The sequence below is a fragment of the Heptranchias perlo genome, chromosome 4 (assembly GCF_035084215.1).
Source record: "Heptranchias perlo isolate sHepPer1 chromosome 4, sHepPer1.hap1, whole genome shotgun sequence".
NCBI lineage: Eukaryota > Metazoa > Chordata > Chondrichthyes > Hexanchiformes > Hexanchidae > Heptranchias > Heptranchias perlo.
In genome coordinates, this window is record NC_090328.1 from 86,328,286 (window position 1) to 86,452,717 (window position 124,432).

General features: G+C 41.9%; 2 protein-coding genes across 2 annotated transcripts; one reads left to right on the forward strand and one right to left on the reverse strand.

Annotated features, from left to right (window-relative positions):
- Nucleotides 1-30,800: 30,800 nt before the first annotated feature.
- Nucleotides 30,801-31,889, forward strand: LOC137320645 (forkhead box protein D5-B-like). The gene has a single exon (XM_067982325.1). The coding sequence runs from the start codon at nt 30,801-30,803 to the stop codon at nt 31,887-31,889; it is 1,089 nt and encodes a 362-aa protein (XP_067838426.1).
- A 6,437-nt stretch (nt 31,890-38,326) lies between these two features.
- cbwd (COBW domain containing) lies at nt 38,327-117,112 on the reverse strand. Its single transcript, XM_067983262.1, has 16 exons — nt 116,942-117,112; nt 112,774-112,899; nt 111,423-111,509; nt 110,859-110,955; nt 99,375-99,466; nt 91,430-91,489; nt 87,491-87,528; nt 81,384-81,430; nt 80,173-80,259; nt 74,178-74,222; nt 54,431-54,487; nt 52,620-52,671; nt 51,092-51,160; nt 49,657-49,722; nt 42,025-42,154; nt 38,327-40,879 (listed from the first exon to the last, which is right to left on the reverse strand). The coding sequence occupies exons 2-16, from the start codon at nt 112,892-112,894 to the stop codon at nt 40,806-40,808; spliced, it is 1,122 nt and encodes a 373-aa protein (XP_067839363.1). The 5' UTR covers nt 112,895-112,899; nt 116,942-117,112; the 3' UTR covers nt 38,327-40,805.
- Nucleotides 117,113-124,432: the final 7,320 nt, after the last annotated feature.

The window sequence follows — 124,432 nt, forward strand, 5'->3', positions numbered from 1 at the left end:
GTTGATCCTTTCTGGCCCTTACTTCAGCCAGTAAAACCTCCATGGATGTATTTGAGAAACTTGGAGCCCTGCCTGCTGCTGACTTCCCCTACCCCAAGGCTGCTGCTCCTTCAGACATTTTTCCACTGTGGCTCCAGCTCTGTAAAAAGTCATTAGTTGTTTTAAATGCTAAAGAACCACGCTATTTATTTCCCTACCAGAAGCAATATTGCCGCTCCTAAGCTGCCCTGCGTGTATAATTAGGGTCCCAAGAGAAAAATTGAGTGAGTTAGCAGCTGAATCACATGGGTGGGCAGAAATCTCATCCCATCATGAACCTCTCAATGAGAGGAGAATCCAGCCCATGGTGTAGGACGGAAGGTTTTAGATTTTGGGGCATTGAGATGAGTTCTGGGACAAAGGGTGGCTTTATAAACAGGATGGCCTTGACCTGAGCCATCTGGACACTAATATACTGGTAGGCAGGATATTATGGAACACTTAAAGGTCAGGATATAAACAGCATATAATTAAACCACATAGTAAGCACATTGAAAGTAGGGAATTTAGAGCAGGTGAAGAATGAGAGTAGAATAAGAAAGGAGGAGCAATCAGGAGAAGTGGGAAAACCAGTGAGGACTGCATCAAGGAGAGGAGGTAAATGCAAGGAGCTATACAAAGTTTTTATGGTATGGGAAGTAGGACTAAGGGTAGAACTTTTCCCATCTGCACTCCTGCCATACACCTGGAGCGCATATTGCAAACTAAATTAGCAAATCTCAAGCTGGGAATGCACGGTTTTGCAATATGCACTTCTGGTACTTGTCAGGAGCTCAGAAATGGAGTTTTAAGCCCAAGCTTTTTCAGAGAGGGGATACAGGCACAATGAGCCAGCTAGCCTTCTTTCAAGCTGTAAAATTCTATGAACAATAGTTTTTGCATATCCCTTTAGCTGTTAAATGCATTTAAAATGTATAATTTTAATTTTTTAGATATTTACCTAACCTTATTTTGTACTCATTGCATGTTACATTTTTAATATGGTTTAATTTATTGCCATTTAATGGTCCATTCGCATTATTTAAAACCTATTTCACTGTTTACCATTCAGTATGTTCAAATCTAAAACCCACATTTTCACAACAAATATCCTAATAATAACATTTTTTCAATGTTTCTATTGAGCACTTTCAGCGAAAGTAGATATTTCGGATCCTATAATAAAGTTTTTCAATCACATATCTTTTCAAATAAACTGAAATCAACAATTTTTTTTCTACATTGAATGTTGCTGAACAAATTCTCATCTCATCATCAAAGGGTGAACTAGTCTGTGCATTCCACATTATCTACATACACAAAACAACACTATTAAACTGTTTCCACAGATCAGGATAATGTAGTGGGGTTGAATTCCCACAGTGTTAAGGACTGCATTAAAATAACTTTACACAAATACGTTAACCTGCACACTACCAGAGGAAATTAAACCCCAGTCAGATCCTGGAGTACTGAACATTACTGCCAGGCTTTTCAGTATATTGTCAGCATCTATTCACCAACCACTAAGTCAACTTGGTAGCACTTTCATCTCTGTATCAGAACATGTAATCTAAGCTGACACTTCAGTGCAGTACTGAGGAAGTGCTATGCTAGAGGTGCCATCCTTTATTTGAGATGTTAAAGACCCCTTTCTACTGTTTTGGTAGTTCAGAATGTTAAGGATCCCATAGCACTATTTGAAGGAGAACAAGAAAGTTATCCTAGTGTGCTGGTTAACATTCCTCCCTCAACCAACACCACTAAAAACAGATTAACTGGTGATTCATTTCATTGTTGTTTATGGGATCTTGCTGTGTGCAAATTGGCTGCCATGTTTGCCTAAATAATAGTCACTGAACTTCAAAGCAAATATATGAAGCACTGAGAGACATTATAAGGTGCAATATAAATACAAGTCTTTCTTTCTATTATGAAACTTTAAAATGATTACACAGCATGTTTTTTAACAATTAGTTTGTAATAATATTGTTATTGAAAGTAGGGAATTTAGAGCAGCTGAAGAATGAGAGTAGAATAAGAAAGGAGGAGCAATCAGGAGGAGTGGGAAAACCATACTAACAATTATCAATATATTTAAATACTAATAATTATCAATCTAGTTACAAACTGCATGACTACAAGTTATCTAACATTTACTGACAAGCAAATCTGCAGCCAGCTATAAGGCCCCTGTTTAATTGTTGGCCCACATGTTGACCACCTGACTTATTTATATCAGCTATTAAAGCATTTCATAGACTCTTTCAAAGGCCGTCAGTAATCATCAACAGAACATTAAAAGGCTGTCTAATTTCATCAAAAGTAAAAAATTATACACATTTTCTATAAAGGTCATTTCAAATACCACGATATTTTATTTTCTCCAGGCCATTCTACACATCTTTTATATCACTGATAACATAAAATTAGTACCTGGTTTAATAATGAAGATATGAAAATGTAGGCAATAGATAAAGAATGAGATGGGAAACTGAGATCTAGAATTGGGCTTGAATCCAGCCCAGGCCAATGGGAGGAAAATATTCTTTCTCCAGGCCAAAGTGTCCAAAGTGACATGAACTTGGGCCCTCAATTCATTTTCTGTAGATACAGGTGCATAAGACAAGATTTTCCATAACTTGGCATCTCACTCAGAGAGGCCACGAGGATACTGTTACTGGTAAGAGGTGCTATTCTGAGATTATGATTAAAGATTATTGTTGGGGCAGTGTAGAGAGAACTTGGCCAGCATTTTCTACATCAGCACCGCCAGGGCATGCATGTCAGGAAATTCTGGACTTCCAATTCGTGATTTTCCAGTCATTCATTTTGATGAAAATCATGGGTTGAAAGTGCACAATTTCCTGCTATGCACTCCCAGCCTACATCAAGAACACTGAAGCAGAAATTCCCAGCCCTTGACTCTGGATTTGGTCTGCGTCATGCCTGAACTGGGAGTGCTGAAAATAGAAATTAAATTTTTAAAAATGTACCTATCAATCATAACTGTAAATATCAACCATAAACAGCTATAGGTATTACTAAATTTTCTGCATATCCTATGTTGGGAACTACTAAATATTTAGAACATAACCTAACCCATATGGTATTGGGAAAGTTATCTCTCCTGAGACATTGGGGTACAGCTCCAAAGACAGTTCTCCAATATCTGGCCCAAGTGCCCATTCTTCATACGTTCGCCTACAAAGTGAGTGTCAGAAGCCTATTTGACTACAGAGGGCATCATAGACCCTGTCCTCAACTTGCATCCACTTTCAAGCAAGGTTCCTGGATAACAAACTGAAGTAAAACCCCCATCCATTTTTTATCATCCCTAAACCAAAGGCACTGGGGCCATTTTTAAACTACCACCAGCTAACTCAGCACATATCAGGAATTGAATTGGAATCTTCTGGTCTACAGGTCTTGTGCTACACCAGGTGGTGGTCTTTAATAGACCATTTATTTAAAGTAGTTAAGGAATGGATGACTCTGAAAACTCTAAAATAGATATGCTGAAGTCAAATGAATTTAAGTCTTTTGAGACAATTGATGTTAATAGCTGATTCTATATAATCTTCTTCACATTCAACAGACTCCTTTGCTTCCACTTACTCAATGATGTTTTCAGAGAAGAACTGGAAAATCATGAAGACTGCCACAGTGGGCTGACAGTTCACTGTCCCTGGTGTTTAAAGTAATTTCCCTCATGGAAATGACAGCTGGAAGAGGATTGGTGACTTTGAGTGTTCAGTGGTTTGAGGCATGACAGACAATGCAGCTTCAACCTTCTTGGATTTTATAATAAATCTCTGCCAGTCTTTTGATTCAATACTTTCTGACCTTCCTTGCAATCTTTGATAGAATCCACATGCTGCGAAGTCATGGTTGAGTGGCAGTTGTAGCCGCAGATAAAAAGAAAAGTTCAACCTATATTTTAGCATCAAGGAAGAGCATAAAGGCCTAATCTTCAAGATATTTTGGCTGCAAAATAACAAATTTTAAACAAGATGCAATTAATTTTCATGCGCCAAGCTGGACTTGGAACCAGGGAGGTTCTATCAAACTTGTTCCAGCATAACTGCAACTGATACTTGACAGGAGTAAAAGAACTGAAAAGGAATAATATAGGACATTATGTAAGCATACAGGCCAGAGAAGCTCACATGAAGCAATGATAATGGCCTAGAAACTCGATCGCACCCAAAAATGGGCGCGCGGGAGGAGGACCCATGCTGCTTATGGCTGTTCATGCGGCTGCAGGGGCCACGTTATATTGGTGCTGGCAGCTCATTATCATGAGCCAGGCATGCAGCCATTGCTACCCGTGCTATTCATTGGCTGCAAGCCAGTTTGTATGGGCAGGAAATCAGGCTGCACTGACACCACTTAAAGACAGCCAACACCTCGTAAAGGGGCGATGCACTCTGCAGACAGTAGGGAACACTAAGGAGAGAAATGGCTGCAAGAGATCCAGAGAGGGTACCCAGGTTCTCAGATGCAGCGCTGGAGGCCCTGGTCCAGGTAGTGAACAGGGGAAGGGAGATCCTGTCTTCCCCTGGGTGGGGGTGAGCTGAAATCCCTCCAAGCAAAACCTCCGCTGCTATTGGGAAGAGGTCGCTGAGGGAGGTTAATGCCAAGAGCTTAACTCCCAGGACATGGCTGTAATGTAGGAAAAAGTTCCACAATTGTCAAGGTAAGAATATTGCTCTCTTACTCTCCGCTCACACCTCCACCACCGACAGCCTCACTACTCACAATACTCCCCTCCCCCGCTTCCCATCACTCTTCTACAATCACTGCACCACACTTCACTGCACCTCCTCACACACTCTGCACCTTCTACTCCCACCACTATTGCAACCTTCACTTCGCCCACACTTCACATCTTACACACAACATACGAATGATTCGACCATAACACCTCATGAGGATGGAACCAACATACTCCTTTCTTGCAGGAGAAGGTCGCGCAGGAGGCTGCGACTGGAGGAGATCGAGACCGCCTGCACATCCTGTCCCCTGTGGAAATCATTTTGATTTCCCAGCAGTTCCATGTTTAATGTCCACGGGCTTTTATTACATGGAGTTCCATGTTTTTTCTTAGTCTAAATCTCCTTGAAGCTTTTTGGATTTATTGAACATCTTTTCCTGTATTTTTGAGCCTTTTCAGTTTTCTTCTCATATCAGTTTGGATTTACGGAGTCATTTTCCGATTTCACGCTGCTCATCACCGGCACCTATCAGAAATCTGGGTGTAACGCTGCGTGTGATTTTCTGGCCATTTACAAAAACATCTGGAAAACCATGCACTGCACCCAGCCAAATTTCCAATATGTGTTAGTGGTGTTCGAGGATTCCCGCCAGCAGCATGAAGTCAGTACATTATCCCTTTATTTTGCAGTTGAGGCAAGCTTATCCCAATGAATGAAAGTGTTTCGGCCTCAATACCTGCTTATGCTTCCCTCTGGTGGCTCAATTGGTTCGGCATTAGTTAATGGAATTAGCCAAGTTGATTTGAGCATCAATCTCTGGGGAGGAAGGGTATTGGTGTTCTTTAATTCTGGAAAAGTTTCGATTTCTCAAGTTTATTCTTTTTTATTTGTTTGCACTTTCTATTTTTAATGCCAGTTACTTTGTTATTTTTAGGAGTATTTCAAGGCTTTTCTCAATTTACTAAGAACTTTTCTTAAGTTTATTAATAAAATTTATTGTGTCTATTGTGTACATCAAAGTCTGTCGAATCTGTTATCTACCATCGAAGCTTGGCCAATTTTCTTCTTTATTGATTAGGGTTAGGTATTGTTTAAGTGTTTAAGCCTCTGTTTTTTTCTTCTTTTTAATTGGTTATTTTCTGCTTTTGCTATAGTTTTGTCTTTGAACAGCATATTGCACAAAACCTTTCTCCTCAATCACATCCCAGCAAAAAAAAACTCCAAGATCCAGCACCTCTTTCTCCCTCATCCTACCAAATGCCCGTAAGAATTAAATTTATCACGTAACGAACATAATAGTCACTAACAGACCCATAAATGTGACTGCAACAACTTCTTCCCCTTTTCCCCAATTCCTGGATCCTGAGTACATTCTTAACCCCCATACTTCACAATCTCAATGGGGCCAGCTAACTCCTCACATTCAGAGGCCTGATGTAAGAACCCCAGTGTAAACAAATTGAATGCACATGCCCATTTCTAATTCTCAGGACCAGTGGTTAAAGTGCAATTTGTTAAGAAGGAATACTGACCCCTCTATGGCCTTGTGTAGCTATTGGCCCAACCCAGCAACCACTACCCCCACCCAACAACCTTTAGGATTTCATAGAATCGTAGAATCATAGAATGGTTACACCACGGAAGGAGGCCATTCGGCCCATCGAGTCCGCACCGGCTCTCTAGCAATTCAGCTAGTCCCAATCCCCCACCCTATCCCCGTAGCCCTGCACAATTTTTTGTTTCAAATACTTATCCAGTTCCCTTTTGAAGGCCATGATTGAATCTGCCTCCACCACCCCCTCGGGCAGTGCATTCCAGATCCCAACCACTCGCTGTGTAAAAAAGTTTTTCCTCATGTCACCTTTGGTTCTTTTGCCAATCACCTTAAATCTATGCCTTTGGTTCTTGACCCTTCCGCCAATGGGAACAGTTTCTCTCTATCTACTCTGTCTAGACCCTTCATGATTTTGAATACCTCTATCAAATCTCCTCGCAACCTTCTCTGTTCCAAGGAGAACAATTCCAGCTTTTCCAGTCTATCCACATAATTTAAGTCCTTCATCCCTGGAATCATTCTAGTAAATCTCTTCTGTACTCTCTCTAAGTACTTCACATCTTTCCTAAAGTGCAGTGCCCAGAACTGGACACAATACTCCAGTTGTGGCCGAATTAGTGTTTTATAAAGGTTCATCATGACTTCCTTGCTTTTGTACTCTATGCCTCTATTTATAAAGCCCAGGATCCCGTATTTTTTTTTAATCGCTTCCTCAATCTGCCCTGCCACCTTCAACGATTTGTGCACATAAACCCCCAGATCCCTCTGTTCCTGTACCGCTTTTAGAACTGTGCCCTCTAGCTTATATTGCGTCTCCTCATTTTTCCTACCGAAATGCATCACCTCACATTTTTCCACGTTAAACTTCATCTGCCACGTGTTCACCTATGCCACCAGCGTGTCTATATCCGCTTGAAGTCTATCACTATCCTCCTCAGTGTTCACTACACTTCCAAGTTTTGTGTCATCTGCAAATTTTGAAATTGTGCCCTGTACACCCAAGTCCAAGTCATTAATATATATCAAGAAAAGTAGTGGTCCCAGCGCCGATCCCTGGGGAACACCACTGTACACCTCCCTCCAGTCCGAAAAACAACCGTTCACCACTACTCTCTGTTTCCTGTCATTCAGCCAATTCTGTATCCATATTGTCCCCTTTATCCCATGGGCCGCAATCTTAATAGCAAGCCTACCATGTGGCACTTTATCAAACACTTTTTGAAAGTCCATATACACCACATCAACTGCATTGCCCTCATCTACCCTCTCTGTTACCTCATCAAAAATCAAGTTGGTTAAACACGATTTGCCTTTAACAAATCTGTGCTGACTTTCCCTAATCAATCCACACTCGTCCAAGTCACTGTTAATTCTGTCCTGGATTATCGTTTCCAAAAGTTTCCCCACCACCGAGGTTAAACTGACTGGCCTATAGTTGCTGGGTTCATAAGTACTTAGTTATACTCCCTTAATAAGGTCAAAGAGCAATTTTTAAATTTTTCTGAAAATATAACAAGCTCGTATACTTGTTGCAATACAGATTTTTCAAAAGCTAGCAGATCTCCAATGGTGAGTTTGAGGATACGGTGTTTTATAAAATAATGGTTTCATGCCTTGTAGGGCCACTGATTTACAGTAACTGAGTAAGTCAGCACTGTTTTGGTGATTGAATTCTGCGACTCAATTCATTATTTTAAACTGTAAATAGGTTGCAGCCTTTACCAGTCTATTTATATGTAATGTATGTTATATATATAAATGCTAAGAGAAGGTATTTAAAACACACATATATATATCACAGGCAGTCGATTCGCTATTACCCATTTTACACTTTCGCACAAAGTCAAAATTACCCACTTTATCTCTAATGTTTAATGTTTTGAGAGCACTAATTTCAGCAACTGGTTTCTTGATACATTAGAAAAGATCCTGCAATACATTTAGGAAATGCACACAAATTTCACTTTTTAAACCCATTTTCACACCACACTCGAATTATACTCCACACAGGGTCAAGCCCAAGCATTGTGAAATACCCTTCCCCAAAGAGACTCACGCAGCTTGCCTTTCGTGCATTCTGGAGTCAGATCAAAACCTGATTCCAAAGTTAACCTGCAACTTTCACATCAATGTGCAGCCAAAATTGCTTTGCAATGATGCACTATAACTGCTACCTAAATCATATTCACCAGAGGCTGTTCACTTCAGATCTCATCTGTCATAGATCATAATGTGCACTCATGTTGGGATAGGTATTTGACCAAGATCTAGTGCCTCATTTCCAATTTTATAATAACTCAAGCAATGAGACTAGCATACGAGACCTCTCTATCAAGCATACTGGACCAAGTATTAGCTGAGTAACTAGAAAATCCTCAGCTGTTTGGGTTCTGTGGTCATTACAGTTGTGTACTATTGTCTGTATATTGATTCAAGAAATTCAGTGGCCATTAATTCCCACAGGTGCCAAAATATAATCTGAGATGGTAAGGCATTGAGGTGAAATCTGGGGGTTAAAAACAGTGCATCAGTTTTCCTTATTAACATCTTTGGATCACTGACACCTTAACTACAAATGTCATAGTTGACAGGTTAAATCTGATTCCTGAAAAACGTCTCACAAACAAAACTGTCAGACTGTACAGTTCCCAACTTCTGAACTTCTGAGGAGTGGCTGCATTTATACATAGATGTGAATTTTCTCTATTTTTAAACAAGTTTAGATTATGTGTGTTATCTGTGAAGATACCGATCAAGTAAGCTGCAAAGTACTGATCTGTTGGTAGCCAGGAACATCAGTGATCTGATTAGCTGCCAGTTCACTTTACTGTATATTGAATGTGATGATGGTTGCATTTGTACTGCTACTTCTGCCTCAGTGCAAAATGGCTTTTGGTGCACATCAATACAAAAATGGCAATATAACTCAAAAGCCTACTGAGTGCATTAAGGTCCTGAGCTGTGAGATCTGCTCCAACAGGCTAATTCATACTGCTTAGGGCTCACAAAGCATGTAGTATTTTGAAATTTTAAAAAATGTAGTATAAATCTCACCTAGGTGGCGTGGAAATGACATGTAAACTAGTCATTCCAAAATGATCTTTTTTCAATTTGCTGTCTAACTGTTGATTTAAAACACAATATTAATGAAGGTAATTTGTTAGTTACTAAGCTGATATGTTGTATAATGGTTATCTTGTGCAGTGTTTAACGCATTGTATTTAGAAACTGATGAGCATTTGTCAATCAATATTTTGCTAATATGATGAAAAATGTTTTGCCGACTAGACCTTTGCTAGATTTAAAATACAGTTTAGGTGAATAGATTTCAAGGAAACTCAATTAATCCACATAGACCCTTCAGGTATTATCATGAAATAAAGTAATAAAATTGTGCCACCTGGTGGTGGTCTGAAGCATTTCACAACCTTTTACCCAATACAGTGGAAAGAGTATTTTTGACTGAGGAGTTTATAATACACAGATGATTTGGGAGAAAATCAATTCTTATTGATTCGCCAGCTAAAAATCCGAGAATTTAATGGTGGAAATCATTCAAAACTTATTTTAAATATACCACTTACAATACCAGCAATGATATAATACTAAGATTGGGAATAGTAGGACTGGAATTCTCGAATGCAAAAATAAAATGGAATGTTCTCCTTAAAGTTCCTCCCAAGAATGTGCAAAATGGGTGAAAGTGACTTTCTGATTGTTGTGGTGCCATCCTAAGACCCACTAGGGTGTTTGGTAGGTTTACTCCCCCCTTAGATACGAGCAATGAACAGATTACATTGGGAATCAGCTTAACACACATACTAGGCAAGAAATGCACTGCCCACTAAGAAGTCCTGCAGCAATTTTAAAAACACCGAGATTAGTAATTCAGTAAGTTGTCTAAGTAATTACATAGATATCAATTTCCATGGTAATGGTTAATATTAGTCACTTTGTTGGAGTGTCTCACTGTGAAGTTTAACACAGAAAAGACTAGAACAAGGTAAAGCTGGTGTGAGCCATTTAGAAATCTGGGAGGCACTATTGATGTACTAAATTACCATTGGAGTTGTGATAATACAATGAAGTTTCTCTATAATATAGGCAAAATTTGCATTTCATGTTTTACTTGTGACAAAACCTATAAAGAAATTATTGCTATTTGATGTACTGACTTTGTTTTGAGCATTATCAAATTTTGTTTGTTAACGCTCCTGTGAAGCATCTTGGGACGTTTTAATACTTTAAAGGCGCTATATAAATGCAAGTTGATGTTATTGTTGTTAGTAGTACGTTAGCATTGGTTAGATATTGGCTGCTGGCTCACTTTACCGTGTGTCAAATATTGCATTTATACTGTCATTTTTGCAACTATGCAAAATGGTTTTAGATGTAAATCAATGCAAAAATGGCAGTGCAACTCAGAAGATTATTGAGCACCCTGAGGTATAAACCCCTTCTCGGAGGTTCAACTGCATCTCCCAGCTCTGTGACCTCCACCACTGAGAAGGACTTGGACATATAGAGCCTGATTTTAGCTCAGAGCTGGGAACCCAGTGCGTCTGCAGATATTGGTGTGGGGAACCTGGAAGCCAAATGAAGGTAAGTATTTGTGTTTCTGGGTTTCCCACCGCCAGGCAGCCAGATTGACAGGCTGGCTGCCTGTCAGAAGTGAAAGGAGCTGTGATTCGGAGAGGGGGAGGGAGGGAGAGATTGTGGGCCATGGAAGAAATTGGAGGAGTGGGGGGAGGTGAGGCGACATGAACGACATCGGGTGGGCCTTGGAGGACTTCGGGGTCCAGCGTCGGGGGTTCAGCATCTGGGGATCCAGCATTTAGGGCTCCAGCATCGATGGGAGGGGCCAGCACCGGAGTCGGGGGGGGGGGTCCAGTATCAGGGCAGGATCCAGCATCAGGGAGCGGGGGGGGGGGTCAATCGATCGCGGGGGTCCTATCAGCCAGGTGAGCTTGTTGGGCCTAGATGAAACTCTCCTGCTTCTCCGGGCCCACAAGCAGTGCAATAAAGGCACTCACCTCATGGATCCAGCCCTCCCCACCTGCTTTCACCTGACGTGAATCGGAAGCGATGGGAAACCCGAACAGGTAAGGTTAAATTTGTTTGACATTTCTAATACACCAAAAATTAAGTGCGTCAACTATTGCAATGAGGTACATTTCCCCTTTAAGTAACGACCCACCGGCTTTAAGAAGGGATGGGACTTCTGGGTTTCTGTTGTGCACGTGCATCCAAACGCGCCTGGGTTAAACCCGGAAGAGGGCATGTTGGAGCCGGGATGCGTTCTCGCTCCAAAAATCAACCATTTTTACTGCCTACCCACCCCCTACCCACCCATTCTTGGGGGTTAAAATTACCCCCATCGTATCATTCCTTCATCCAGAATCAAAATCCTGGAAGTCCCTACCTAACACCATTGTGGGAGCACCATCAGCACAAGGACTACAACAGTTTGAAGGAGAGGGCCCACCATCACCTCCTCAAGGAAACTCGGGATGCAGAGTAAATGTGAATGTGTCAGCATCGTCCATATCCCATGAATATTTTTTTTAAAATTCCATCTAAAGTAAAAGAGAGAATCTTTGGTTCACAGCCAAATGCATGGCAATCAATTGAGAAGATATCCCTGGTATTCAACTTCAAGATCACAGTCTTTGTTTTACATGAGTAATTCATCAAAAGAAGATGATTGATTGAGAATGGTGATTGAAAGTGATTGGGAAAGATTTGGAACAGCGAGAGCTGCTTTGCGATGGCTCTGTTGGATTTGAAGGGACAACAGGGCTGAATTTATGAGTCCACACTGCTGGTGAGGATCTTGCCAGCCAGCAGCATATAATGGTAATTCAAATGTGCATTACTCACAATTTTCTGATTTGATTTGAAGTAATGGACTTCTGAGTTGTACTGCCACGAATGCATTGATTTGCATCTAAAACCATTTTGATGCAAAAATGGCAGTATAAATCCAACCTTAACCATATTTGATACATGGTAAAGTGAACCAGCAGCTAGTATATGACCAATGTTACTACCACCAGTTCCTACTCCCATCCACAAACCATGGGTGGTACAAGTCAGGAAACAGCCATTTCCAGTGATATTTAAAGGGATCCTCGGCTGCTCTCAGGTCAAGGTGTAAAGAGTTATGGGAGATATCTTGCTTGTGTTAGATAGTGAGCTGTTTCCTGGGCTGTCCTTTCCATCTACATCTACTCCTGCTCACTTGTGCTGGGTGAATCGTCCAGTGCAGACCTCTCTAAATCATTATCTATGCTACTCAGGGTCCTGACTTCTGTGCTGGTGCTTAGAAGGATCACAACGCGTGACTGCGCATGTTCAGGTGGTTCTCCACCTCAGTCTGTGTGACTAAAATGCCTGAGTCATCTGATGGGTCTAGAAAAAAGGAAGAGGGATAAGGGTTAGCACATTGTGACATGGGTAAACAGTAACAGATGAGTAGCATGCCGATGTACCACCAGGTTGTCATGCTAAATGCATGACTATGTGAATGTGTTGTGCCTGCCTGCAGCCTGGTCACCTTTGATGCTGCATGCCCTCTTTCTGCCAATAATGTTAATGGTAGCCTCTTCCATTAGTGTCAGCATCTGTTGAGTGGCAGGACCTCTTTTGGTTGTCTCCCTCTGTTGTGTTCCAGCTGCTCCTGTAAGAAGAGTGGAAGTGGGTTAAAATGTGGAAGGGTTTTCAAAGATATACACGGCAATTTAGTATAGTGTCTATGATGAGAGTAAGAAGGAGCAAGTGAGGCAGTAGCAGGTTTTGAGGGTACAAGTGCAAGCAGAAAGGAGGTGCAGTAAAGTGTTCCCTGCTGACTTGAAGAGAGCCATGAGAGTGGGGAAGGGAAGGATTTAAGGCTAAGGCAAAGGTAGGCTCCTGCAGGGCTGCGAAGAGAGTGTGAGAGATATGAAGGAGAGTCTTACCTTGGTCATCCTGATCAGATTGTTAATTTTTTTCAGACACTGCAGCCAGGCCTTAGGCACAATGCTGGTGACATTAATATTTTCTGACACCTCTCTCTATGCCTGTTAATTGATTTGTCTTGGCACCTTTCACCCAACAGAGGGGAAAAGGACCTCCTTCCTGCTACTCATTTTTTTTTAATTCATTCATGGGATGTGGGCGTCGTCGGCAAGGCCAGCATTTATTGCCCATCCCTAATTTCCCTTGAGAAGGTGGTGGTGAGCCGCCTTCTTGAACCACTGCAGTCCGTGTGGTGAAGGTTCTCCCACAGTGCTGTTAGGTAGGGAGTTCCAGGATTTTGACCCAGCCACGATGAAGGAACGGCAATATATTTCCAAGTTGGGATGGTGTGTGACTTGGAGGGGAACGTGCAGGTGGTGTTGTTCCCATGTGCCTGCTGCCCTTGTCCTTCTAAGTGGTAGAGGTCGTGGGTTTGGGAGGTGCTGTCGAAGAAGCCTTGGCGAGTTGCTGCAGAGCATCCTGTGGATGGTACATACTGCAGCTACGGTGTGCCAGTGGTGAAGGGAGTGAATGTTTAGGGTGGTGGATGGGGTGCCAATCAAGCGTGCTGCTTTGCCATACGTTCAATCAGAACCTCCACTGCTGCATCAGGGAACTTGGGGGCCCTGTTCAAAGTTCAAAGTCATTTTGCCTGCTGATGCACAGTGTCACTAGTCACTGTCCACCACTATAAAAGCACCTCCCCTTTAAGGTGCTACTAGATGCCTTTAAGCAGCAGCCACCTGCTGGATGTCCCACCCTTCCGATCAGTGAGCTGCCTATAGGGGATGCATTTCGCACTCAACAAATTTAGGCCTGGTACATGCCATTTGAGGATTCTTTCAGGTGGGGTGCAGTGCATACCCAATACCCGCTCAATATGCGCATCACACAAAAATCACCCCCAATAATTCTATAGCAGGAATGTCCAAGCTTTTACTATTCCTGGGCCTTAAAAGCATACCATATAAAATTTAGACCAACCCTTCCATTAATTTGCAAATACATTTTTAAAATGCCTCGGCTAATGCCTCTGCTAAAATAGCAGAGAATGAAATAGAATTCCAGACCAATTCATTAAACTTTGGTAGGCTGGTATTCTACTCATTTCAGGAGTGAAATTCCTTTCCCCACCTGCCCAGGAAAAATACAAACAGAAGTGTGTTAATATCTCTATAACCCTCAATTCCCTCTTCTTGATGGAAGCCCTACCAGAGCAGTCATGCTAATCTCCTCATTACCTTTTTTGTTGTTGTGATAGGATCCAGTCTGTTTACAGGGTGGGCTCAATTATATCAATGGTCACTCTATGTGACGGACTTTTTGCATTATTCAAAATAACTGTAATGGGAAAACTGGGAGTTTCTTCTTCCCATTCATCAAGACAATGGAGGTGAATTTCAATGCATTAACACTTTATAAACTGCACAGCAATATTTTTTTAGCCAGGAATCTACCTGATATCTTCTATTGAAATGCTTCTCCCCAGTTCCCTTGAATTTTGTGAGTCTTCCCGTGATTCGCACGCTGAGTCTGGGCTGACCTCATTTGCATACATCATAGTGAGGACCAGTGGCACTGCAGCTCCCAATTTCTTAAAGTACTCAATAGTCTCAGCTTTATAAGGTGCAGCAGCTGCCAGGAACAACTGGTCAAGGCAGAAGTAAGGAGTTTCCGACACAGAAGAGTTTGGAGATTTTGAATACAGATATCTGAATTTGGGAAACACTTTTTAAAGTATTTTTTTGCCATTCTGCCTATAGGCAGTGGGACTTGCTTCTGCTGCTTATGCAGACAGACCATCGGCAAATTTTTGCACCCCCCCCCCCCCACCTGCAGTGAGGGCTTATCAATAACAGATATGGCTTTCCCTACAGACACACCCTTATATGCCATTATCTCGAGGAGGACATCACAGCACGTCTCATCACCAAATAATTCTCCTCTGTGCAACACAGTCTACCTTTGACACTACAGCCTTACCTCTTTCTCCCCCACTTTCAAATAAAGGGACATTTCCTCAATCCATTACCCATCCTAAAACATGACAACACATCAGCCCTCCTTGCCCCTACAGGGCCGTGGCAATCATTATTGCCTGAGTGAAGATACCCAGATCAAAGTAGTGCACTTTTTCCTGAATGACTCTAACCTCCATCAATAATAAAGCACCACATAAGTTCACATTCTACTTGGTTACACCATGCTTTCCTTGGTACCATCATGTGTCTTTTTTAAAATTTATTCTCAAGCTTCTTCTAAGTGCTACCTGATGGCCAGGATTGCGGCTGATGGTTGGTTCCTCCTGCTCTACAAAAAGCCCATGGGACTGAGGTTGCCCTCGTAACTTGGCAGCTTGTTCCTAGCATGGAGCTGCTGCTGGCTGCATCTCTGGAGCTTGCTCCTGGGCAGCCTGGTGTCACCTTTCACAATCCACTGGCATGGAGCTCGGACAGGGAAGGACAGAGGCCTGGCCTGAGAGATGGCAGTATCAGCCAGGTAGTCACCAGCCATCGCCATTCCACTGGACCCTGGATCTGTGGTCCCAATGATCAGCAGGATGCTGATCTTATGGTAGTTATCAGATCTTCAATACCCTGCGACACTGCGATCACCATGGTCTGATAGCCGCTATGCAGGCTGCTGTCTATTCTCCCCTGTATTGCCACCAAAGCTACAGACCATGCTTCCGTGGAGGTGGAGACACTGACTGGTCTGTGGCCACTTCTTAGCTGGGGAACTGACGCAGATTCCAATGAAGCTGCCACTGTTGGTGCCTGCAACAAGAGAAAGCTTCTGGGATATTGCTGCAAAGGACAGCTGTAGACTCGAGAGCCACACCTGTCAGTTGCCAAAAATCCACAGAAATTGACCTCAGAGCCTGCACGTAGGTCTTCAAACATTATTCTTTTCAGGCGCGTATCCATGCATTCTGGGATCGACAACTCCAAAGCCATTGGCAACCTTCTTCTCAACCTCCACTGGGAAAGTGGTACATCATCGTCCACTCTCATGCTTCTGGTTCCCTCATGCTCTGTGAATCACTGATTGCCACACCCTCACGAACACTATTTAATTACCCCCAGATGAAAGTATCAGAGCTGGTGCTTGGGAGTGAGGAAGTAAGTGCCACAAGGAGTGAGTTAGAGGGGGTTGGGGCAGGGGAAGATAGGGCAGGATCATGCTCCGATTCCTCGATCATCCTCTTCCTCATCATAATCGAACAGGAAGAAATGTCAGGAAGGGTAATAGTGCATCAGTAAATAAGGTCAAATCAGAGAAAAATAGTATAAACTTAAAATTAAAGGTGCTTTACCTGAATGCACAAAGCATTCGTATCAAGATAGATGAATTAATGGCACAAATAGAGATAAATGCGTTTGATATAGTAGCCATTACTGAGATATGGTTGTAAGGTGACCAAGGTTGGGAACTAAATATTCCAGTGTACTTGACGTTTCGAAAAGACAGACAGAATGGATGAGATAAAGATAGTAGTGAGAAAAGATCTTGGCTCGGAAGATCAGGAAGTAGAATCAGTATGGGTGGAGATAAGAAATAACAAGGGGCAGAAAACATTGGTGGGAGTAGTCTATAGGCCCCCTAAGAGTGGTTATACTGTTGGACAGAGTATTAATCAAGAAATAAGAGGAGTTTGTAACAAAGGTAATGCAATGATTGTGGGGGATTTTAATCTTCATATAGACTGGGCAAATCAAATTGGCAAAAGTAGTTTGGAGGATGGTTTATAGAATGATTTGAAACATTTTTCTCGAACAATAAGTCGTGGAACCTACCAGGGAACAGGTTATTTTAGATCTTGTCTTGTGTAATGAGACAGGGTTAATTAGTAATCTCATAATAAAGGATCCTCTAGGGCAGAGTGGTCATAATATGATGGAATTTCGAGAGTGACATACTTAAGTCCAAAACTGGGGTCTTAAACTTAAACAAAGCCAATTATATAGGTATGAGGGGCAAGTTGGCTATGGTTGATTGGGAAATTAGATTAAACGATATGAAGGTAGATAAGCAATGGCAAACATTTAAAGAAATATTTCATAATTCTCAATGAATATACATTCCATTGAGCAACAAGGGATGGGCAATAAATGCCGACCTCGCCAGCGACGCCCACATCCCATGAACGAATTTTTTAAAACTCCACGAGAAAAGTGATCCATCCATGGCTAACTAAAGAAGTTAAGGATAGTATTAGATTAAAAGAAGAGGCTTATAATGTTGCCAAGAAGAGTAGTAAGCCTGAGGATCGGGAGAGTTTTAGAAACCAGGAAAGGATGACCAAAAAATTGATAGAGGTAGAAAATAGAATGAGAGTAAACTAGCAGAAATATAAAAACGGATTGTAAGAGCTTCTACATGTATGTAAAAAGGAAGAGAGCAGCAAAAGTAAACGTGGGTCCCTTAGAGGTTGAGACAGGAGAAATTATAATGGGGAATAAGGAAATGGCAGAGACATTAAACAAATATTTTGTATCTGTCTTCACAGTAGAAAACACAAAAATCATATCAGAAATAATGGAGAACCAATGGCTTAAGAGAGTGAGGAACTTAAAGTCATTAATATTAGCAAGGAAAAAGTACTGGAGAAATTAATGGGACTAAAAGCTAACAAAACCCCTGGACCTGATGGCCTACACCCCAGGGTTCTAAAAGAGGTGGCTGCAGAGATAGTGGATGCTTTTGATCTTCCAAAATTCCCTAGATTCTAGAATGGTCCCAGCGGATTGGAAGGTAGCAAATGTAAAACAGCTATTCAAAAAAGGAGGGTGAGAGAAAACAGAGAACTACAGATCAGTTAGCCTGACATCAGTAGTCTGGAAAATGCTGGAATCTATTATTAAGGATGTGGTAATGTGGTAGTAGAAAAACATAATATGATTAGGCAGAGTCAACATGGTTTTATGAAAGGGAAATCATATTTGACAAATCAATTAGAGTTTTTTGAGGATGTAACTAGCAGGGAACATAAAGGGGAACCAGTAGATGTAGTATATTTGGATTTTCAAAAGGCATTTGATAAGGTGCCACACAAAGGGTTGTTACACAAGATAAGGGCTCATAGTGTTGGGGGTAATATATTAGCATCAATAGAGGATTGATTAATGGACAGAAAACAGAGAATAGGAATAAACAGGTCATTTTCAGGTTGGCTGGCTGTAACCAGTGGGGTGCCGCAAGGATCAGTGCTTGGGCCTCAGCTATTTATAATCTATATTAATGACTTAGATGAAGGGACTGAGTGTAATGTATCCAATTTTGCTGACGATATAAAGCTAGATGGGAAAGTAAACTGTGAGGAGGACACAAAGAGTCTGCAAAGGGATAGAGACAGGTTAGTGAGTGGGCAAGAAGGTGGCAGATGGAGAATAATGTGGGGAAATGTGAGGTTATTCACTTTAGTAGGAAGAATATTAAAACAAAATATTTTTTAAATGGTGAGAAACTATTAAATGTTGGTGTTCAGAGGGATTTGGATGTCCTTGCACAAGAAATACAGAAAGTTAACATGCAGGTACAGCAAGCAATTAGGAAGGCAAATGGTATGTTGGCCTTTATTGCAAGTGGGTTGGCGTACAAGAGTAAGGAAGTCTTGCTGCAATTGTACAGGGCTCTGATGAGACCACACCTGGAGTACTGTGTACAGTTTTGGTTTCCTTACCTAAGGAAGGATATACTTGTCTTTGAGGCAGTGCAACGAAGGTTCACTAGATTAATTCCTGGGATGAGAGGGTTGTCCTATGAGGAGAGATTGAGTAGAATGGGCCTATACTCTCTGGAGTTTAGAAAAATGAGAGGTGATCTCATTGAAACATATAAGATTCTGAGGGGGCGTGACAGGGTAGATGCTGAGAAGCTGTTTCCCCTCGCCGGAGAGTCCAGAACTAGGGGGCATAGTCTCAGGATAAGGGGTCAGCCATTTAGGACTGAGGTGAGGAGAAATTTCTTCACTCAGAAGGATGTGAATTTTTGGAATTCTTTACCTCAGAGGGCTGTGGATTCTGAGTCGTTGAGTATATTCAGGGCTGAGATCGATAGATTTTTGGACTCAAAAGGAATCAAGGGATATGGGAATAGGGCGGGAAAGTGGAGTTGAGGTCAAAGATCAGCCATGATCTTATTGAATGGCGGAGCAGCTTCGAGGGGCCATATGCCCTACTGCTGCTCCTATTTCTTATGTTCTTATGTTCATAAATACCTTTCCTGCTGCTTCTCCTCCTCCTCAATCTCCTCCTCCAGAACAAGGACATAGATATAAGATTGAATGTTCCAGATTTAGCAGGAGAAACTTTGTTTACGCAGAGGGTTCTGAGGCTGTGGAATGCACGGCCAGAGTTAGTGATTGAAGCAGAGACCATGTCAACGCTTAAGAATAGGTTACATAGGTGGCTGAAGGAAAGGGGAGTAAAGGGATATGGGAACAGAGAACATGGGATTAGGACTATTGTTCGTGTGGAGGATGAACACCAACACGGGCTGATTGATGCAATTTCTGTGTAATTCTATGATTTTGAACAACTCATAGGCGTATCTGCCTGGAAATGTTTAGTAAATATGCTTTTGCACCAATAGGGGCGTTCAGATGGTCTGGAGTACTGTGTCCACAGGATTCCTTATTAGGATTTTATTGGTTGACGCGGCACCAAACTGACACTAGAGCTGTCCGACATATATTAGTGCAGCCACTTCCTGGACACTAGTCAGTCACCAGAATTATGTAAAAATAATACTGTGGGGTTGGACGGAGCAGTCTGCGGTGTAGTACAGAGCTGGCTTAGTGGACGGGACATATCTAATTCTCTAAAATGTGTACACTTTGGAACAAAGGAATCAAAACAGAAAAATGGGTTCTCCTGTTACGTTAACGGGCGGACTGTGTATTTACAGCAGTTTTTGTTTCTATTTCAGATTGCAGTATTTACTGTGTTTTTTTCTTTTTGTCCCCTGTAATTTATTAAAAATGAATACAAATCGACAAGTAAAGCTATTGAAATGATATGGTCTATTTAAATGGCACAAGTTGAAATATACGCACGTCAATTGCCACCTCTGCAGTGATGCACTCGGTGTGATCTTGAGCATTGGCGCAATGCAACGTTGCAGTTATGTTTGTGTGGCTGGAGCTGAGAGCTCTCGGTTTCTGCGTGGAAGTTTGAAAGCAATCTGATAATAAAACACTTACTTTTGCAGTAGTTTTTCAAAAAAAAATCATTTGGTTTATTACGCGGCCACATTCAGCTGACATGACATATGGAACCCAGTAAAAATAAAACTTCTGACAACCATTTGGAATGATTCAGACAAACGGGAGATGCCGTGCAATTGCGGAATGAGCTTCTTGAGACCAAACTTTACTGCAACCATTAATGTCTCCTTTGCAACAAAAAATATTAGTATTAACAAAGTTCTATCGATGTCCTTATTCGCTCCAAATACTCTTCATTCCGCGGATAAGTTCCATAAAACCCAGAGAGAAATGCTTCTAAGTTAAAAACAGTGGATGTCCAAAGGGACTTAGGGATTCAGGTACATAGTTCATTGAAGTGTCATGAACAGGTGCAGAAAATAATCAAGAAGGCTAATGGAATGCTGGCCTTTATATCTAGAGGACTAGAGTACAAGGGGGCAGAAGTTATGCTATACAAAACCCTGGTTAGACAGCACCTGGAGTACTGTGAGCAGTTCTGGGCACCGCACCTTCGGAAGGACATATTGGTCTTGGAGGGAGTACAGCGTAGGTTTACTAGAATGATACCTGGACTTCAAGGGTTAAGTTACGAGGAGAAATTACACAAATTGGGGTTGTATTCTCTAGAGTTTAGAAGGTTAAGGGGTGATCTGATCGAAGTTTATAAGATATTAAGGGCAACAGATAGGGTGGATAGAGAGAATCTATTTCCGCTGGTTGGGGATTTTAGGAGTAGGGGGCACAGTCTAAAAATTAGAGCCAGACCTTTCAGGAGCGAGATTAGAAAACATTTCTACACACAAAGGGTGGTAGAAGTTTGGAACTCTCTTCCACAAACGACAATTGATACTAGCTCAAATGCTAAATTTAAATCTGAGATAGATAGCTTTTTGACAACCAAAGGTATTAAGGGATATGGGCCAAAGGCAGGTAAATGGAGTTAGATCACAGATCAGCCATGATCTTATCAAATGGCGGAGCAGGCACGAGGGGCTGAATGGCCTACTCCTGTTCCTATGTTCCTCGTGTATGTAACTTGTATAATAGAAGAATCATGACAGTTAGCTCTGATGATGCATCCTCCTTAATTACTGGATGTCCCATTGATTGGACAATGCTCTTCTAAATCATCTTTTACTAGGAAAATTGAACTTGGAAACCAGCGGGATGTAAACAGTGGGACATGTGATCTTACCCCACCTCCTGTCCTCTTCTTCCAGTAGTGTGTTTTAGGTATCCCTTTGTTTTGAATTTAATTTTTAACAAAATCTTGTTTGTAATTAATTAAGACACAATATAATATCCATAACTGATTACATAGATTACATAGAATTTACAGCATAAAAACAGACCATTAGGCCCAACTGGACTATGCCGGTGATTATGTTCCACACAAGCCTCTTCCCACCATACTTCATCTAACCCTATCAGCATAACCTTCAATCTTACACTCTGCTAACCCATATCAATTAGTGTGAAATTGAAATACCTTATTTTGTGTAACATGAATTAAAAATAAAAGTGCTTGAAATATATCAGAAGGTTTCACAAAGTGTCAACACCCCAAACCTTTTTTTCACAGATGCTGACGGACCAGCTGTGCATTTTGTTCTGATTTCAAATTTCCAACATTTGTGTTTTTATAACATGTATTTCACTGTCTGTCACTTGTACAATAAAACAATCTCTAATAACACATGGCGGATGTTATTCCATTTTGAAATCGTTCCGTTGCCGGTTGTTAAACCGACATTATACGGGAGTGTATTAATTAGTGAACTTTTATCTAGCGTATTTGAATATTGAAAAAATTGAAGGGTCAAGTCACCGGCTGTGGCCTGACCATCGGTTTTAAAATCCCAACCACCAGATGTCCCGATTTAATGATTTATCATTCAGACCCCTGTAAACACACACACCATTTGGCAGAAATATGTGTCAAAAATAAAACGACGTAGTGTGTCCTAAATGATCAGATTGCTACCTGATTTTGGCAGACGAGCTCCAGGTGTTTGAAAATCTGATCTCGGGGTAGGGTTTGAAACTTCATCATCAGATCGTATCAAGTCGTGGTGAAGAAATGTATTATTAAAGTCGGTCTGCTCAATTCAACACACCTCATTAAAATCCAACGTTTGAAAAAAAAATAAAACCTTTATAGTTAGGGTGACTTTTTGAACACCCTGAAATAAAGTTGCGTTGATTTATTCGAAAGGACGAAGCATTAGGACAAGATTAGGATAGTACAGATAAATCAACTGCCGCATTATACCGACTCTCTATTAAGTATAGCTAGTTTTAAACTGCACGGAACCTTGATATTTGGTCGATGGATTTGCATCATTGGAACTGCGGTTTAAAAACCTTTGCATTATTAACATTTAGACCAATGTTGTGTCCTATCACATCCAGACCTGCAAGTGTTTCCAAGTTTATTCTATTATAACGTCAGGCATTAAAATGCAACACGCCGCCGTCTTGTTGATGTTAAAACAAGCACATGGATTTGAATGGGGTTGCATTCTTATTCAGGAAGTCCTGGAAGTGCTTGAGTTGGGAGTTTAGCATTAAGGTAATTATTGATGGAGATGTTAATGCAGTCACCAGGACGAGTGAATGGTTGATAACACCTTTAAACTTAAATGAAGGTGAATAGATATGTAGATCACTTTGTTGGACAAAGTCATTATTGTTAGAAAAAGAGTGCAGGGAAGTTACATTTTAAAAAGCAGCAAATAGCTTTGAATGGACAACCACGATGAGTAAATATTTGTGACCTGGATGTTCAGAACGTTAATGACTAAACTATTTGAATTTAAATGATTCCGATCGTTATTTCATGCATTTTTACTGTGTGTTGTTTTGAATAAAATAAACTATTTGTACATTTTCTGTTAGGAATCCTTTTACGAAAACCTAGAATCACACGCATTAATAATGTTCGCAACGATGTAATTTACAATCCGTCATGTTTATTGCACTTAATGCACTGTTACGACAAATTACAGAGGAGAAAGCCCATTCAGTCCATTCTAATTCCACATTCTAACCACTCTCTGTTCATTCTTTGCATGAAGAATTTCATTATGTCAGACCTAAAATTATTATTTTATTTGTTTGAACCTGTGTCCTCCTAGCTCTACTCCCACAGTTTAAAGCAATATTCTGCTTTAACTTTTTCAATATCCTTAACAATTTTAAATACCTCCATAAGATCACCTCTCAGATACCTCTTTTACAGGCTGAAGAACCCAAGAGGTTCCAATCTTTCCTCATAACTTAAGACACTTGGTAATGGGAGATTGCATATCTGTAATATTACTGCAGGCTCTAATTAAAGGAGTGGAGTCCATAAACGGTATTGTTAGCAGTAAAATTGCCAATACTGAGATTCTATAACCTGCAAAATAAATGTTGCTTTTACACGAATGAAGAATGAATATGAAATTTCGATAGTGTCTCTTTTATCTCCCCTCATGCCTTCTCTGAGCTTATCTTGTGCACGAGACCCACCTCCTGCTCTCTTAACCCCATTCCCACTAAACAGTTGACCACCCAACTTCTTTTCCTGACCCCATAGTAGCTAACATTGTAAATGGTTCCCCCTCCCTTTCAAAACCACTATCATCACCCCTCCTCAAAAAACTCACTCTTAACCCTCTGCCCTTGCAAACCACCGCCCCATCTTCAAACTTTCTTTCCTCTTCAAAGTCCTTTTATGTGTTGTCGTCTCACAACTCTGTGCCCAAGTTTCCTGCAATTCTGTGTTTGAACCTCTCCGATCAGGTTTCCGCCACTGCCATATCACTGAAATCGCCCTAATCATAGTCACAAATGACATCCTATATGACCATGGGGCATTTTCCTTCCTCATCCTCCTCAAACTCTCTGTAACCTTTGACATGGTCAATCATTCCATCCTCCTCCGACACCTCACCTATGTTACTCAGCTCAGTGGGACTACCCTCACTTGGTTCCACTCTTACCTATCCAATCATAGCCAAAGCATCTCCAGCAATGTCTTTAATTTCAGTCCCCACAATGTTACCTCAGGAGTTCCTGAAGGATCTATCCTTGGCCCCCTCCTTTTCATCATCTACAAGCTGTCCTTTGGCAACATCATCTGAAGACATGGGGTCAGCTTCCATGTGTATGCTGATGACACCCAGCTTTGCCTATCCACCACCTCTCTTGACCCCTCCACTGCCTATGTTCTGTTTGGCTGCTTGTTCAACATCCAGTCTTGGATGAGCCATAATTTCCTCCAGTTAAACACTAGGAACACCAACACCATCGTCTTTGGCACCTGCCACAAACTCTGTACCTTTTCCAATGATTCCAATCCCCTCCCCAGCCACTGTCTCAGGTTGACCAGACTTTGGCATCCTATTAGACCACAAGCTGAGCTGCCAACCCCATATCCTCTCCATCACAAAGACCGCTGACTTCCACCTCTGTAACATTGCCTACCTCTGTCCCTATATCAGCCCATGTAATGGTGAAACCCTCATCCAGCCTTTACCATCTACAGACTTGACAATTCCAATGCTCTCCTTGCCGGTCTCCCATCCTCCATGTTCTGTAAACTTCAGCTCATCCAAAACTCTGCTGCCCATATCCTATCCTGCAATAAGTCCCGTTCACTGCTCACCCATCCTTGCTGACCTACATTGACTCCTGGTCACCCCCCCCCCAGAGTCTCCAATTTTAAATTCTCATCCTCACATTTAAATCCCTTCAAGGCCTTGCCCCTCCCTATCTCTGTAACCTCTTCCAGCCCTACAAATCCCCAGAACTCTCCATTCCTCTGAGTCTGGCCTCTTGTGCAAGCCCCTCCCTAATTCCACCTTTGACAGCCGTGCCTTCAGAATCTGGATTCCATGTTCAAAAATTCCCTGCCTAAGCCCCTTCACTTCCCTTTCCGCCTATAAAAGCTCCCTTAAAGGTGTTGGCTTTGGCTCAGTGGTAGCACATTGGCCTTTGAATCAGAAGGTTATAGGTTCATAGTCCCACTCCAGAGACTTAAGCAGATAATTTAGATTGACACTTAATTGCAGTACTAATGTAATGTTGGATGTAGATGTTAAACTCACAAGTAGACCTAAAAGACCCCATGGCACTATTGGAAGAAGAGCAGGGGAGTTGTCCCAGTGTCCTGGTCAGTATTTATCCCTCAGCCAACATTACTAAAGCAAATTATCTCATTGCTGCTTGTGGCACCTTACTGTGTATAAATTGGCTTCCATGTTCCCCTACATGAATACACTGTGAAGTGCTTTGGGAGGTCTTGAAGTTGTAAAGGCATTGTATAAATGCAAGATCTTGCTTAAAATCCAACTCTTTAACTAAGCTTTTAGTCACCCCTACGAATATCTCTTTTTTTTGGATTGGCATCTATTATTGTCTGAATATGTCTCTGTGAAGTACTTTGGGACATTTTTCTATATTATAGTTGCTGTATAAATGGATGTTATTATTGTTGCTGTTATTGTTGGTGTTGTTGATGATGATGATGATGCCGATGTTGAAGTGGAGTAGTAGTCCTGTCTCACCAGAGTTAGTATTTGATTGTTAGACTTCTATTTCTGCCCAGCTACGGTCTAATGCCACTACCCATGTAGCATGTGCTTGTGAAAGACAAAGATAGGCCTATTATTGCATCTATCATCAGCAAAAGACAGGTTGACTAAATCAAACATGTGAAAGAAAAAAGATAAACCTGTATTTTAAAAGGTGCATGATGAAAACGATGGTCCTTTATTTTATCATACACTAACAAGCCATACCAACATATGTACTCAGATTGTTGGTGGCTAGAATTGCAGTTTTAATGCTGGAAACACTCAACAAGTCCGGTACCATCTGTAAAGAGAACAGACAAGTTGACATTCCAGGTGTGGGCCCATAATCAGAACTAGAAGATATTACAGATAGTCAGCATTTTAAAAAGAACAAAATAAAAAGATCCCATGCATTAAAAAGAACAAAAGAGCCTTTATAAATCGTTGGTTCGGCCACAACAGGAGTATTGCGTCCAATTCTGGGCACTGCACTTCAGGAAGGATGTGGAGGCCTTAGAGAGGGGTGCAGAAAAGATTTACTGGAATGGTTCCAGGGATGAGGGACTTCAGTTACGTAGATAGAGTGGAGAAGCTGGGATTGTTCTCCTTAGAGCAGAGAAGGTTGAGAGGAGATTTGATAGAGGTATTCAAAACCATGTCTGGACAGAGTAGATAGAGAGAAACTGTTCATATTGGCGGAAAGGTTAAGAACCAGAGGACATAGATTTAAGCAAAAGAACCAAAGGTGACATGAGGAAAAACTTTTTTATACAGTGAGTGGTTAGGATCTGGAATGCACTGCCCCAGGGGGTGGTGGAGGCAGATTCAATCGTGGCTTTCAAAAGGGAATTGAACAAGTACTTGAAGGGAAAATATTTGAAGGGCTATGGGGAAAGGGCACGGGAGTGTGACTAGCTGGATTGCTCTTGCAGAGAGCCGGTACAGGCTCGACTGGCTGAATGGCATGCACAATACTCACATATACACGCACACAAGAAGGAATGGAATAACTTGTGAGGTGCTTCAGTAGAAATAAGAGATGGTTAAATGGCAGAAGTGATATTAGGATAGTGAGCATAGGGAGCGAAATCAAAGGAATTAAAGACATATATGAGACACAGAGAATGTATGAATAACTCAGGAGGTGGAGCACAGGGCACCTAGAAATGGAAACAGAAAAAACTGGCAAGAAGTAGGTTCCGGCAGCCCAGAAGCCAGAAGAACAAAAGAGAAGGACCACACTAAGGATGCAGACTGGCCCAACAGCACAAGGTTCCGATCGAAGATCAACTCGTCTTGCTCTTCCCTGAAAAGCCGTCACACCCGTCCCGGATTACAACAGTTCAAAAGTACCTTATTGGCTGTAAAGCGCTTTGGGACGTATGAGGTGCTGAAAGGCACTGTGTACATGCAAGTTATTTATTTCTTACACTTCATCAACACTTCCTACCAAAAAGAAAGTGGGAGTTATAGTTAAGATCTCCAGTTATTAAAGTCGATATTAAAACCAGAGGGCTGCCGAGTGCCTAACAGAAAAACATGGTGTTGTTCCTCAAGCTTGCGTTGAGCTTTATTGAATAATTAGAGTTAAGTTTGCTTAAATGTCCCGTCAAAAGATGGAGTCCTTGTAAACGTTTGCCTTAAGATAGCATTCTGGGCCGACAATAAAAAAACACTTGGCCTTGAAATTACCCTGTGGATAACAATACATACGTTATCGTGTTTGCCTGATATTCCTCTATTATTTTAGCCATGATGTGGAGATGCCGGTGATGGACTGGGGTTGACAATTGTAAACAATTTTACAACACCAAGTTATTTGCCTGAGGAAGGAGAAAATCTCCGAAAGCTTGTGAATTTAAAATAAAATTGCTGGACTATAACTTGGTGTTGTAAAATTGTTTACAATTATTATTTTAGCGGAGAAGTTAGCGTGTATAAAATAAACGAGTGAAGATGCCTCCATTACAAACATCAAAACTGCCACCGTGTCATTTCAGTGTCCATACCTAGGTTTAGTCAATAGTCATGCAATTTTAACTGCTCTCAGCGTCATTTATATAATCGTTTTCGTAACTTTATATCAAAAATGTGTGAAGACACATTTTACATTAGGTGAAGTTTAATTAAAACGAATTATTGGGAATTATCCGATTGCATTTTATTTCGAAAAATTCCAGAAGCGTCTCAAATTAAACGCGTGTTTGTCATTAATTCTATATCCGCTAATAAAATTGTCTTTCTGACACAATAAAAGTAATCCAGAGTTGCATCTGCACGGGCAATTGCGTGATATTTCTGTTTCACGTATTTTGTTGCAATTCTAAGATGTTCAATATCAATCATTCACCCATATCCCCTTTTCGTTTAAATACTGTCAATCCAAGGGATCCAGAAATTACATTGAAAAATAACCTAAGGTTGATCACCTAAGACAGTTTAACAGTAGTTAGTTTCGAGGTATCTGAAACGATAACTGGACCTTAAACCGCTACAGCTTTCCTCAGAAGTGGAATTTAGGTACAAAGTCAACAAGTTGCTTGATTCGGAAATCCTATGTTGTTTATATATGACTGTGGATCACACATCGATACTGTTAGGGAGAATACCCCTACATTTCTAAGTTTTCATTCTAAATATTTGGCATATGTGAGCTCCCGTCACTATAAGCTCATTTCTCCTGGAGATCGAAGTATAACGGTGTTTAAATAAAGGCTGTTTAAGGACTTTCTTTATCTTCTCCTTTTCCAAATGGTTGCAACCATATCCTTTGAGGCGATTGCTACTGTGCCATTTCCTATATGCGATTCATATGCGGAATGGTGGGATTAGGGTCTGGTTTAACACCTCTGCTCGCCCAGGCGGGGAGTCCCCGAGAGGCAGTCGCCAGACTAAACTCCCAACAGCTGGGGGCGGCTCAAGGAAACACCTTTTAACAATGATTTTAACATCGACTGGACGAAGCTCTCCCAAATATGCAGGCACACTGCAAAACGTTTTCGTTTCGGTAAGTGTGCCACGCTGAGTTGTTTCACAGAATCCCCACAATAAGTTACAACCCATAACCTTATCTCCCCGTGTTTATTTACCTCGGCACATCCCAAAACATCGGCAAACTTCTCGAAATACCAGTCAGATTTTCCTATAACTCAACAGAAATGAATCCTACGTTTCACTATTTATACCAACTGGGGTCGGATTTCCAAGAAGAACAGAGCTAGATTGATTTCAGTCCTTTACATTCACTAATTTACAACTGTTGTGAGTAATCATTGGGCTGTAGATATTAATCTTCGACCCGTTTAAAATGCAAGGCTGCCTCACACTCGTCCGCACTGGCTGCACAGTGTTATCACAGTGATAGGATTTATTGCTCAGATATCCCGTACCCGTTTATGCCGAACACACCTTGTAATTTAAAGCAAAATACTGCGGATGCTTGAAATCTGAAATAAAAACAGAAAATGCTGGAGAAGCTCAGCAAGTCAGGCAGCATCTGTGGAGAAAGAAACAGAGTTAACGTTTCAGGTCAAAGACCTTTGGTCAGAACTGGAAGATGTTACAAGATTTTTTTTTCCTTCTAACATCTTCCAGTTCTGACGAAAGGTCTTCGACCTGAAACGTTAACTCTCTTTCTTTCTCCATAGATGCTGCCTGACTTGCTGAGCTTCTCCAGCATTTTCTGTTTTTATTATACACCTTGTAGTTTTTTTCTGTCCCTTTCCCGCTAAACATTCTCCGAACAAAATAGTTTCCAGTTCTGTCCGCGTGTTTACTATCTTGAAGCCGATTACTAGTTTTTAGGAGACCGTCTTCGTCATGTTTTTTTCGCACTGAGGTTTTTATTGCATCAATTCGCTGAGCTGAATTTGTTTTACAGGATTAGAGGCGACGCCGGCCGAGACCCGCTCTGCAGATACAATAAAGTGTCGATTTTAATCGATTTGTCCTTCACGGGTAGAATGTCAACCATTTGGGGAAGTGTGTAAACAGCACGGCAAAGAATCGCGAAATGGGAGAAGATCCTGGGATTTATTTCTATCACAGTCTGTCGATCATTGCTTGCGGCGCTTTTTAAAATACATCATTTCAAATGTCTTGTGTTAACAGCAACCTGTGAGCATGATTCCATTCATTTTAATCTAAACAAATGATTTTTAGACCACACCAACTACATTTAGTCGGAAAGTTGGATCGAAGCAGAAAAAGTTCCATTAATTTTATTGCCTGGACTATTTTCAGTTGATTTTATAACCATCTCCCTCTTACTCCATAAAAATCCTCAATCCCCAGCTCCTTCTCTTTACCCCATTCTCCCAAGCTCCTATGTTCCTCCTCTATCCCCTTTTCCCATCTAAATCCTTATCCCAGATACCTGGAGATCCACTTCCTCAACAAAGCCATGTGGTCTCCGCAGCGCATGCGCCAAATCATCCTATAAATCTTTGGCCAAACTCTCCTCTTTGCCAGAAAGAACCAAGAATCCGCAGATGCACCTCAGTTAAAAGGAGAAAGGTATCTTCATCTCAACCAGAAGACGCCCGGGAGCAAATCTCAGCTCCGGGCCAAGTGTTGGTGCACTCAGTGAGTCACCGGGAGCAGATAGCAGAAGATCAGTCTGAAAAGAGCGAGCCCTTTCCTTTCGCCCCGACCCCTGAAGGATCAGGCGAGGCTGGTGTTGGGACAAGTGCTTGAGGATTTTGCCCTTTGGGGGCTGAAGGATCCCGCAAGAATTAGTGCTCATGACACTGTGTGGAGATCCGAGCGGTGGGGGCCAGCAGAAGATGGTGGGGCCCGAGGAAGCAGAGATCGACATCATTGGGGATGAAGATGGGGAGGAAGAGGAGGAGGAGGAGACCACCCAAAGGCAGGGGCTGTACTTTCTCAGTGCGAGAGGGGACGGAGAAACACTGGCAACAGGAGAAGCGGAGCAATCCGAGACAGACTGCTCTCTGGACTCGGAGAGCAGCGAGGTGTGTCTCAACACCAGCGGGAAGCCCAAGGTGAACGTGGTCAAACCTCCCTATTCCTACATCGCTCTGATCACCATGGCCATCCTACAGAGCCCTCAGAAGAAGCTGACTCTCAGCGGCATCTGTGAGTTCATCAGCAGCCGCTTCCCTTACTACCGGGAGAAGTTCCCCGCCTGGCAGAACTCCATCAGGCACAACCTGTCCCTCAATGACTGTTTCATCAAGATCCCCCGGGAGCCCGGGAACCCAGGAAAGGGCAACTACTGGACCTTAGATCCGGCATCGGAGGACATGTTCGACAACGGCAGCTTCCTCCGCAGGAGAAAGCGATTCAAGAGGCACCACCACCAGACTGAGTTGATGAAGGACCGCGGCGGCCTCATGCTCTACCACAATTTCACCTGTTACGGCCGGCCTTACCTTCTCCACCCGCAGACATTCATCCAGCAGGCGCCCTTCAGGTACATGCCCATCCCCGATGGTGCTGTCATCTCCACCCCTGCCCACAACCTACCCTACCAGCGCTTCAGCAGAAAGGTTCACCACTCGCAGCCCAACAGCTCAGCTCTGCAGATACACCTTCAAACCATCGGTTCAAAGCCCAGCGCCGCTAGTTCCAACCGGGCCTCGTTCAGCATCGAAAACATCATTGGAAGTTCAAATGCTCCATCGGGGTTCCTGCCTTCCTGTTCAAACCCTCAGATCCAGTCTGATTATTGCAGCCTTCTCCAATCGGCCCCCTGTCTGCTGTCTACGGTTTTAAACATGTCCACACGAACTGTCTACAGCCCCGGGAACAATCCTCTGATCGGGGCGCTCTCAACCAGGCAGCAGCTCCCTCCCTGCTACCCACCATAAAAGAAGTTGCATTGCCTTGCAGCTCCCCTTTACCAGTTCACCCGAGGGACATTGCATTGCCAAAGCCCGCTACTTAACCGAGTCCCGGACTGTCCATAAAGTCGTCATTGCATAACTGACCGTACAATTCGTTTTACGATTCAATCTGTAATTTCCAGGGTTGTAGATTTTCTTTTGCAATAGCAACGAACTTGTTGGTTCTTTTACATTTGTGCTGAACGGTGTACATATTAGCGAATGAGATGGAAAGGTATATGATATCGACATGTCACACTGAGTTTGAGATGATTCATAATTCATTGATTGCCAAGAACTCGATGGTGTGCATTTACAGTAAATAATCGTTATAATTAACATAGGCATAGACTAGTATTTATATATTTAAAATATAAAACAGACGTGCACTATTCGGCAATAATGCACATGTCCCTCGCCATGGCTTTACAGGGTTCGGTTTGATTCTTACATTCCATATTTAGTTGCTGAAAGTGCGTTTCAGCACTATCTTATTTGAAGTTACGGGCTACTAAACAGGTTACAATTTCAAGCAAAGATTCCATATCTCGAACAGGGCATCTCGCCGTCCTATTCATAGTTGCAAGCTGCATTTGCGGTGCAACATCCTTTCTTCAGTGCGAAAGATTAACTCTTGAGATACGAAGTGGTAACTGCGTGCGTTAGAATATTGCGAATTTACATGTAAATAAAGTGTGCTTTATGGAGAACTATTTATTTTTAAAAATCGCAACATATTTGACAAACTCCTAGTTGTTACCAATCGACTGCAGAAGCAACTTATTCCTGTGCGATAGATGAAAAGAATTGTGCTCTAGTTTCATGTAATGCTGAGTTTCTCGGTTGGTGTTTTCTGGCATCCTTTATGAAATCGCTTGGGTTTTTATTGCAACTTTTAACCTTGAAAATATTCCAATAAACTATGTTTGATGTTGCAGTATCAGTTGATTTTACCTTGGTAGCATCTTTGTAAAAATAACCCAATTTCAAAACGTTCCTTCCATATTGTATCCTTGTTTCTCAAGTTTAAGTGAATAAAGGAATGTACTCTAACGCTATAAAGGCATCAGCTGTGGTTGAGTAGGTTGCACTGTGGTCTCCCAGTCAGAAGGTTATGGGTTTAAATCCCACTCCAGAGACTTAAACAGAATATCACACTGTCTTTTGGGTAAGAACCAAGGCTCCATATTCCTTCTTATAGAGTAAAAGATCCCATTTGAAGAAACACAAGGAAGTTCACCCCGTGTCCTAGCCATCTACCCTTCAACCAACATCTCTAAAAGCAGTTGATCTGGTCATTATCAAATGGCTGTATATGGGATCTTGCTATACGCAAATTGGCTGCCCTTGTTTCCTGCATTAAAACAGTGTCTACACTTCAAAAAAGCACTTAATTGACTGTAAAGCGCTTTGGGACGCCGGAGGTCGGGAAAGGTCCTATATTGATGTAAGTCCATTTCGCCTTTAACAGCGAAATATATTTAACTAGCTGAATCCATATTCATCTATTACGAATATGATTACGTGATAGCAAAACCAATTTTGCATAAATATCTAATTATACAGGTGCTTGATTTTATTCAAGTGTTGCAGGGAAAATATTAATCAAAGCATCCTGAATGATGTAAAACATCGAAAGATTCTAGGAACTTGGTAATTAATTATCGAGAAAAGAAGGTATCGAATTCCTGATTCCTGTACATGTAAAGGATAACACAATCCTGTACATGTAAAGGATAACACAATCATATACACGTAAAGGATAACACAATCCTGTACATGTAAAGGATAACACAATCCTGTACACGTAAAGGATAACACAATTATATTTAATGAGGCTTACTTTTCTGTATCTTTTAAAATAAATGGCAGACTACTAAAATGCGAGCCGTGCTCACTATAATTACCGTCGTAACCTTTCCTTGACAAAACGAACGAAAATCGTCTTTAAAGAATAACTAGAGGATGAGGACAACCAAACGAATATCATGTTGCAAATAAACAGGCTCCACCTCTAAGAGAGTAAGATTAAACAAAGAAAACGGCGCAAACTTACAGATCATATGTATTCAAGCCTTAAAAAAAGTTGATGGAGATTAAAAGATTACGTTAGAAAGGAAATATACTTAATTTGGATCTCAGTGGATCTTAATAAATAGGTTTATATGGAATGACAGACAGGTGAAGTGAAAACTTAGGTTCAGCTCCGACGTTCAAGCCTTAATTTTGCACCAGACAGATCTGTAGAGAAATCAGAGAACACCGCCACCTCTACACTTCAGAAAGTCAGTAATCCTTACTCATGTTTGTTTTTATATCGGAGGCATTCTCTGAGGTGCACCGCTGATCAATCGGTTAGAAAATTGTCATTATTCACAACATTATCACTCTGTAAAGCTATATGAAGACCTAAAGATTTATGTGTTCCGAGGAAACACGGGCAGCAGTCCCATGATGCGACATACAGCCAGCTTAAATTGGATAAGATAATAATGAACACACATGATCGGTGTCAATAATATTATTGTTCGAACACCTCCTAGATTCTTATTTGTTAATCTTATTGTTTAATGTAACTACCTTCAGAGTGAAGGAAGGAAATATTTGCATACTGCGATTAAAATACTTTCTCATCGGTACCGTCTTTACACCCTCTTAAGACCGTCATTATTTTCAGCAGGGCACAGCAATTGGTTATTTTTTGCAATTTTATAATGGGACTAAAGTAATGTTCTGGAGGTCATTGCACTCTAGATTCTATAAACGTTTATGGGGTCGCGTTGTTCCTATTTGTATATCTTGTGACCAAGGACAAACTGCTTGCTGAGAAGCTACACATTTGCACCATACAGATCCTCGTATAGCTAACTACCGGCAGCAGTTTATTGAATGCCCTATTTATATGGTGCGATACGGGATCGTTTCGATTCTATGACTGCCCCAGATTAGTTCCAACCAGTTCATATAACATTTTCGGGAACTTTTATTTAGGAAGCAGGTAAAGCAATATTAAAAACAAACCGTAATACATAGATATCAGAATACATGTTTCAAAATGTGATTACAGTAGATCGTTATTTAAGTACAGCAAAGTATGTGGAAGATTATTTTAAACACATTCTCTCGTTAAGGTTGTAGTTTCAACTCTCACGTGGTAGAGACTGCCAGTATGTTTGGTAAATAAAAACACAGGCAAGGTCATGGCGTATGGACACGGCAACTTGCATTTAGATATCACCTTTAACGTAGAAAAAGTCCCAGTGCGCTTCCCAGAGAGGTAATAAGGCAAAAAAGGATGTGGGCCAGAGAAGGAAATATTGGGCCAGATTTTGCTGAGTGGCAAACAAATGGCGCCAGCCTTTAGTTAAACTTGTACTTGCCCATAGACTTTCTATGGGGTTTTGCAATGCAAGTTTAGTGCAGTGCCCTCTATAGGGCATCTGGGACCTGTGTGGACAGGGCAAGCAACTGTGTATCTCCTGAACCAATCAGATTGAAGAATCATTAATAAACAGCTGAGTCAGAACCAGGAAGTGTAAGTTAGAATAGTGAATTCAATGTCAAATCAGGTACAGAAAGCAAAATGGAAAGAAAGATTAGATTGAGAGAGATAAAAGAGGCAGAAAGAAAAAGTAAAAACTTTTATTTACATTCTTTTTTAAATCTCCAACAATAATTAAAAGTTGAACAAAGAAACTCCATACTTGTAAATGTTAATTTTCAGTGCCAGAAGTTATTTGGCAGTAAATAAGACTTACTACCCCATTAAAAGGGCACTTAGACTGGAATGGACAAGCCCTAACTTTTTGTGGCAAGTTTAGACCGTATCTGCTTCAGTACAGGAACTTCACGCCGTTCAATACATTTGAAGGGGGAGCCAGAAGGTGAGATGCCGTTTTCGCGCAGCTTACGGAGAGGCAGCACATCTCGGACAGCAACTTCTGGATTTTTGCATTTAACTGCGCATGTGCACTCGCTGGAAGTTGCTGTCCGATTTGCGTATAAAGGTGTGCGCCGTTAACCTCACCAATATTTTCACAGCAAAATCCAGCCCATTAGCGGCGTGACCAATATTTGGTCTAAAAGGTGGGCTTTAAGGAGAGTTTGAAAAGGAGAGAGGGAGGTGGAGAGGTACATTCCCAGGTTTAGGGAGAGAATTCCAGTATAGAAGCTGAAGGCAGGGCTGCCTAAGGTGGGGTGAATAGGTGGGGCAAAGTAGGTGGTCTTTAGGCAGAGGGGGAAAGAAAAAAATGGAGGTAGAAGTAGGTGGTTTTGGTGATGGAGAGGAGATGAAGTTGGAAGCTCAGTTTGTGGTCCAATAGGATACCAAACAATCTGGACAATTATTGTAATTAAATATTTGTTTGTAAACTAGCCTGACATAAAAATGTTAAAAGAGGTACCAAGTATAACTCAACCTACTATCTAACCATGTCTTGTACATGTTCAAGTTGAAAACTTAATACAAGCATTCATACTGTGCTATTACTCAAAATTAAGATAAACTAAGACTAGCAACCCCCATTACAGCAATTGGTTGCAGTTTATTATGGTCAGCAGGCTTCAATCTAGTTGGCTATAGTGATTGTATACTGACTGGTATTTAGAAGTCATATAACATGAGGAATTCAGACTCCTCCAGTGTCCAGAGTTTAATAGGACAGGTGTACTGCTTATTTTATACAGTTTGATTTTTTTCCCCCTAATTTTTGTCATATGCTTTATTAGTGAATGTCCTATGGGAACTAATCAAGGTATCATCCACCAGGGATGGCAAAACACTGATCTAACACTTATCTTTCAATAATCAGGTCATCAAGTGAAATGTGTCTAGTTTGGGTGCAAAACAAACCTTCAATTGTGAGAAGATATCCATTCTGTGAGGCAGTAGGATCTAATCTCTATTCGGTGCTGGGGTGTCTAAGAACCATAGTTTGCACAGCCAATGCGTATAACCGTTAACTCTGCTTTTACTTTTGAACTCCCTTTTGTATCAGGGAAAATGGAGAGATTGCATACACAAACCTCCTTCACCTCCAGGATCCATGAAAAGGCTACATACTGCCTCTGTAATTGAGCAGAAATAAAGGAACCGGTGGTTGTCTAGAGCATCACACAGGCCTATCTCCAGATGTTGTGATTTCCTGAACTACCTCTAGGAGATTCTTCCACTTGTGGGGGTAAGCTATGAGATGACTGTCACTATGGTATCTACTCTTGCTAAATGTTGAATCGAGAGAGTAATCTCGTGATCCAGACTGGCATACTTGTAGCAGTGCACCATGATAAAGGGAGTAGTGAGCCATTGTTGCATTGTCAGCTACACACTGAAACATTAGGGAACTGCAAGTTCATCATATATAAAGATATTACCTCCTAGATTTACTTAAAAAAATTTCAACTATTTTCAGGGGAATAAAAAAAGTGTAATACATCTCTACCCATAAACTTGGATTCACAACCAAAGCTTGTTATGTATACTCACTGACACCTGTCCTCAATTATCTGGGGCAGCTCTGCATTCCTGTTAAGTCACCAATAATTTGCTACTTCCACTAAAGTTCTATTAATAAACAGATGAGAACTGAAGCTCAATCTTGAAATGACGTACAAACTTGTTCAGATGGCATTATTTAAACCTTTTGATTGCATGATGTTGTATTTCCTGGCAATTCTTTTCCAACCTTTCTACCAAAGGAAACATTCCACATGATGTATTTCCTGCAGGAAAACTAAGGGATTTATAGATCAGCTTCATTTTCTAAGACTGACTTAAATGTTTTGGCTTTTGCCTTCATGTATTTTCATTCTGTAGGTGGTAGACAAAATGGTATGGAGAGCAAGGATTAACTAGCACAAAGAAATCCAGAATATTATTTCAAAGTGTGTCAACCAGCAATTCAGCCTAGCAGCTTCTGGTGGATACAAGTGTCACACCACACAGTGCATTTACCCATTAAGTTATTGGGGAGCTTGGTATGTGTACTTTTCTGCGCAGGCCTGTAACTAGCAAAGCTAAATCCAATCAGAAACGTCTACAGTGTCAATCTTTCCCTTTCACCTCCCCCCATCCTTGCAACGAAGACATCATTAAATATTCAGACCAAACTAGATAGTATGGTGGGTATAACATTAAAGAATTACATTGAAAACTATTGAGTAGGTTTAAGCCTATAAGCATGATTTTTATGAAAATGTCTTAAGCAGTCTTTTAGCTTGAGCTGGTAAGACATTGCCATGTGTTTTACAAAAGAGTTATGCAATTAGTGGTTTAGATGCAACATCACAAGCAGATTACAGTTTGAATATAAGCAAATTTTGACTTTGTTGGGCAAAATGATTGTGCAAGGAGTAGAAAGGTGAAAGGCCATTACTTAAATTGAAATGTTGCATGAATTACTGTATTACATTCTGTAAAGACATAAAATCTCAATTTTGATTTTAATAGGCATTTTTGATAACACTAACACAAAGGGCATGAATAAATGACAGTTGCTACCATTTATATTGAACAATGCTCCAATTTAATTTGAAATAAATTTCATTCTTGTCTCTATTCATCATCTCTCTTTACAAGCCACTATCCAGGTGGCATTTTTCTCCAGCGAGAAGGGCAAGATAATCTAAGGCCTCCCTATAGCAGACTTCCAGGCACAAAAATGACCCAAACACTGAGCTTGTAATCTTGCTGATGTGTCAGGAGCACAAGTTTCATGCTTCTTCCCAGAGAGAATCACAGACAATGACTCCTAGTTGCTTCTGTGTAACTGCCATAGCTGGTTACAGAGACTCATTGATATAGCCCTGAATGTCGCCTGTTGGAAGAATGGGTTATGGAATGGAAACCTGAAAATGGAACTTGAGAAAATAAATAACAACATCCACCTCCATTCTCAAGCACCCTTCCAAAAAAGCTTGCTTTCATATAGCACTCATATCTAGCAATCTTGGGAATACATCATTTCTCAACAAGAAAAAGAAATCTAAAAGACAGGCAGTCTCAACCTTCTGGTTGGAAATCAAGTACTCAACCAGTCTGAAGTACCAGCACTGCAGGAATCTAAGGGGAGATTTTCTGCTTTGGCACTCCAAGCACATGCCAGAAACACATATTGGGAGCGCCAAAGCAGAAAATATCCCCTTTAATTTTTAAAAATTAACTATTTTCCCCTCATGATTTAATGTAGTAGCCCAATTCCAACATTGATATATTATGTACGCCAAAGCTGAGGGCTTAAGTGGATTTTTAAAACCTAAAAGATATTTATATAGTACAAAAGACAAAATCTTAGAGAACTGCACACATTCTCACCTATGCTGTAGGCAAACTGCGCAGAAAACATATCTAATTAAACTGTTCAATACATCAATGATTCTCAAAACACCACTGATGTCTGATGATCAAGAGTGCAACATGAACAGAATCTGTCACTTGATCAGTAAGCCAAATTCCACCCAGTCCTGTAGAACTACACTCAACAGCTGCTTGGCCAAACAACACGGAAAATGAGTTGGACAGATGTGGAGCACTGCATAAATATACAAGGTGCATCTTGTATTCAGTTTCTACAGGAAGTTCAAAACTTGCATCATTAGTTTGGAGCAGTAAACCACTGTAAATCTCTAACACATCAACACTGTCTGCAGTTCCCACATCTGTTTTTAAATATGTGTCATATAATTAACAGATTGTGTATAAAGTAATTCTCTGTCAAATCATCATCTTATAGCTAAGGATTCTGATAAACCAATGAATATATCTCTCTTATTCCCAACTGTGGGAGGCATTACTAGACTTATGATTTGTTTCAGTGGGTTACACACCAGCCTTTCAACTCTAGAATCTGAGTATGAATGCAGCTCCCAGGACTACCTGTTGGGGGTGCTATGATTGGCTTCAGTGCCCCTAGGCTCAGGAGCAGAAAACTGGCTGAGTTTCTGCTTCTGATCTTTGTTTAGTAACCCCTGTCGGAACTGAATGGGTTGTTGATGTTGTATGAAGACAGGGCAAAGCTCCGCTATGATGCTTACGGTGGTCAAATATAACATCACCTAGGGGAGGTAGAAAAGGTCATCAGCGTCCATGAAACTGTACTTCAGAAAGTAAGTTGACATCTTTAGGAGATGTGGGAGGGCTGAAAATTGCCAAGAGAAAAAGACAGGCCAGCCTAGACTGAAAGCATGAAAATTTCTTCTGCCAGCTGGCTGTAATAGCCTTCTTTGAAATAAGTTCAAACAGCCTCAATCCAGAGGTTAAAATCCAGCTCATAGGGCTATGAGTCGCTATGATTGGACTCTGGGCTCAGGAATGGAAAATTGTCTGTGTTCTTGCTCCAGCAAGAGGGAACTTTACTCTGCATGTGCTATACCTGACCTGGGAGTGTTTAATGTTGGCACTGGGTGCTCAAAACAAAACATGTTACACTCCCCATTACTAACATCCCTCATATTGAAGAGAACAAAATTCACAAAAAAGTTATTAAAAAATTTCTACAAGTACAATTGGCATAGGAATACAATTTATGCCAATCAACCAGCAGGTGATAGACCAGAATCCAAGGGCTTCATAGTACTCAGGTCTGCTTGTTTTTCAGGTAACTTCATCAGTTTACCAGCAGACTAACCAATAAAATGGCTTGTGTTCTCTTTTTCTTTTGCTAGGGATGCTGAGGAAATAGGTTAGCGTGCAGCTCACCCCTTTTGCTGGAGGGTTAGTGAGGTGATAGTAACTGTGTTGCTGGTAGTAAATTCGAGCCAGATGATTCTTTCCCAACAGCTGGACACATGCCAATGAACAGACTGCAAGGAGAGAACGGAAAGAAAAAAAAGAATTTCCTCTAGTACGTAAACAGTGGACTCCAGTTGAATTATAGTTCTGTTTTTAATATTTCTATTCAAGTTTCAGCTGGACTCTCCTAGCTTTATTACAGCTGCAGAAAACAGTTCTTCTAGAATTTCTTTATCCAAGTTTCTACCTGTGAAAAAAATAATCCAGAACAATGTAAGTATATCATAACTACATATTAATTACATATCAGTTAATGCAAAAACAAAGTTCACCAACAGGAGGCAATTCAGAGAGGGTACATATTTATAGCAAGATCAAGATGGTATTTAATTAATGCACTATGCTGCTTACATAATGCAAAATGCAGCATTTGCAATTTAAAATTACAGGAGCACATACAGAATAATGCATGATAGGGAGTGAGTTATCAAAGCTGTATACAAACTATGCAGGAGGGAGTGGCTGCCCTATTTGATGTCATACAATTTTAAAAAGGTTTCATACACTGCATCAACTGATCCACCAATTACCCATTACTTTTACTTTATATGTTTGATACATGTTAGCTTTTATTTAAACTTGCTTCATAAACGGGTGACATTAAATTGGGTAATGGGCTATGCAGGTAAGTGATCAATAACAACATGCATTTATATAGCACCTTTAATGTAGAAAAAGTCCCAATTTCCTAATCAGAGAAAACTGGATGCCAAAGAAGGAAATCTTAGGAGGAGTGACCAAAAGATTGATTAGAGGTGAGTTTAAAAGAGGGCCTTAAAAAGAGAGGGAAGTGGAGAGGTAGAAGGGTTTAGGCAGGAAATTCCAGGCATGGAGCCTAGGCAGCTGAAGGCATGGCTGCCAACGGAGGAGTGAAAGTGGGGGAATGCACAAGAGGCTGAAATCAGAGGAGTAGAGAGTTCTGAGGGGGGAATGGGTGGGTTGTAGCAATGGAGGAGGTTAAGAAGATAGAGAAGTGAGATCATGAAGATTGAAACACAAAGATGAGAATGTTAAATTTGAGGCTTTGGTGGATTAGGAACTCACAATGTAAGTCAGCAAGGACAGCGGTGATGGGCGAGTGGGACTTGGTACGGGAGAGGATAAGGGCAGCAGAGTTTAAAATCAAACACAGTCAGCTTGGAAGGAAGCTAGGTTTATTTTGGTTACTATGTAAAATTTTAAAACCAATTGGAAAAATTAGCCTTTTTCAAATTGAAAAATCTGGGTGATCCTTGTAATTCAGTGTGTTGCCACATTTAATAGAAGTTAAAACTGCCCAAAACATCAAAAGGAAAGCAAAAGGCATACAAGGATGACATTTTTGTTGCTTACCTATAAACACAAATCTGTTGATTCTTTCACTGTCTGCATTCCAATTAACTGAAGTTTCTTCTATCTCATAGAGCTCGTGAACACCTTGGACAATCACCTGCTGTGGTTTTTCCTTTATTGACACAATGGCCTGCCAAACAATGAATGTGGCAACAATAAGTCTAAGGCTGAAAGTCAAAAACCATAACACTTTGTAGAATTACATTCTATCTATACAACAGATTACAATCCTGTTGTCTAACAACATATTGGGTCAGACAAAAAAAGTGTTCATTATCAGTCCTCCAAATAATCCAAATGGATAAAATTACAAAACCAGGAGCAAACTGGAAATTATTAGTTGCTTTTCAGCATAAAAATTGGATGTTTTACAATCACATTTAACTCTATTTCCAAAAATCTATTACAAATAGAATTACACAGAATGTACAGTACAGAAACAGGCCATTCGGCCCAACAGGTCCATGCCAGTGTTTATGCTCCACACAAGCCTCCTCCCACCCTTCTTCATCTAACCCCATCAACATATCCTTCCATTCCTTTCCCCCTCATATGTTTATCTAGCTTCCCCTTTAATGCATCTATGCTAGTCGCCTCAAATACTCCTTGTAGTAGCGCATTCCACATTCTAACCACTCTCTGGGTAAAGAAGTTTCTCCTGAATTCCCTATTGGATTTATTAGTGACTATCTATTTATGGTCTCTAGCTCTGGTCTCCCCCACAAGTGGAAACATTTTCTCTATGTCGACCCTTTCAAACCCTTTCATAATCTTAAAGACCTCTATCAGGTGACTCCTCAGTCTTCTCTTTTTGAGAGAAAAGAGCCCCAACTTGTTCAATCTTTCTTGATAGGTATAACCTCTCAGTTCTAGTAAATCTTTTTTGCACCTTCCCCAGTGCCTCTATATCCTTTTCATAATATGGAGACCAGAACTGTTCACAGTACTTGAAGTACAGTACTGGGTACAGTAGCACAGTGGTTATGTTACTGGACTAATAATCCAGAGGCCTGGACTAATAATCCCGAGTCATGAATTCAAATCCCGCCACGGCAGCCGGGGAATTTAAATTCAATTAATTAAATTAAAATTATATCTGGAATAAAAAAACTAGTATCAGTAATGGTGCCATGAGACTACCGGATTGTCGTAAAAAACCATCTGGTTCAATAATGTCCTTTTGGGAAGGAAACCTGCCGTCCTTACCCGGTCTGGCCTATATGTGACTCCAGACCCACAGCAATGTGGTTCATTCTTAACTGCCCTCTGAAATGGCCAAGCAAGCCACTCAGTTGTACAATCTCGCTAAAAAAAAATTCATAAGAAGAATAAAATCGGACGGACCACCCAGCATCGGACCACTAGGCACCGGACACGACAAAGGTAAACCAAGCCCAGTCGACCCTGCAAAGTCCTCCTCACTAACATCTGGGGACTTGTGCCAAAATTGGGAGAGCTGTCCCATAGACTGGTCAAGCAACAGCCTGACACAGCCATACTCACAGAATCATACCTTTCAGCCAACATCCCAGACTCTTCCATCACCATCCTTAGGTATGTCCTGTCCCACTGGCAGGACAGACTGACCAGAGGTGGCAGTAGTGATATACAGTCAGGAGGGAGTGTCCCTGGGAGTCCTCGAAGTTGACTCCGGACCCCATGAAATCTCATGGCATCAGGTCAAACATGGGCAAGGAAACCTCCTGCTGATTACCACCTACCGCCCTCCCTCAGCTGATGAATCAGTCCTCCTCCATGTTGAACACCACTTGGAGGAAGCACTGAGGGTAGCAAGGGCACAGAATGTACTCTGGGTGGGGGACTTCAATGTCCATCACCAAGAGTGGCTCGGTAGCACCACTACTGACCGAGCTGGCAGAGTCCTGAAGGACATAGCTGCCAGACTGGGCCTGCGGCAGGTGGTGAGCGAACCAACACAAGGGAAAAACCTACTTGACCTCGTCCTCATCAATCTACCTGCGGCAGATGCATCTGTCTATGACAGTATTGGTAGAAGTGACCACCGCACAGTCCTCGTGGAGACGAAGTTCCGTCTTCACACTGAGGACACCATCCAACGTGTTGTGTGGCACTATCACCGTGCTAAATGGGATAGATTCAGAACAGATCTGGCAACTCAAAACTGGGCATCCATGAGGCGCTGTGGGCCATCATCAGCAGCAGAATTGTATTCCAGCACAATCTGTAACCTCATGGCCCAGCATATTCCTCACTCTACCATTACCAACAAGCCAGGGGATCAACCCTAGTTCAATGAGGAGTGTAGAAGAGCATGCCAGGTGCAGCACCAGACGTACCTAAAAATGAGGTGCCAACCTGGTGAAGCTACAACTCAGGACTACATGCATGCTAAGCAGCGGAAGCAACATGCTATAGACAGAGCTAAGCAATTCCACAACCAACGGATCAGATCAAAGCTCTGCAGTCCTGCCACATCCAGCCGTGAATGGTAGTGGACAATTAAACAACTAACGGGAGGAGGAGGCGTTGTTAACATCCCCATCCTCAATGATGGCGGAGTCCAGCACGTGAGTGCAAAAGACAAGGCTGAAGCATTTGCAACCATCTTCAGCCAGAAGCGCCGAGTGGATGATCCATCTCGGCCTCCTCCCGATATCCCCACCATCACAGAAGCCAGTCTTCAGCCAATTCGATTCACTCCACATGATATCAAGAAACGGCTGAGTGTACTGGATATAGCAACGGCTATGGGCCTTGACAACATCCTGGCTGTAGTGCTGAAGACTTGTGCTCCAAAACTAGCCTCACCTCTAACCAAACTGTTCCAGTACAGCTACAACACTGGCATCTACCCGACAAGGTGGAAAATTGCCCAGGTATGTCCTGTCCACAAAAAGCAGGACAAATCCAATCCGGCCAATTACCGCCCCATCAGTCTACTCTCAATCATCAGCAAAGTGATGGAAAGTGTCGTCGACAGTGCTATCAAGCGGCACTTACTCACCAATAACCTGCTCACCGATGCTCAGTTTGGGTTCCGCCAGGACCACTCGGCTCCAGACCTCATTACAGCCTTGGTCCAAACATGGACAAAAGAGCTGAATTCCAGAGGTGAGGTGAGAGTGACTGCCCTTGACATCAAGGCAGCATTTGACTGAGTGTGGAAACAAGGAGCCCTAGTAAAAATGAAGTCAATGGGAATCAGGTGGAAAACTCTCCAGTGGCTGAAGTCATGCCAAGCACAAAGGAAGATGGTCGTGGTTGTTCGAGGCCAGTCATCTCAGCCCCAGGACATTGCTGCAGGAGTTCCTCAGGGCAGTGTCCTAGGCCCAACCATCTTCATCTGCTTCATCATTGACCTTCCCTTCATCATAAGGTCAGAAATGGGGATGTTCGCTGATGATTGCACAGTGTTCAGTTCCATTCGCAACCCCACAGATAATGAAGCAGTCCGTGCCCGCATGCAGCAAGACCTGGACAAAATCCAGGCTTGGGCTGATAAGTGGCAAGTAACATTCGCGCCAGACAAGTGCCAGGCAATGACCATCTCCAACAAGAGAGAGTCTAAACACCTCCCATTTACATTCAACGGCATTACCATCGCCGAATCTCCCACCATCAACATCCTGGGGGTCACCAATGACCAGAAACTTAACTGGACCAGCCATATAAATACTGTGGCTACAAGAGCAAGTCAGAGGCTGGGTATTCTGCGGATAGTGATTCACCTCCTGACTCCCCAAAACCTTTCCACCATATACAAGGCACAAGTCAGGAGTATGATGGAATACTCTCCACTTGCCTGGATGAGTGCAGCTCCAACAACACCCAAGAGGCTTGACACCATCCAGGACAAAGCAGCCCGCTTGATTGGCACCCCATCCACTACCCTAAACATTCACTCCCTTCACCACCGGCGCACTGTGGCTGCAGTGTGTACCATCCACAGGATGCTCTGCAGCAAATCGCCAAGGCTTCTTCGATAGCACCTCCCAAACCAGAAGGACAAGGGCAGCAGGCACATGGGAACAACACCACCTGCACGTTCCGCTCCAAGTCACACACCATCCTGACTTGGAAATATATCACCGTTCCTTCATCATCGCTGGATCAAAATCCTGGAACTCCCCACCTAATAGCACTGTGGGAGAACCTTCACCACACGGACTGCAGTGGTTCAAGAAGGCGGCTCACCAGCACCTTCTCAAGGGCAATTAGGGATGGGCAATAAATGCTGGCCTTGCCAGCGACGGCCACATCCCATGAATGAATAAAAAAAAAAGCGTGGCCTAACCAACAAGTTTAACATAACTTCCCTGCTTTTCAATTCCATCCCTCCAGAAATGAACCCCTGTGCTTTGTTTGCATTTTTAAAAAATGGCCTCGCTACTTTTAGTGATTTGTGTATCTGTACCCCCAGATCCCTCTGCTCCTCTACCCCATTTAGACTCTTATTTTCCAAGGAGTATGTGGCCTCCTTATTCTTCCTACCAAAATGTACCACCTCACATTTATCTATATTGAAATTCATTTGCTAATTACACGTCCATTCTTCAAGTTTATTAATATCTTCCTGTATTTTGTCGCAGTCCTCCTCAGTATTAACTATACCCCCCAATTTGGTGTCATCCGCAAATTTTGAAATTGTACTTTCGATTCCAGAGTCCAAAACGTATGTGAATGGTGAGCAACAGTTTATCATGTGGATTGGTTAGTGGCCCTATCCCTATCCTGACTTTTCTTTTGTTATTTATGTGCGTGTAGAATACTTTACTATTTCTTTTTATATTCCTTGATGATTTAATTTTGTAGTTTCTCTTTGCCTTCCTAATTGTTTTTTTGACTTCTTTCCTAACCGTTTCGTATTCCATTTTGTCATCCTCTCCGTTACTGTCTATGTACTTAGTGTATGCCTTTTTCTTTAATTTCAATTTTGCCCATATTTCTATATTCATCTACAGTGTGTCATTACTGGCTAGTTTGTTCTTGCTTTTTAGTGGGATATATTTCTCCAGGACTCTACTGATCACAGTTTAAAATGTTTCCCGCTGCTGTTCTATTTCTTTGTTTGTCAGTAAATTTTTCCTATTTATTTTCCCTAGTTCCATTCTCATCCCATAAAAAAAGCTTTTTTCCAATTTATTACTTTGGTCTTTGTCTTATTTACGTCCTTCTCAATCTTTACCTTAAACCTTATCATGTTGTGATTGCTGTTGCCTAAATGTTCCCTTACGCTTACTTCTCTTATCTGTTCTGGTTCATTTCTCATTACTAGACCCAGCAGTGCTTCCTCTCTAGTTGGGCTTTTTACATACTGGGTAAGAAAGGAGTCCTGAACACATTGTAAAAACTCCATTCCCTGTAATCCTTTACCTACCTCTTCTTGCCAGTTTATTTGGGGGTAATTAAAATCTCCCATGATTATTATTCTATGTCCTTCATTAATTTTACATATTTTCTTACATATTTCTTCCTCCACCTCCTTTCCACCATTAGGTGGTCTATAGCACAGCCATAGTAACATGATCAATCCCTTATCTTTTATTTCAATCCATATGGATTCTGTTTCTATCCTTCTGTTGGATATGTCATTCTTTTCTACTGCCATTATATTATCTCTAATTAGTCTCTGCCCTGGAAACATCGGGTCTCTGCCCAGAAAAGAGGTCAAAGGAAATTCCTGCTGCGGTAGGCTGGAATTCTGTCTGTCCCACAGAAAGCCACGATGTCAGATGGAGTCAGGTTCGACAAGATAGAGTTCTCCCACCAGCATTGCTGCGGATCCCACCTCCTCAGTGCCCAGTAGTCTGGATGTTCGATAGAAAATGGTATCCAGGAACATGGAGATGCACAAGGTGGGGGGGGTGGGGGGGGAGGGGGGTGGGGAAAGAGGGGGGGTGGGGAAAGAGGGGAGTTGGGGGTGGGGAAGGAGGGGAGTTGGGGGTGGAAGGGGAGGGCAACTGGGGTGTACAGGCAAGGAACATCCTGAAAGATTGCCAACGGAATCAGGCAAATCAGCCTTCTACCAACACCACATCTTGCCCCCATCCCCAAGCAGGCATTCAAGTTGTGCCCATACCTTTGGGCACCCACCGGAAAGGCTTAGTTGACCCTGCCCTGACCTTGGATCCTCTGCTGGATCAAAAGTAGAAAAACACAGTAACAGGAATGGTGGAATTCCCACTCTGTGGCACTCACAGTGGTGGAGTGGGTCTGAGGATTTATAGTCCTGATATTTCACGTTCTTATCAATGGATTTTTTTTTACAAAAATGCACCAAATACAAATTTTGAAAATCCAGAGATATCTGGCAGTTCCTAGACTACAAAGACTAGTAACACATACATTTAAACCTCACTGACAAACTGTACTATAATCCTCCCGTGCTCAAACAGCTGAACCCATAAGGGAAACTTACAGGTTCCTCCATGATCTGTAAAAATTAGGTTTAATAACAATGATTATGCACGGTCAATAAGATGGACTTTTCAAGGAGGGAAATTTGCTGCAAGTACTGACTTTCCAATATGTCTGTCAATAAGAACAAATTTTCTGAAATGCTCTATTATGAAAGTTAGCATTCCAGTTGCTTCTAAACACAGTAATAGGCAAACAACTGTTACAAACTGTAGCAGTTTGTTTGCTACAAACTGTAGCAACTTTGCTACAGTTACACCATAACTGTAGCAAAATACTGTGGATGCGAGAAATCCACAGTATTTCCAGCATCCTTAACTGAAATCACAATGATCATTAGAAAATCCAAGCCATTTTTTGAAGCCCACTTGCCTGCAAGAAAATAGAAAGTTGCTAAAGTGTCTGTCTGGAAATTGCTGAAAGTTTTAAAATTCTATGCAATAAAGTTAATCACCTATGAAATACAAAATTAGCATGATATGATCAACACAATTCACCTGTATTTCTTTAAATGCAGATTAAGGTGCATTGTTGGTGTGAGACCCGAGGTAGAGGATCTATACAGCACTTGGCCCTACAGTACCTACCATCAGGATCCACTAGTACCTCACCCATGAGGTCATTCTTTACATGTAAGTTTAGAGAGTTAGTGCAAGTAGCATGCTCAACCAAAGGGACATCAGCCAAATCTGAGCCTGTACCATTTCCGAGCATATGCTTTCCAGCAGGCGTCACTTAATAGTAAGAGCAGGAGATCAGGAATCCTGACCAATTTTCTGCATTCTAGCCCAGGCGGCCCAAAGCCAAATGTGGCACCCCTGCAGAGATCAGCTAATTAAGCGCAAACCAGGGATCAAATCTGGAACCTTCCTGTTTCATATGGCTCCGAACCATACCTGGTGGTGCAATTACTCACAAAGCTATCGGAAAGTCCCATCAGAACTATTTTTCAATTAAAAATTAAAAAGTTTAAGAATTATTAACTTCCTTTTGTTCTGTCATTTTCACTTCATTTGTGTTTTTCTGTTAAATTTTGTCTAAGAAGTGAATGCTGTTTGATTTACAGCATTTAAAAGGTGCTGGTGCTCACATTCCCTTTTTAATACTATGATTAAATGCAACATGGCAAAATTATACCAAAATGTACCATTCTTGACCATGCTCAAGAATGGTACATTTTGGTATAATTTTGGTACAATAGACACTATAAACAAGTAGCAAATTAATAATTACCTTTAATCGTATTATGTCCATTGGATTGCCTGACTTATTCTTTAAGTTTTTTTCCCATAAAAGATTCTAAAAGAAAGAAGACAAGCTTGCAATTATATGGCATCTTATCACAGTCCAAAGTGCTGCAAATAAAATTTATTATCTTTGAAGAGCAGTCACTGCTGTTATGTAGGTAAACACAGCAGCCATTTTCCACACAGCAAGATCCCACAAACAGCAATGGGATGAATGACCACTTAATCTATTCTTAGTGGCGTTGGTTGAGGGGTGAATATTGGTCAAGACTGGCTAAATTCTGGGAACTCCGTGTTCTTTGAATAGTACGATGGGATCTCTAATGTCAACCCAGATCATCGGAACGGGTATACAGGGTCTCGGTTTAACATCTAATCTGAAGATCAGCACCTCTGAGAATGGACCGCATAGAGTCTTCAATTATGTGTTGAGGTGCTAGAAGGATGTTTGAACCCACAACCTTCTAATTCAGATGAGAATGCGACCAACTGAATTAAGTTAGCATTTAGCTATTTATCCACTTTCTGCACAGATCAAGGGTCACAGAAGAGAAGCCATATGATCTCTCACTAAGAAAATCCGAAGTCTCATACTTGGGTCACTCTTGCAAGTTTCAAACTGCCGGTTTTATAGAGGGATTAGCAATTGCCTAGTCAAAAGGTTAATTATCACAACCCATCGTGACAAAACAGATTTTTAAAAAAATCTTAAAATACCAAAAGGAACACAAAGCAAATGAATCAAGCACGTCCCCTGCCTCTCAAAAGGACAATGTTCCAATCTGACTAGCATATATGCCTCATCGCTGCATTTTACAGTGATTGCCAGAGCTACTGAGGAATTTTGGGTTCATTTCACAACTTATGCTATTTGTTACACTTCTAGATATTTCCTGACATTAAAGCTTACACTCACTGCACTATATTGAGGTGCAGGCATCATCTTTCTTTTCATTTTAGTATAATCAAAGCCAAGGAAGAGCATTATGAATACCATGACATGGTGCAATGCATTACCGTACCAATGTGCCATGGACTGATGCAATATGGATTCACACCTAAATCACCCACACATTGCATCCCATCTAAGAGACCACAAAAACAATGACAGAAGCACCATCATATCCAAACCTGACAACACTCACTCATCTAGAATGAAAATCACTCGTTTTGGTTTAACTGGCTTTTTAATCTGTTTTCTTCTGACTTTACAGCTCACTTCTAAAATTTTCACTACGCTGACTGCTCTGCAGGCCACAGCTCACAATGAGCAAAACACAAGAACGGAATAAAAAGCTAAATATATATTAAAAAAGTGTTGATAATGTAAGTGACACAGTTAGCCACAAAAGCGTTTTTCTGTGAGAAAGGTTCGGCTAAGTTTAAAAAGAAAAATATGTTAAAGTACTTAAAAAACATACCTGAAGGTAAAGGTTTAAGTCTTCTTCAAGAATGGTGCCAGGAATTTCAAATGTAACTGTAATGATATTCTGTAATAAATAAAAAGAAACTTGCATCAAACCTGCAAGAGCTTCACACTATGGTTAACATGTGATGTATTAGTCCGACAAATATCTGAAATCTGCTCTTCGATTTGCAATATTTTTCAGCAAATCATTGTTGCGCTAAATAAAAACCTCCTCGGGAAGTAGTTTCATCTCTATACTGATTTAGATCAGCTGCGTATGAAGTATAAATAAATTTACTATTTAATTGAACCTCCCACCAGTTACATTACTCTTCTGTACATTTGCGGACAATGCCACAAAAATATTTTTTATCAAGCAAGCTCCAAAGTACAGTATAGTGTCCATGGTATCACCCTGATGTGGCCTTGCTCTGATTTTTATTTGTATACGCTGCAATGTAACTGTAGCCAGCACATCTACATTACTAGTGCACCCATAATCTTCTGGAAAAAAATATAAAGACTTTAGTGGCATGTCTGAATATTCTTGCCTCATTTTTATCAAGGGTTAGCTCTGAATTGTCACTGCATACATCATCCAGTTCAATATCACTGTATTGTGTCTGCAGATCCTCCCAATTGCACTCTATAAAAGAAGCCAAGAACCTCTGAACGTACCAGTAAAATTGAAATAAAATATAATTTCTTGAACCCAGGTAGATGTCAGATGTCTCACAATCCTACTTTACCCCAGAATCCTGAGAACACATATTTCACACATCACAAAATCAAGAGCTCTATACTGTATGTCATGTGTGAACTGTGTGTATTTGTGCATTGAATCATGCATGGGCAGTGTCGCAAGATCACTGTTCCCAGTATTTGTGCGAGTGGTTGATATAGATGGTCGCCTGCTGAACATCCACTTTTGCAAAAACAGCAGTTGCAGCTAGTATGAAATTGGCACAGTAATTATAATGGCAGCATTTCAAAGTTGATAGTCTCAGTAAAGACTTACATAATCCTTTGAGTCTATCGATTCTTAAAACTTGAGACTCATGAAATGGTGTACCCCTTTTAACCACAATGAAAATAATAATAATAGCAATGATAAAATAGTAATAATAGTAATAATAAAATAGCAATCTATTGATGATGTCACCACATATGATGCCATGAACAATTCACTTATGTACAAAAAGAAAAATGGGCATGATCACCCAGTTGTTTTGTGCTGATACACACATTGAATTGATATCTTATGTTCTTATGTTCTTATGATGCACAATATACAAAATCTAAAAAATTGAGACTTGATTAAAAAGGCTTTTTTAAAATTTTTCTACTAACATTTTCCTCCTAGTTTAAAAATCTACAATCACAACAGATAAGACTATTTCATTCAAACTCTTACAGCTATAGCCCAACATTGTAATTATGGATTCTTTTTAATGTTAAACAAAACTCTTCAATCAATAAATGAACCATATTTGGTAGCAAAAAGTCAAATGCACAATGTGCACTTCACAAAATCTCGTTACCTTATCAAGGTGAGGTTGGGCTGTCTGCACATGGCATAACTTTTCCTGCAAACTAAACAAAATAGCTAGTATAAATTTATTTAATTCTTTCTTTCAAGTATGCATTCAACTGTGGCTACAGTAAATGCAGAGATACATTATAAAAACACTTAGAGAAAAAGCAACAAGCAGACAAGGGTATATTATTTTTATGGGACCTTGAAATCAAGTGCCATATCCACACCCGCTTCCTATTCACAGATATTTTGGTTTTGATGTCTCCAAGGAAAATTCAACATGTAGCATTAATCCCCAGCTACACTGCTGGGACCAGTTTGAAAAAAAAGGAAAACATACACCAGGAAAAATGCTCTTTGTAGTTAGCAGCATTGCTCTGGCTGACTGAGTGATGTCCATGCAGGCAAACATTGTCGGACAGATTACGCTATTTGCAACCGTGAAGTATAGTCAGACACAAGTGGGAGTGGCTTCAAACAAAGCATCCCAGTAGTTTCCGAATACTCTGAGGGGGTAAATTAGTGACCCTAGGCTTGGAGGTAGGAAGGGAAAGCGTATGTGTAGGCGAGCTGCAAAGGGGAGCTGAGCTGAGCTGAATGGGTCTCAGTAGGGGAAGTCAATCTCTTGCAAGAGCTAAAGCTGTTGAAATTTTTTTAAAATTCCTTTCTTAATTACCCATTTATGGAGAACAGACTCTCAGATAGTTTCACACTGCCTTTTTTCCACTGCAAGTCCAAATCCTGAAGGAACTAAAATAACGCCCATTAAATATGTTGGGGTAGATTTTCAATTTTCTGCCAATGAAAATAATGGGCAGCCGAGCACAATGCCAATTTTATGCATAGGTGGCAAGTTGAAAATCTACCAGGTTGTGTCATTACTCAAGTGTTTTTTAAGCAACCGAGTCTTGTTCCTAAACATCTCCAAAGTTAAATGTGTTGTTTGTGCATGATTAGGACTACAATTTTTGGATTTTATTTTCTCTTGAATTCAAGATGAAACCATCTGCGAGCAAATTTGAGTCAAAAATAAAAAAATAAATAATCAGAAAACCTCGGGTTTAATTATCAAAACAACTGTGGAAGAAAAAAGTACAGTGCTTTAAGTAAATAATAAATAGCTATAATTGTCCTAATAAAGCAAACTGACAAAAATAATTGATGTGCATCATTAGCTGCATTCTCAACGTCTCCTTCTGCTGTCTGTGCAGAACAGAGACAACTTTAGATGCCTCTATGTTGTTTTTATCTGTGATAGAGAATATAGGTGTCACACTGGAACTGTAGTGCCCCAACCATGACACATCCAGAAGGCTCTTTGCAGAGAAATCCCCCACAGGGTTTCTCTTCTTCGCCTGCTCAATAAGATGCCCAGTTATTTCTCCTCCCCTGCCTCAAAAAGGATACTGTTCCACCCCCTCCCTTCAACAGGGTAAATTATCCTTTCTTGTAGAAGGAGCAAGCTATAATGGACCAAATGGCCTTTTCTCAATTAATGCTTTCTTATGTTCTTAACTGATGGGAAATATTTAAGCTTTTGTGAATGGACATAAAATACATTAGCTAGTGGGCAACCTGAACAAAAGAAATTACAAGTAAATATCAGCTCTATTTCTACAACAATTCATAGTCAATGGGCAGAGAATTTATACATCTCTTCAGTGCAATAACAAATTTCCAACCATCATGCTACATTATTTATCTCACCGAACTAGATTTCATTTTGTTTTAAAAGGAACTTTTCATTTTTCAAATCAGCTATAAGGAAAAGGTGACGAATACAGGCCACAGTATACCTGTAGATTCAAAATGTACCTTTCACTGGCTTGGCTATCGAAAGCATGCAAATCAAGAACCTCTGCAAGTTCAACCCTGAAAGACAATAAAAGAAATAAGGAGTTATGAGACCTAAATACAGGATAACATACAGGCTATAGTATGTTAAAAAGCAGTAACAGTAGTTTGAATGACACATAACCTACAAGAGCAAGTCGCACTTCAATTGTTACAATATATACAGGTGGAGCATGTTTATTTAGCTTTTAGCAAATTTATTTTTGAGCCAGCATCAGGCGCCATGGGTCTGGGCTCAGGCAATCAACAAATCATGTGATTTTATCTGAAGTGCTATTGTAGCACTTGACAGAAATATAACGATGATGAGTTTTATTTCACTACGGGATCTGGGAAATCATATATCCTAAATATATTGTATTCATAAATTAACTGCTACACATAAGAGAATTGAGCCTGAGATTCAAATTTATCTCAGCAGTAGAAACAAGAAACTCAATTGGCAGTGTTATCAATAAATACCACTACTGATGTTCCTTCACAATTCAACTTGGTAAAACATTTGTTAGTATCATTACTATGAATTTTCAAAAAAATATATTCCTGTAATATGCATTATTTAAAAATTATTTTTTCTTGTTTTTCCACATTTTCAGCCTTCCCTTTAAGGCATTGACTCCATGTTGGGATATGATACCAAGGGTGCCATCTAGTATTCTTCCAAGAAGCCATTTTTTATGCTCGAGTCTAAATAGAGAGTGCTGGTTATTTTACCATGGAGGCCAACACCATGGAGTCTGATGTCCTCACCCGACACCCTTGCTGGCATCGCAGATTAGAGAGCACATCTATGCAAGAATTCACCAAAATGGCTGCCTATTTAGCCCAATTCCATCTCAAATTAATATAGACTGCAATTTTCTGGCTTTAAGTAGCAAAATATTCAAATCTCAAGACAAAGTGATTTGAAAGTGCAATAATACCCGTCTCAAATAATAAATGCCCTAAAATGAAGTTCAGTTGCATGTGTCACGGAATTCAAAAAAAAGGACAACATTACATAACATTTCCTCTACTGAGTTAATTAAGTCAAATGTGGACAGAGTAACTTCCGCATTTCCAGTCCTGAAATTCTAAAACAAAAACAAAATTAGCCAGACGAGTAGTTATTTTAATGTCTATTAAAGTATCTTAATAGTCATACTGCTGAAATTCAGGCTGATATATTAATCAGGTAATATTGAAATACCATGCGATATGCTTAAACTCTTGAGACCTTGTGTACTGACAATCTAATAGCTTTGCTAAAGAAAAAGTCCAAGGCATTACCTATTGACGATGAATCAAGAAAGAACCGCCATACAGAAAGGTTAACCGCAGGGCTTTACCTTGTGTTTTGTATTATTCTAAAATAACTCACACTTTCAGATTTTTTACCGACACTATTTCTGCAGCTGTGTTTCATAGCTGTCAACATGTTTGCTTCACACCGGTGAGATTGAGAGTTTGGCGAAGTGTTAATAAACATGTTATTTAGTTCAAATCAGTTAAAATGCATTCTTCCAGAATCTATATTGTCACATACTCCAATTCAATGTCATATTATTGATGCACATGCAAAATAATTTTCAGAATAGAAAAACCATTTTAATAACCATCTATACTAAAATATGCAATATAAATAAGTGGGAGTTTAACTGTGACCTATACAGCAGGATGTAACAATAAGGGTGTTGTTATTAAGGATTGTGATGCATACTTGCCACGCATTCACAACAACTAGCGATTTTCAGCCCTCGTATACTTACGGCTCCAATGCCTTGCTTAATATTTCTCCCCTAATTTTCTCCTCTCCTCTAGAAAGTGATACAGCTCTACTAGCATTAAGTGCTCTCCAGGACCTTTCCTATTCAGCTGTACATAATGTGTGAGTCTGGGCATGACATGGTGGCAGGCTATTTGGGCATGGGAATCATCACAGCCAAGCTTGATTCTGCCCTCACTAGACATCTCCACCTGCACTTTTCAGGAAAAGACAGTGGATGATGGTTGAGTGGAAATCGAGGATTTTACCACTCCCTCGCTGTGGGCAATTGTAGCTGTCCCGCCCGAGTTCAGTCAACGAAGAACAAACTTTTTAGTCAATAATTGTGTGCACAGGATTGATTCCTGGATCCCCACTTGCCTAAAGAAAAGTGGCTACCATTATGCGTGCTTTCTGCACGGTGGTTTTCCCTCTACTTTCCACAGCCACTGCCCAGGAACCAGCTGAAGAAAGCTGATTTTTAAAAAAAAAACACTTGAATACTCACAAACAGCATTTGCACAAGCAGTAAATTTTCCACCCTACTTTTTAAAAATATTTTTTTTAAACACCAAATTTCTTTACTCAATCCTTCATGACTATGGGAGCATAAGTGTAAAGGAGGCAGCAGTGGATTGCTCATAAAACTACTACCTGGTATTTAAATAGGGTGATTTAACAAGTCAGCAGGAACCTAAATGTTAGATTCATATACAAATCTGGCCAAATCCTACGTTTGTTTAAATGCTAAACACAGTACCAAGTGGCTATCATTTAGATGCAAGACAATTACGTGATTTATCTAATGAACAATTAGCAGTGCCATCAGATTTTGGGGGGGACAGTCACGTTGAACTGACAAGAATTTACAGCAAAAAGGAAAAAGGAGAAAATAGGAGAGTAATATTGTTTGAAGACTTGTTCATAAGAAAACAGCTATTTTCACATCTGCTTTACACTTGAGCACTCACATGACTTCCAGTTTCACCAGTGACAGAAGATAGCAAAGATTATCCACAAAGGTTGAAGGTTTTTTTTTAAATTCATGGTCGCCAGGCAAACTAAATGAGTCTATCTGACAGACACCAGCAGAACTGCTGCTAAGGTAACCTGCCACATACAGTCCTCTCCATGATTAAAACAATATTACATTGACTGCAGTGTTTTTTATGAATCCTTTCATGAGATGAAAGCCTACTGGTACAATGAATAGGCATACAAATACCACCATAGCTTTGTTCTGGCTGGGTCTGTATTATAGGCTCTCCACAGGGCTCCCAAAACTCAGAGAGCCCAAGGAGTGTCCATTTAGATTGAGACTGGGAAGTAACGTGAGTAATATTGTGTTACAGTAAACTCAATAAAAATCTCAGTTCAAAAAGATGAAATCATTCACAGAATATTAGAAAATTTAACAAGTACTGATAATCAGATTCAGAACAATAAAAACCGGAAAGGGACTGGTTTTAAATTGGAATTCCTAAAGTCTGAAAATAATTCCTTCTCAACTCTGCGAAGTGTCCGCAGCGCCTGAACTGTTTAAATGCACAATAACTGGTTGCAACAAAAATCTATTTGAATGGTGAAACAGCAAGATAGCACATGATCATATAAAAACAATATAATTAGGTTTGTTTCACTTGTTTGTTCTGATAACATTTGTACATCAAAATGGACATTTAAAAAAAAATGTGTGCTCTTGCACAGAAGTCAAAACTCAGGCAGCTATCTGTTCCTTCTCCCCACTTTCTGACCTTCCAAAACGTACAACAGTTTCCTTTCTATATTTATGCATTTTTCAAAATGGCCCACCAGCCGTAGTTACAAGAGATGCATACACATCAACTACAAATATCTAGCCATCTATATGACCGCAGTAGTTAAGGGAGATGTACGCATAACAATCTATATAAACAGATCCCATGGCACTATTCAAAGAGGAGCAAATGTCATGGACAACATTCCTCCCTCAACCAACGCTGCCAAAAAGACAGGCTAACTGGTTATTCATCTCATTTTATATTTCTGCACAATTGGTCGCTACATTTGCTTATATAACGACTGCAGTTCAAAAGTAATTCATTGGTTGTAAAGTGCTTTCACACATCTTGAAGATGTAGTAAATGCTATATAAATTTAAGTTCTTTCCTGCCTGAATTCCCCACTCTTGCCCGCCAGGTAGTGGCTCCGCTGGGTTTGGGCGGGAGTCAGAGGAAAGATTTGTTAATGAGGCCCAAGACTCCCCGGGTTCGCTGCCTGCTTTGGAGCTTGCGCGCTCCATACCCGCCACCCCCCCTCCCCATTTAAAATCGGGGCCAAAGTCACCATGGAAAATATTGCAATCAATCTGATCCTGTTCTTCCCCAACATCCACATATGCGCACCATCTGGTAAGAGCTACTAGATTATGACCAGAAGGAGAGAGCATGGCTGATTTTCTACCCCTTCCCTTGCCCAGTGTTACTGATACCAACTGAAGTGGTTGCAACAACTGCCCTAGCCGAGATCCGCTAACTCAATGTAGACCAGGGGCCCGATATTACCATGGCGGCGGGTTCGCAGCGGGGGGTCGACTGGGCGCGTGGGTAACGCGCCCGGTGAAATCAGTCTGCCCCGAACGCAATCGCAGGCTGATTGGATCCACTTACCTGTTCTTCCGGGTTCCCCGCTGCTAAGCTGCGCGGTGGGCGGACTGCGCATGCGCGGTAAGGTCTGTCAGCTGGAGGAGCTCTAATTAAAGGGGCAGTCCTCCACTGACTGATGCTGCAACAAATAGGAAAAATTACAGCATGGAGCAGCCCAGTACTCATCCCGCCACTACCACTCAACCCAATCCTCATACAATCTCATGGCTCTATCTCATACTCACCCTCTCATGCATCTCTTTCATGGTCAGCCTCACTCAACCTGCCACTACCTGTGCTGCAGCCACAGGGCATGCATCACATATGTGCAGTAGGAAGCATAAGGCAAACGTGTCGTGAGCATGAAGGGGATGCACAAGGGTGTTTGAGGGTTTGTCATCATTTTTACTTATATTTAATTTCTGATCAACTCACATTACATATTATATTGGCACCACTACTGCCACGTCTTTGTGAATTTTGTCTGGTTTGTGCAATAATGCCCTTTCCTGAGGATCACAATGAAGACCCACAACTCATGCCACCCATTGTGTCACTGCAGAGTGGGTGTAGGTGTATTTGCAGGGCTCTTTTGTGCAGACGACTGAGAGACGTCGGCGATGTCCCCAGTGGCACCCTGGAAGGATGCGGAGGAGAAGTTGTTGAGGGCAGTGGTGACTTTGACAGCGACAGGTAAGAAGATGGTGCTTGGGCCAGCCGGGAGCAGCTCGGCATGAAGGAGGCTGCAGATGTCCACGGCTACATGTCGAGTGACTCTGAGCCTCCGTGTGCACTGCTGCTCAGAGAGATTCAGGAAACTGAGCCTCGGTCTGTGGACCCTGTGGCGAGGGTAGTGCCCACTGCGACGCATCTCTCTCTGCGGTTGCCCTCCCTCCTGTTGTGCAGGTGGATGTGTCACAGCACTGTGTTGTGGAGCTCCACGTGTCAGAGGTGGACGGCGTGGCCGGCGAGGCTGGTGATGCTGTTCGCCCTCCGAGGAGGTCATGACTGCAGCTACGGCGGCCCCCATCCGGAAGATGTACATCTGAGGGGGTCCGCAAGGTAGGTACGTGTGTCTGGACACCGGGGTAAGTGTGCAAGTTGGTGAATTTTATTGTTAGGAGGAGGGTGGTGGAGGCCAAACTTTGTCCCAAGTGACAGAGTGGCCTCCTGCAATGAGTGAGGGTCTCCCCCCACAACCTGTCAAATGGACCTTTGCAGCTGCCACAGGCTGATGGCTACAACACGTCCATTTGAACTGGGAGTGTCTCCCCCAGTACGGGAAAAAGTCCCAGTTGTTTGCAAAATCCCACCCCTCCTAAAATACCATGTTAATCAGGTCTCTAAACGACCTGAAATACCGAAATAAATACTCTTAAGTGGCACCCCGCCGGCTTTAATTGCCGGCGGGAGTCCCACATGAGGGGGCTGCGCGCGCATGTGAGCGCATCAGTGGAAAACCCGGAAGTGGGCGGGTTGGAAGCGGGCTCCCGCCCCGCCCCGAGAATCGCCGATTTTCGTAGCCCCCCCGCCACCAACGCACCCGATCGTGGGTGCTAAAATCGAGCCCCAGAAGTCAAAACTGGTCCCTTCCTAGTATGTATGGTTCTGAACTACGCTACATAGTGCAGTGCATTTAACTACTGAGCTACTGCATATCCTTTTAGGTGGATCCATTTGCTCAGATTTAGCTTCTTTAATAAAAGGGTAACCACTAATCTGGTGACACAGTGTATTGAGATGTGGATCCCCACAGCACTGAATTATTAGTCAGTTGCACCACTGTTGGAAAGTGCTAAGTGGAAGGAATTTATAAGCAGAGTCATCACTGGGATGCTTTCATGTACATGCAGCAGTATTGGCAGAAGCCAGAGAAGTCATTGTCCTCTCATCTTCAGATGGGTGCATCGCCCAGAGACCCCAGAAAATGGGGGGGGGGGGGGGGGGGGGAAACAGAGTAAGACTTGGCTTCAAAAGAAATTCTGAGGTACTTATGAACATCAGTGAATGTGATATTTTCACATTTGGCCCATTTTTAAACTTGCATAACAACCCATGAAATTGCAACCAAGGCCAAGGTGTTACTTCTCCAGTAACACAAGATACTTACAGATGAGCACGGTCATTCAGCCCATCTTAATTCATCCATCTCGAATGACCCTACACTCCCCCTACTGCTGCACCTAATTGTTTCTTAAATGATTCCAGGGTTTCCGCTTCTGTCCAGAGGTCCATTCCAAGTGTTGATCACTCTCTCTGCGAGGAAGAACTTCCTGTTATCAGTCCTAAAGTTACCGTTTATTAATTTGAATTGAGTCCCCTAGTCCAACTCTCGCAGTTTAACTTTAGAGATTGTGAATTAACTTTATCCATATAATTTACCATCTTATATGCCTCTAAGATCACCTCTCAGACACCTCCTTTCCAAGCAGACAAGCCCAAGTCTTTTCAGTCTTTCCTAATAATTCAGGCCCATGAAACTAGGGATCAGCCTTGTGGCTCTTCTCTGCACTGCCTTCAACGCTTCAAAGTCTCCCTTGTTTCTCGGAAACTAGAACTAGACACGGAACTCACTGTGCGATCTAACCAGAGCACTGCAGTTTGATAACAGCTTCCTCTGACTTATATTCTACTGTTTTGGCTATGTAATTGAGCATTCGATTGGTTTTGTTTATTACTGCTCTGCACTGGTTGGACATGTTGAGCGTTGAGTCGACTAAGGCACCTGGGTCTCTTTTAGCGTCACCCCAGACCTTTTTCCAACACCATTCATGGAATATGCATGTTTCCCATTTCTCCTTCATATGTACAGTACTTTACCCTTGTCTGCATTAAGTTTCAACTGCCAAATTAAATACCCGTTATTCATAGATTTTTAATGACTGTTAAAATAGTGGTGCAAGTTGATTTTGTGCAACATAGGCAATTTCATGCACCGCCTACCCCATAAAGTGGGGGAGCCAGGCCTTCATTCTTCCCTCTCTTTCAAAAGAGATGTGTAACATTTGATTATATCAGAAGCAAAGCATTGTCCACACTCCCCAGGAAGCACATTCTGACATCATTATTTATGTTCACAAACTATTTACAAGCAGTTAGAATTATAGTCCTTCCTGTATAGATATGCCATAGGATTATTGGCAGGTGAACAAATGACTGCAGATACACAGCCAATGATACCTTTTAACTTGGGGAAGCCACCAATCTTGAAAAACTTTAAGCAAGATTCAGAATTCTGGTACAAATGTAAAGTCAGTTACCATTTTCAACCAGTCTTGCTGCTGTTTACATGTGGCTGCTGTTTTGCTAAAATTAATAAATGTTGGAAAATGCTCCTCTCCCATGTCGGCTGCCATCCCTTCTCCCTTTTTATTCAGTGTTGAAAAGATGCAAACAATATGATGAGGCTTAAATGTGTTTTCATTCTTCTACACTCTCACTTAAAGGGGCTTCGAGCATCCCTGAATATTTTGTTTAATCCTATTAATTAACCAGCCTTGCCTCACCATCACAGGAATTTAAAAAAAAAACTTGTCTTTAAATAGGACTTTTATTGTAAAGGACATCCAAAGGTGCTTCATAAGAAAACAGCTTGGAGTGTTCGGTGGATAAATGTACCATCTAGTATAGCATCAATTCCTTCAGTTCCAGTCAATTCCTGTCTGTGCTGAGTTAGCTGTTTAGCAGCCAAGTCAATGGCAGGAGAGGGAATAAAAGATTTCAACGCCCAAATGGGAAGCAGAAAAAAAGTGTTCGGTTACTACTCCTGACTGCTACCCAGTGACTTTTGCTGGAAAGTATGAATGTGTGGACATTGAACAAGGACAGGATCAGGCTTTTATGTGATGCTTTGCAAGGTAGGATAGCCTGTCAGCATCATGCAAGTTCACTCAGGAGGAATAGTACTTACATCGAATCTACGGCACAGAAACAGGCCATTTGGCCCAACTGATCTATGTCAGCATTTATGCTCCACACACGCCTCCTCCCTCCCTACTTCATCTAATCCTACTAGTATACTCTTCTATTCCGTTCTCCCTCATGTGCTTATCTAGCTTCCCCTTAAATGCATATATGCTAATTGTCTCAACTACTCCTTGTGGTAGCGTGTTCCACATTCTTACCACTCTTTGGGTAAAGAAGTTTCCCCTGAATTCCCTATTGGATTTATTAGTGATTATCTTATAGTTACGACCCTTAGTTTCAGACTCCCTACAATATAGTGAATAGTGGAGACCCCAGCACAGATCCATACCACTAGTTACTTCCTTCTAATTCAAGTACATACCCATTATCTCTATTCTCTGGTTAGGCATTAGAAGACAATCTCCTAACCAGGTCAATAATTTGCCTTCAATTCCATGAGCTTTAATTTTAGCTAACAGTGTTTTATGTGGAACCTTATCACCTGAACAAGGTAATGAAGGGTTTCCAGCAGCTGTGGAACCCAGCACAAGTCAACACTTTCAGGAGAGGAAGTAAGAAAACTGAAAAATGATTACGGCACTTTCAAAAGAAATGTGAGCAGCAATCCCATGATATAGTGATCAACAGAATTTGTACAACACAATTTGCACATCAGAATTCACAGATTAAGAACATTTTCAAATGGGATGAAAATAGTTGAATAAAAGAAACCTGTTTGGCAGCACGAAAAAACAATTTATATATTCTCAATCACAATATCTGAATATTGTATTGTCAGTTTTTAAAAAATCTTTTCATCAAGTCTCCACATTGTGATGAGCCCCTCACATCTGAGGTAGGTTTAAAGATTAATAATGAAGGATTTTCTTCAGATAAGTTCTTAAATCTACTAAGCACATTTAGCTTCTGCCATATGATCAAAGAAAAGTAAACATGACAGTAATCCATAAAAGTTGATATGACAGTAACTGCCTGGGAGACTTTACAGTGAGGAGTTCCTTCACTCCAAGGAGCTGGAGGCTTCCAACAAGGAGCAGAATGCTTGAGGAATTTCAAGTAAATTAAATCAGTCAGCCTTTAACAAGATTAACATTTTTTAAGAATCAGGTCGTAAAAGGTTCTGTTGCAATATTCAGTACTTTTCATTGGGAGGTTCTCATTATTCCTCAAAACATTTTTCCTCTTATTATATTGTGCAGATACATTTTTGAAAATGGTATAGTCCATAAAGATTACTCCACACATAAAAGCTTTGACTGAAGCATGCAGATTACTATTTGTTTCAACTTATTCTTACCATGCAATGAACGCTCACATAGAATGTTATGCAGACATAAACAGTACAGACCCATTGCTATAAAACAAGTCATTAACTTGCAAAAATATACTTACATTTTTATGGTGTCTGATCATGTCAAAAGATCTCAAAAAGTTCTTCACACAATTATTGAAGTGTAATGGCTGCTATTATGCAAGCGAAAATGTATCTTGTATACATACACAGCAGGTGCGCACACACACACACACACACACACACGGTGATTTATAAAAAACTGCCACAAGAAAGCAAGCATTGTATGTCCATACAAATGTGTCAGAAAGTATGTATTACTGCAACCATCATTGGTGCATTGCCAAGTGTACTGGTCTCAGTCTAGGGCAGTGTTGATTTGGACCCTTGCATCAAGAGTGAGAAAGGAAACAATTGATTTTCACTACCAGATACAGCTGCATTTTAGAGTCTTAAATACATTACAGTGAAAATGCTTCAACTGCTGACCTCTTCTTTCCCTCTCCAAATAAAAAAAATATATAATCAGGAACATATTTGGTAAGGCTTCTGCATCCCAACAATGTGGAGATGCCGGTGATGGACTGGGGTTGACAATTGTAAACAATTTTACAACACCAAGTTATAGTCCAACAATTTTATTTGAAATTCACAAGCTTTCGGAGGCTTCTTCCTTCCTCAGGTGAATGTTGTGGGCCACAACATTCACTTGAGGAAGGAGGAAGCCTCCGAAAGCTTGTGAATTTCAAATAAAATTGTTGGACTATAACTTGGTGTTGTAAAATTGTTTACAATTGGCACCCCAACAAGACAGTCATGAGCCCTAACCCCAGGGTTGCTTGTAACCACTGACAACAGTTTTATTATTTCTATGCAGTGCCTCTAGGTGGAGCACCATGCCACAAACAGAAGTGGAAAACCGGCAATCTGCTTGATCAAGTTGTAAGTGCCAATTCCCCGATTGGATGTTTCTTGGCGGTTTCATCACATGACCGCCTCCTTCCAAACACCACACCCAGTCAAACAGCTTTTTTTTGCATCTCCAATATTTTTATAACTAATAAACAAAAGCATTCAAGAAAATGAGAAAAAAAACACACTTTAACTGCCCCTATATTTCTCCTGGGTTGCTTATAGCTATGCCCAGGAAATTAAAGTTAAATTCCTGGAGAGTTAGCAACCCTAAGCGCATCCTTTGTCAGCATTAGCACCAGCTACAAGGTAGTATGGTGTACACATTAACCCGTATTCTTGGTTTTGGAATGGTGAAGAGCTGAGTCCTATAAGCAAAATAAAGTGCAGCCAAGCCTCACAACAGCGGCAAGGTGAGTGACCAGTTAATAGGTTTTGGTGAAGTTGGTTGAGGGATGAATGTTAGCCAAGGCACCAGGAGGACTCCCTGCTCTTCTTCAGATAGCACCAGTAACATATTTTACATCCACCTGAACAGGCGGACAGGGCCTTAGTTTAATGTCTCATCTGAAAGGTGGATCTCCAGCACTCCAACAATGTAGCACTCCCTCAGTACTGCACTGGAGTGTCAGCCTAGATTATGTGCTCAAGTCTTTGAGTGAGGATTGGATCCACAAACTCCTGACTCCATCGCTTTGGATGGACCAGGCTCTGAGTAACATGGAGAGAAGCTGATATGAAAGGAAATATCACCATAATCTGATATTACCAAATAATCCAGCCAAATTCAGGCTAAAGGATGAAGGAAAATCTGTAAACAATGGAATCTTTTAGATAAAACAAGTTAAATACATCCTTGGAAGATTAAAAAGTATTGGTCATTGGAAGTATAAAATAAGTTCTCATCTAATACTTTGGTTTGTTTACACACTTCAATTTACGTACCTAAATTACTACAAAGCTATCTGATAGGGTCTTTTTAATTCTTCAAATTATTATTCACCATCCACACACTGCTGGAGTATAGTCTATCTTCATAGCTTCTAAGGAAACCACGTTCTGAGCACACACACGGAAATGTCATCGGGATATTACAGATAGCAGTGCCACACGCAGTTTCCTACTCCTGCATCATACAAGTTCCAGCAGCTACCAGTTCATTTAAGTCAATGGAAAACAAATTTAAGCAGGGTGTATATGGGCGGCCGATCTCTAACTGCCAATTTTCCACCTAAGTGGAAAGTGAAAATTACCCCTATAATAACTTGAGATTCTTCAAGCATCTATATAGTGGAAACGATGTTCCAGTTCCAAATTGTATGTCAGCAGATAGAACGATGGAACAACAAAGAAAAACTGGGAAGCAACCTTAGGTTAAAAACCTCAGATCAGTCCTAGGAACTGCCTTGTCTGGATATGAAATCAAGTACAGCTGATCTATGGTGAGGGTTCACTAACTCTAGAATCATAGAATAGTTACAGCATGGAAGGAGACCATTCGGCCCGTCGAGTCCATGCCGGCTCTCTGCAAGAGCTATCCAGCTAGTCCCACTCCCCCGCCCTTTCCCCGTAGCCCTGCAAATTTTTTCCCTTGAAGTACTTATCCAATTTCCCTTTGAAAGCCACAATGAATCTGCCTCCACCACCCCCTCAGGCAGTGCATTCCAGATCATAACCACTCGCTGTGTAAAAAAGCTTTTCTTCATGTCACCTTTGGTTCTTTTGCCAATCACCTTAAATCTATGTCCTCTGGTTCTTGACCTTTCCGCTAATAGTAAACAATTTTACAACACCAAGTTATAGTCCAACAATTTTATTTTAAAATCCACAAGCTTTCGGAGGCTTCCTCCTTCCTCAGGTGAATGTGGAAATGAAATCCTTGAACCTATCGCATTTATAAATCACAGAACAATGCCTGGTGATTACAGATAGTCTTTTCAACTGCCCGTTGCCAAGGCAACCAAAGTGTTCAGACAGATAGGTGTTACCTACAGGGCCACCGAATATACAAACGGCCAGAACTAAAAAAACAGATGATGTGGAAATGCCAATTAAAAAAACAGAGCGAAAGAGGTAGAAACATAGAAACATCCGGAAGGAAAAGACAGCAATTGACCCGTTATATTAAAAACAGATAACATTTATTCGCTGGTGGGGTAACGTGTAGCGTGACATGAACCCAAGATCCTGGTTGAGGCCGTCCTCATGGGTGCGGAACTTGGCTATCAATTTCTGCTCGACGATTTTGCGTTGTCGAGCGTCTCGAAGGCCGCCTTGGAGTACACTTACCCGAAGGTCGGTGGCTGAATGTCCTTGACTGCTGAAGTGTTCCCCGACTGGGAGGGAACCCTCCTGTCTGGCGATTGTTGCGCGGTGTCCGTTCATCCGTTGTCGCAGCGTTTGCATGGTCTCGCCAATGTACCATGCTCTGGGGCATCCTTTCCTGCAACGTATGAGGTAGACAACGTTGGCCAAGTCACAGGAGTATGAACCATGCACCTGGTGGGTGGTGTCCTCTCGTGTGATGGTGGTATCTGTGTCGATGATCTGGCATGTCTTGCAGAGGTTACCGTGGCAGGGTTATGTGGTGTCGTGGACGCTGTTCTCCTGAAAGCTGGGTAATTTGCTGCGAACGATGGTCTGTTTGAGGTTGGGTGGCTGTTTAAAGGCGAGTAGTGGAGGTGTGGGGATGGCCATAGCGAGGTGTTTGTCGTCATTGATGACATGTTGAAGGCTGCGGAGAACATGGCGTAGTTTCTCCGCTCCGGGGAAGTACTGGACGATGAAGGGTACTCTGTTGGTTGCGTCCCGTGTTAGTCTCCTGAGGAGGTCTGTGCGATTTTTCGCTGTGGCCCGTCGGAACTGTCGATCGATGAGTCGAGCGTCATATCCCGTTCTTACGAGGGCGTCTTTCAGCGTCTGTAGGTGTCCATCGCGTTCCTCCTCGTCTGAGCAGACCCTGTGTATTCGCAGGGCCTGTCCATAGGGGATGGCCTCTTTGACGTGGTTAGGGTGGAAGCTGGAAAAGTGGAGCATCGTGAGGTTGTCTGTGGGCTTGCGGTAGAGTGAGGTGCTGAGGTGCCCGTCTTTGATGGAGATTCGTGTGTCCAAGAAAGAAACTGATTCTGAGGAGTAGTCCATGGTGAGCTTGATGGTGGGATGGAACTTGTTAATGTTATCGTGTAGTCTCTTTAGTGATTTTTCGCCGTGGGTCCATAGAAAGAAAATGTCATCGATGTATCTGGTGTATAGCGTTGGTTGGAGGTCCTGTGCAGTGAAGAAGTCGTGCTCGAGCTTGTGCATGAAAATGTTGACGTATTGGGGTGCGAATTTGGTCCCCATGGCTGTTCCGTGTGTTTGGGTAAAGAACTGGTTATCGAAGGTGAAGACATTGTGATCCAGGATGAAGCGGATGAGTTGTAGGATGGCGTCTGGAGATTGGCTGTTGTTGGTGTTGAGTATTGATGCTGTCGCAGCGATGCCGTCATCGTGGGGGATACTGGTGTAGAGTGCCAAGACGTCCATCGTGGTGAGAAGTGTTCCTGGTTAAACTGGTCCGTGGGTACTGAGTTTTTGTAGGAAGTGTGTAGTGTCGCGACAGAAGCTGGGGGTTCCCTGTACGATGGGTTTCAGGATGCCCTCGATGTATCCAGAGAGGTTTCCGCTAATAGGAACAGTTTCTCTCTATCCACTCTGTCTAGACCCTTCATGGTTTTGAATACCTCTATCAAATCTCCTCTCAACCTTCTCTGCTCTAAGGAGAACAACCCCAGCGTCTCCAGTCTATCCACATAACTGAAGTCCCTCATCCCTGGAATCATTCTAGTAGATCTCTTCTGCACCCTCTCTAAGGCCTTTTCATTCTTCCTAAAGTGCGCTGCTCAGAACTGGATGCAATACTCCAACTGTGGCCGAACGAGTGTTTTATAAAAGTTCATTATAACCTTCTTGCTTTTGTACTCTATGCCTCTATTTATGAGTCCAGGATCCAATTTGCTTTCTTAACCGCTTTCTCAACCTGCCCCGCCACCTTCAACAATTTGTGCACATGTACCCCCAGATCTCCCTGTTCCTGCACCCCTTTTAGAATTGTACCCTTTAGTTTATATTGTCTCTCCTCGTTCTTCCTACCGAAATGTATCACTTCACACTTCTCTGCATTAAATTTCATCTGCCACATGTCTGCCCATTCCACCAGCCTGTCTATGTCCTCTTGAAGTCTATCACTATCCTCCTCACTGTTCACTACCCTTCCAAGTTTTGTGTCAGCTGCAAATTTTGAAATTGTGCCCTGTACACCCAAGTCCAAGCCATTAATATATATCAAAAAAAGCAATGGCTCTCGTCCCGACCCCTGGGGACCACCACTGTATACCTCCCTCCAGTCCAAAAAACAAACGTTTACAACTCTCTGTTTCCTATTACTTAGCCAATTTCATATCCATGCTGCCACTGCCCTTTTTAAACCATGGGCTTCAACTTTGATGACAAGCCTATTATGCGGCACTTTATCAAACGCCTTTTGGAAGTCCATATACACCACATCAACCGCATTGCCCTCATCGGCCTCTCTGTTACCTCATCAAGAAACTCAATCAAGTTGTTGAACACGATTTGCCTTTAACAATTCCGTGCTGGCTTTCTTTAATTAATCCACACTTGTCCAAGTTAATTTTGTCCAGGATTATTGTTTCTAAAAGTTTCCCCACTACCAAGGTTAAACTGACTAGCCTGTAGTTTCTGGGTTTATCCTTACGCCATTTTTGAACAAGGGTGTAACATTTGCAATTCTCCAGTCCTCTGGCACCACCACAGTATCTAAGGATAATTGGAAGATTATGGCCAGTACCTCTGCAATTTCCACCCTTACTTCACTCAGCAACCTAGGATGCAACCTATCCGGACCAGGTGACTTATCTACTTCAAGTATAGCCAGTCTTTCTAGTGCCTCCTCTATCAATTTTTAGCCCATCCAGTATCTCAACTATATCTTCACTTACTGTGACACTCTATGAACTGAAACTAATGCCAACAGTACAGATTTCCAGGTAAGAAACATAAACTTACATATTCAGATGTCTTAATGGTGGGCACATTAACTTCTGAAGAAATTAAGATCCCACTGGGAACCAGTAAGACCCAACAGGACACAATTAGCTTACACCAACAGGTGATTCCCTAACCAACCAAATACAAACGAAGGCCTGATCTAGATGCAACATGAACCTGAATAAAATGTCAACCCGTGATCAACAATGCGATGTCCAGGACTGAGGACCAGATGATCCTTACTAGTTGGGAAAGGGAAGATCTGAGGGGATCACTGGCTGAGCAGGTTTAGTTGAATTGGTTGCATAAAAAGTTGGCATTCAGAACTGCAAAATGGCTGCTGCCATCAAACCTATAATTCTTAAAACCACATTTGCTGGAATCCATGAACCTTCCTGTACAGGCAAAACCAAAATGGTAACTACTGTAAATTAGGCTGAAGGAAGAAAAAAGCTTTCTGCTGGGTTGTCCAAAATAATGCCTCCTAGGAATATGAGTTCCTAGTGGCACTGGCACTAGGACTTGTAATCTCAACCCTTGGACTCATTACATATCTGATGGCAGACCTCAGGCATGAACATAGCCAAATATATGCAGTGTACTCACTCACGCACAATGTTTAACTACCTGGGGTACTGAAAATGAGTGGAGCTCCTCAATCTGCCTCTGCTCCCCTGCTCTAGGGATGAAACAGTGTCATTTCAAGAATTCCAATCTCACAATTTGGAAAGAGTGCGTACAAAATTTAAATTTGCTGTCTACACCCTGACCTCAGGCAGGCATGGAGTCTGGTAAGCCAATCATCATTGTGTGGAAAATACATGTAAATGCTTAATCCTGGAGATGACAGATAACTCTGAGTGTTAAGGAGATGTTGAAGAAGAGTACACTGTATAGATAACTTTTCCCCTATCATGATGTAATCACACCTCCTGTGGGGTCCTATCATTCAATGGAACCTGTGAAATGGAGAGGGTAATCTTCCCTGATAGTATCTGAGATTCACATGTCGATTGTGACTTGAAAAACTGGGACTGTTGTTGTTAAAATAGATGAGATTAAGGTGTGATTTGATAAAGGTGTTTAAAATTATGAAGTGCTGGGAGCTGGAGTATTTAAAGGGCCTTTACAACCATGGATTTTGAGGGAAAAGGGAGGGAATTGCAGAAATAGAGCAGCAAGGAGTAAGGCAGCACCACGCTTTAATGACTCTTTGCTTGAGTTGCTACTGGTCGGCGTGAGGAGCAGGAGGGAGATACTGTACCTGGGTGATAGGAGGAAGTGCCCTGCCTCTGCCACAAGATGACCAGGCTGAACGTGGCAGAGGAGCTGAGCAGCAGGAGCACACTAGCAAGGATGTGGGTGCAGTGCAGGAAGCGCTTTGCTGGCCTAACCAGGTCAGGGAAAGTGAGTACAGTTACTGATTCACCTACTTCCTGTGGTGTGCGTTACCCACCCCCCCCACCCCCCAACTTACTCTGTCTTGCCAAGCGTACTCCATCACATCACTCCTCACACCCACTTAAGTCTCGTTATCAACTTACCGTCACTTTCTGTGCACTTCCTCACCTCCCCATTTGTGAACCCACCACTTCCACTCACCCCAATCCTCATGCAATGTCATGAATCTGTCTGATACTCATCCTCTAATGTATCTCTATCATTGGCAGCCTCACCCAAAGCAATGCATCCATCAGGTGACCACGTCACCTTCGGTTACTCACACATAGGTTTTTCATGAACGTCAAGACTTGATGTCACCTATTGGGCACATTTAGAATGGGTGTGTGTGTGGTTGAAGGACTGTTTTGTGGAAGCAGAGTGAGGGGGCCGGTGTTGGTGGTGGTTATTCCAGGTGGTCTGAATAGCTTACTTTCTTCAGTTTGCAGATCTCCTTATGAGAACCTATTAGATATGAGTGACTCCTTGGCATCATGAACAGCCAATTGTGCCGCTGCTCTGCCAATGGGTTGCCCAATTTAGTCGTCCTCCTCCTCCTCGTCTTCTTCAATGTTGCCAGCAGATGAGGATGCTTCATGAGCATAATGGAGCTCCTCCACCTATAACCCTCTCTGTTCAGCGATGTTGTGCAGGACACAACACACGACTATTATTCTGCACACCCTCGTGGGAGAGTACTGAAGGGCTCCCCCAGATCGATCCAGGCACCAGAAGCACATCTTCAGCATTCCTATGGCTTGTTCAATGACAGACCTGGTGGTGATGTGACTGTTGTTGTACCGCTGCTGTGCCTCATTGGTGGGGGTCTCTTGCAGGTGTCATGAGCCACATCTGCAGGGGCTATCCCTTGTCTCCAAGGAGCCAGCAAGTCTGTCTTGTGCATGGAAGAGGGTTGGGATGTTGGACTCGTGCAAAATGAAGGAATCATGGCAGCTTCTAGGGAATCTGGCACACACCTGCAGAAACCTCCTCTGGTGGTCGCACACCAGCTGTGCAATGATGGAGTGATATCCCTTTTGGTTGATGAACGGTCCTGGCTCATGTGCAGGTCCTCGGATTGCTATGTGTGTGTAATCAATTGCGCCCTGCACGCTTAGGAAGCCAGCCAGAGAGTTGAAACCCACAACCCTCTCAGTCTGGCTGATGTCGTTGCAAGGGAAGTTGACGTAGTCGGATACCCTGGCAAACAAGCCATCCGTCACCTGTCGTATACTCATATGTGCAGACGAATGAGAGACCCTGGAGATGTCACTGGTGGTGCCCTGAAAGGATCCAGAGGCGAAGAAATTGAGGGCAGTGATGACGTTAACTGCAACAAGTAATGTGTGCCCACCAGGCCCAGCCAGGAGCAGCTCTTCCTCAAGGAGGCTGCAGGTGTCTGCGACTCACTCTGAGCCTGCGTAGACACTGCTCTTCAGAGAGGTCCAGGAAGCTCATCCTCTGTCTGTAGACCCTCTCACGTGGGTAATGCTTCCTGCGATCTTGACTCCTCTGTTGGTCCCCTCTCTGCTCTTCTACAGGTCCTCGTGGCGCATCTCTGTCTTGTGGATCTGCAAATCCCAGAACTGCATGGCGTGCCTGCCATGTATGGTGATGTGCCTCCTCCTCAGATGTACTGTGGAATAAATCCATTGCGCCCCCTCCAACCCATCCTGATCTTGTCAGTTTGAGGGGGTCCAGAATGTAGGTAAATATGTCTGAACACAAGAATTCTGAGCGTGAACAAAGAAATCTCAGTCAAAGGTTTGTCTGAGAGAACTAACTGCCCTGCTACAAAAACTCACACTTTATTCACACATGTCAATCACTGGTTTAAAGGTCCAAGTAAGGGCTGGCTGCAACTCGCCTCCGTTTCCATGGCATTTTTCAGAGGTCACAGGAGACACGTTCAAGGAAAGCTAAAATCGTTTGTGTAACTCAATACACAAAAAGTTAATCCCCTTAACTGGTTTAAATGCCTAAATTGGCCTTTTAAATATCGGCCCGCCGGCTTTAAGTGCCGGCAGGACTTCCGGGTGTCAGAAGCGCACGCGCATCCAAACGTGTCTGGGTCAAACCCAGAAGTCGGCGCGCTGGAGCCGGAATGCAGTCCCGCTCCAAAAATGGAGAATTTTCACTCCCCCACCTGCCCCCAACCCACCTGTTCTTGGGGGGTTAAAATTTACCCCCATGTGTTACCATGTTCTTTTATTTCCTAGATGGACAGGAAGGCAACAGCTTGACCTCTGACCCTCTCCCTGTCCAGGGTTTGGCAAGTAGGGCTATCATTCCCCCAGGTGTGAGCTCCTTGAAACTAATCCCTGCTGAACTCAAATGGATGAACCATTCCAATCCCTAATATGTGAATGTTTGCTGGGATGTTTTTTACGACTCCCGTTGTCTCAAGTCAGAGTGGAACGCAAGTGGTACCATTCTGGATAGACGTCGTATCTGAATTTTAATCCACGTCTCACAGCACTGCTGTTTGGAGAATTTAACTCCTGGAGAACAAAACTTACCTAAAAGCAACATCTTAAAAGAAATCATACCAAGATTTTTCCATAGCACAACAGTCAGAAATCCTGAAACTTGACAGTACACATTTTAGTTGAAAACGCAACAAAATCAAATAGAAATGAAGCATTATTTTCTCAAGCACTGGGTAAAAAATGCAAATAATTGAGATCCATGTGGGGAAAAAAAAAGACATAATTTGCTCACCTTGACCTCTGTGTTTCAATTAGTTTAGCAAGTCCATTGATTGACCTGAAATACAAATACTCAGATTGTCATACTCTGACAAACACTCCTGAAGATATTAAGCAGGAAAAATATGAATTTAAAGCCCTCCTGATTTTTTGTTCTGCTTTTGTTCTGAATGGGGTCTTAAGTGAAATGAGTTTGGGCAGTCTCAACCTAGCTCCCAGTCAAGATAAATCCGTGATTCCATGTTGCCCTTAATTTGATACCAAATCAGAGAAATCACTTTCAGGGGCCAAACGTATGACAGTGGTGAGAAATGCAAATGCCAAGATGGCACATTGGCAAGGACAATTCTGAGGCTTTTTCCCTGCTGCAATGGTACAAATTCTATTTTCTCCAACAATAAATTATTTTCCATTTCTTTTTCTGGTGTAGTTTTCATCTGCACTAGGTTGTGTGTCGTGCTTAATTTTTCTACTCGAATCCAGTGCTCATGTTGGCTGGTGTGATGATAAGACTGGGTTACGTCAATGAAAACTAATTAGTGGGCATAACTAAGCCAAGTGCAAACAATTAAACTTTTACCCTCAATCTTGAAAGTTAATGTTAATTTAAATTTTTTAAAAAATAAACCAGTCACTGTGCAAAATCATGTCATTGTAAATTACACAAGAAAGGAATGGAAAATGTAAGTATGTAAGTGTTGGAGTAAATAACTACAGTGCCATTACATGGGGGCTTTACTCAGCACCTAATCTATGCATTACCTGATTTGGAAGAGATTCGTTTCATTTGTGAAAACATCAAATTCATGGCCCAGTATCTTGTATATTTAGGGACACACCAGTTTCTATAGAAATGCTGTGCTTTTGTTAGCTTTGATTAAGTTTTCAACACAACATTGTAGTGCTGAAGACTTGTGCTCCAGAACTAGCTGCACCTCTAGCCAACCTGTTCCAGTACAGCTACAACACTGGCATCTACCCGACAAAGTGGAAAATTGCCCAGGTATGTCCTGTCCACAAAAAACAGGACAAATCCAATCGGGCCAATTACCGCCCCATCAGTCTACTCTCAATCATCAGCAAAGTGATGGAAGGTGTCGTCGACAGTGCTATCAAGCGGCACTTACTCCCCAATAACCTGCTCACCGATGCTGTTTGGGTTCCGCCAGGACCACTTGGCTCCAGACCTCATTACAGCCTTGGTCCAAACATGGACAAAAGAGCTGAATTCCAGAGGTGAGGTGAGAGTGACTGCCCTTGACATCAAGGCAGCATTTGACCGAGTGTGGCACCAAGGAGCCCAAGTAAAATTGAAGTCAATGGGAATCAGAGGGAAAACTCTCCAGTGGCTGGAGTCATACCTAGCACAAAGGAAGATGGTAGTGGTTGTTGGAGGCCAATCATCTCAGCCCCAGGACATTGCTGCAGGAGTTCCTCAGGGCAGTGTCCTCGGCCCAACCATCTTCAGCTGCTTCATCAATGACCTTCCCTCCATCATAAGGTCAGAAATGGGGATGTTCGCTGATGATTGCACAGTTCCACTCGCAACCCCTCAAATAATGAAGCAGTCCGAGCCCGCATGCAGCAAGACCTGGACAACATCCAGGCTTGGGCTCATAAGTGGCAAGTAACATTCGCGCCAGATAAGTGCCAGGCAATGACCATCTCCAACAAGAGAGAGTCTAACCACCTCCCCTTGACATTCAACGGCATCAACATCCTGGGGGTCACCATTGACCAGAAACTTAACTGGACCAGCCATATAAATACTGTGGCTACGAGAGCAGGTCAGAGGCTGGGTATTCTGCAGCGAGTGACTCACCTCCTAACTCCCCAAAGCCTTTCCACCATCTACAAGGCACAAGTCAGGAGTGTGATGGAATACTCTCCACTTGCTTGGATGAGTGCAGCTTCAACAACACTCAAGAAGCTCGACACCATCCAAGATAAAGCAGCCCGCTCGATTGGCACCCCATCCACCGCCCTAAACATTCACTCCCTTCACCACCGGCGCACTGTGGCTGCAGTGTGTACCATCCACAGGATGCACTGCAGCAACTCGCCAAGGCTTCTTCGACAGCACCTCCCAAACCCGCGACCTCTACCACCTAGAAGGACAAGAGCAGCAGGCACATGGGAACAACACCACCTGCACGTTCCCCTCCAAGTCACACACCATCCTGACTTGGAAATATATTGCCGTTCCTTCATCGTCGCTGGGTCAAAATCCTGGAACTCCCTTCCTAACAGCACTGTGGGAGAACCATCACCACACGGACTGCAGCGGTTCAAGAAGGCGGCTCACCACCACCTGCTCGAGGGCAATTAGGGATGGGCAATAAATGCTGGCCTCGCCAGCGACGCCCACATTCCATGATCGAATAAAAAAAAAGATAATACTATGCAGTTTCATTGTAGACTGGCTTATACTTTCCCATGTAGCTTCCGCAGAGAGTACTTAACAAATTTGCACAGCTCCTCTAGGCACTTGTTCACCTTTCCTACATTACAACAGTGAATACATTTCAAAAGTACTTCACTGGTTGTAAAGTGCTTTGGGACATCCTGAGATTGTGAAAGACGCTATATAAATGCAAGTTCTTTCTTTCACATATTGCAAACAGCACATCTAGAACTGCACTGCAGAAAGCTTTAAAATTCTGGGATGTGGGATGTGGGTACCTGATTCTGAAGTATAAAAAACAAATTCGATGAAAATTTAAAACAATACCTGTAAAGGAAAATCGGGCAGGGTATATAGCAGGCTGCTGATCTGCTGTCACCTGTTTTGCAGCCCAATCGAGAATGAATTTCACCCTCTGTAAGTCTTAGGTGTTAACAAATGGAACTTTTTGTTGTAATCTTTTGGTTGTAATCTTGTATGTATAACATGTTGTAATCTTGTATGTATAACATGTTTTCCCTTTTTTATGTGTTTCTATTTTTGCTCTTTTGTTTTACTCTATTTTCTTTCTCACACTCTCACACTCTCACAATACATTTATATTTAAAGCTGCAGCACCTTCACAGTAGTCATAAAATGAAACTTTCTAGCAAAATAATGAATAAATTCAGATCAATGATTATATGTGGTGAATCAGAGGCAGGAACTTGCACCAATGAAATTTTCAAAGCAGAGCTCAATTTGTGTTCTTATTCTCCCTTCAGTACTCTTTATGATTCTATCTCATTTCTTCATCTCCCCCCTCCTCTCCTGAAAGTGATGGCTCTTGCTGGTTTGATGGACACAGTCATCGATCCAGAATCTTGCCCAAATGCTCATTCTTCATACATGGGGTTAGACAATAAATGTCAGCAGGCTATTCTACCATGGAGGGCAAGAAAGATGAGCCCAATACTGGTCTCACTTGACGTCCACACACCTACACTTTCCACTTTAGGTTTACTTCTCTTTCATGCCCTTGCTCTGCTTTTAATCATCTCTTATTCAGTGTTTCTTTCCATTCATTAACTATAGACCGTTATTTTTTGGGATATAAATAAATTGCCTTTCCATCACTGTCACTCCCTGCTGTTCATCTCCAGCTGAAGGACAGCTCAAAAAGCTTCTCTACTACTCCTCCCTCCCAAAATGTACAGTTATGTGGGTGGAGGCAGTAATCTTATCTAAATTATCTAAAAATTGATGGTCAGGTAATCCATAAATTCTACATTCTATATCCTGACTATTTGGTTTCCCACACTGAACTGAAAATGGTTTATGCCATTGTTGTGCTAAAATGTTCTTGTTAAATTTACATCCATTATGGCATACATTTAGCTTAAAAATCGTCCTAACAGCAACTGAACTTCATTCCAATTTGGCTGCAACACGTGTTACATTTCGGGCTTCTCCCCAATTCTTTTTACTCAAGCTCAATGAAAGAAACTCAGCTTCCACAGGCAAGCTCACACTTCCCATGAACTGAAACTTGACCGTATGCTTGAAGTGTGTAAGATAGGATGCCACTAAACAAATAATGAATCATTATATCATTGGCATAAGCACTGGAAACTGTATGGCCTACCCATACAGTGTCCTTCAAATCTCTCCAAACCACCTGAAAATATCACGCAGACAGATTACGTAGCTCAGGCTAAAACTACTAAGCACTGTTTAAAAAGAAGTAAAATCTTAGGAGAGGAAGGAAGGTAGATCAGCAAATAAAAATATTAATACAGTGCTTAACTTTCAATGATACTTTAAAACTGTTTACTGAGGTACCAGAATCCTGAAAGTCTCTTCCTAGCATTCTTTTGACTGTGGTCAAGTTCATGGGCTGTTATGCACCACCAGTACACGTGGAGCTCAATGGATAAACCATCTAAACTAAAGCAACTGCCAGCATGTCATATTTATTCCCAGATTGTACTGATTCTGGAGACAAAAGTGGTAATCAAACCAGACTTCAAATACCTAAGGGCTGCCACTCACTTGCTGACTTCAAGAAGATTTTTACTTGACAGGAGAAATCAAACCTGTCTCAACAGGCAAGAGACTTACTCACGTGACCTGGCAGTGGGACAGCCATTTTAAATAACAGCTCTGACTCTCTTGCACTAGCTAACACTCATACATTATCCAAGGAAACAATCAAAACATTTCTTCCTGTCAGAAGACTGTCTTACAAGCAATCACTATAAATAGAGCAAAGTCATCTCTCCCTTTGAAGTGGACACCTACATTCTAGACAGGGTTTGTTACATCGAGTTACACTGAAACTACAACACAGAAACAAACCGTTCCGCCCAATATATATGCTCCATAACCTCCTCCCTCCCTCCCTACTTCATCCATCCCTATCAGCATACCATCTAACCCTATCAGCACAGGTTTGTGTATTTCTCGCTTCTCCCTACACACAAAGACATGCTGCTAACAAAAGCTCAGTTTCAAACGTATTAAAGAATTTGGTAAACTATAAATTCATAGGAAGAAAGATACAAATATAGAATTTCTTGTTAATTGAAGCTGGGCATATCCTAGGATTCATCACAGAATACAGCGAGAACAATCTCAAGACAGTGGCTTGTCAGGGGAGTCTATAACGAGGGGGCATAGATTTAAGGTGAGAGGAGAGAGATACAAAAGGGTCCAGAGGGGCAATTTTTTCACTCAAAGGGTGGTGAGTGTCTGGAACGAGCTGCCAGAGGCAGTAGTAGAGGCGGGTACAATTTTGTCTTTTAAAAAGCATTTGGACAGTTACATGGGTAAAATGGGTATAGAGGGATATGGGCCAAGTGCAGGAAATTGGGACTAGCTTAGTGGTATAAACTGGGCGACATGGACATGTTGGGCCGAAGGGCCTGTTTCCATGTTGTAACTTCTATGATTCTATGACACTATGTCAGCTGCAATATAATAGCTGGAGCTAATATAGTGCCCAAGAATCCAACATATGGCATGACCATGAGGCATGCTTCAGAATCCAATGCTTTTCAGGGCAATATGAGGGACACTACAACTGTTCTCTATCCACCTCCCAGCTAAATCTAACCCCTTCATCCAGTACACCCATGCTAGTAATTTAGTTGTAATGCATGTAGCCATGTTTCACTCCCATCACACAACGCAAGTTCTGAAACTCAGACCACCGCTGTACACTCAGGTCCATGTGCGCGATATACAACATGAGGCATACACATCAATGCACATGGAATGGTAGTCTGGGTTTCTCAAAAAAGCAATGTGTGGCAAGTACAACTTAGCCAAAAATGAGCCAGCATTGTGCCTTGTTCTCATTAGTCAGATAAGGGATAGACCTCATTGATCAGGCAAAAGTGAAATTGCCAAGCAGAAGGAAAAAACTGGTGTACACTGAAGGACATCTTACATTACCTTCACATGTTTGAACAAATTTGGGCACAAAAAGAATTTTGTTGAGATCAAACTTCCTTTCAGATTTATAAGGGCAAGCAACCTTTCTCTTTTTTTTAAATGGCCCAAAACATTATTAAAATTTCAAGACCTGTCACTTTACATATTAACAGAGTATCAGCTTCCTTACCTTACAGCACTTTTCAAATCCTCCAGCTCCTTATTTTGAACCAGGTCAGTTTTATTAATGATAATGAGGTCACCAAGGGCAATCTGCCTAAATACAATAAAACAGTGCAGGTTACACTCAAAAATAAATCAAAACTAAAAAGCATCAGGAAACTAACATTAGTACAGAATTTGCTGTCAAAATAACGGTGAGGATAACAGCGCTCATCGTTATTTATGTGCAAATCGCACAGCAACTTCAGGCGAGGGCAGATATGCGGTTAAATGCGAAAATCCGGAAGTTGCTGTCCGAGATGTGCCACTCCTCCATAAGCTGCGTGAAGATGGCATCTCACTGTCTGAGTTACATTCAAATGCATTCAACAAGTGAAGTTCCTGTACTTGCATGGAAGATACGAACTAAACTCGTCACAGAAAGTTACAGCTTGTCCATTTCAGTCTAAGTAACCTTTTTAACGGTGTGATAAGTCTTAATTACTGCCAAACAACCTCTCTGGCACTGAAAATTAACTATTACAAGTGTGGAGTTGCATTCCTTCAGGTTTTAATTGTTGTTGGAGGTTTGTTTAAAAAATTGATTACTTTTTCTTACTTTTTCTCTCTCTCGTTTTCTGTACCTGATTTGACATTTAATTCACTATTCTAACTTACACATCCTGTTTCAGTCTCTGGGTTGTTCATTTCACAATCCTTCAATCTGATTGGTTAAGGAGGTACACAGTTGCTTGCCCTGTTCGCTCAGGTTCCAGATGCCCTGTAGGGGGCGCTACGCCATTTCAATCTTCCACTTACAGCAACTTCCAGTACAAAGTCTCATGGAAATCAAATGGCAGGCGCCGTTCGTTCACCGGCTACAGTAAATTCTGGCCCATTATCTATAAAACCCACTGATGTATATAAATTTCCAGGATACTTCGCTGATGGATTTAATATTTGGAGGAGGAGGTGGAAGGAAAACACGCTGCCATTGTTAAACAAAATATTTTAAACATGAAGATAATTGAACAAACATTCCGCAGGCAATTTTCTAATAAATTTAAATCAAAAATATTCCCAGCGTACCATGACTTCTTTAAACTGATTTTTTCTCAAGACTTTGAATTTCCAACAGGTATCACTGTAATTTTCTTTTAAAGTAATTTTGGTAGAAGATTCTTAACAAGCTGTTATTTAAAAAAGTAAATAAAATTACTGAGGCTCTGTGGAAAATACCTGGCTGCTTCATTAACAAGGCCTTCAGGTTTCTCTTCTGTCAGATGCTGTAGGAAACACATCTCAACAATTAACTCAATATGTAAGACAGCATTTACTAGTTCTTCTGTATCATGGGTTGTGCTCTGAGTTATATTCAATAGAACACAATTTTTTTTCCATCAAAAACCATGTATCGTTGATAAACTTTCCAATAAAACTGAATAATGTGTCACCCTGGACTACTTCATTTCCCTCCTAGTGCTGTTGACAGAGGCCTGGAAGCAGGCTGCTTGACCGCATTCTCAGCTGGGCAGCAGTGCAGGGAAATGTGAATAAAAATAATGGAGGGGTGAGGAACTTAACCCACCACAGAATGGTAGGAAGCAGGATCACACTCTCAATTCTTCACATGCTGAGTTTCTGAAATGTACAGCGGGTCAATCAGCATCTGAAAAGAGAAAGACAGGTGAATGTTTCAGGTGAGATCCTTCATCAGAACTTGTACAGTCAGGGGAAGAGCCACTGACCACCAATTCAGATGATGGGTTGCATCCAAAAACATTAACATGTCTTTCTCTTTCAGATGCTGACTAACCTGTTGCCTATTTCCACCATTTTATGTTCCCCAAGGATTCAGGATTTTTCCTTTTTATCTCTATTGCTGAGTTTCTGATTTCACTCATCCAGTTACAAGGAAGCACAGGCAGAGACCATGTGCTTTCCCAAAGAGGAGTAGTGAAAAAATAATCAAGAGGTGAATCACCACAGGGTGCTTTCAAACATTTCCAAGCTGCAAGTTACAGAGCAACATTGGCATAGGTCTTGAATAATTCCTACCTACCCTTTTGTCCAGACCACCATAATAACATGGCCCAATGTGATGGACGGGAGTGGGAAAAATATATAAGCTTACAAAAAAAAGCTATTCAGTTCTCACTTGGAGGATTTTCAAGGTGGGAGCTAATCAGCTTACGATACAATATGAAACATGAAAGCAGTCTCAGCCTTTTTCATAATTCCCACTTAAGTAAAATTAATAAAAAAGAGTAAACACAAAAACAGATCACTATTTTTGAACCAAAATATGGAGGTAAACTACAGGAAGGTGTGATCCTGGGGTCCATTCTCCCTCGTCTCTTAGCAGCTAAAATGCCTTGGAGTATGTAATTTGCATTTCTGACCAAGGATGGTGCTTGGGACAAGAAGTCCCTAGAGAAAGACAAAGGAAGGGTAAAAGTTGGAAAAATATAATTCTTTCCTTCCCATTTAGAATAAAATTAGACATTTGTACAAAAGGTATACACAGTATGGAACAGTGGAACCTGTGAGGGTGACAACCGTAACTCACTCACCACTTCATCACTAACGAGTTTCTAGAATAAAATAAACTGCTAATTTACCTCCCACTTACACATATAAAATTATAACTGTAGACACAAAAATGCAGATCACTCAAACAAGACACAGGTTATACAACTTCCATCGATGTGGAGTTGGTAGGTGGGCTGGCGGGACCATGCTCAAACAGGTGCACTGAGCACCGCTCATCACCCTCTGACAGCGGCGAGAGTTTTATTGACTGGGAGCTGATGGGACAGGCAGCTCTTAACTCTTTACTTGGTAAGGACAGAATGAAGGTGCACAAGTCATCTCAGATTCAAAACATCTCTTTTGCAAAAAGTAAAGGAACTATGATACTATGATCAGGCATATCATAAATTGTGGTGCAGCACCCATGTCAAAGGTTTTGTACAATGGCAGTATTGTTAAAGGGTGGAGATATTTTATTTTACAACTAAACAAAGAAACTTTTATGATGGAGGATACTACCAAGGTAGCAAAAATGTGTAGAATCAGGTTATCTAATTCGTTTTTAAATCACCTAACCAGAAAAGAAGAACATTGTAAATTGATTGCATTAGTCTAACAATTTGTTTTATAAATTCTTGCTGGAAAGATCAGCAAACTATAATGACAGAAACTTTCCCCAGCCATTTGACCCTTGAATATAACCTCATTGACTTTCTATTATGTAGCAATTCAAGTGGTAATTCATTTCATGCCTTTTTCGCTGTAAATAATCAAAAACAACTTGTGCAATATCAATACAGAAAATAAAAAAACACCTTTCCCTGACCTTCTTTTTATAATTCCCTGTTCATTAATTCTTTTCAATTGAATGTTGCCAAGTTTTTAAAGCCAAATCACAAAAGAACTGTGGCTCTGGCCTAAATGTCAGGCCCTTGGAGTCAAAAGCTGGCATTTGCGCTTGTCCAATCATTTGTCCATGATTAGGAAATTAATATTTTAGATCACTAGGTGACAATCCCATTACCGTGATAGGCCCTGATTTCAATTACCACTTCAGTTTCAATTTAACTGGCTGACCACACAGCAGCTCTCGCAGCTTCAGCTGTGATGGGCCCAGTCCGTGAAGCATGACACATTCCAATTGCTGCCTATTACTGATGTGTCATCGCTTGTAGTGGCATCAAAACTATTTAAACGGTACGTAACTGGCAGAGGTCAAGCATCAGGAGTTACAGAGGTGGACATGTTGCCAAATTTTCATCCCCAAATGAGAAGAAAACAAAAGCCCAGATATTTCAAGCCATAATTGAAATGCAGCAGCTTTCTGTAAATCTGTCAATGTGTCATTTTTTCAACTTGGGCCATGCAATGTATGAAATAACTTCATCTGGTCTACATGTGTAATTAACAATTGCTTTTCAAATAAATAAAGGAACTGTCAATGTGCCTTTGAAAATATTTCTTCTATAAAAAGTCAGTGACTGTATTGTTACCACACAAAACAAGCCTGCATAACATTTTAGTAGAATCAGGTAACTAGGAAATGCCTACTTGTACAATGCAGCATTTAATCAGGAGCCCAATAAGACAAGTTTCTAATGGAACGGCAACTGAGACTTGCACAGGATCAGGTATGCACTTTGTCAGATATTTTCATTTCTTTCTCCCCTTTCCCCTCCACCCATTTCTTACCTTCCTCAAGGCACTCACTCTTGCAAGTACTATTCCACAAGTACTGGCCCTCTCCGGTACCTTGCCCAATTCTTCATGCTATCATCACTTGCTGGATAGTAATCAGAAATGGGAATCTTGGCTTATTTTTCCTCTCCTTCCCCACCCCCCTCACCCCACATCACGTGAGATCAGCCAACAGGCCATGCAGGAAACTGATGCGGAGCCTAAAGTCCACATCACTTAGTATAATGGATGGTGAATGGGAAGGGGGGGGGAGGGGAGAAGAGAGGAAGGGAGGAGAGGAAGCGGGAGAGAGAGAGAGAGAGAGAGGAGAGAGCGAGAGGGGAAGGGGAAGGGAGGAAGGAAGGGGGGGGAAGAGAGAGAGAGAGAAAGAAAGAGAGAGAGAGAAAGGAAGGGGAAGGAGAGAGAGAGGAAGGAAGGGGAAGAAAAGAGAGAGAGGAAGGAAGGGGAAGAAAAGAGAGAGAGGAAGGAAGGGGAAGAAGAGAGAGAGAGGGAGAGAGAGAGGAGGGAGAAGAGAGAGAGAGGGAGAGAAAGAGAGAGAAAGGGGAAGAAGAGAGAGAGAGAGAGGAAGGGGAAGAAGAGAGAGAGAAAAAGGAGAAGAGAGAGGTAGAGAGAGAGGAGGGGGAAAATAGAGAGAGAAAAAAAAGAAAGAGAGAGAGAGAGAAAGGAAGGGGAAGAAGAGAGAGAGAGGGAGGAAGGAAGGGGAAGGAGAGAGAGAGAAAGGAAAGAGAGAGAGAGAGAGAGAGAGAGAGAGAGAGAGAGAGAGAGGAAGAGGAAAGGAAAACTTTAGCAGCAGGGATATTAAGCCTGGGAAAATACCCCAATGTGGGCAGGGAGAACTGCAGCAAGGATGGTGAAACGACAAGACAGTTTTACAAAGTTGCTTTGATAGTGCGTGAGAAAAGGCTTAACTGCATAATCTATCCACAGCAGACATCTGGAGAGGAATGTCCACTTACAAATAACAAGATAGCAACATAGAAATTGATAGACGAAAAAGCTCACTAGTTCGACTTCTACCATCCTGGTAGTCGTGTGGTACAACGATGTACGCTCGCCTGTATCTCGTAATGCTTTAGAGAGAGTCCAAGTTTCCAAGAGAAAATTTTGCATTCCCTTCATTGAAACACCTTCTATCGGGGCCGCTAGCATGGGGTGCATTACAAAGCCACATCAGCAACACCAGTGGATGTGGTCACAGGCCAGGAGGAGGCAACGAGCTGGGGCTCTCTCTCCTCACTGGGACAGTAAAGATCAGTGCATGCAGCCACAGCGCATTTATCAGGGACAGTAGCAGATGCCCTATTCCATATTCAGTGAGAGACTGTGGGGCTAATCGCCAAGTTACATATCAATGTGGTAACCTCCAGGCCAGGCACCAAAGGAGCACCAGGAGTCCAGTGAGCTGGGGAAGATAGCCGACAGGAAAGCAACATGCCATGGGAAGCTTATTTCAGGATGAGCATTGCCTACTGGGCAATGATGACAAAATTTAAAAATTTCAGCTTCAAAAAAAGAATCACAGTATCAAAAAGACTCAGAACTCATCTTTACCAAGATGCCTGCCACTGAGGATTTTGGGGAGGCAGAATTGCTGCAGAGCCACCTAGTGGCCAGAGAATGCATCTGCAGGCAGGCTCAAGCCCAGCATTTCAACAGGGAATTACCAAGCATGACAAAGGCAAGACATGCTAAGCAGGAAAGCCCTATTAGACGCCATGCCCAGGCATCACAGACAACTACAAATATAACAGATGGGGGGGACACAAGTTTAGACTGAAAATTCCATAACTGATGTAGACAAGTCATGCCAATTTTCATATATTTACAATGTTTAAAAGAGGCACAAAAGGTAAGGATTTTTTTTCTCACCGATGTTTTCCACTGCCCTCCTCTCCAGAAAGCATGGATTCTTTGTTGGGATACATTTCCACAAGTACCACCGACCATAATTCGTGTGAGAGCTTGGATAGTGAGCGTTGCCAAACTATTTGACTGTAGAAGGCATCCTCACCTGACGTGTACACGCGCACACACATATCAGAAGTCACTGGACAATAATCATGAATGGGAACCACAGATGATTTTCCTCTCCAAAACCAAAAAAACTTATACTTGTATAATGTCTTTCACGCAACAAGCAGCGCAAGACACTTTAAAGGAGATCAGGGGACACCAAGTAGTAGGTGGGAGAGAAGTTATGTTGAGGTGACAGACAGTGCAGTCAAAGAGGTGGATTTTGATGGTGGGTGAGTGGTGGCAAGGTGGAGGAGTTTAGGAATGAGAGTTCTAGAGTGCAAGGAGTGGCTACTAATGATGGAGCAACGGGGGGGCCACAAAGAATGGACCAGAGTCGGAAAAGCAGAGGGTACATGCCGAGGACATAGAGTGGGAGAAAACTGCACACAATCAGGGTGTAGCCATGCCTGCAGGAATTTGCATATGAGAATAAACATTTAAACCCAATGTCCTAATGGACAGGAGCCAAAGGAGTTTTGGATCAGTTGGGAGTTTATGTATGGTGGAGCCAGGAAGCTAGCAGGGAATGTGTTGGAAAAGTAAATCCTTGAGATGAAGAAGGCATGTATAAGGGTTTCAGTAGCAATGAGAGTGACATAGGTGGGCCATGTTATAGACGTGCAAGTATATGATATTGGCAGCAGATTGAAGATGGAGTTTATAGCTCAACTTGGGGTCCGAGGTCACGCACCATTAAGTTCAGCTTGAACAAGCAGCCAGAAGGGATAGTGGAACTGGCACTCAATGTGCAAAGATTACCCAAAGACACTGAAGCCAACTGTGGTATCCCAAAAACTACTCTGGCTGAGATCAGCTAACCCAGCACAGACTTTCGATCAAACATAGGCCCTTCCTGATTTCTATGGCTCAATTACTCACAGGGTGAGGTCACCATCAAGCACCTGTTGTTGTGAGCTGTAAACTGGATTTTACCATAGGCATCATAACAATATTTTGGAAGCATTAAGTTGTACACTTGTAAGTCCGCAACCTAAGAAAAAAATCATGATGATTGGGAGCAAGACAGGTATACATTTCTGAATTTCCATTACCCAGAAAGTTTGAACAATTCAAAGAATTTTAAAAACAAGAAATATTACCTGCATTCCATACTTCGCATCAACAACAGAAATAATACCTGCAGGGGGGAAACAAATATTTTGAATTCTTTTCATGCCAGTATTTAATGGTCCATTTATATAATGGAAATGCCAATCATTTTAAAATATGAAAGTGCAATTACACAGGAAAATTATACAAGTATAAATTCTGAATCTCTTTCGAAGAATGCTATTTTCTGGCCCCTATACATCCCATATGAGAAAAAGAACTATATTTGCTGTTGCAACGCATTCCTCAACAAAGTGCTTTGTCTGTAATTACAAGAAGTTTGACTATCAAGCAGAGTTGATTTAAATATCAGAATGTTAATCTCGGCCATTTCCCTTAGCACAGTGGTAGCACTCTCACCTCTGAGCCAGGAGGTTGTGGGTTCAAGCCCCACTCCAGAGACTTGAGCATATAGTCTAGGCTGACACTTCATTGCAGTACCGAGGGAGTGCTGCACTGTAGGAGGTGTCATCTTTTGGACATAAAATATCCCACGGCACTATTCGAAGATGAGCAGGTGAGATCTCCTGGTGTCCTGGCCAACATTTATCCCTCAACCAATACCACTAAAACAGATTATCTGCTCATTTATCTCACTGCTGTTTGTGCGCAAATCAGTGGTCGCATTTGGGGTGCGATGATGTGTGACTTGGAGGGGAACTTGGAGGTGATAATGTGAACCTGTTACCCATGTCCTTCTAGGTGGTGGAGGTCGTGGGTTTGAGGTGCTGTCAAAGAAGCCTTGGCAAATTGCTGAAGTGCATCCTGTAGATAGTACACACTGTAGCCACGGTATGCTGGTAGTGGAGGGAGTAGATGTTTAAGGTGATGGATGGGCTGTCAATCAAGCAGACTGCTCTGTCCTGGATGGTGTCAAGCTTCTTGAGTGCTGTTGCAGCTGCACCCTTCCAGGCAAGTGAAGAAAATTCCATTGCACTCCTGACTTGTGCCTTGTAGGTGGTGGAGAGGCTTTGGGGAGCCAGGAGGTGACCCACTCACCACAGAATACCCAGCCTCTAACCTGCTCTCGTAGCCATGGCAATTATGTGGCTGATACAGTTGAGTTTCTGGTCAATGCTGATCCCCAGGATGTTGATGGTGTGGAATTTGGCAATGGTAATGCCACTGATTGTCAAGGGGGGGGTGGTTAGACTCTCTCGTTAGTCATTGCCTGGCAATTGTATGGCACAAACGTTACTTGCCACTTTTCAGCCCAACAACAGTTCCAGGGTAATTCCTAACAAGACGCAATTGCAATGTTTAGAACATCATAAATAAGGCAGTTTGTTTAGTGGAGGGAAAAAATCCCTTCTCAAATGTGGACATTAGTTCACACTAAAGGAATTTGCTTCATAAGCACAACAAAAACATCTTGAACCAGCATGTTGACCAGTCCTGTCATCAGATGGGTACAACTTGTCACTGATGATGGTTTTGATTCCTTTTAAGTACTAGGTCAACAGCATACAGACACTGCTTGCTCCCCATTAGCTGATGCACCTTCAATTTCCTTTCAAATTCATTCACGCAAAAGTGCACTCGGAGTTATCAGACCACACGTCTTTGCCATCCAATATCTGCAATGCTTTCAGAAGTCTCAACACAAAAAGCAAGATGAAGCCTCCCCAGCAAACAACACCTTCCGTCCTTGTGCATCGCAGTCCATTATCAATTCCACATTCATGATCAGGTTCCTGTCACTGGTCTGTTCCATCTGGTTGTCCCAAGGTACAATCAACTAAGATATAATCCACTTGCACACTCAACTGAGACCATCTCATCAAATCTGAGTGCTGATTAATAACCTCTCAGATCAACCTTCATCATCTAGTCACACACTGCCGCAAGACTTTTTTGGTACCTACTCAGTCTGCCAGACGGTCTATACCTGCTGTTTGCAGTTATACAGCCATTCTGCCAAGTGGTTTGCCAAAAGCTCAAAAAATTTATATCAGCATGTATATATCCCATTGGACAAGCTATCTGAACATGTGAACACAATAAGCTATAAATGTTATAAAGTGATGGTAATAAATTATCCAAAGTTCCAAATTGACAGCCAATGGCAAGGAATTAAAAACAATGAGAAAAATAATCCTCATTAGTTTCACCCCCCACAATGTGTTCTATTCTATTTTTCTACCAACCACACTCTACCACCTTATCCCTCTTCCAGGTCGTCCAGATTCCTTTTCCTAATTTCATTTATTACAACCATCCCACCCCTTATCTCAACCTATGGTGTCTATAGACACTTGTCTCACCATTAAAATCATGTCCTCCTCTAGTTCAAATATTTTCTCTTTCACCTTGCTTTTAACAAACACGAGGCTGTGATTTCATAATCTTGAACCACATTCTTGTGCATTCTGCAAGTTCCTCTAATTTCTTCCATATGTACCACATAATGTTCACTCATGTATCCAACAATAGCAAGTCATCCATAAATGAACAGAGAGAATCTGCTTCTCAAATAATTTCACCCCTTTAAACATAGGTTCAGCTGCAACTTAATCAACAACTCCACAACCAAATGAAGGTTAAGCAAAATATCGTATCCCAGGTTATGTCATCCGGTTAGAATGCACTCTGTAGATTAACCTATTTAGAAATAATAAGCTGATACTGATCACGTCAACGGACATTCAGGAAAAATTCCATTACTTCCAAAATAAAATTGAGAAACTCAGCTGCATGTATTAGCAAGATCAAATCATGATTGACAAATGTCCACCCTGTTGCATTATGTATTGCATGCCAGGTCACAGCAGACTGCTCAAAAAAACAAGAAATCCAAGCACTACAGCTTTTTGAACTGGGATGTTGGGAAGCCCATTTACTGCCAGAATACATCAGCTATTTTGTCAACACAGCAGAAAGGTCTTTTGCTCAACATCAAACAAAATGGTGAATATAGCTGAGTGCTGTTTTGAAGGCATGTCTTCAGGATAATCTGGTGACACTAAGCAATCCTCAACAGGTTCAAGAAGACAACCAACAATGGAGAGGGCATCTTGCAGTAGTTGTAAGGGATTCTTTTTAGTCCAAGTACCAAGCCACCTCCTTCACCATAATCAGTATTTTATTGGGCTGGATTTCACTTGTGCCCATCTGTACTCTAGGCCTTGTTGGCCAGGTTAATCTGGCCATTTCAGCCACAAGAACAGGTTATCTTAAACTGCTTCTCCTTTTGTTCTGTAGTTGCCTCCAACCTTCCTGTTTAAAGCTGCTTGAAATTCTACATTTACATTCCAAGATCAAAATTTTTATAATAAATGGTGACTCTAATTCTCCTTCCAGTTTTGGAGTCACTGATATCTTTGGCCTTCAGCAGTAATTGACAAGAGGGTTCTCTCACAGAACCAGAGGCCTGTCAATCCTCTTCATCCCCCAAATGCCAGTCTTCCTGGCAGTCATTGAGAAAGTCAACGAATCCGTAGTTGAAACACCGTACATCAATTATCTGCAACATCAAATAAGCACCAACCAATACCGGAGGTTTCGACCCTAATCTTATTACCGGCCCTTCCAGGTGACGGGTCAATGGTATGTGGCCACATATATGATGGGATAATTTCTTCCTCAAATAATATCACTACCAGGATTAGCTGCAGAGTACTGTGACATATTATTCAGCATTCTACAAATAAATATTTTTACGATGGTAAGGCAAAAATCAGTGATAAATACCCCAATACTCCGAAGAGTTTTAGAAATGTTTTTTAGTATCTTGATGCTAAGGTTAAAGATGAAGAACAGAACGACAATCAAAAGAAGAATCCACATGGAATGGGCTCAGTGATCTTATGCAGAGGTTTCAACTACTAAGTTATCGAGGCAGTTTTGTAGCCTTCACTACTCAGGCTAAAACTTACAGTATTTCAGTTTTATTTACAATAAATGAGTATAGAAATAGTTTAAAATCCTACCATCAAGGTAAATGTCACTCCCTAATTCTGCATCAACCCAAAACATGGTGGAAACAGTACCTGTGGAAAAGAGAAGAAATTAAGTGACAACAGAACATTATTACTTTTTTTATTATAAAAATGCAGTTGCATTGTAACAAAATGTTTCCACATTAGGTCAATGATTACTTCAATTATTTTCATTTCCTATCTCATTTTGAACATTATTTTTTCTATTTCTGTTCACATGACTGAGCCAATGCAGCTCTAGAGGCACACAAGAGTGGTACTATTTATACGGCTCTTGAATTTTCTCTTTTTCTCCCAGAGTTAAATATTTACACATTAAGGATCATTGTACAAGGCTCTGTTGCCACTACAGAGGATTTGACGGACTCAAGACACTAATAGGAAAGCCCAGGCTCTCTGATCCCTGCTTGCCATTAGCGAGGCTCCACATTGGCAGGGGTGCCTGTAAAATTACCAATAATGAGTCAACCGTTCACATTTCCAACAGTGAATCCAGGACAAATAAAAAGGTGCTAGTGCTTTACAGACAAGTAAACCATCAAATAATGTGACATGCGTAATTACAAGGTGGAAGGATAAGTGAGTTGTGCTGACCTCACCTAACTTGCCAGGTGGTTCATTTTTCCATAAACCATGGAGTCCCATTATTTATCTTATGTGTCCCACATCTTGACTGATTCTTCAGGTGCTTAAGTTAACTTTCAAAACTTGTGACAACGCAATGGCTTACATTTAGGAAAGTTACCGTGGCAGAAAATGCACCATAAGTCATGATACAGAGTTGCTCTACACCTTGATGTGGTTGGTAAGAGAGATTTCGGGTGTCGTTATGTTGCAGATACTGGTTGTGAACCAGTACCCAAAAAGTGCCGCACACAGTTAGCAGGCTCAAGCTACACTGCCAGCACCTACATTGCAGTCCGCTGATGGCAAAGGAGCTACACGTATGCATGGAAGCAAGAATGTGGAGAGTTCTGTTCACTAGGCAGTTAAATTTTAGTGTTGGCAGAACATGGACTGTAGCAACGGTTCTCTGTCAACACTAAAGCAATGAAAAAGTGCGAAAAGTTTCCATGGGACAACTAGGCACTTTTTTTAAAACATGGTTTGGTACCAAGCTGTAATTAAACTGCACCTGGTGCAAAAAGTAACATAAGATTATCCCTGAGCTTCAATGCCTCTGAGGTTTCAGATCGCCTGCCGACTTCCAAGTCAGAAAACCAGTTTCACACGGGTATATATCTGAGATTACTTTATAATCAATGCTAAAGTAAAGTGAGTAAGTGTACAATGCTTTTCACTGGGTTCTCGTGTAACATTGAATTTTCTCCCATTTCACTCAGAAAACGTTATGAATTTTGTGCTTGTGTCAGCGCCAAGGACAAGTCTCGTAAGTCCTCATTCCCTACAAGCCAAAGTATGACCTAATTATGCACAAAATCTGGTAATGTAACACAGTCTAGGGTCAAACAGGCCACCCTTGTTACTGTAATTTGTCACTGGAAGTCATTCGAGTCCTCTCACATTCTCAGCCATTGAATAACAAAAGACTGATCATATAAATCAAGAATCAAGTTTTTTGAAGCAAGAAATTAAGCAGTAGCAAAAGATTAACATCGCAGCTTTCACAAAACATTTAATTTGCACCTCCTTGGATACAAGAATAATAAAGAACACGATGTCTTCTAACTCATGTAATACTACTGAACCTGGACCAGCATCCATATCACAAAAAATTTGTACAGAAGGTTTAGTCTACACTCACAGAGCCTTTACTTGCCATCTTCACATAGGCTGATGAATTGGGAGAAGGTAGCTGGATACATTTCTCTGCCTGAGCATGGGGCTGTCAATAAACCCCGAGCTCCAGAAATCCTGAGTACCTTGTTACTGGAGTTTGGGGCAGACAATTAGGTATGACCATCAACAGTAAAGATATAATGGTACTTAGCTGGCTTTTGTACAGAACAAAGCCAACTCTGCCAGCCCAGACATTAGGAATGATGAAATATAAGAAATATAACCTCCACATCTACATCACTCTGCCATGTGCTTTATATATATAATATATATATTGAATGAAGAGAGAGAGAGAGAAATATGACAGAATTTTATCCATTACAAATACACCATTCATTATTTTACTGACTTTTCCAAGATGTAAAAAATAGCCAAAGAATTCTATATATCCTCCTTCCACACAGTTTAACAAACATTTCCTGAACACTTCATAATATTCTTTCCCTACACATAATTTTTCACCTCTACACTTTCCACTGACACATCTGCTCGACGCCACAGCTGACAGGATCTCTTTGGCACTGGATGCTATCCCAACTGTTAACCCCCATAGGATGGATGCTCCATCTAGCAAAACAGATGAGAACTAATGAAACTGATCAGCATTTTATTTAACAGACTTTGAAATGTAAGCCACCTTTGGGACTGGAACACAGCAGTCAAATGGAGCACCTTGATTCTAACAAAATGTTTACTCTACAAAAATGGGAACTCCAAGTAAACTCTGCAGCATTCCTGGGGCAATATCATTAAATGGTGATTTTTGATAGCTCTCTTTAAATTCGCTGATGACACGTTTTATACTGATTTGCATGCTTCTGTTTGAGGTATCTAACTTTCATGTCGGTACTAAAACTGGTTAAGCAGTTTCTAGGATTGAGAGAATGAAGCTTGGGCCAGTGTTGTATCTTCACGTGAAAAAAATGGACAATACTCCAAAGGATTCAAGGGCAACGTACTGTTGCAACAAAAAATAATTGGCATTTTTTTCCCAACTGAAATGAGTAAATGCTACAATGTATAAAAACAAAAAGAATCAAGAGTGAATGATATAAAATGTTTTGGATTATAAAATTAAATGGACTATATTCAGACCAAAGGAATTACGTAGCTATAAAAAAAAGCAAACTTTGACATTAAAAATCATATTTTTCTGACATGTGCTGAGGTGACAGCTGTTGGTAAAGAGCAGGCGATAAATGAAAAGTATTTTTATTTTTCGAAGAATAATGACATGTCCGGCTGACAGAATGAAATACTTGGGGGAAATAAAACAATGATAACTGAACTCATTTTGTTAATGTCCAAACCTTTCTACCTGAACTGACAAGATACTGACCTGGCACGTCATTCCCTGTCGACAACGAAAGATCTGTCAGTTCTTTACAATGCTTGCTCATCCGAGATAGAACACAGCCCAAAGGCTCTAATGACTGCCTGATCTGTATTGATTTTTTTCCAAAAGCCTAATAGTTTTCCTATTTTGTGAAATGGGATTTGCAAGCTATGGAATCCAAATCAATGTGTTTTATTTTAAGGGGACTTACCATAGCATGACAATTACTCACTGAATTTCCACTTGTCAGGTTCTACATGAGGAATAACCAAGATGCCAATAAAATCTCAAAATATTTTTCTTATTTAAAAAGAAATCAGACCTTTGTTTTACTAGAATAAATTCCCACCCTCCCCTAAAAAAGCTTTAAAAATAGCTTCCTCCAGTTATTTCACAGATTTATAGATTTTATTCCCTCTCCCTTCCCCCAGAGTAAAAGGTGCAAGTTTCAAGTTATTACTGAGGTGGGTGGCATTGTGAGTTGAAATACTAACATAAAGCAGGACAGATAGAGAATCTGAAAGTTCGATTCTCTCTGTTCCTAATTAGAGCCATGCCAAATAGGGAGTGCCCTATTAGGAACTGCAGATTGGAGCACAGCACTGATCATGGCTTCCAGACCATGGTCACTGTCGTGTCTCAGGGCTGGACAGATCTGATAGCTGCCATTAGACAAGCCATCCAGTGGGGCTGCAGATCCAGTGCCCAGTGGAATTGCGGCGGCTGGGCTCATTGTGCCTATATTGCCGACTCTTGGGCAGCAGCACATGCCAGGACTCCGACGGTACCCCTCAGGGTCTGTGTATGGTGGTGGGTGAGACCAGGCAGCCCAGGAGCGCCCTCCAGAGATGCAGCCAGCAGCGACTCCCTCTCAGGAGCCAGCCATCACGAGCCAAGGTCAGGTCAGTCTCATGACCCCTTTGTACAGCATGAGGAGCCAACCACCTCTCACGCTACAGGCTCTCAGAGCAGTTAGATGTAGCACCATGATAGGAGAATGATGGGCACAGTTAGGCAGGAGGGGGAAGCATGGTGCTAAGAAACAATAGGAACAATTTTTTTTCCCTATAAATAAGAGAACCGTTGTGTTTGGAATAAACTGTGCAGTTATCTTGTCTTTTGTTACTTATGGTTATGACAATCTTTCTGGAAAGGAAACAGTCATTTGAGATGGACGTCTTCACTCAAGTGATACTTCATGGCAAAGTCCTATTGGGCAAAAGAGGTCTTCTGTGGTGTCATCTGGTAGGGTGGGTAGAAGGTGAAGCTGAGATGCTGCGGCTGCAGTCGATCAGTCGATGAGTCAACGAAGACGTACTGCAGAAACTATACTCTGATGCCTCAAGTGAGAATATGGTCTGGTTTGCATCACAAGCAAGCTGGACGTTTTGGCAACGGCACCTCTTCCTATTCACATGTGTCAGCAGCTGCTCAGTTGACACCTCCAGTGCCAAGTGTGCATCATCTTGGCACCCTTGGGAATCCTGCTATCCTGTAGAAGTCCCTGGCTCTGTGCCTAAGCTGTTTGAGGCTGATTTCGAAGTGAATTATTTCGGCTGCTCTATGAACGAGGGTATCAGTCACCTGCACTTTACATGCCCTGATAGCACCTTAGTTAATGTTGAACACATACCCTGAGGCAGCCGAGATGAATCCGAAACCATAAAAGTTGAGAGCTATTGTCACTTTAATTGCCAAAGAGCAGTTGCAGCAGTGGAACGAGTCTGCAAATCGCCCTGATGAAGTTGGCAGAGATACCCAATGGCATCCTTGGAGAGGCACAGCTATTGAAAGCACAGCTCCTCAGAAAGGTCCTTGTAAGACCCTCTACTGGGAGGGTCGTACTTAGTGGGTTTCTATCCTCAGCCACATTGCCTGATTCTCCTGGCCTTGACACACAGCCGCTCTAACTTCTTGAATATGATGTCATAGAGTGGGTCTGCCCATGGGGAAAGATATCCCTTGTCCAAAGTTGGTCTGAGTGTGAGTTTGGGGGTGGGGGCAGTTGGGCATCCTAAATTATTTTTCTGGGAAGAAAGGAGAGCACTCCAGCAAAATGAACTGCAGATACATAAAGGGCAAAAGAGTAACTAGGGAGAGAGTAGGGCCTCTTAAGGATCAACAAGGTCATCTATGTGCGGAACCACAAGAGATGGGTGAGATCCTGAATAAATATTTCACATCAGTATTTAGAGTTGAGAAAGGCATGGATGTTAGGGAACATGGGGAAATCAATAGTGATGTCTTGAGGAGTGTACATATTATAGAGAGGGAGGTGCTGGAAGTCTTAACGCGCATCAAGGTAGATAAATCTCCGGGACCTGATGAAATGTATCCCTGGACGTTATGGGAGGTTAGGGAGGAAATTGCGGGTCCCCTAGCAGAGATATTTGAATCATCGACAGCTACAGGTGAGGTGCCTGAAGATTGGAGGGTAGCAAATGTTGTGCCTTTGTTTAAGAAGGGCGGCAGGGAAAAGCCTGGGAACTACAGACCGGTGAGCCTGACATCTGTAGTGGGTAAGTTGTTAAAGGGTATTCTGAGGGACAGGATCTACAGGCATTTGGAGAGGCAGGGACTGATTAGGAACAGTCAGCATGGTTTTGTGAGAGGAAAATCATGTCTCACGAATTTGATTGAGTTTTTTGAAGGGGTAACCAAGAAGATAGATGAGGGCTGTGCAGTAGACGTGGTCTACATGGATTTCAGCAAAGCCTTTGACAAGGTACCGCATGGTAGGTTGTTACATAAGGTTAAATCTCACGGGATCCAAGGTGAGGTAGCCAATTGGATACAAAATTGGCTTGACGACAGAAGACAGAGGGTGGTTGTAGAGGGTTGTTTTTCAAACTGGAGGCCTGTGTCCAGCGGTGTGCCTCAGGGATCGGTGCTGGGTCCGCTGTTACTTGTTATTTATATTAATGATTTGGATGAGAATTTAGGAGGCATGATGAGTAAGTTTGCAGATGACACCAAGATTGGTGGCATTGTGGACAGTGAAGAAGGTTATCTAGGATTGCAACAGGATCTTGATAAATTGGGCCAGTGGGCCGATGAATGGCAGATGGAGTTTAATTTAGATAAATGTGAGGTGATGCCCTTTGGTAGATCGAATCGGGCCAGGACCTACTCCGTTAATGGTAGGGCGTTGGGGAGAGTTATAGAACAAAGAGATCTAGGAGTACAGGTTCATAGCTCCTTGAAAGTGGAGTCACAGGTGGATCGGGTGGTGAAGAAGGCATTCGGCACGCTTGGTTTCATTGGTCAGAACACTGAATACAGGAGTTGGGATGTCTTGTTGAAGTTGTACAAGACATTAGTAAGGCCACACTTGGAATACTGTGTACAGTTCTGGTCACCCTATTATAGAAAGGATATTATTAAACTAGAAAGAGTGCAGAAAAGATTTACTAGGATGCTACCGGGACTTGATGGTTTGACTTATAGGGAGAGGTTAGATAGACTGGGACTTTTTTCCCTGGAGAGTAGGAGGTTAAGCGGTGATCTTATAGAAGTCTATAAAATAATGAGGGGCATAGATAAGGTAGATAGTCAAAATCTTCTCCCAAAGGTAGGGGAGTCTATAACGAGGGGGCATAGATTTAAGGTGAGAGGGGAGAGATACAAAAGGGTCCAGAGGGGCAATTTTTTCACTCAAAGGGTGGTGAGTGTCTGGAACGAGCTGCCAGAGGCAGTAGTAGAGGCGGGTACAATTTTGTCTTTTAAAAAGCATTTGGACAGTTACATGGGTAAGATGGGTATAGAGGGATATGGGCCAAGTACCGGCAATTGGGACTAGCTTAGTGGTATAAACTAGGCGACATGGACATGTTGGGCCGAAGGGCCTGTTTCCATGTTGTAACTTCTATGATTCTATGATTCTATTTCAATGATTATAAAATGTGATGGAAGGGGTTTAAAAAGTATCCTTGGAAGCCTGTAATCAGTAAATGAAGTTGGTTCCCTCTCCAGCCCCTTGCTTATGATCTCACCTACGGTCATAGTCAGAACCTCTCAATTTTCAAGATATTTTTTCAAGATATATCTGTATTCTAATGTAGTGGAGTGCACCCTAGCAGGAAGAAATGGGCAAATAGTTTGAGCTTCTGCAGCCAATAGTTCAGCAAACGACCATATAGTAGAAATTGTTAGCCCTGTTATCACTTGAATGCTTAATGCACTCATACCAATTCATTGCTCTGCTATTTTAATGGAGGTGTTAACTTACTTGAAATAAACCTCAGTTAAAATAGCGAAAGGAATTTGATACAAGTACATTAAGCATTCATACGATAACACTGCCAACAGCATTTTGTACCCTAATAATACTTCTTGTCTCAAATAGCCATTGTAACAGTCTAAATTGGGATTGCAAATTGTGACCAAAAAAATGAAATAATATTTATTAATTAGGTAAGTAGATCATAATTGTTGAAGCCACTTAAAAAGACCACAATCCAACAGCAAAGCATTTCTTTTACCCAACTCTTAACTTTTTAAAAAATTGTGCGAGGGTGGGAATAAATCAGTGGTCCTGGATCGAACAGAAGATGTGATAACTAAATCAGCCAACGTCTTCAGCCATTGTCTTCTATATAAAAAGCAAAATACTGCGGATATTGGAAATCTGAAATAAAAACAGAAAATGCTGGAAATACTCAGCAAGCCAGTTCTGACAAAAGGTCATCGACCTGAAACGTTAACTGTTTCTTTCTCCACAGATGCTGCCTAAATTGCTGAGTAGTTCCAGCATTTTCTGTTTTTATTGTCTGCTATATTCTTGTTTTAATGCGCCATTACCTGGATCAGCCAATCCAGTAGTTTCCAGTAGAATGTAGTCAAACTTGCCCTTTTTCTGCATGAGGTTTTCGATGGCCTTCAAACCATTGTCTCTAGGGGGAACAATATATTTTTTAAAATCTTAGCATCCAGGGCTGTCCAAGGCTCTTCAGGAAACTTCAAAAACGCACATGATTTTAACACAGTGGATTCCATCATACACTTTATTGCAGGCTTGTTTGTTTGCTGCATCATCTTCAAACACACCAGAAGAGGAGGAACTGAATGGTTTCCGATTAATATTTACTGTTAGAGCCACAAAAAACACAACCGATACTAATCTATCAGACTGCAGTAGCGTCTCTATTGCATCATGGAATGCTGGTCTGCGCCCCAGACTGGTTTGTCTGAAACCTCAGCTCCGATTTTAGCTGTCCCCACGTGACGGAAACCAGGCGGGGCAGTTAAAATAACGGGTGTCAGTTAACCCCACTGATCTCGCTTGCTTACCAGCATGTCCCCATACCAACCTGCTCTTTTGAGCAGGAGAGCAGGACACCCGCAGGAAGGAAGCGGGGTCCTGTTTTAAATATGCAGATCAGGTCAGCTGATTCCAGGCGGGAGGCGGCCCATCAATATTCTAGTGAGGCCCTGCCATTAAGATCGGCAGGGCCTCCACATTCCCAGCCTTGCCGGATTCCTCAGCCAATTACACGCCCCCCGTACCATCCCCAGGTCCCCATCTCTAATCTAATATTGTAAATCTTCAGTGATTGCTCTCTTTTGTTTCAGGTGGTTGACTATACGCCCCTGGCTAAAATCAATAAATGATATTTAAAATAGAGTCAAAAACAGTGGCTACACCACCTGAATAGGTGTTGATTTTCAATATGTGTACACGTCACACAAAATAGGAAACCATTTTCACATCGTTCACCTGACGAAGGAGGAAGCCTCCGAAAGCTTGTGAATTTAAAATAAAATTGCTGGACTATAACTTGGTGTTGTAAAATTGTTTATAATTTGATCCAGTCAGTGGCTGTCAGGCTGAACAATGCAGAGATAGTTACTAATGTATAGTGGCACTGCAAGCATAACCCCCGAGAGTTCAGACAACGCACAGCGCTAACACTCCCTACAGTTCAATGCACAGCACTAATGCACCCCACAGTTCAGAAAACGCAGTGCTAACACACCCAACAACAACAACTTGCATTTACATAGCGCCTTTAACCTAGTAAAACATCCCAAGGCGCTTCACAGGCGCGTTATCAGACAAAATTTGACACCGACCCACATAAAGAGATATTAGAAATAAAAAACAGAAAATGCTGGAGAAGCTTAGCAAGTCAGGCAGCAACTGTGGAGAAAGAAACAGAGTTAACGTTTCAGGTTGAAGACCTTTCGTCAGAACAGTCAATGTCTTCAACCTGAAGCACCGAGATCTCGGAGGGTTGTAGGAGGTTACAGATAGGGAGGGGCCAGACATGAAGGGATTTGAAGACAAGGATGAGAATTTTAAAATCGAGGCGTTCCTGGACGGGAGCCAATGTAGGTCAGTGAGCACGGGGGTGATGGGAGAACGGGACTTGTTGCGAGTTAGGATAGTGGCAGCAGAGTTTTGGATGAGCTCAAGTTTATGGAAGGTGGAAGATGGGAGGCCAGCCAGGAGAGCCTTGGAATAGTCGAGTCTAGAGGTAACAAGGCATGGATGAGGGTTTCAGCAGATGAGCTAAGGCTGGGACGAAGACGGGTGATGTTATGGAGGGGAAGTAGGCGGTCTTGGTGATGAAATGGATATGTGGTCGGAAACTCATCTCAGGATCAAATAGGATGCCAAGATTGTGAACAGTCTGGTTCAGCCTTAGACAGTGGCCAGGGAGAGGGATGGAGTCAGTGGATAGGGAATGGAGTTTGTAGCGGGGACCGAAGACAATGGCTTCAGTCTTCCCGATATTTAGTTGGAGGAAGTTTTTGCTCATCCAGACAAGCAGTGTGACAAATGAGAGACAATGGAGTGGTCGAGAGAGGTTTTGGTGAGATAGAGCTGGGTGTCAGCAGTGTACATGTGGGATCTGACATCATGTTTTCGGATGAGGGGCAGCACGTAGATGAGAAAAAGGAAGGGGCCAAGGATAGATACTTGGGGAACTCCAGAGGTCACGGTGCAGGAATGGGAAGAGAAGCCATTGCAGATGATTCTCTGGCTACGACTGGATACATAAGAATGGAATCAGATGAGCACAGTCCCAGCCAGCCGAACGATGGTGGAGATGTGATGGAGGAGGATGGTGTGGTCAACCGTGTCAAAGGCTGCAGACAGGTCGAGAAGGATGAGGAGGGATAGATTACCATGGTCACAGTCACATGGGATGTCATTTGTCACTTCGATAAGTCATATGTAACCCTACAGTTCAAACATCACACAGCACTAACACATCCCACAGTTCAAACATCACACAGCGCTAACACATCCCACAGTTCAAACATCACACAGCGCTAACACATCCCACAGTTCAAACATCACACAGCGCTAACACATCCCACAGTTCAGACATCACACAGCACTAACACGCCCCACAGTTCAAACATCACACAGCACTAACACACACCACAGTTCAAACATTACACAGCGCTAACACACCCCACAGTTCAAACATTACACAGCGCTAACACGCCCCACAGTTCAAACATCACACAGCACTAACACGCCCCACAGTTCAGACATCACACAGCACTAACACACACCACAGTTCAAACATTACACAGCGCTAACACACCCCACAGTTCAAACATTACACAGCGCTAACACGCCCCACAGTTCAAACATCACACAGCACTAACACGCCCCACAGTTCAGACATCACACAGCACTAACACGCCCCACAATTCAGACATCACACAGCGCTAACACGCCCCACAGTTCAGACATCACACAGCGCTAACACGCCCCACAGTTCAGACATTACACAGCACTAACACGCCCCACAGTTCAGACATCACACAGCGCTAACACGCCCCACAGTTCAGACATCACACAGCGCTAACACACCCCACAGTTCAGACATTACACAGCACTAACACGCCCCACAGTTCAGACATTACACAGCGCTAACACGCCCCACAGTTCAGACATTACACAGCACTAACACGCCCCACAGTTCAGACATTACACAGCGCTAACACGCCCCACAGTTCAGACATTACACAGCACTAACACGCCCCACAGTTCAGACATTACACAGCACTAACACGCCCCACAGTTCAGACATCACACAGCGCTAACACGCCCCACAGTTCAATCACACAGCGCTAACACACCCCACAGTTCAAACATCACACAGCGCTAACACGCCCCACAGTTCAGACATCACACAGCGCTAACACGCCCCACAGTTCAGACATCACACAGCGCTAACACGCCCCACAGTTCAGACATCACACAGCGCTAACACGCCCCACAGTTCAGACATCACACAGCGCTAACACGCCCCACAGTTCAGACATCACACAGCGCTAACACGCCCCACAGTTCAGACATCACACAGCGCTAACACGCCCCACAGTTCAGACATCACACAGCGCTAACACGCCCCACAGTTCAGACATCACACAGCGCTAACACGCCCCACAGTTCAGACATCACACAGCGCTAACACGCCCCACAGTTCAGACATCACACAGCGCTAACACGCCCCACAGTTCAGACATAACACAGCGCTAACACGCCCCACAGTTCAGACATCACACAGCGCTAACACGCCCCACAGTTCAGACATCACACAGCGCTAACACGCCCCACAGTTCAGACATCACACAGCGCTAACACGCCCCACAGTTCAGACATTACACAGCACTAACACGCCCCACAGTTCAGACATTACACAGCGCTAACACGCCCCACAGTTCAGACATTACACAGCGCTAACATACACCACAGTTCAGACAATGAACAGCATTACTCTAAACTAACAAAACTTAGAAGCTAAACTTAGAACTTAAAAGCAACACTTACAGTATAGCCCATCAGCCAAGATGACCCGACTACATCAAACCTCTTTGAGGTTAGACAATTACACAATACCCTTCATCAGAGAGCTTATATTGAGGTTTTAACAACATGCGCTTCAACAGCAGCAGTCACAGCAACATGTTAAAAAAGCAGGAGACAGCTGGAAAATCTCATGTGGGCTACTACCCACACTCAGTCCAGCCTACAAATGACTCTGGTATCACTCAATGTGGTTGACTTGTGTGGCCTAGAAAGCTATCAGCTGTAAACCACTCTCTCTCCTCCACCTCAGCTGCCCCAGTCCCCACTAAAACAGTTCCCATCTACCATGCTGCTCATTCACCCCTAGGATCCCATCTTCATATTTTTCAAGCCCAAGGGTACAGATCTGGATGTTTCCCACGCACAACAGATTTAATTAACCGTCTTTCACCATAACAGGCTGGACCACATCAAGCACGATCAGGCCTCACCCTCCTCTTCCAAGACCACGATAATCCTGGAGACCAAAAGATAACTCTCCACTTCTTTACTCAACTACCAACCATCTTCTTATACACCCCTCCACCCCCACCTACAACAGGAATTTGTGAGGAACTTACTTTGGCCGTGGTGCACTACCCCTCCACATCATCTTCGCCCTCATGGCCCGCACTTGGATGTCTATCATGCCAGGAGACTAGGCCTGGTGCAATACGCATTACGGAAGGGCATCTTGGGAGCAGCAGTAGGTGCACCTTTGTATGGGCTATGAACCTAGTGAAGCTACCATAAATGGCTGTCTACACACTAAACACTAGAAGACTCTAAGCAGAGCTATGCTGTCCCACAACCAACAGATCAGAGCAAAGCGCTGTGGCCCTGTCTCATCCTTGTTGAGAAAGGTGGCGGACAACCTAGAATATGACAAGAAGAGGTTCCATGATCCTCCCACATCCTGAAACGGGGTGGAGCCTGGTACTGGGATACCAAAGACTTCCTTACTTGTTAATTTATTTTTTTCTTCTACCAGATTCCTGGCCCACTAGAATCAGGTTTTCATACTCCCCTCTCCTGCTTAACCTGCTCTAACTATTCATACATTCTCCGAGTCTTATCTATGTCTTTTATTTCTCTCATCATGTCTCCTTTTGTCTCACATTATCACTTCTGTCAGTTAACCATGTCCTGATCAGCCCCTAACCACTTTATACAGCTCATCTTTTTCTTTTCTTCTGTGTGTTTTTTCCCCTCTCTCCTTTCTCTCGCTCTGTTCCTTCTTATAAGCTGTTCATCTTTAATATTTTCTGATTTGGATTAAAGGCAATGTTTGAAAGGTTGACTTTTCGCTGTGCCGGACTTGCTGAGTGTTTCCAGCATTTTGTGTTTTACTTTCTCAGCTGTAACAGGTTCATTTGAATAAAAATTAGGGCAATTAGGGATGGGCAATAAATGCCGGCCTCGCCAGCGACGCCCACATCCCATGAACAAATAAAATAATTTTTTTTTAAAAATAGCAACTTTGAAGTTTATTAAAAGGTGCTGCAATTTAATTGGGTGCAATGACGGCTCTAGCGATTAATGGTGGAAGTAAGATGTCTTTCACTCATCCGACTTCAAGTTGTGTTCCACTTTCTGTCATATCCTAAATTAATAAATATATAGATTTACATTTCATAGTCATACTGCTGCTTATACTGCTTGCGGTACCCCACTAGTTACAGTCTGCCAACCTGACCTGAAAATGGCCCATTTATCTCTACTCTCTTTTCTGTCCGTTAACCAATCCTCTATCCACGTTAATATGTTAACCCCAACCCCATGAGCCCTTATCTTGCATAACAACCTTTTATATGGCACCTTATCGAATGCCTTTTGAAAATCCAAATATACTACATCCACTGGTTCCCCTTTATCTACCCTGCTGGTTACATCCTCAAAAAACTCCAATAAATTTGTCGAACACGATTTCCCTTCCATAAAACCATGTTGAATCTGCCTAATCATATTATGATTTTCTAAGTGCCCTGTTACCACTTCCTTAATAATGGATTCCAGCATTTTCCCGACAACTGATGTCAGGCTAACAGGCCTGTAGTTCCCTGTTTTCTCTCTTCCCTTCTTGAATAGCGGTGTTAAATTTGCTACCTTCCAATCCGCTGGGACCGTTCTAGAATCTAGGGAATTTTGGAAAATCATAACCAATGCATCCACTCTCTCTGCAGCCACCTCTTAAAACTCTCGGATGTAGGCCATCAGGTCCAAGGGACTTATCGGCTTTTAGTCCCATTAATTTCTCAAGTACTTTTTCTCTACTGATAATAATTACTTTAAGTTCCTCACTCTCATTAGCCACTTGGTTCCCCACAATTTTTGGGATGCTTTTTGTGTCTTCTACTGTGAGGACAGACACAAAATATTTGATTAATGCATCTGCCATTTCCTGAATCCCCATTATAATTTCTCCTGTCTCAGCCTCTAGGGGGACCAACGTTTACTTTTGCTACTCTCTTCCTTTTTACATACTTGTAGAACCTCTTACAATCAGTTTTTACATTTCCTGCTAGTATACTTTCATATTCTATTTTCTCCCTTTTTAGCAATTTTTTGGTCGTCCTTTGCTGGTTTCTAAAACACTCCCAATCCTCAGGCTTACGACTCTTCTTGCAGCATTATAGGCTTGTTCCTTTAATCTAATACTTTCCTTAACTTCTTTAGTTAGCCATGGATGAATCACTTTTCACGTGGAGTTTTTATTTCTCAATGGAATGTATATTTGTTGAGCATACTGAAATATTTCTTTACATGTTTGCCATTGCTTTTCAACTGTCAAACCCTTTAATTTAATTTCCTAATCTACCTTTGACAACTCGCCCCTCATACCTATGTAATTAGCTTCATTTAAGTTTAAGACTCTAGTTTCTGACTTAAGTACGTTACTTTCAAACTCAATGTGTAATTCTATCATATTATGATCACTCTTCCCCATAGGATCCTTTACTGAGAGATTACTAATTAACCCTGTCTCATTACACAATACAAGGTCTAAAATAGCCTGTTCCCTGGTTGGTTCCATGACATAGTGCTCTAGGAAACCGTCTCAAATGCATTCCATGAACTCATCCTCCAAACTATCTTTGCCAATTTGATTTGCCCAGTCTATACGAAGATTAAAGTCCCCCATGATTACTCACTACCTTTGTTACAAGCCCCTATAATTTCATGATTAATACTCTGTCCAACGGTATAGCTACTATTAGGGGGTCTATAAATTACACCCACCAGTGCTTTCTGCCTCTAGTTATTTTTTATTTCCTCCCATACTGATTCTACTTCCTGATCTTCCGAGCCAAGGGACTTTCTCACCACTGTCCTTATGTCATCCTTTATTATTAGGGCTACACCCCCTCCTTTTCCATTCTGCCTGTCTTTTCTAAACATCATGTACCCTGGAATATTTAGTTCCCAATCTTGGTCACTTTGCAACCATGTCTCTGTAATGGCTATTAGATCAAACCCATTTATCTCTATTTGTGCAAATAATTCATCTATCTTGTTACGAATGCTCTGTGCATTCAGATAAAATGCCTTTAATTTTGACTTTCTACTATTTCTTCCTGCTTTGACCTTACTTGTTGATGTTCTATTATTGGTAAACTCTCTGTCCCTTCCTGCCACACTCTGCTTATCTTTATCCAAATCACTACACTGCCCTGTTGCCTTGACTTTTCTCATTAGATTTCTAAATTTCCCCTCACTTGACCCCTCCACCCTCCCTTTTTAGTTTAAAACCCTATCTACAGCCCTAGTTATTTAATTCGCCAGGACACTTGTCCCAGCCCGGTTTAAGTGGAGCCCGTCCCAACGGAACAGCTCCCTCTTTCCCCAGTACTGGTGCCAGTGCCCCATGAATCAAAACCCCTGTCTCCCACACCACTCTTTGAGCCACGCATTTAACTATCTGATCTGTTTGTCCCTATTCCAATTTGCACATGGTAGTAATCCAGACATTATTATCTTTGAGGTTCTGCTTATTAATTTAGACCTTAGCTCCTCAAACTGTCTCAGCAGAACCCCATTCTTAGTTCTACCTGTGTCGTTGGTTCCTACATGGACCATGACAACTGGATCATTCCCCTCATGCTCCAAGTTTTTTTCTAGCTGCGAGGAAACGTCCTTAACCCTGGTACTGGGCTGGTAACACAGCCTTCGGGACTCTCGCTTGGGTCTCAGCTATTTACAATCTATACTAACGACTTGGATGAAGGGACCAAGTGTAATGCATCCAAGTTTGCTGATGATGCAAAGCAAGCAGTCAGGAGAGCACAAAGAGTCTGCAAATGGATATAGACAGGCTAAGTGAGTGGGCAAGAAGGTGGCAGATGGAGTATAATGTGGGGAAATGTGAGCTTATTCACTTTGGTAGGAAGAACAGAAAAACAGAATATTTTTTAAATGGTGAGAAACTATTAAATGTTGGTGTCCAGAGAGACTTGGGTGTCCTGGTACAAGAAACACAAAAAGTTAGCATGCAGGTACAGCAAGCAATTAGGAACACAAATGGCATGTTGGCCTTTATTGCAAGGGAGTACAAGAGTAAGGAAGTCTTACTACAATTGTAAAGGGCTTTGGTGAAACCTCTCCTGGAGTACTGCGTACAGTTTTGGTCTCCTTATCTAAGGAAGGATATAATTGCCCTGGAGGCGGTGCAACGGAGGTTCACTAGATTAATTCCTGGGATGAGAGGGTTGTCCTATGAGGAGAGGTTGAGTAGAATGGGCCTATTCTCTCTGGAGTTTAGAAGAATGAGAAGAGGTGATCTCATTAAAACATATAAGATTCTGAGGGGGCTTGACAGGGTAGATGCTGAGAGGCTGTTTCCCCTGGTTGGAAAGTCTAGAAGTAGACGGCATAGTCGTAGGTTAAGGGGTCGGCCATTTAAGACTGAGATGAGGAGAATTTCTTCACTCAGAGTGATATGAATCTTTGGAATTCTCTACCCCAGAGGGCCGTGGCTGCTGAGTCATTGAGTATATTCAAGGCTGAGATAGATAGATTTTTAGACTCTAGGGGAATCACGGGATATGGGAATCGGGCAGGAAAGTGGAGTTGAGGTTGAAGATCAGCCACGATCTGACTGAATGGCAGAGCAGGCTCGAGGGGCTGTATGGACTATTCCTGCTCCTATTTCTTATGTTCTTATCAATGGTTTCAAGATCACTTCTGAACTTTTCATACTCCAAAATCAATGGCATGACTCATCAAGATTTGTTGCCCCTTCCCGCCTTGATATTGCACCTAACTAACACACTTTCCCCGATGTTCAGGCTCATTGTTCCTATTCTCCCCGCTCTTCAGATTCACTGTCCCAAGTCTTCCCAATATAACCTCACTTTTCATAACATTCAACCTCACTGCTCCCATTCTCTTTGATGTTGGCCGACTATATTTTATATGCCATGGGCGCATCATTTTTATTTTGCAGGCACAGTGGTTTGAAAGGTCTGTTCCAAGTGCTGCTCCCTCAGTGGGGTAATTAGGATATATCTATCAATGATAGAGTTAATACCTCGATTTAACATCTCATTCAAAAAGTACAGCACTCCCTCAGTACTGCACTAGAGTGTTAACCTAAATTATGTGTTCAAATCTCTGGAGTGGGGCATGAACACACAACCTTCTAACTCAGAGGTGAGAATGCTACCACTGAGCCAAGACTGACACTACTCCTCATTAGCATGGGAACGGCGAGCTGTATTTGAATTCTGTTGCTACAATGAAGGAACACTATTCTACTGTGGCGTAAAGTGGAAAAAAGTAAACTATGTCACTCCTGTTTTTGCCTCCTTTCCTATAATAATACCAAAGGAAAAACATGCACCAGGGAGGGTGGGGCAGCCCTATCGCCCAAAAATATTTGCTGACTTTCTCTTCCTGCAAGAGCAAGATTAGCATGGACCAGCATTATTTTAGATGCAAACTGAGCAGACAGAAGGGAGAAATTCTAATGCATTTTAGAAGTGGAGTTCAGAATTGAATATGGAGAGGGAGGACATGAGATACCCACGAAGCAGAGATGAAATAGTGAGGGAATGGTACTTTGGCATCAAGCTCTACCTCAAGCATGCTTTGTTCCCTCAAATACCATCTCGGTACCTGTTAAAGTGAGGAATTGACATTATAAAACATTGTATAAAAGTGCTTACATTGCTTTACTAAGTTGTTTAATTTACCCTCAATCTGTAGGTAAATGAACAGTGTAGATGATGGAATAATGCAACAAATAACACAGGTGGAAATCTTTTTCAGCAAATTCTATTTTTGGGAGGCATACAGAATACTGCACGGACAAGATGACAGATATTATTACAACTTTTAAAGCATTTTAAATATAGTCAAAAGACACAGAATAAACTCTTGCCACGTGCATCAGTTCAAGTAAGGTGAAATAATTAAAATCAGACTATAAGGAGCAAAAGTAAAAGTTGCTAACAACGTACATGCATCATGACATCGCCAGAAGTTACCTGCATCTGAATATCATATACCCCATAACATCTACATAAAGGACACAAGAAGTCAGGGATGATGTTTCATAATGCCCATTCAGACCATCAAAGGTCATGCCTCATAACTCTCCTTTTAGGACATCTATTTGCAATTAAATAACCCCAATGTTTTTTCTCTCTTAATTTCTTGGCATATTATTCCAAATGTTTTATTATCCTTTAACTAAAAAGGATTCTCAGATATTATTTCTAAATTAATTTTCCATTAATTTGCAATTTAGTTTCAAATGCTGTTTAGTAAAGACCCCATATGAGTATATAAATTGCTTTTGTACATTTAGGGGCTATAGGAAGGTGTCAAAAACGTGGCTTACACACTATGTTTTCTTGCAAGAATTTGACGGCAATTATGTTTCAATTAAATTCCTCACAATGCCTTAAATGTACCTAATTATTATGAAATTACCCAATTTTGTTCTTTACATTGTCAGGAAGGTATAGTCAAACCCAGTTTGGCTCTCTACATAATAATAATGGTATAGTTTGCCTACGTAACAATAGTGATTATACTTTAAAAGCAATGGGCTGTGAAGCACTTTGAGATGCCCTGAGGACATAAAAGGCATTATACAAGTGCAAGTTCTTTCGTCGTCTTTCATATTTAACACAAGTGATTTGTTGCAGCAAATGATTTATTGACATGCAAACGCACATACAGACACTTGTTTCTTGAACTTTTTATGCAAAATAGTACCACTTATGCAAAAAAAATCGTGCTACATGCAAAAGTGTAGAAATTCAACAGATTTATTGTGGAATGTTGTTTAAAGTCAGCCCTGTTAGAAGGAAATCTGAAATGTATTTTTTTTTGTTTGTCGCCTATTGCATATTATAGGATCCTACTCTATATATTTAGGGCATCATGAAAATCAACTAAAAACCTCTGTTTTTCTTTAAGAATTAAAAGGTACACACTGCATGTCAAATAAAGTAAAAAAATCTTACTTCACTGAACAGCAAAGGCATCCATTCCTTAGCTCCAGCCATTCCTCATAAAGTTCTCCTGCATGGCTCACAGCCAGTGATTTCTCTAGTGCACTCCCTACAACACAAGATTTGTAATTCTCTTGTAGGTACAGTATGACAAAGTCTACCAGCTGCAAAGGCAATGCAAGTTGTTAAAAAAAAAATCACACAATGATTGAATGATAAAAAACAATAATCTTTTACTCTTTGGCATTATCTTTCTTAGGATTGTCAGTATGTGCCCCAAAACTCACAATACAAGGGTTTTTTCAAAGCCCAATGACCATTTGTCTCCCTCCTCCCAACATATTTTCCTTTAACCCTATTCACCTACTTCCTGCCTAGGACAATGTCAAAAGACACATTATTCATCGTCTCCTCGTAGACTACCAATATTCCTTGTGAATGCCAGGTGTATTGTAGGATAACAACATATACTATCAGCTGGCGCAAATGTCCTCTCTACCTTTTATCCACAAGCCTAAAATCATACATTAGTTCCCTCAGATGCCATCCTGTCCACTTATTCAGAACATCGCTTACCTTCACCGAACTCATTAAGGATTACTGCAATCTTCTTATTGTGTTGTTCTGTTAGAATGTAATTCAGAAGAGTTGTTTTACCAGCACCTACCAAAATAGAAATAAATATTAAAGATGTTGTTCTTTTAAAAAAAAATGTTTTAATAGGAAAGTTCCTCCCTTCCCCCACCCCCCAACCTTCTTGGCCACATATACCACTTCTAGAAATGTATATGTTGTTCCATATTGTATTAACAATGAATTCTAAAGACTTAAAGGGCTTTTTTGCATAGTGATAAATTCCAGGAATAGTTTATACTTAGCCTCACATACATCCAACATAGTTTACTTTTTAATTCTCATTATTAGTTGCTTTGAAATTCTTACCAACAGGACAAGTGGATGCTGTGGAGCAATCAGGGCAAAGAGAATCCAATGTGTCACAACCACAAGGGGCAACAGTTTTGTTATGGTGTTAGAGATTAAGATTGAGAATAGTAAAGGAATCCATTTTACACAAAAAGAATCATTTATATTATATTCCATTTTCTATTAGTTCTGTAGTTAAAAACTTAGAATCAGAAGACTGCAAAAGCAGCTGCCAATATCTGTACAGAGATTAGCTACAGGCTGTTAACATTTAGATTTGGTTTATCACTTCAAAGTGAAGACTCAGTTCCCTTTATTCGCCTTGCTAACCCTAAACACTGATGTTTTCTGCGCACTTTCAGGGCCATAAGACATCAGAAAAGAAATAAACGTTTAGCAGGCCTGCAACACCTTGATAGAGACTCAGTACTGAGAATATGTGTGTAAAGGGTTATGTGATGCAGAGGCCTATGGATTAGTGCAGACAGAAATAGTATAAATGAGGTGAGATCATAGCGATAAGTTGGAAGACATCAGAAAGAAAAAGAGACAGTTGAGCTCAAATAGCTGTAACGTGCTGTTCTTCTGTGGCAACATCTTATGAAATTTCAGCGTTGACTGTGAGTGTATCTGTTCATTTAACCCTTAATAAACCTCCAAGTGTTTGACTCCATGTTACAAACTCATTATTGGCACATAGGCAGGACTGCAACCTTTGTCTATATTATTACAAAAATACATTCTCAACAATGGAATAGCCTGGTCTAAAGCTGTTGTATTTTTTTTTGTTTTCTTTTCAGTCCCACTGAGTATTCCCTACATCCCAGCAAAGAAAGATTCCAATATAATGTTCACCTGCATGATTAGTATTACTGTTTTCTTCCTTCTTACGTTATTTGATATTTTCAATGTTTTAATTTCCTCTGATTTTAATGAGTTTTGGTCATGGAGCAGTAGATGTACAATTGAGGTAATCTACTAATTTACCTAAAAAAATACTTGCCTAAATATCCTGTTATGATTGTTACCGGGATCCGTGCACTCCTCGTATTAGGATATGTTTCGATTGGAACCAGCTTGGGACATTCTTCTTCTTCATCTTCTTCCAAAAGGACATCTGCCATGTCTTCTATAGTTAAGAAATAAGAATCAATAAAAAAGGTTACCCTGAGGTACAACTGTGGAATATAAAAAGGTAATACAATTCAGATTATTAATTGTGACAAACTGAGAAAGCTGAAATTTACCGTATTCTATGTTTGCCTTCATGTTTTCAAAACTTCATGAAAACAGAGCTAGTTTTTTTCCTTTTTTCTTTCCCCCTCCCCCTCCCCCCTTTTTCAATGTACTAATTGTGCTGGGTCGCAGGTGCTGACCACCCTCCCAGTACCTTACCCAAATGGCCATTTATCACGTTTGAGCCTAGGCAATGAGTGTTGGCAAGTAATTCAACCATGCAGTCCTCACAGTTCATTTCATGTAGAACCTTTCATGTTAACAAAATGTCCAAAAGGTACTTTAGATGAAAAGCAGCAGGCATTAAGTAGGTAGTAGGACAGATGTCAGGGAAATGACTGAAGGTATGTTTGAAGAGGTAGGTTTTGAGGAGGCTTTTGAAGGATGGTAAAGAGATGGCAGGGTTAAAAGATTTAGATAAAAAAAAATCAGAGTGCAAGGACATGATGGCTGAATGTTCTGCCACCATTGGTGCAGCAATGTAGGGCATGCAATTATACAGTAGACCAAAGTTGGAAGAGCAACGGGAATGTTCTGGGTCACAAGGTTGGAGCAGACTGCAGAGGAAGACTGGAGTGAGGCTACGATGGGATTTGAAATTGAGGATGATGATTTTGAAGTTGACATTATATGGGTCAGGGAGTGAGTGGAGGTAACCAAGGACAGGGGTGATTGTTTAACAGGTGTAGAGTTCTTGCTGAATTAAAATTTGTATATGTTGGGGCTGGAGAGAATAGCATTGAAAAAAAAGAGCACTGAAGTGCCGACGGCATGGGTCATGTGGGAAAGAGGTAGACGAAAGATGTTATGAATGTGGGCATCTTGGTGATATGAGGTTTGAAACTCAGCTTAGGTTAGAGGAAGACATTCAGGTTGTGTGCTGATCAGCGTAATACGAGCAACTAGTTAGGGAGAGAAATGGAATCAGAGCCAGAAATGTGAAGTTTCTGGTGGGAGTTGAACTGAATAGCTTTGGTCTTGCCAACGTCAAGCTGAAGAAAGTTATGACATATCCAGGTCTTGATGACTGTCAGGCAGTTGACAGCACTGTGGTAGCCATGAAATCAAGGTGGTGGCAAAGAGGCAGAGTTGGATGTTATCAACATACATATGGAAACTAACCCTATTTTGGCAGAAAATTGTGTCAAGGAGCAGTTCATGGATAACCAAAGCAGGGGAGTTATACATTCACACTTTTCAGTAGGAATCACCAATTAGCAGGAATTCTTGCTGGTTTTTCCCCTCCTAGCCCAGAGACACTCAAGCCATCTATGGCTCCCATACCATCAGCCCAAATGAGATACGCTAACTCAGCACTGATTGAATCTGTTCTTTATGGCTCATAATCATAATGGATGGCACACAGACCAACTAAATTAATAGGGGAACTCAGAGCTCCTTGTCTCAAAAAATGCAACAGGACTGAGCTTCAATCTAATTACAATAAGGCACAAACTTTGATATGAGAAAGGTAAACCAGTCAATTGAATCAAGAGTGGGAAAGACTACAAACATGAAGTGAAAAATTACAACAATCTTGGCTAACCAGCATCTTTATCATACTCAGACATCAGATTCAACTTATCACAATACCAAGAATATTAACATCACAAATTACTGAGAAATTCTTCTAGTAAGAAATCAGAAAGTTTATTAAATAGGTGGGCAGCTAAGTGGACCAATTAGGACAGAATATTTAGACATTCTAACTAGAGCACTTCCCCAGCAGCTACCAAGCCACTTAACCAACAGAAATGTTAAAACCTCATTAATCCAGCTACAGGGCAAACAATACATTTAAATAATGGCTCAACATTAAATTTGGAGAGTAAGATTTATGACTGGAACTCAACGTATTTGTGGACATAACAGAAAATTATCACAATAATTTTGGAGCAGGGTAGAGCCTTCTCAACCCCATCTCACAACAGAACATGGTGTGACGTGTGGAAACACGTAGCTGAGTGTCAACGCTCAAAAGATCTGGCAGGAAATTTGAAAAAGCTATGCAACTTTTAAAAAAAAGTATAGCAAGAATATTAATGTAGTGCACAGAAAATTTATATACCAGAAATCTTTTTTGCATTATACCATATATATGCAAAAAAACTGTGCTGACAGAGAATTGTTGACAAGGATGCAGCAACGAAGGTAGTACAAGTAAAAACAGTAGGCTTAGGCAAGTTGCATTATACATATCATGATGGTAAAGACAATGTACAGCAAGAAGGAACTTCCATTGGCCACATCACATCAGTCTTAATCCACTTAGCTGCCCACCTATTTAATAAACTTTCTGGATTAATGAGGTTTTAACATTTCTGTTGGTTAAGTGGCTCAGAATATAAAAAGATTTAATTGAGAGGGAAGGTTTCAGAGGCACTTCAATTGAGGAAATTAGATGGCCGTGCAAACCAACTGGTTTGTACCACATTAATCATATGATTAATCATTGATTTGCCCTGTATGTTATATGAATGTGACCATACACATTAGAACCATGGAAAAGATACAGCACAGAAGGGGGCCATTCAGCCCTTCATGTCTGCACCGGCTCAAAGAACAATCAGGTGCCCATTCTAATCCCACCTTCCAGCACCTGGTCCGTAGCCCTGATTGTGCAGAAGTGCATAATAGTGCATGTAATGACAATATAAGTCCAAAATGTTCTTATATACTCATAATAGTGAACAAAGCACAGCTGATGAGCACCAGACCATCAACGGTCAGCACGAGTACTTGACACATGCATCAGCATAAAAGAACACATCTTAACATTTAAAGAGTGATGTGATTGAATAGTATAGGACGTTGGTGGTGAACGGGGTAGTGGAAAAAGTGGTAAATGTGCTACCAACATCTATATAGCGTGCTGACTGATCCTCCTGAATTAATTTGGAATAGAGAACTTCGTGAGCCTGGTTTTGAATGGAGGATGTTACAAAGCATAGCCCATAGAAATGAAGGTGGTGTGATGAACCAATCACTGGACTGCCAATCAGCATGTGCCAAAGGCAATGGGGACTTCAGACTTGCAACCCATAGGCAGTGCAGCATCTCTCACTGCTGCTTCGGAGTCCAAATTCCTAGTTGTAGCCGTGCTGGCTTAAAATCCTTTGTAAACAATTTTACAACACCAAGTTATAGTCCAACAATTTTATTTTTAATCCCACAAGCTTTCGGAGGCTTCCTCCTTCGTCAGGTGAACGGTGTGGAAAAATTTTACAACTTGGTGTTGTAAAATTGCTTAAAATCCTTTGGCTGTTACAGAACACCACGAGTAAGGAATCTGAACACATCAATGTTCAATATTATATGCTTAGAGCAATCAGAATGCTAACAATATTCCCCCTGCAGTGTCCTACGTGGAGTAGCTCATGAGCATCCAAGCACTGGAACTAATCCTGATCAAACCCTTATCAACTTTGGCTTTCATGCAAAGTGTTGATGAGTCTGCTGTTTAAACGGTGATACGCACTCTAATCTGCAAACAGCCACTGTCATGGATTCTTAATACCGTATATTTATCCTCAAGAATGTATTAGTGTTTTAACAGTGGTATATTGTAAAGAATACTAGAGCAACGTCCGACATTGCAGTGAGCAACGATTTAGAAAGTCAGTAAGTGTACATCCGGAATTACCCACCCCCAGCAGAATTACGTTCAGTAAACCGACAGAGTTTCAGAATCTCACCTTTTAAACATTATTTTTGCCTGCCATTTTTCCCTAATCCGCATGATAAGGTTTACATTAATAACCGATTTGCTGTTCGAAACGAATCTGCAATATCAGCGGATCTAAATCCCAGCTCGTCCCAATAAAGCTCTACCCATTATTCCAGTTTCCTTATAACTGTTCCGTAAACACAAATAACAACGTCTGTTATTTCTTAAAAATAAATGGCAAGAAGTACTTTCTGCTATGATTCCTCACCGTCTGAGTAAAACGTGTTTTGAATGGTGCTGGCACTCAGTGATTGCTCGCTCTGCAGCTGCAGCAGCTTCCGGTGTCACTCGGCTCCAGCTCGTGCACAGGGACGAGCTGCGCCCAACGTTCCATGCCCAGCGGTCTCGAGCCGTGGAACCCGGTGTCGGCCAGTCACTCACTCCACCCACACTCCACTCAGTCACTCACTCCACCCACACTCCACTCAGTCACTCACTCCACCCACACTCCACTCAGTCACTCACTCCACCCACACTCCACTCAGTCACTCACTCCACCCACACTCCACTCAGTCACTCACTCCACCCACACTCCACTCAGTCACTCACTCCACTCTCACACTCCACTCAGTCACTCACTCCACTCTCACACTCCACTCAGTCACTCTCTCCACTCTCACACTCCACTCAGTCACTCACTCCACTCTCACACTCCACTCAGTCACTCACTCCACTCAGTCACTCTCTCCACGCTCACACTCCACTCAGTCACTCACTCCACTCACACTCACTCACTCACTCAGTCCAATGTTCCATTCTTCCACGCTCCTGATCTTTGGCCGCCCGGTGAGGAGGAAGGGGCGGGTCGGTGGACGTCCTCCTGGGCCTGTCCAAGGTGGCTATCCACAGGTCCAGGTTGGACGTGGCCCGTGGGGGGCGTTCGCTCGGACTGTCTGCCTCTCTTCCGCGGAATTCTCCGCGCCCAGGTGGCCCTGGGGATGGAGCACGCGGTGTCTACTGGTAAGCTTGAGGCTTTCCGTGACCGGTGGGCACCGCAGGGGGCTGGAGTGCATCCCCGAAATAATAAAATTTTAATTTAACACTTGTTTTGGTTTTTTTTGGTTTCTGCACTTCAACACACCTTAAACCCCCCCCCACTTCTTATAAAAGGGGGGCCTAAAACCACAAAAAAGGGGAAAAAAAGAAAAAAAAAAGTTCCATTCTTCGCTACGTTTGTTGCTGCTATGTAGATACACGCCGCACCAGTGTTTGGTTGTGTTTGTCTCCGAACCACAGTACTGTCAACCACCAGCTCTCAAAAATGTAGTGAAGATTTCACCCGATCCATTCAGTTGACCAACGCCCCTCAATCCATTTTGATTTCATCTTTCCATAAATCTTTTAAAAATTGCTATCAAACTCTAGAAATCAAGTTTGGGGCCCGTTCCAAGACTGAAGCACCTCATTTGTGCTGATTTCAGGTTATATGGTAACATGCATAATGGGCATGTATTTACGCCCATTCAGAACTGGCGGAAATGCGGGAAACTCGGATTCTCCTGTTTTTTTTTGAACAAGGGCAGAGCTATGTTCATACACTAGTGTTTTGCTGGATATTACTTGGGAGTTACAAATGATCAAGGAAATTTACACATGGTGAGGTTTCGGCATAAAACCAGCAAACGTCACTTACGTGCAAATCTTCTCAGAAAAAAACCTGCACAACACAGCTCTTCTATTGTTTGCACTGAAAATTATAAGGAAATTCTGGCCATAATGTTACATCTGTTGATAACCATTTGACTGCTATACAAATATAAAAATAAAAAGCATCATCATCACATGTTAAATCAGGAAAGTTTCAGTAAGTTGGTTAATCTGCACCACCCTAAATATATAGTTAATTTGCAGCAGGCATTTCAAAGTAAAAATTTAAAATAAGCCAAACTTACAGTTTGGTGCATTTTAATTAGTCTATGGTAAATATTTATTGAGTTACTTCAAGAGGGCACCATCATGCAATGCTGCAGAAAAAGTGCACCAACAACAACCAACATAGAATGCCAAGGCAATTGGGTTGCACATAGCTAACCCATGTAGCGTATGTAACCAGTGCAGTCAAACATAAAAGATGAAGCGTTAAAAAAAAGTCTATACATTGACGTATGATGCTTATCAGCACAGTATTGCTATCCAGTGATTCCTGCTGGAAAGTGTATGTGTGTGAACATCAGGTAAATACAGAATTGGGCCTGGTTGTGACATCCACCATGGTTTAATAGCCTGCCAACACTTTCTGTCTAGACTGCACACGGAGATGGCCATTTGGTTGTGATAAGAAGAACTGGCACCCGTGGAACTACATCCCAGCCTTTAGGCTGAAGATAATTTAAGGCTACAATCTATCTATTTTGTATTAAAATGGTAGGTGGGCCACAATATTTAATTTGAAAATGCATTAATTTGAGAAATCCTGTATCAGCCTGGCCCTGTGGATAATTCAATTCTTTAAGTGTCTGCATTTACCTGCAATATCTGTTATGCCTGTAGGTGGTACTGTGATAGCGGTTTTCACCCTTAAACCAAGCCAACATTAGTTACAACCGTAAGCTTTACACCATAACACTTTATCTCAGAAACAAACCTGGGGAAATTGGGTCCATGTTTAGAAATTAAGAAATTTTGCATCCCTGCTTTTTATAAAAAACATAGACGTCTTCAAATTTGAAATATCAGAACCTATTCACTGTTTGCAAAATCTGTGTCAATTATCTCTCTCTCTATATATATATATATATATTTTAAACAGGGGTATTAAAGATAATAAAATCAACACCAGTATAGTTTTTTAAAAATATCAAAATTTCTTCATTGTTAGAAAAATTAGGGCCTCCTCCCGTTTCCTGAAATATGTGACTTAATTTTTTTGGAAAATCAAGGCATGCCACCTCCAAAAAAAACTCCACCAAGGTACTTCCCCTCCACCCTCCATCCCTGGTATTTTTCCAACCCCCTCCTGCTGAGATACCTTTCCATGGCCCTGCCGCACTGGGTACTTTTTCAACCCCCCCCCCCCCACCTCTGACGTAGTTATCCCATCTATTCACTTGGACCCCCCCTCCCCTCCTAGCCCCTCCTCCTCTTCGCTTCCCTACTGCCCTTATCCCCTCTCCTGCCTCTCCTTACACTATTGCCCTACCCCTCCTTCTCTTCACCCTCTCCTCCCCTCTCCCTTCCATTCTCCTTCCCTCCTCCCGCTTTCTTGCCACCTCCCTCACCCCTTCTTCCTCTTTCCTTTGCCACGGTGCAATTATACCGCTGCCCTCTATCCGCCTAACACAAAGACAGCACTTGGTCTTGACTACCTGTCTGCAAATACCGTGATCAACTACAAAGTTTTATAAAATGTCTCACATCACCAGACTAAAACCGTGCAAGATGATAAAGAGATTTGGACCTTTAGTTGCTGGAGATTTTGTTTGCTTCTTACAATCTGTGATGGACTTTGCGAAGTTTCAGTCGGTGCAGGAGTTTTATTTGGGTGCAGGGAAGGCCAGCCGTCCCCTCTGCTGGCAGCACTCTATTAAGCAGCAGGTGTTCAAGGGACTGTCAGTATCAGAGACAGCTCTCTAAAAACATGCTGCTGGCTTAAGGGAGACGTTTCAGTAAACGGAGCTGGAGTTTCCTCCATCAGCCCAACCCACACGTTGCATCCGAAGCTGTGCCCATTTTGCCGCTAAAACAATCAGCGTAAACAATCGGGGCCCCAGGAAACGCTGAACCCATACCAGGATATTTCTCCTTCAAATCTTAAAATTTAACGTTTTAACTCATTTAACCATCAGGCACAGCAAGAACCTGCAGTTGGGGAAACTTTTCAATTTTTAATGCGATTTATACTTTGCCATAAAAATCCATTAAAAGAAACAGAAAATACAGAGTGGGTCTCAGTGAGAAGACTATTTTATAAAAACGCTCAAAAAATTGCGTTTGGAAGAGACCAGAAAAATATTTCCTTTCTGTGCCTGAAAATCTGGTCGCAATGTAGGAACGTAGGAACAGGAGTAGGCCATTCAGCCCCTCGTGCCTGCTCCACCATTTGATAAGATCATGGCTGATCTGTGATCTAACTCCATTTGTATAGAGACCCTGAAACAAAAGTGGATCAAACAGAGGAAACTGGCCTCGAGAGTCGGGGGTGTGGTCAGTCTTGTGGGCATGGTCAGTCTTGTGGGCGTGGCTAATGTTGGCAGGGCTGGTGTTGTGGGCGGAGATTCATTCGGACAGAGGGTGTGATGGACGGGCGTAAAAGATGGAGGAGGTTCGGGCGTGTCCAAGTTACGTGCGTTACTCACTCACCCCCAATATCCTGCGATTTATTAAGCCGCGTGATTGGTTTGTGCCCAGATTTCAGGCCTATCTGGGCTCAACTGTGGAGGAAACTCCAGGCCAGAGAGGCAGTCGTCCTGTTTATTTGCGATTCAGTGATTGGGTCTCCAAACCACACAGCAAGTGAAAGTCCCTGCTGATCCAGACGCCAGTGATGGGACTAAACTCCTGCGGCAAGAATCATTTTCAGGGCCTGTATTAGGAAAGATGTTTATGCCATTTCTGATTTTTTAAAATGTAATTTAATTTCTAAACCCAAGATGAACGGTTTTGACTCCATGCACAGTTAGAGAAGCATCACCACCTCTTGCTCAGGGTCCTCGTATCCAAGTCCCTGATCTTTGAAATAATCACATTTAGGGCCAGAAAGTCCTCTCGCATTAAAATAACAGGACACTGCCGCTTTCTCCCAAATTATCAATTCAGTTATTAAATCATGGACAAGCACAGGCCAAAACCTCTCAGTCGCAAATCGGGCAACGCTCTTAACCTTTAAACCTCAGCAGCAGCCTTGAAATGTCAATTTCTCTCACCTATAAATGTCCATTTCGAGGGATTTCCTCTTTCCCTGTGGGCTGGAGAATGTTTGTTTTCTCTGATTTTTACCACTCCTCTCAGAGCTTCGGTTGGATTTTTTTGTACAGGAGATCAGGAACCCAAAATATCACAATACTCATCTGGGGTTCCTTTTTAAACCATTTTTCTTTCCCCTCAGAGCTCAGTTCATGCACAGCCCGGTCTGGTACTGACTCCCAGAGCCCGGTCTGTGTGGATGGAACGAGTTGCTCTCAGTCAGGCTGGCAGTTGTGATCCTACGATTGGCCCCAATCCCTTGTAATGGTCACAAGTGAACCCAGTTGGGAAATACATGTGTGTGACCTTTGAGTCAGTCTTGGCTGTGACATGTGCAATGTATGCAAATAAATTTAAAACAGAAATAGACAGTTTCCTAGAAGTAAAGGGAATTAGGGGTTACGGGGAGTGGGCAGGAAATTGGACATGAATTTAGATTTGAGGTTAGGATCAGATCAGCCATGATCTTATTGAATGGCGGAGCAGGCTCGAGGGGCCGATTGGCCTACTCCTGCTCCTATTTCTTATGTTCTTATGTTCTTTAAGACTTTATGCCGGCAATTTGGTATGAAATTTGGTTTTATATATATATACATATATCAGATCAGGAAACATTAAAACTTGGAAGATGTTACCTTAAGGACAGTCATGAGAGCTTTTTATATATACAGAGCTCAGTGCTTACACTTGATTGGGTTGCAGAGAGCTGCTGATGAGGTGCTACACATTCAGCTAGTGGGTGTTGTTGTATGCCCATACTGTAGTCAGGAGGATGGTGGCAATGCATTCATACATTTTAAGATGAGTTATGATGCTCAACATGCCACTTGGAGGAGCTCCTGGTACCTCCTGTCCACCGAGTGAGGACTCAAACCTGCTCTTGTCTGTCGCTTAATCACCAGCTTAGGACCATCTTCCTTGCTAGGGGGAGGTAAGCAGGATCTCTTTGGGGCTGAAGTAACTCCAAGATGATCAAAATTCTCTGGACTCGGCAAAGGTCCCGGCAGATTGGAAAACTGCTAATGTAACACCCTTATTTAAAAAGGGTAGTAGGCAGAAGGCTGGAAATTATAGACCAGTTAGCCTAACATCTGTGGTGGGTAAAATTTTGGAGTCTATTATTAAGGAGACAGTAGCGGGACATTTGAATAAACATAATTTAATAGGACAAAGTCAGCATGGCTTTAGGAAGGGGAAGTCATGTCTGACAAATTTGCTTGAGTTCTTTGAGGACATAACGTACAGGGTGGATAAAGGGGAACCAGTGGACGTAGTGTATTTAGACTTCCAGAAGGCATTCGACAAGGTGCCACATAAAAGATTATTGCTCAAGATAAAGAATCACTGGATTGGGGGTAATATTCTGGCATGGGTGGAGGATTGGTTATCTAACAGGAAGCAGAGAGTTGGGATAAATGGTTCATTCTCGGACTGGCAACCAGTAGCCAGTGGTGTTCCGCAGGGGTCGGTGCTGGGTCCCCAACTCTTTACAATCTATATTAACGATTTGGAGGAGGGGATCGAGTGTAACATATCAAAGTTTGCAGATGATACAAAGATGGGAGGGAAAGTGGAGAGTGAGGAGGACATAAAAAACCTACAAGGGGATATAGACAGGCTGGGTGAGTGGGCGGAGATTTGGCAGATGCAAAACAATGTTGGAAAATGTGAGGTTATGCACTTTGGCAGGAAAAATCAGAGAGCAAGTTATTATCTTAATGGCGAGAAACTGGAAAGTACTGCAGTACAAAGGGATCTGGGGGTCCTAGTGCAAGAAAATCAAAAAGTTAGTATGCAGGTGCAGCAGGTGATCAAGAAGGCCAATGGAATGTTGGCTTTTATTGCTAGGGGGATAGAATATAAAAACAGGGAGGTATTGCTGCAGTTATATAAGGTATTGGTGAGACCACACCTGGAATACTGCATACAGTTTTGGTGTCCATACTTAAGAAAAGACATACTTGCTCTCGAGGCAGTACAAAGAAGGTTCACTCGGTTAATCCCGGGGATGAGGGGGTGGACATATGAGGAGAGGTTGAGTGGATTGGGATGCTACTCATTGGACTTCAGAAGAATGAGAGGCGATCTTATTGAAACATATAAGATTGTGAAGGGGCTTGATCGGGTGGATGCGGTAAGGATGTTCCCAAGGATGGGTGAAACTAGAACTAGGGGGCATAATCTTAGAATAAGGGGCTGCTCTTTCAAAACTGAGATGAGGAGAAACTTCTTCACTCAGAGGGTAGTAGGCCTGTGGAATTTGCTGCCCCAGGAAGCTGTGGAAGCTACATCATTAAATAAATTTAAAACAGAAATAGACAGTTTCCTAGAAGTAAAGGGAATTAGGGGTTACAGGGAGCGGGCAGGAAATTGGACATGAATTTAAATTTGAGGTTAGGATCAGATCAGCCATGATCTTATTGACTGGCGGAGCAGGCTCGAGGGGCCGATTGGCCTACTCCTGCTCCTATTTCTTATGTTCTTATGTTCTTATGACCAGCTTGGCAAAGTAAGTTAAGATCTAAGTCAAATCTCATAGCTGAACCAGGCAGGTCTGCAGTACTCAAAGACATTGTTGATTGTCCAGCCAGTCTGGCTCACTAATGGAAGGATAGATTTATCACTAGAGGCTGAGGATTCTTCCCACTCAGCTCCAGATAACTCTGCCAGTCAAGGCCCCACCAAGTAGAGTGGTTTTACCTGTACAAGCAGTGAATTGCTTATCGATGCTTTATGCTTCTAAACTGTTCAGTTTTACCTGGTTAAACTCCATCAGTGCCTTTGTACACACTCAGAA

What these genes read in the sequence shown, in the direction of transcription:
- LOC137320645 (XM_067982325.1), top strand. Translation starts at nt 30,801, where the DNA reads ATGACACTGTGTGGAGATCCGAGCGGTGGGGGCCAGCAGAAGATGGTG.
- cbwd (XM_067983262.1), bottom strand. Translation starts at nt 112,894, where the DNA reads ATGGCAGATGTCCTTTTGGAAGAAGATGAAGAAGAAGAATGTCCCAAG. An exon ending in ACTTAAACCTTTACCTTCAG is followed by an intron (nt 49,723 to 51,091) that starts GTATGTTTTTTA and finishes TCTTTCTTTTAG; the next exon opens with AATCTTTTATGGGAAAAAAA. An exon ending in CAACAGATTTGTGTTTATAG is followed by an intron (nt 40,880 to 42,024) that starts GTAAGCAACAAA and finishes TTTTTTTCACAG; the next exon opens with GTAGAAACTTGGATAAAGAA.